The sequence below is a fragment of the Vidua chalybeata genome, chromosome 3, assembly GCF_026979565.1.
Source record: "Vidua chalybeata isolate OUT-0048 chromosome 3, bVidCha1 merged haplotype, whole genome shotgun sequence".
NCBI classification, from domain to species: domain Eukaryota; kingdom Metazoa; phylum Chordata; class Aves; order Passeriformes; family Viduidae; genus Vidua; species Vidua chalybeata.
In genome coordinates this window covers 26,060,898-26,165,802 of record NC_071532.1, presented here as the reverse complement: position 1 = coordinate 26,165,802, position 104,905 = coordinate 26,060,898, and the positions used below count along the sequence as shown (strand labels likewise).

General features: G+C 41.4%; 2 protein-coding genes across 4 annotated transcripts; one reads left to right on the top strand and one right to left on the bottom strand.

Moving 5' to 3' along the window:
• Positions 1-2,648: 2,648 nt before the first annotated feature.
• Positions 2,649-42,922, bottom strand: INTS7 (integrator complex subunit 7). 3 transcript variants are annotated; one of them, XR_008430033.1, is made up of 21 exons: positions 42,832-42,922; positions 42,550-42,679; positions 41,550-41,696; positions 38,876-39,013; positions 38,361-38,407; positions 37,664-37,863; positions 36,479-36,601; positions 33,793-33,910; positions 32,700-32,834; positions 32,010-32,107; positions 31,102-31,341; positions 30,308-30,445; positions 29,379-29,585; positions 25,724-25,918; positions 24,840-24,943; positions 24,387-24,455; positions 23,216-23,348; positions 21,920-22,018; positions 20,914-21,099; positions 19,328-20,027; positions 2,649-2,842 (listed from the first exon to the last, which is right to left on the bottom strand). XR_008430033.1 is itself a non-coding variant. In XM_053938600.1 (20 exons), the coding sequence occupies exons 1-20, from the start codon at positions 42,920-42,922 to the stop codon at positions 19,740-19,742; spliced, it is 2,886 nt and encodes a 961-aa protein (XP_053794575.1). In that variant the 3' UTR covers positions 17,896-19,739. The 3 variants fall into 3 exon arrangements, 1 of the variants encoding a protein (XP_053794575.1); XR_008430034.1 differs by lacking the exon at positions 2,649-2,842 and adding an exon at positions 13,690-13,881; XM_053938600.1 differs by lacking the exon at positions 2,649-2,842 and having other exon boundaries at positions 17,896-20,027.
• Positions 42,923-43,134: 212 nt separating this feature from the next.
• On the top strand, positions 43,135-64,566 carry DTL (denticleless E3 ubiquitin protein ligase homolog). The gene is made up of 15 exons (XM_053939639.1): positions 43,135-43,216; positions 43,376-43,501; positions 44,321-44,419; positions 44,752-44,813; positions 44,904-45,024; positions 45,492-45,557; positions 46,693-46,808; positions 47,480-47,553; positions 48,476-48,579; positions 49,500-49,604; positions 51,487-51,599; positions 55,040-55,129; positions 56,878-57,016; positions 60,805-61,676; positions 63,141-64,566. Exons 1-15 carry the CDS (start codon positions 43,171-43,173, stop codon positions 63,222-63,224), a joined length of 2,217 nt encoding a protein of 738 aa, XP_053795614.1. The 5' UTR covers positions 43,135-43,170; the 3' UTR covers positions 63,225-64,566.
• The last annotated feature ends 40,339 nt before the right edge of the window (positions 64,567-104,905 follow it).

Here is a 104,905-nt window from a genome sequence, read left to right as displayed (position 1 = left end):
AGCTTTCATTATATATAGTTTGGCTTTTTACTACTATAAATGCAAAAAAAAAGGGCAAAGTATTAATATAAGCAGCTCTCACTTTATGGTCTTTTTAATAATTTCTCTAAAGTTTGTGTTTTTTGACTGAATACCTCCCGTATACCTCCTCTTCCTAGCCTCAGAGAAATACTGACAGGGATGTCATTATTGATCATCATAAAAATACATTTTAATGTTTTTATTAACTGGTAGCTGCAGATATGAACAGTGGTAAAATTAGGTCATTAACCAATGTCAATGATTACTGGAGCAGATAAATAAATATTGGAGTTGTCTCCCACTTACCTTCATAAAAACCTACAGACCAAAAACACAGAAGAAGGTTGGGCTTATTCCTGCCAGTAAGAAGGGAACACATGTTAGAGGTGTGAATGTGACATAGAAATAAACAAACATCTGATATATTTGGCTGCTTTAACAAGTTATCCTGACGAGTACACAGGTTACTGCATAAGCTGGACCTGAACAGTGGATCTGGCTGCACAATTACAGTCAGGTGTCAGTCATAAACTCCTCAAAAGCCTTTTGAAGAAGGCAATGTTTCTCATGTCTGGGTGCACTTCCAGAAGTGATTAAACCACTGTCATTGTCATATCTGCCCTTCAGTGGCGCATCTTTGCATTCCAACTTGGCTGTAGCATTAGAGCTGCGAGGAGGAAATGGCAGCACAGTCATCCAAGCAGTCCGCAAGTCACAGCCATAACGGAATCCAGGCTTGGAGCTGCAAACGCCAGCTAGCTGAAGGATTGGTTTCTGGAGTTAGGAAACAGCAAGTTTTGGAATGCTTTTGAACCTCAGTCTAGGTCAAAGATTGGCAAATCAAAAGCTGCTCATTTGTCACGACCAGATTCAATCAGCTCTTCCTGCTTGCTTTCGATGCAGCAAACTGAAGCTGCAGATGCCATATGGTTGGAGAGAAAAAGGGTTAGGAGGATGCACTTGTGTGCTGATGACAGTAAAAACAAAATGGTCTTTTACAAATCATAATCTCTGTCATACAGATAGCAAGGACAAGAAAATAATTTTTCTGACGAAATTCTACAGAGCAGAAAACAACTACTGCTTCCAGCCTCTCAGGAAAAAACAACTGGCTACTTGGGGAATTATATAAAATTTTATTTAAAAAAAAAGAGCATGACAGAAAACATGGAAGAAGACTAAACTGCCATGAGGCACTACAGAGATGGGAATGTGCAGAGCACAGGCTGCTGGGATGCATAATATGAAATAGGGAATATACTCAGGGGAACATAAACACAGAAAGCATCTCAAGTGAATTAAGTAGTTAGCATTAGATTTGGAAAAGTCATAGTTTAAAGAAGCATCAAGAACCATGTTTCCTATAATCTGCAATAAAGAAAGGGGAAAAAAAGATAAACCCACACCAAAACACAAAAGGGAGGCAGTTTTAGGATCTGGAAAAAAAATTAAATAAAAATAAAGAAAATAAATAATAAAAATTAAAATAAAATAAACTCTGAGCTGCTTTGCAGTGTCAAATACCCCAGTGTGAAGGATTTTTGCATTACTGTCTTTGGAATGTTTAATATTTTCATTACAACAGTTAAACCTTCCAAAATAATCTGCAACAGTAGCTTCTACTGCAGACTCTGTAAGAAAGGCAAAATCACATCCATTCTCGAGGTAGATTCTTAAATTTAAAGGACAGTATCCGTTACTCCATCTCCACCAGCTGCACCTCAGGAGGAACCGTGCTTGTCAAAGTCCCTTGAACTTCAGTGGCAAGTTGACCCCATGTTCTTTCCTGTAGTCATCCAACAGCAGACATGCTTTTTAAAAGATCTATTTTCAGTAATCTTTCAGACACATGGGTTCCTTTTGAAGGCTTGCCTTCATTTATCACACACAAAACATAAAACCCAGGCCACTTGCCTTTTGTAATTTCTCTCCAGGAAGTAAATGCTATCAGCCTATTTAACCTTTTGGTCAAAGATGCTTTTGTTTGCACTTTAATTCTTTTAAGGACGCTTCAGGGTAACATGAAGCAGCAGTTAAAAAGGAAGTAAATTGTGGCATTGACTTTAACATTTGTCACATTCCTGAATTTATATAAAAAGACTTTAACTGAGCTGATGCTGAATCTCAGCCCCCTGGCAACTTTCTTTCCCTTCCTTGCACCTCCAGATCCCTTCACCAAGATGAGCCAGCTGCAGCCTTGCCAGTTCCCTTGGCTCTAGCATACAGAGTTGCCATTTTTAATAGTTTTCTCTAATATTTAAACCCTTGGATGAAAGGCTAAGTTTTTTCACGTTAAAAAAAAATTATAGGCCTCAGAGGAAACATCACAAGCATGACCAAAACTTTCAGGCGCGTGATAAATGCACACTTTTCTTCTCCCTTGTACTAGCTTCAGTTGACATCAGATCTTAGTGCTCACTGAACAAGACTGCAGGATGCCAAATTAATCTTGAGTTGTTTTAGGGCCATATTTTTATCACTAGTGTAAGACAGACTAAACAAAATGTATTTCTTCCTGAGTGAATAAAAAGTAGCATTGAAGTAGGAGCATTTGACCTGAAATGGGTTTTGGTTGTTGTTTGGCTGTTTGTTTTTTTAAACCAGGAATAATTAAGTATGATGCAAGTTGGATTGTTACATAGCTCTTTAAGTTAATATTTCATTCCAAAATTTTTGTAAGCCTAAATGAGACCAAGTAAACATTTTATAACCAGGCATTATTGCATTTGTAATTTTGCCCAAGGGAATTTTATACAGTTAGACGCAGACAGAAGAAGAAACCTGGCTCCAGTGAGGCAACTCCAGTGCAATGCTTGAAGTCCTGTCCAACATAAAGTAAAAAATAAAGTTTGACACACAGCTTCTGGGGTGTTCTCAGAGCAAACTAAGGCATAGCCAAGGAAGCCATGCAACATGGAAGACACAGCTACACAAAATCAGGATATAAAAATATCAGTGTACAAAAATACTGGAGAAGAGAGAAGACTGCTTAGGTTTAATGCTGGGGCTGGCTGTGGTCCCATCACTCCATCTACTAAGTCCTGCATCAAATTGGGTCTTTACATAGTGAGATTGTCAAGAACGTGCACTGCATCCTCCCTGCTCTGCATTTCAGATGGAGCTCATCTGGTGGATTGCTGCTGCTCAATTTAATTGGCCAGCCTATTTGGGCTTTCTTTATGGGTAGGTATTTTTGTCCCATTTAATACCTAATTTTTATTTATCATGTGCTTTCCAATTGTTTGCTGAGTCCAAGGCGGTGTCAAAATAGATTGACTGGGTACAGACACATAAAAAGTTCATAAACTTTTTCAGGTGGAGATTATGTTCTAATATTTAGAAGTACTCTGTTATTTAGGATTTGTCAAGGTTTGTTTTTAACTGTTTTTGGATGCATTTATTTTCTTTGTGGCACAAGAGCAGTGTGATAACCAGCATCCGTACTACTTCCACCACAAAGACTCTAAAGAGTATAAGCTACAGAGGGGGACAAAGCCATATGATGCTTCAGTGAAGGCTATCTTGATCTCCCAAAAGAATTTGGGTACATTAATATCTGAATGTACTTATTCTTCTACAGCAAAACAGGAGAAAATCAAGGAATTTTGGAGCTGGTTAAGAACAGTGCAGTCATCTTGTTCATGACCTTCACCTTTGTAAGACAGGCAAAACCCAGAATATATCCCATTTGAACAACTTTCCAGCTAGTCAAGAGTAGCAAAAGGTGAGACAGATGTAGCCATCACTCCCTTTCTTCTACCAGCTCTACGCAAATTTCATAATTTTCCACTTAGGCAGAGCTTGTTAACCTTCACACAATGCTACTCTTGGATTTTCCATTTCAATCTGTTTTACATAAGATGTACACATCATATTTATAATTTTTTTGGTTACTCTTGGTCCAGCATATGAAGAATATAAGGCCTCTTATTGCAGCTACATGTTCTGTAACTCATATGCAGACCTGGTAATGTTACTCAAGGTATTTCACAGTTGGCCAAATCTATATAATCTTTAAAACCAGAGAGGTTGTTCCTGCTATTACAATGCCTTTTAATACTGTAATAAAGTCTCCATACCAGCCCCTGTAATTGTGAGCTGAATAATTCAGGTGTTTTGAGGTGTCTGATTTCACATTAAAGCTAAACTGAAGACTTTGACAGAGGCCTCTTATTAAAGATGGGTAACAGATACAGCACAATGCAACCACTTCCATTTGCTGCTGTATGGAATGTGCTTCTGCCATACTCTGTGTGTCAGCCAATGGGCAGCTTACATAGAGCACAACAAAGCTGGGTCCTCATCTCAGTTCCATGGGTGTTTTCTTCACCCCATTGACACTACTGTCACCAAGGCAAGTTTGAGCTGAGGGTTTGCTTTTGATTTTTGTGGCATCTTGTTTTGTGTTGGTTTGTTGGCATTTTTGCAAGAGAGGAGCTCTAGAGTTACTCCAACTAATTAATCTTTAACCTCTTCGTTAGCTTGGTTATGAAATCTTTTATCCGTAACATTGATTTAATTCAATCCCTTCTACAGAATCTTATTACTTCAGGCAATGATAACATGCTGATTATATATAAGCTTGCACTTTGAAAGATTTTTTTGTAAGCCCATTAAGTTTGCATAAGGAAGCATGGCACAAACACAGAGATGAAGCCAACTCGTCTTTAGGCAGATGGGACTCAATATTTTCTAGTTATCACACTGTTTTGTGATTAGCCTTTTAAAAAATTACATATAGAGAAAAAACAGGAATTTGAAGGCCCTGAGTTAATATTCTTCTCCATCTGTATTGGCAAACTAAGCACTACACTGTATGGCCCTGGTCATAAAGTTCACATGTTGCATAAAGATCAGATGAAGCTCTTATTTTCATTCAAGTTCACTTCAAGTCAACATTTACCAGACTGACCTACTTGGGTTTTGGTAAACTCTTAACACCAAGTCAGTGTTTGTAGATCAAACCATAAATACAAGAGAACTAAATAAATACTTATCGCTGTTATTAAATGTGATTATCACACTTAAATCCCTAGTGAACAGCTTTACAAAAAAGTTATTCACACTACTTTATCCTTCTTATGTTTGTTGAATTCTATATCATTACAATCTAAAATTAATATTGATGTTTCAGGAAAGTGGTGACTTTTGAGTTGAAAAAGAAAATAAAGAGTCCAGGGTAACAACGACAGCTGCCACTGCCTCTGTGGGGGAATCTGTTTGTCCATGTGCTGAATTCCAGTGATTTCAAACAGCACTGGTCAAAGTGCAAAGATCCATCCTATTTGAGCTGACTGAAGACCTGGGGACAAACTAATCAGGTCTGATCCAAGGTCCACTGTGCATTTCCAGGAAGCAGGTATTGTAAAATAAATACTATCATTTAAATCTGATCAGGACAGAGATCTATTAAAAACCTCCTCATCTTCCCTCCCCCAGTTTAGCACAGCATGCAACCTCCTTGTCTTATGATGCCATATGCAGCTTTGCAACTGTTTTGCTGAGCTTCCTCAAGACTATGTTTAACTTGGTTACCCAAAGAAGGTCATGAACACATCCATGTTGCAAGCTGCTTATACAGTTTTTGCACAAGCTCAAGGAAATCCAAAAGGAGAAGTCATACCATAATTTGCATTCAAGCTACCCACATCCTCTGCAGCCTTGCTACCTGGCTGAAAACACGGTTGCTATCTCTCTGCTGAATGTAGAATACTGATGTCCACTGTTAACAGCAATTAATCATTTCTTTGGGAAAACTTCAGTTAAAGATACTTTTGGCACTAGTTAATGAGTAATCATTAATTAAGGGAGACAACACTATCAGTTAGCCATTAAAAGGTATCCTGTTTTGGGTTTTTTTTTTTTTCCTACAGGGAAAGATCATAGAATCACAGAATGGCTTTGATTGGAAGGGACCTTAAAGACCATTTAGTCCAGCCCCTCTGCTCTGTGCAGAGACACCTTCCACTAGACCACGTTGCTCAAAGCTCCATCCAACCTGGCCTTGAACACTTCCAGGGATGGGACACCCACAGCTTTTCTGGGCAACCTGTGCCAGTGCCTCGCCACCCTCACAGTAAAGAATTTCCTCCTAATATCTAATCTAAACCTACTTTCTTTTAGTTTGAATCCATTCCCTCTTGTCCTGTCACTACATGCCCTTGTATAAAGTCCCTCTCCATCTTTCTTGTAGGCTCTCTTCAGGCACTGCAAAGCCACAATTAGGTCTTAACTGAAGAGTTCTTTTTTTCCATAGATGCAGGAGGTTGAATTCCAGAAAATCCTTATACATCTTATCTGTAGTTTCATATTAAGTTTATCTTCCTAAGCCAGGCAGGCTTAGGGCAGGCCCAATGTGCTCAGAAGGAGAGGAAGGGAGGAGGTACCACGCCCTGTCCTCTGATTGGCACCAACAATAAAGCCCCATCCTGTCCTCCCTACAGCCAATCCAAACCACTTTATCCTGATTTATACCAGCCAACAGCACAGACTTAGGCAACAGTCATCAGTCAAAGAGGAGTTTTCATCTAGATTATAGTAATGCTGTTATGTATTTTTTACCACATCCAAGATCAGTTTCCTTAAGTCTGTGCCACAGCACTAACATGTTTGTAAGGGACAATTACTTCCTATTTTCATGCCACACAGTCAAGTGCTGCCCAAAAGCTCCATATGTTGGCATGTGCAGTAAGAGCTGGAAATTGTTCTTCCTGAAATACCACAATTGTTTATCATTAGTGCTATTGATGCATTTCAACATAATAAAATGTTGTAAAACCCATTACACCATTGTTAACTGTGGCTAAGAAAAGCAATCCTAATGGCATGGATGAATCCACAAGGGATTACATAGTTTGATTTGTTCAGCCTAAGTCTCATAACAAAAAGGCACAAAGAAACTAAAGTAAGGTTTCAAAATCATACAGTTTCCTAATGATAGAAATAACTGTAATACTATTTTTGTAATACTATGTATTTAGAAAAAAAATATTGAAGAAAGTAAAAGCATAACAGAAACTCCCTTTGTCAAACAGAAGTGATGCAAGTGGAAGATAAAAACTCTTTCAACCATCTGCTCAACTCTTATCCCTTTTTCTCCATATAAAAATATCAGTAGTCCCAGTTTCACTGAGCTCCTCTGGAGCCCTACACCCCCTTGTCGAGCCAATGTGGCCCAGGCTGAGGCTGATTGACCTACCAGTGTTTTGTGCCTTATCTCACACTCTCAAATGCAAGTTTCTCTAAGGTCCCAGCTGTCACCTCCCTGCTCTACAGCGCCAAGGTTTCCAATGGACGCTGGTGGCTCTGAGCAGGACACTCACCATGTTGTTCAGGTGAGGATGCATCCCCAGCTTTGGGGGTTGAAAAATAGTATTAAATGCAGTTGTGCAATTGATAAAGGAAGTCTCATTATTAGTAGAACTCAGATCTTTCCACTTGCTTGCACTTAAAATTGTCAAGACTGAGACATCAGTGGAGCCACTATAAGTTTTGGAAGGGGGGAGGAAGGAGAAGACGGAACAGGCTGATATGTTGAGGTTCTGAAAAATTATCAAACAAGATGTGCCTTGTGTTAATGCTGAATGATACATCACAGCAAATTCAGTATCATAGAACCATAGCTGCTTATCACACTCAGCTGTGAGAATGGCCTACTGAGTTAATTGAGGTCAAGAATTAATTGCATGTCTTTCAGATAACACTTCTAAATGGCAGCATCTGTCTAAAGAGAAGACATTCATTCAAATCTTTCAGGCCAAAAATTTACAGAGAAACAGAAAGTCCCAGTCAGAGCAAGAATGTGAAAAAGTAAGTAAAATGTTATCTTGTCATAAAATGTGTCTGGATTGGCAAACTGTAAGTATGGATCAAAGCAGTAATATGCTGGAGAAAGAGCTCAATACAGCATAGTGTACGCTTGAGTATTTAATCTGCTATTTAATGTTCTCTTCTCTGTACTTGTGTATTCCAAGGAATTTGCCTCCCAAACCCAGCCTTGCATCCTCTTTTCCACTGTTAATACTTAGTGATGACTGAGTTAGATTCTTACCAAGACAAAGCTACCAAAGATGAACAGAAAAATAAACAACAGTTGAAGAACAAATTATGTTGCATTTGTGACAGCTTGTTAGTAAGGGTTCTCAGGCTTCACTGGTGAAGAAACAGGATATACCACGGGGTGGTACTTGAATTCCAGACTATCTTGGTGCCTGAGATTACCAGCTGACAACCTAGCAGGGAGCAGCCCTGGCCAGGGCAATGTCTCAGACATCTCCATGAGTATCTACCATGCCCAGTGATAAGCTCTTTCTTTTCCTGAAGGCAGGGAGGAATGGAAGCAGAGGCTTGCCACCTTCTTGTTCCACACCAGCTATTGCTGTCTCAAGTTGGGGTGGAGGCCAGTAATTTGGACTGTGTAAATTATATTGCACATTCCACTCCCTACAACACACACTCTTATTGTGGTAACTTCTGTCTCCAAGTGGAGGTAATATAGGAGTTGTTACATTCCTTAAATATTGATCATCTCTCCCCTAATGATGTGGTACACATTAAAAAACAAACAACCAACGCCCCCAGCCAACCAACCCCAAATCTAAACCAACATCAGTTGTTAGATGAGTGCACAAAAACATTCCCTGGGCTCCCTCTCCTAGATGGCAGCAGCATCTAGGACTGCGAGCAAACATTAATTACACGTGTCCAAATCTACAGCAGAAAGGCTCACAGGTGAGCCTCACAGGTGAGGGATCTCTGCCATTCATTATGCTGCCAGACACCTTCACACTTGCTCCTGGCCACTAAGTTTTCCCTGTGAAAGGTGAGCAAGAAGGGAGCAGCTCTGACACGTGGTCAGGTAGAGGCTGCCACTGACTGTAAAGCAGCCAGGGTGATCTGCACTGTACACGTGCACAGCATTGCCCAGCTCATTCTGCTCCCCCTCCTCCCTGACAGAAACTCAAAACATCGCAACTTTTGGCAAAAGTAACTTCAGGGAGTTACAGAAAGAATCACTGGGTGCATTTGGAAGGACTGGGTGCAAGCACTGCTGTGCAGGATGACCTGTTAGAAGCTATGGATTATGTCTTGAGGTGATGGATGAAAAAGTGCAAGCTAGCAGCTGAGTGAAGACACAACTGAGTAGAATTCACTTGTGAATTTGCAGAATCAAGGCAATAGATTGCAGGGAAAAAAGTTGATCAAGCTTGCTCAAATTATACTGTGTAATACACTCTAAAGAAGCCTTAATCATTGCAGAAAGTCAGGAAGATTTGCAAATCACTGCTGTAACCAACACACCCAGGAGCAGTCATTCTTCACCAGGATTTGCCAGAGCCCTTAGAAAACACTACTTGACTTTGTGCTCAAAACAGAAAGATAAAAACATAGACTTGCAATTTTGTGTTGCAATGCTGCAGCTCAGACATCAGCAGCTGCCAAAACCCTACAGTCTCTGGTCACCATCTTTAAAAACAGATGAAAAATGAAATATCCTTACAAAATAAATGGATTAACATTATGTTCCAGTAGAAAAGCAATGAGTATCACAGAAAAACTCTCTGTACCCTTGTTCACAGAAGCTCTTCGCTCTGTGAGCTGTGTTGCTGAGATCCTACCCAGCCTGTAACAGCTGATTGAGTTCACATTGAATTTCAGCTGAACTGTTATAAAAATCCTGCAGGGTTTCCACAAAAGGTCATCACAATGCATGCAAATGCAGGATGAAAGGATATAAAAGAACATACAAGATAAACAATATGAATTCCTGATTAAAAATAGTTCAGCTGAACCTAGGTATTACATAAACACCAAAGATGACTTTTTATAATCTGATCATGCTAGTCAGTGACTTCACTATGCAGGGAAACATGAGCTGGAATACTCAGATTTTTCAGTGCATTCTACAGTTTCACATATAGAGCCATTTGCACGCATTCAGTTCCAGGCAAAGTCCACTGCTAAGTACATCTGTTTTCTGTACACAGAGCTCAACAGGGCTGCCTACATAAACACAAAAAAAAAAAAATTGAATTTTGAATCTATGATACAATGCATGTGAAATCTAGCTCTTGCTACCATCTGGATTAAAAAGAATGTTCATGGACAAGGTTCTCATTTTAGCAATTCAGAAGCATTAATTCTGTTACATTCGACCTAATCATCAAGAACATTTAAATTAGTCCTTCATCAGTAGAGTTTCATTACTTAACATGTGCTATTTGAGTGCATTGATTAAATGTACTGTTTGTATTTCCCCTTCCTCAAAACTCAAATATCTTGAGAACTTTTTCAGATTCTCTTTTAGAATTAAGTTTTAATCTTTGCTGTTACAGAAGTTTAAGTTTGTCCAGTTTCTTTTAACTTCCACCCTCCTTCAGAGTAACAATTGCTTACATATGCACAAATACTTCAAAGGCTTATATTCCTGAAGATGCAAAGTTTTCATGCATCTCCAAAATACTTTAGTAAGTGAAATGTCCATGCAACTGCAGCTCCTTCTACTCCTAGGTAGCCAAAATGATTAAAGAAACTAAATAAATAATTAATCACAATTAGCATTCTTTGTAATGACTGGATTCTTTTGCCATTACCTGGGTAACACAGATAAATATTTTACTGTATCAGGTTGTACGTCTTGCCAGACTTGTAATTGAAGTGGCCTGGAAGTTTAATATTTTAGAGAGGCACAAATGAGTCATGGTCTCAACTGCCTGTGCTGAGCATGAATTATGCACCTCATTTTAACAGCAGTCCAACACAGAACTATGGCAGAGATCCTGTGCCCTGTGTCAACCCTACTACAGCATTACAGGGATTTGTCCTACATTAAAGGAAACTTTTGTCTACATTCTGTTTAGAAATTCAAGTCTTGTGAATGGCTTGTGAATCCATGCAGACTGTTGAGTAATCACATCACTGGTGAACAAATTATATCTCAGGCAGCACAGCTGTAGATTGCTGCTCTCTTGCTGGACAAAGTGCTTTCCACCTCTGCCCTTCAGCTGTCAGCTTTTCATTATCAGCACCACAGCTGGAACTAAGAATGGGTACAAATGAAACACTGCTCCAACAGCTGAACTGTTGGGACTGAGCCAGGCTCCACAGCTTCTTTACAACTTACAGGTCAAAGTCTTCCTGAAGGAAAGATAAAGGACAACATGAGTTATGTTTTTATTCACGTGTGATCTTAGTACTTCCATACTCTAGTGTACTAAGTAAATAACGTTATTACTTGTAATCATTTCTGTGAGCACAAGAAGCATGCTGGGCTTTTTTATCTCTTCTAAAGGGCGGAGATGAGGAAATAAAACAGGTGATTAATTACAGTGATAAATTTTTAAATTGCTAATTTGCCATCAACTTTTGTCAACTGCAAGTCACACAAGTGCTGCCCAAGTCCCACCCACAGGATGGAGTGGCAGCCACTCGGCTTGTAAAACTACTGTTAAGTTCCTGTGTGATAATCCTTTACTCCTTGAATGGCAAAATGTCAGGCACAGTCCAGCAAGACTGGGCATTTGAAAGTCAAACCAAAACGAATTGAATTGCCTAACAATACTGTTGGAAGGGCAGATTTTTATATCTTTTTTCAGAAGGAGAGATTTTACTGAGCATTTGGCTCTTTTGAAAATTATTTTTTTTAAGCCACACTTCCTGGAGTCATATACTAAAAATAAAAATGAGGAATGAGAATAGGCTAAACATGATTTATGGCTATCATGATTGCAGAGAAGCAGCTGAAAGTAAAAGTTAAAGAGATTAAAAGTGGCATTTTTCAAATTTATTCAGATTGCACGGCAGAGTATTTGAGGTGGTCAATGCCAACTTCTCCCTGGGCTGCCTTGGAGCTGCTGGAAGTGGTCAAAGATTTAGAGCAGGAAGAGGATATCAAGCTCCCAGCAGTTTTTCATAGCAGAAATATTTTCATCTCTGCCAGGAGGAGATAAGTGGTCGCACACAAGTGAGAACTCACAAGTCAGAAAAACCACACCACAGGTAAATAGGGGCTGACTTGGCAGTGGCTGTCTGAAACCAGCACAGCCTGTAGGTGCTGTTATTAGCCATCACTGCAAGGGCAGTGCCCAGAGAGCACAAAGAGCAGCAGAAAGGCGCTGCTCAGGTGATCAGACAGGCATCACAGAGGGCTCTCCCATCTGTCTTCTCACAGCAAGAGCTCACTGTATTTGTACTACAGAGCAGGCTTCACTGAAAACAAATTTTAAGTTCCATATCCCTCTGGGTAAGCTGCTTTCTGGTGAGGTAGTGTTGACACATAAATATATTCAGTGAATCATCAACATTCCCATCTGCCATTTAGTACATTCACATCACTAAAGGGCAGACCTGAACATGAGTACCTGATCTTCAGCACTGATTTTTGTTGAAAAAAGGTTCAATTAAAAAAAAAATATTCATCTGCATGGCATTTAAAAATATTTTTTCTCAAAAGCATTAATTACCTTTTAAGTTCTTCACTGGTTTTGTTATCTTGCCAAATTGAACTACTGGAGGCATTGCAACACAGTTAAGAGTCATGGAGGTTGTGTCCTCCTTTTTCCTATACAAAAACAAATCCCTCCACAAAACAGAACAATATATTCTATCACCATAGTGAATTCCTAAAACTCTGAACAGCAAAACAAAGAATTAGGGGTTTGAGGGTTGTTTTTATTTTTGTTATGTGGTTTTGTTCTGAATAGGAAAACCAACACAACTGGGTGCTTTTTTAGGGTCAGGCTGAAATACCAGAATACAATTAAACATACAGCCTTCAAGCTGGTCTTCTGGTTTATCTTAATTGCCCCATTCTCCCCAAAATGAAAATCAGTGTATATTTTTGTTCTTAACCTAATTTACACACACTAACAGAAACACAAATCTCTCCAGTGGATCTATGATGCAGCTAGTACTACCCAGATGCAGTCAGGGTTAATACTCTCAGAAATTCCTACCCAACTCACAAAGACTTGGTCCACACTAAAACTTAAACCCTTACAACAAGGAGAACCAAGGAAATCTCCTGCATCTCTCTCACATGGCACAGACTGCTGTCAGGAAAACCTCTTCCTCGGCAAGGGTGAAAATGCACATCAATTCAATACAGGTGACAGAGATAAAGGAAATAAACTATTAGAGTTTGTACATTGGAGGGAGGATCAGCTCACTGCTTACATATATCAGATTCACTGATGAGTAGCAATAATTAGCCTAATTAATTACAACTGCTTTTGCTCCTCCCTTGTGGAATGAGGGAAAGACCTTCTGAAGAGGTCAGACATCTTTTGTCAATTATTACAACTCCTGAAATTTGCTCTGTGTCTGAAGTGGGTGACCAGCTCTGAGAGGTCTCCATCCACTTCACTCAACGATGTGGTTTGGACACTGTCATTTGCACCGACCAGTTTCTGCAAATACGTACCCATGAAACTAGTACCAGTGGATTTCAGGCTAAGTGATAAAAGCCTAGCTGTAGCTAGAATTTGTAAGTGTTCATGTAGGAATATCACTGGTATAATCTACAATCAGACCTCTGCAAACCTTGGGACTTTGAAACAAAGCGAGTCAGAAGCCGTCATCGCTCACTACTATGAGCTGCTGCCCACATGCACTGCTGGCAAATCAGGACATACTCAAGCATGCCTCACCTGCTGCAAAGCAGAGACTGACACACAGGCTTGGCCCCAGCCACTGCTCCAAAGGGCATTCCTTCCTTCCTGTCCTTGTCGCCTCACTCACTCGTGGGTGGTGACTCAGAGCTGCAGGCGGCCAGGGAACTCTGCAGTGCTCTCTGCCCTCTCCAGCTGCCCACGCAGAAAAGCCACAGTTCAGATGCACATGAACTCAGTTTCCTCCAGACTCCTGTTAAATACAGAAATACACTACAGGTGCACAGTCAGCCAGTCCAGCAGTTCACAATTCCAGGATACACCACATTCTTCCCCATCGCCTTTCTGGTACTGACTGCATTGACCAAGCCAGACAAGACAAAGCAGAATAAAAAACACTCAAGCCAACTGGAACTGTTTTAAGTGGATAAACTCATGATCTGATCCAAAGAACAAAGCTGGAGTCAGGAATAAGCACAAGACAGAGTCCCTTTCCAGCACTGCCACACACCTAGATGGTGTCAAGTGAAGCATGAAACTGTACCCTGAAGACTCACCCACCATGTTTGGCAGAGTCCATCCATCCATATCACACAGAGTTTATATTTATCCCAGTGTCTTGCAGCTCAACTACTACTCCTTGGGTTTTCTCCATAGTTAGCTGTGTGTTAAGCACGGACAGCTCTTCATTTCACATTAACTTCATTCCTAAATTTAGAGCTTCTGGGAAGCAAGGATGGACTCTATAAAATGGATTGCCAGCAAGCCACATACTTAAAATGCTGAGCAAAGTTATTTTAAATCAGCCAACCCACACAAGTCTCTTATTTTATCCCATCCTCCTTGGAGCTTTGTAGTCACCATTGATGCCCATTAAAAAAAACCTTCCAAACAATTGCTTTTAGTAATCAAAGTTTTAAAAGACTTCTGGAGAGCTCCACAATCATATCTGAGGGAATGTGAATATAAGACTACTTTATCTATAAGGAAAAAGTATGATTTTTAAGACTGTGAAGTGGTTATGGCCTAAGTTTTTTATCATCTATAAAATAAAACAGTTTCAGTATCTTCTTGACTGCTCTACTGGGTCACTGGTGAGCTCTGATAAAAAGAAAAATCAGCTTTTTACTACAGTTAGGTGTCCAGTAGACTAAAGTGTTTAAGGCACTGTTATAGGCTCTTTCTAACCTCAGAAAGACTTTTCTCTCAGAATTCACTGAATGCTGCCCTTACCTTATCTAAGATCCTTGGGTCAGGAGGCTGAGGCTAAATGCAAACTTCATTAACACACAACCAAGCTGTTCTTAATTTTGACAGCATCACTTGGAGGTATGCAAGCAAGAGATAAAGACCATATCTTAAAAGCAAATAAGAACACCAAAGAAATGCTTCCTATTTCTCAGCTAACAATCAGCAGAGTAGAGCAACTTTCTGAAGTGCAGACCTGGGATGACTGCTCACTGAAATGCAGCAATCTGGGACTTCAGTAGTGAGTTTGAGCAGCTGCTGTTTGGAAGAGAGATGTTCCTTGGAGTACAAACAACTCAGGAACTATCAAGGGTCACCAAGATAGATAGGCTCACACAAAACAGCACCTGGCTTAAAGATTCACAGGGGGAGAGGGTAACTGCAACACTGCATAACATGCCTTGTAAGAAAAGCATGCAACTCTCGGTTTTCCTTTGATTTCAAGAAGTGTTTTTTTTTTCTCAGTCACTCTCTCTGCTCTGGAGGTGAAAATGCCAAGGTTCTGGGTAAGTCTGCTTTTGCTTAGCATCTCGGGTTGTGTCCTTGGAGGCACCTATGTGTGGGAAGCAAGAGCAGCTCCCATAGTGCTGGACACAAAACTGCAGTCAAGCAGAGAGAACTACCAGTTCTTGGGCTTTACTCAACTCAGAAATGCTTTGAGAGCTGGCAGGGCTCCCAGGTTCCCCCCCTCTACCCTCTATTTTTACCCCCTGCCGACTTGGTTTGCACAGTGCAGACACCTGAGTACACCTGCACTGCCAAAAAAGGAACAGATTGTTCAGAGAAGATGCTGTTAGGAACTAAAAGGACATGTGTGTAAATATGCTGATCAAGGACACAGCAAGCACTTGAGGCAAACAGAAAGATGACAAACCAGAAAAGAAATGAAGCTCATCTGAAGGCAAGATGCCTCCATACTGTGTTGTATGAGATCTCACTTTCTCTATATGCATACACACACATACTGAATATCACTCAAAAGATATTTTAGGAATGCAAGAAAATTCCTTCAAATCCTATAAATTCTTTCAGTAGGTTGGTGGGGTTTTTAACTAAAGTTGTGGTATCACAAAATAATTCTTGTAAGTTTATGCATATGTTTAAAGAACCATTGAACTTGATTCTAGACATGTGCAATTCCCGTACAGTTTCAAAGGATTTAAGTTGAAATCTATCCTCTATCAAATACAAAAACTTCAGCTATATTAAGGCGTATCAGTCCTTGGGTAAAATGAGGGCATATCCAAGGAAACAAAAATAGGGAAGGAAGTCTAAGATTCCATGAATACCCACGATGAGTGCAACTTCAGGAATCACTTCTGAAATACACTTGAATGACCTTAGCAGGAGATGACACTCCAAATTCCAGGGGAAGGTAGAATCTGACAGCGGACATTCCTTCCCTGCCCTGCATTCAGTTCCACATTGCCTGGAGCAAGGGATCAGCCAGGAATCCAGAAATGACACTTTCTGGACACATGCCTCAGCACATGTTCACAGGAATGAGAGTGGCAACTACTTCCGAGAGTAACTGGCTACACCATCCGTGGAGAGGTCAGGTCAAATTATAGAGCCTAAGCAGCAAAATCTATTGTCTTAATGCTGCACTGCACATATTATCAGCACCTCCAGTCATCTTCATTCCATCATCTCCTCCTGCTCAGCCCAACAATTTATCCAAGCCAGATGAAGGCATATCTCAATGATTAGGAACAGCTCATGACGTAGCTGTCTGCATAAGCCCTTCTGTTGTTTGAATTCTTAGCAGCTGTCTCAGGACCAATGTCTAGCCACTGAATATTTTCTTTATTCTGCCAGTAAGTGAAACAGATCTGAATTGTCTTCCATTATCAGTGTGCAGCTATGCATAGTAGTCAAGTTACTGCTTTGTTTACTGAGAAACACTAAGGAGATTTAAGTTGGGTACATATCTAGAAGTGCCTTCCAAATTTTTTGTTGCACATCTTCAAGAACAGGCACCAGAGTCTGAATACAGGACTCAAACAAGAATAACCTCCCTGCTTCCACTAATAGTCAAGGATCACATTCACTGCTGATAGCTCCAACAGCAGCTTTCTGTATATTGCTGTAACTTTAACACTCTTCCTCACTTCTCTTTAGGTATTTTGAGACATTGTTTGCCTGTCGTTTCTGTTTGACAAGTATATTTCCCAGCATATTAGGAATAAAAAATACACCATGTTAGAAAACAAACAAAACACACACACAAAAAATAACCTCACTGCAAATCCAACAAAACATAAAACACTGTGCTTACATAAAAGGAGAATTTACTAATAAGTCCAGGGCCTTTCCTGATCAGCACACACTTATAACTAACCTGCAAATGAATCAGCATGATAAACTCTTCAGAGTTTAGAAATACAGGTATTTGTACAGCAAGCCACCTTCACAAGACAATTTCCAATAAAGTAGCAATTTCAATTTTCCTCCCCTGCAATTTCCCATACCTAACATCCAGATTCTCAGGCTTCAAGTATTACTTGCTTGGCTTTAAAACTGATACAAGTTCTTGGAGTTCTAGAGGCCTCTCAGATCAGGTGAGCAGATGTGTTTATAGAAGGAACACTTTTTTCAGCTGTAGTAGGGTTAATCTCAGCAGCCCACAGTCAGCTAAGCCTCAGGCCAGAGCAGGGCTTTCCCTGGATAAGGCTGGGGTTTGTTCCTACTAGGCTTCTCCTAAGTTTAGCTATGCACTCTGAACATCACATGACTTATGAGAAAAGTTTCTTCCCCAGTGTGGAAATATCTTGTAATTTCTGAGTTGTTTTGGAATGGTACCAAAGGTTTCCACCAAGATATTGGTCAATAAGAGCAAGAAACACACATTCATTATGCAGGATTAAAAAAAAAACAAACCAAAAAAAACCCCAAAAAAACAAAACAAAAAAAACCCCAAAAAAACAAAACAAAAAAAACCAAACCAAAACAAAACAAAACCCAAAAAAACCTCTTTGACCTCCAAGTCTCTTTTTTTTTACATTATCATACAGAGGTTTTTGTGGTAAAGACACTGATCTATGGCTTTAATGAAAAAACCCAACTGACCACAAAGAGTTCAGATCTTCAATCTGACAGAAAGCATGGACAACAGCAGGTCAATCAGCTCTTTCTGGACCATTTAACTAGCTGTAGCTACAGGTACATATATGCATGTGTGCACACACAGATGAATACATCACACACACACAACTATGGGCATGGAAACACAAAAGTGGGACAGAAACCACCACTTTCCTCAGTCAGCTTGAAAGGCAGTGGCATTTTGTGTCTCTTGCTCAAAAGGAAAATCATTCACAGAGGATGCTGCTCAACTTTTCACCAATTTTGTGTCTTCTGTTTCAACCTTGCATCCCAGTTATGATCTCTAGTTAGGTTTACAGCCTGACCAAGGTATGATATCTAGCATCATCACTTCCAGTTTGTTTGGTGGTTTTTTTTTTTTTTTAGATAGTCTCCAGTCAAGAGGAACTACTATGGGAAAACACAGCAAAAAATTCTTCATCCTCTATGCAAAAGAAGCCTCAGCTTACAGCAATTCATTATCGTATTCTCTGTATTTGACGCAAGCAAAATCTGTAAACTGAAGTCAGCTCTAGAATGAAATCAGATTGAAGAAATAACAGTATCATGGGAATTTGCTGAGAAAATAACAATAAAAATTTCTGCTCCAATGAGAGGGATTAACAAGCTGAAGTATGTAAGAAGTGCCATCATTCCTCTTCCTCACTCAAGTGGGTCCTGCTTTCCTACAGAGTGATAAGCAGAGACTATTTATGAAGACCAGGTTATGTCATCTACTGCCTGCAAGTTTGGATACAGTTCAGCCTTTTATATTACAAAGGAAGTGTGAAAATTATGTATGAAACAGTGCATTTCCAAAATTATTCTGGATCAATTTCTAGAATTGGCAAAATTCTATTTCAAGTTGTCCTGTAAAATTAACAATTAAGCTTAGCAAGTTGGTCAAAGAACACATAAGATTACAAAGTTTTGGTATAAAGGACTCCTTTTAAAAAACAAAGCTGTTAGCTTGCAAGCTGTTATTCATTTTAATTTCCCTCTTAAAAGAGCAAATAAAAAAACCCCAACAAAACAAATGTTTCAGAAATACACATCCATGAAAATTTAAAAACAACACGGTAATATCTTCCAGATCATCTGAGAGACAGTGATTATTGCCACCTGTAAAACTCTGCCTCTTGCAAGACTCCCCAGACAGCAACCCCTCAAGCAGTCTCCTCCCTCTGCAGTGACTGGGTATCACAAGTGAACTGCATTTTTTTTTCTTCCAGCTGCATGCATTAAGTAGTGCTGAAGAATTCTAGTAACATACATACACCAGCCAAATACCGGAACTTGCTACTAAGATGTCAGAAAAAGAATCTCTGGATATTCCTGCCAATTCCTTTACATTAAAAGATACATACCTGGTATTACACTCATTTCTGTATAACCAGCCAAAGTGAAGTGTTTCCCAATGTCCTGTAAGCCTGACATTGGAACCTGTGTGCTTCAGGAAACAACAGCATGGAAAGTACCAGTCAACAAGCTTAGTGTCCCCTGCTATTGTAGTTTGTGGAGCCTGCTGGAACAGGTTGGTAAACAGAAGTTAGAGATCAGGTAGAGGTTCTTATAGTAAGAGCACAACTCCAAACCTGAACAGCTGCCTCTGCTGTATCAAGTTCAAATGTACTCCAGATAATTTAAGAAGCAACAAACTGGCATTTGAGACTTTCCAGGAGAAGGTTGTAATAAAAAGTGTTAAAAAAAAAAAAAATTAAAAAGAAGTGTCCAAGAAAACCTGCAATACCAGTTGACCAGGAGAGTCCCTTGTGGCAATCAGAAGCGTGAGTACGCGCTTCTCTGCTGCTGCTGCTGAGATGGAGGCTGCCCCTGCTGCTGCTGGAGACGAACCTGCTGCGAGTATGGATCCTCAAGAGACTTCACAAAAATAGTTGTTTTAGGCCCAGTTTTCCAGACAATGCCATTTGAGTCTATCACAGAGGACTCCACGGTGATGTTGTGGGTGCCAAGGATCACAAAGTTTAGCAGGAACTGAGTGCTGAAGTAGTCATTGTGCGGTTCCACCCTCTGCTCCATTTCATTGGTCATGTTGTCAAGAGGAATCTGAGAACACAGATGGAAGGTTAAAACACCATTTTACATAAACCTGCCAAAAGTAGGTTTTCAGCTCTCCACTTGAAGGAGAGAGAAGAAAAAAGGAAAAATCTGTTCCCAATTCTCCTAAATCAATACATATGCATACTTGAGACAGCCTGACAAGCAAACAAGTCATCTTCCACCTGAGGTTCTACTTTTCCACAAAGTAATGCGAGTCAAACATCACACACAATGTTCTTTTACAAGCCATTGACTTTCTCCTATTCTCCCTCAAAAAACCTCAAACAACAAAACAAACAAAAACCTGACCCCAAAACGCACCAAAACAGGCCTTTCACTAAGTATCACATGTTAGCAGAACCTAAACCTCAGGCATGCAACCTTTGATAAAACTGTTGACTTAAGTTTAATATGTGTCTCCTCAGATGCTATTTGATTTCGACAGTTTGTCCTCACAATTTCCACAAACAAAATAAAAGAACCTTAAAATGACTATAAAAAATTCTGGGGACTATGTGGTAGAGAATTATCTACTCTCGGTTCAGTTTTTTTTTTTCCCCTGTGGAGTTTTATATGATATATAACTAGGCTGAGTTTTCCTCATCTCAGGCAGATTCCTAATGGCTTGTTCTGAACATCACAAAGCCTCTTTGTCTGGAAGAAGAGCTGTTACAAAAAGGTATTGACATCCTGCAGACTTAAAAATCCCAGATCCCCTCCACAAGTTATGCTTGACTCTGGCCAGTGCTTGAAATTCAACTGGCAGGAGTGAAAGGATTACAGAACCACCCTCATTCATCTCATCCTGGAAATTCTGCTACCCAGAAACAAAAGAACAGCAAAACACAGCAAAAAAAGCTTAAGACTCCTCCTGGCTCTATTCTATCCACACCTTATAGTCTTGTCCAGATTTGCTCTGCAGCACTGAAGAGACATTCAGACAGACAGACTGGATTTTACGGAAAAGGCCGGGTTTAGATCCGTGCTGAACCACTCCTTCCACCTTGAGGGCCAACTGCTGGTTGTTCTGTACAGCTATAGGCTCTGCTGGGTTCCTTGGAGAAGGGGATAGAGCAAGCTGGAACACAAGTAAACAGATCAAAATGTAATTATAAGCCGCCAGAAAAGCAAACAAAATTCAAGGATGAAACAGGACACCTTCTTATAGAAAAATTTCCAATGAGAGGCTTGGTAGGAAAATCAGCAAATGGAAACACAGACATTATCAGAGACTCATGACTATATTATTTAATAAACATCATCAGCAATACCAGATATTATCTTTGTATCAGTTTCATTTACTTCACTTCTTCAAAAGATGTGGAAAAAAAATCTTCCACAGAACAGCCACAGGTATATTAAGCTGAACAAAGAAGCAAAATGGAATAAGAATATTTAAAACTTAAGGCTTTCACTTTTCCCAGAGAAAAGGAGCACTTGAGTAAAACAAAAAAAAAAAACAAACCCATGATCTTAGTCATAGATAATCATTCTTAGTCAGTGAGCTGATCTATAGGACAATTTTTTTCTAAGATAGTGAATATTGCTTTTTAAAGGAAAAGGAAAAAAAAACCAAATACAAATCTATAAAAGCTGCCCTCCCAGGACTAGAATTATTTAGCTTTGCAGACTCAGAATCAATAAAAATTCCAGGTACATTTTACCTTTAAGGCTTTGCAAGCAAAGAACTGAATCCTACTTGCCTAAGTGACATTCTAGTGGCTCTGAACAACCACATATACATGCTATTCAAGTTACTCCTAACAGATCAACCCAAATGCTACTTGCAGTTGTGCGTCTTCACTAAAAATCCTTAAGCTCTGTGCCTTCAGTAGGGCTTTTCTCATGAAGTAAAGACTTTCTAAAGAAATTTGACGCCATCTTTGAGCAATACTTACCTTAATACTTGTAGACTGCAGCTTTTGGAAAAAGTACCTTTGAAATGAAAGGGGTACCTTCAACAAGGCAATGACAGCATTGCACAGACAAGCTGTATGCTGCAAGAAACAAGAGCCAAAACAATTGAGAAAAAATATCATTCGTGACACAGGAAAAAGACATGTACTTGAGGTACTGAAACAGCATGAATTTCCATTTTAAGTCAAAAAATATATTAATACAATCATAGAATTATAGCCACTAAGATTACAATGACTATATTCAGCCTCTCTGTTTATGTTCTGCCCTTTATTGAAGGAGGTATTCTGCTCTGGAAAAAAAACAAGGAGGTCAAGCAAAAGACAAACACAAATCTTTCCAGTCCTAGTGTTAAGAGTTGACAGAGCAGGATCTGTTTGAAACACTCCTACACACAAACTCTCAAAAAACAACTCACCTCCAAGCAAAAAGACTGGCACCTATCACAATTTAATGCAATAATTTTTAAGCCTCTCGTCTACTTTTTCTTTCCCTGCTGCACCATGCCTCTGGCTCAGATGAACACAAGCAGTGCCACTGGAGTCGCCAAGCTGCCTTGGTGTGCAGCCAGCCACAGCCGAGTTTACAGGGTTTACCTTTGCTGTGGTTTCCATTATTTACTCCTCTATTCTATTTGCAATTGATAAGGACTGTAGGATGTAAAACCAGGCAAATAGATGCCAACCATGACAAACCACCTTGTTCCCACTAAGAGGCACTTCAGTTTTAGGATGTTCATGAGCAGCAAGAGCCAAAGGCACCAGCCTTGTAAAGGAGAGCATTATCAGCTCCCTGTTTGCACCAGCACACTCCACACTGTGCTCCCTGATGCCCTGCACTGATAAGAGAAATGCTACACTCACAAAGCACAGTGTTCACCACCAGGGACCAAAGCTAGGCTGCTGCGGGGGAGCGGGAGAATTCTTACACAGCAAGAACATGAACAAGGACAACGTGCTCCAGTGTTTGCATGAGAGTGTGGTGAGGGCTCTGACAGAGACCTGACAGTACTTGTAGCTACCTTATCAGCATCTGCTGTGCTCTTAGGATGGGAATTTTAAGAAGATTATTTTTAAATAAACCAGTAAGGTTATAGATGTTTTAGCAAAATAGTTCTTGAAGTATTTTTAAACAAGTGTGTCTTTGTAGAGACCATTTGTGTCAGTAATGTTAATTAACTGAGAATGCTTCCCAGTTTCTTGCCAACCACAGATATATGAAGTTCTGGGGTTTTGGCCCCTTTCTCTACACAATATACATTTAAAACTGTTACTTGCCAAATAAGACACAGGAGCATACTTCCTGTTGAGGGATTCCACTTCCTCTAGTACATGATTAAATACAGACATCATTCTTCTTTCATATTCACTTTCAACATGAGCTGTTCCATTTGAGCTATATTCCTGGAAACTGAAAAAAAAAAAAATTCATTATGTCTAACTTACTTTCCTCATCATAACCTGGAAGGCACACTACCAAACAGATGTGACAAGACATTACAACGTGAAATCCATTAAGGAATGTCTTTCAAACTGTTTACTCTGTTATTTAATTTTTTTCCACTATAACACTTGCCCTTCACATTTAAATCTTTCTTAACTACCATTTATTCACCACTTCTTGTCCCCACCCTCTCAGCTGAAGCAGTGACAGGTCTAACAGACTCAGCATACTTACTTCCCCTGGCTTTTTTAACCCTGCAGTGTTTGTAACAGTCATGAAAATCTCACAACACAAAGCAAGAATGCCAGTCAGAATTATAACTTAATCTTGAAGTTTATAATCTCCTCCTTTGAATAGAATTCCATCTCATAGACACCCAGCTTCATACAAATTTGACTAATACACCTTCTAAGCAATGCTTAATTCATAATGAGTACTACAGTCACTTAAGATGTTCACTTTTATTAGCAGCTATAAAATCACTGAGAGATTTTATCCACAATATTTTCTATTTAATCTCAGCCTGGAGGTTTTAAACAGTGATTCAATTCATCAGTACACTTCAGTGCTGTTTTCTAGTGGATTTAAGTTCACTGTTAGGAAAAATAGCCAGAGGTGATGGCTTTACATTAAAAATTTGAACTAATTTAGTGCATGTATTTTCACCACTTTGAAGGAAACTAAGGTGCACTTACAGGTATGGGATCTAACACACAACACCACAAATTAAAATAAGTGGCTAAAGTAGAGATTAGAAGTTCAAGTCTATATTTAAGGTAACTCCAGTATAGTGCTCTCAAGAGCAAAATCAAAATGAAATGCAGAACCCAAAAGAGTCCCCAGTCTGCCAGGTACAGCACAGCAGCAACAGATCCTCAAGCCTGCTCAGAATATAATTAGAAATGTCTACTGAGAAACTTTCTGAACATTCCTTGAATTCCTAGGAAAGCTCCAAGGATTTATTAATAAGCAGAAGAGGAGTATGCAGTTAACTATCAAACCTACCTTGCAGATTCTGGATCCAAAATCAGAGCTTCTATTGCATGTGAAATCAACAGGCAGCTCTGCTGTTGTCTGATATTAATACTAAGGAGTTAAAAGACTTTCAAAGTTGACACCTAAAGGAAGGAATGCAGTGTATTTAGTGGAACTTTTCCTTGATTCTGTGAAGTAATCCTAGAGTCACTACTCATTTAGTGAACAGAGAGCAAGAACTGTGAAAATACCAAGTTATAAGCTGCTCCAATTTTTGTGTCATAACTTGTTTATCAAGTAATTCCAAACAATAATATGGCAATGTTTATTTTCAAATAGATTTTAAACAATTGGCAGCTAGTTTTTATGTTATTAACTTTCAAAATTACTTTGTGGCAGTCTTCAAAGAAAAGAGGATTCTTATGCTTCATGCTGTGCACATGAAAAGGAAAGTGGACAAACCCTAGGATTTTTAAAGGATACAGTTCTACATTCCTTAGAGTGGCTGAGTCTGCATCAAATGATGACTGATAGAGATCTCCATAGCGTGCAGCCAAGTTTCGGAATTCCTCCATTGAGTGTTTCATCTGCAGAGACAATGTTACTAGGCAAAAACACAAAGCAAAGCAAAACAAAACCCCACACATCCAGAAAAACACAACACTGTAATATACAACACTGAAGGAATAAGGTGGCACATTGGAGAAAAAGATTATAAAGTTCTTGCTTCTTCACTCAGATAATGATTACCAAAGTGACAGACGGTTATCCACGCATTAAACAGGTATATTTCCTGCACCAACAAAATCTCCTTGGGTTAAAAACAAAGCAAAAGGAAAAAACTCCATCAACAACCTCCTCCATCCCCTACTGGTAAAGCAAACTGCTCTGTCTTTCAATGACCACCCACTGGTTCCTTCTTGGAGACTACTTGGATTTAGAAGCAAACCTCCTTGGTGTTCCATATGGAGAGTTGGCAGTTGCCAACTCTCAGCAAAAGGAGTTACAGAATCATCCTCAGGTATATATGTTCTTCCTTAGTGTACTCAGAGTGTCTGAGGTGTTTCAAAGCAAGTTGTGAAAGGCCTTGCTGCAAGTTTGAGTGTACCAAGTGATTTGCTACATGCATATCTTTGGAAGCTGTGTGCATGACTGGAGGAGAAAGCACACGTGCACATTCAGCTTCAAAACACGGCCTGCTACAGGCAGGTGTTTTCAGAGCTACAGGTGAAAACCAAAGTTCACGATTCAAAAAAACCCACTTCACAACTACTTTTCATTTCTTTTGTCAAATATGTTTGCTGAGAAGCAAAATTCATAGGAGAGTCACAAACATAACAGCACAAGAGTGGAACAGGAGCACATGCCTGGTTGGAGATGCGGCCACACCTCTGGAGATCATTTCCCGATGTCATAGCAATTGTTGTGGCAATAGCTGGGGGTGGGCTTGTTTTTAGGCTGTTGCAGGTACAAATGAGTTGAGAAAAAGCTTGCAGAAGGTCAATCCTGAGTTTCACAAATCCACACTGAAAGCTCAGAGGATTAAGTGGTGTACTAGCAGCCTGAAACACAGTAATAGGAATGTTGGCAAACTAGGTCAAAAGCAAAAATGATAAAATTACACTGCAGTGTCACTGACCAGTCTCATCAGAAAACTGAACCCTCAAGTTCAATTCTAAAAGCTGCTTTTTTAAAACTACATTTAGCAGGTTTGCTCAATTTCAATCATACTAAATATAAATGACATAGAAGTTACATAATTACTAAGTCATATTCCAAGCATGTCACCATTGTAACTTATGTGACTTAAGCTGTTAAAATAATATTAGGGCACCTATTTCCTCTTTTTCCAAGGCTAAGCCATTAGGCTTCAAGTGACATTAGACCAGATAGTCTTTACCGTAAGAAAAACTACACTGAACTGGATGGCAAACAAGAAACACAAGGACTGAAAAAGTGATTCTCTGCATCAGCCCGAAGAGAAGGAATTGGCTCAAGTTACCCATGGCAAGAGGAAGGGGTGATGTTTTTTGGATCTTTGAAATGGATGGGAACATTATGAAGGCACTGAACCTTGCATCTGATGAAGGCAAGAGACACAGTCTAGTGGTAACTGAGAACAGTAAATAACGGAATTCCCTGAGGTTAGACAAGCTGCTACTGTTCAGAAAATACTGTTCTATGAAGCTTTGCTCCCTAAGAGCTTATCTGACTTTTAGAAGCATCTGTGACAGCTTAGGACACCCAGGAGGGGGTAAACTGCAGTACTCAAGGTTTGATACTAGTTAAGCCAAAAATCCACTACTTATTTTTCTTAAATTGTTGGATTTTGAGAAGAACAAGCCCTCTCCAAAAACAAAGCACTGCGACTTAGACACATGTCTATCTTCCCCAGTACTTCTTATTCCTTACCAGGTCATTTCTCAAAGCAAAAAGTTATAATCTATCCCAAACCTTACTAAGAACCATTTCTTTGCCAGCAGAAAACCAGCTAAACTGGTTTCTCACAAAGCATGACATCATCTGAGAACTGGCCCACTACTGACTAAAGTGAGGAAACAGCCCACTGCAACCAGTTTAAACTACTGAACTAGATTTCAACTGAAAAAATAAGACTATTTAATATTTAAACCATTAAGCCTCTCTTATCTATCACTTTGCTTTTCCTTCTCCAAGGGCACCAAAAAAAAAAAAAATCCCTTTTGAACTGGAATTGTTCAGTTTGTTTTGCAAGGATGGTTTCAGAAAAGCCTCAGTGGAAGAGGGCTACACTGCACTGTAATTGCTCTACAGAGACTACATGCTTTTAAAGAGTAAAGTACTCATATCAAAAAATCCAGACATTTTTACAGCACAAATTGGACTTGAATCTTGTAAAAAAAATACAAGCTTGTCTCATTAATACTGCAATTTACCTTATCTGCCATGGGCAGTAAGGGAGTTACAATTCTTTCTGAAAGTGACAGAAGTGTTTCTTTGGCTCAGCCGAGTTCTTCAAACACCACTTGCTCTCAACATATCTGGAATTGGTGCTACTAAACCAGATGCTTTGTTCAAGTTTCTATCTTCTTTAGATTACCAGCAGTGAAAAATAATCCCAATGCTTCCAATGAGACACAGGATCTGTGCTAGAAAGAGCAGGACCCATGCAAAACCTTTGCTAACTCTACAACCAAGCACACAGCAAGACAGATGGGGACTGTGGTCAGTATGCTCCCTAAGTCCCTGTTCTCCCACAGGGAGAACCTCTTATCCATAAAGCAGAGGGACTTCCTTCCCTCAAGTGTACTAACTCCAATGAAAGAACACTGCAGTACGAGACAGAGTTTTATGTTTATCAAGGAGGAATTGAGAAATTTTCTGACAAGGCGCTGTCTGAACATTTCACCAGTGCTAAACTGGGCTGGCTGAACATCTGCAAGAGATTTACTGACACTGTGTTTTCCAGCTACAAAGTGGAGCAGCTACACAAGACTCATCACATGCACCACTGGTCTGTGGTACCAGCAGTGCTGAACCATGCTCTGCACTGAAACAGCAGCAACAGGAAAGCTCAAGTCAGAGGAAAGACAGCAAAAGCCTTCAGCAGGAAGGCTGCTGCACGTCACATGCATTGTATGGCACTTTGTTCCCCTTGGAGAGGCTGAGTTCTACAGACAAGCAGTGAGTGAGTGGCTCCTTTTACAGCTGATACACTCAAGCACGGCTGGGAAATGAAATTGTCCAGAGTGATGCAACAAGTCAGAAACAACCAGCAGTAAAACCCAATTTCCTCCCCTCTAACCTACAAAACCTGTACTCACTCCTCTGGACCACAACCACCCATGAGGAGGGCACTGTGCCCAGAAAAGCACTATGTGCAACAGGAACTGAAGTCAGCAAAAGAGACGAAGAGAGGAATCCTTCAACAGAAAAACAGCCCCAAACTCCATGGAAGGGGTAATTGACAGTATGACCTATTTAAGCATGTTATTTTCCTGCCTGTATTAAATATTAACATCTAATTAGACGAGGTCCTCCTCTCAATGTCCTCTTGATGTTAGAGAAATCTTGAAGTGTTGAATTAAAAGCCTGATTCACTCAGCCAACAGTTAAAGACAAACACTTCAGGAATGATGGGTCTTTCAGAGGCCAATAGTAGAAAATTATGTCATTGCAGCTTATTCAGGGATGTTTTATTAAGAAATAGTAATATCTGAACTTTATTAAGCAGTAATGTCTGAATTGTCATAAATCCTAACTGTCCAGTAACTTAAACAACAAAGCAGCTTCACTGGAAAGGCATACAGAAACTGTATGTAAAGATTGCTTCATGGAAACTAAAACATGAAAGAAGGTATTGTGTGAAGCTGGATCATCTTTGCTTAAGATGCAACTTTACAGTAGGAACTGAAGGAACCTAATCATTAATGTTTTTGTTTACGTTCACAGACATCACACAGCTTCTTAGTACTTTAGAAGCAGAAAGTATTGGCATAAAAGCAGGTACCAGTTGGATTTATAAAACTGAATTGTCTTTCCTCTTCTTACTAGACTGCTTTTAGGATTCTGTGAGATCACATTGTCAAATAGAAGGCAACATGACATGAACTCAGCAGGAGGGAGGAAGACAATTGAATCCTTCTCTATATTTCAAGAAGACAGGAGCCAATTTAGGCCAATTCCCAGGCTTGACTGACTATTACAATAGCTTTTATTCACCCAAAGCAAGGAGTGGAAAACTAGAAGTATTAACTTTAATTAAACAAGATCTGTCACATTCCATATGATCTGATCAAGGCAGGAAATGAGGGGTGGAGGGAGAAGAAAAAGCAAAAAGAGAAATCTAGCTAATCACACTTTGCTGAGTTACAGGTTCTTTTCTCTCAAGATGCAGTGCGTTACAACTGAGATGCCTGCAGAGGAGAACCAGAATCTGGCAGATGCCAGAGATACCTAAGAACTTTTCAGAGAGTTACGAACAGAACCCAAAGAGCCATGCTGCAGCACTCAGGAACATCACCACTAGAGATGTGTGCTGACCGTCAGCGATGCGATTCCTTTGTGGTAGGACTTTAAGGCTTCGGCGACGCAGGAGAGCGCAGAGCTGTAGTTGTCCTCCTGCAGGCCTGTCAGGCACTGCTCTGCATGGGAGAACTCCTTCAGGCTGTTCAGCCAGAAGTAGAAGTGCTCTGAAGCCACTTGGGTCAGCAGGCTCTGGTACAGTTCTCTGGCCATGTCATGGTTGCCCTATAATGACAAGAATTTTTCTGAAAGGGGATGTGAAAGAAGGCTGGGGATTTCTATAAAACCTACACAAATAATAAAACAGGAACATCTCCAGAGCTATGCCCAGCTTAAAAATAGAAGTAGTGAAACCTTTTCCAATTATGTGATTGTGGCAATGCTAATAATAAATAAAAGCACAAGTGCTTACTTTATAGAAATACCAGCCTGTAAAAAAGTGTAATATTTATTTACACAACATAATTCAATAAGATGAGAAAAAAACCCAGAAATTTACCTCAGCATCTCATACTAGGGTTTCTGTGTAATTCTAACCCAACTGTGCATTTACTTAAGGGAAAAGGGGAACAGTATATTTTTCTTTCTTTCTTCACATTGAAGGAAAGAGAACCATACATCAAGATGACCTTCACATTCTGAAGAGCAGTCAGACAATACAGATTAGGTATGTGCTCAAGAAAGTGCCAGGACATCACTTACTTCCTTCTCAAATACTTCAGAAGGACAAGTGAAAAAACCATTTTGTTGGGATGAATGTCCCAAATGACATATATCTGAGCTTGCATTCCAGGGAATTACGAGGGAAAGTGATTTTTATTTTTTTCCCCAATTCACTTCTTTCTCCCAAGTCCTACAATTTTCCTTATTTCCTTATCCCATTCAAAGAAGTCCCTGGCATTCCTTCAAACACAGCAAACCATTTTTCTCCAAGTATTTTCACTTACCATCCTGGAAGCCTGCCTGGCTATCCTGTAGGCTGTCCATCCATTGGAGGCATTCTCAAGCTGCTGCTTGATAACAGTTTTGATTTCTGTGGACAAAGCTTTCTGACTGGAAACAAATATCACGGTGGCAAGAGAAACCTATTAGAGAGTACAGGAGTGAGAAAGAAAGTTATATTTCAGTAACTAAAGAAAAGAAGAAAAAAAAGTAATTTCTGTTTCATTTTGGGCTCAAAACTACAAAGAAGATTACATATATATATTTTAATTGCAAAACTTCTCAGTCATATATATTTTAAACAGTTACAGCAATCCAAGTATTTCTTGTAGATAAAGTAACTTTCATTTAAAGAATCTCAACTCTGCCTTTTAGCTGAAATATTTCAAATGCTCCAAGTAAATTAATAGAAAGCTTGTGATTTATTTTCTAAAATTCAAATTCTTTTCCAAGTAGATGCGATGAAAGCATTTATATCTCTTACAGTATATTAAGTCATTTGCCTCAGAGCACCCTATATAAATGGAGCTAGCTGCCAGCTGGCCTTTAAACACTATTTTTGAGATACCCCAATAATTTCAATAGCCAGGTTTGTCTAAGCAGTGCCATCTGCTGGAAAATCTAATGGAATACACTGCATACTACAGCTCCAAGGAGTCAGAAGTTAAAACAAAATTGAAAATAGTAGCTACAGACTGGCACATCAACCTGGATACATAACAAATGCCTTAGCTGCCTTTTAAAATACAATCCATACCCAATTGTTTATACACACTTTATCCATCAAGGGAGGTCTTACCAAGAGTTCCTGCTTTTTATCTGTAGCAGATTGTCCAATTAATTTATAGAGGTCCATTAGGTCTCCTAGCATCCCATCTGCCAAGACAGGCAGCTGCATGGCAATGGCTGCCAGGCAGTGGCACATGAGGATCCTGGCATTGTCCTGGGCACTGTGCAGCTGTGCCAGCAGGGATTCCACCACGGACTGGCTCAGGTGAGGGCGGCACTTCACCAGCTTCACCATGCAGGTCAGCGTGATCTGCAACTCACACAATCCACCACCACCATCAACACAATGTCCTCAAAACCAAAAATGCCAGGCACACTTACTTAGCTGCAAACAGGACTGCAGGAACACAGATTTGGTATTTTCAGAACTATGTACTCTACAAAAGATGAGATTTTTCCAAGAGCCCAAGTCTTTATCCCTGAGCTACCAGCACTAAAACACATCACAAATTCAAGAAACATTAATAGTCTCTCACACCACCAGCCTTAAGGTAAATAACTAGAAAAATTACTGATGGTTTCTGAAGTGGGAAAATAAGAATAATAATTTATAAAAACGTTGTGATAATGTACATTGCATCTCCATCTCCAAAAAGCAAGTTGTCTCCAAGACTCTATTTGTCCTCCAGGACACCTTCACCCAATGTTCACATTTTATTAGAGCTGTTCCTCTGAGAGGAATGCTCCCTGCCACCTGCAACAATCCTCTTACCCTAGAGCTGAGAGTAGTTGTACTATAGCTATGCTCAGTTTCTCTACTGCTCTGAACTCTTGATTATGGACAAACCAGAAAAATACTCTTTTCCCTCCAGTCTGTAATGCTTCCACCAGAAAGGATCTGGTGCGCACCAGCCTCTCTGTTATACAAGCTGTTATTATAACTTACAGCTGTGAAGGGGAAGACAACAGTAAAGTCACCTTTAAGGTTGCCTGAGCTCCTGGGCTGTCATCTTGACTACAGAGAACAAGAAGAGCTTCTAAGCCAAAAACTGCATCTTGCTCCAAGGGCAGAAGATCTATAAAAAGAAAAAGAGTTAGTTTGTTCTCTGTCCTATTCTCTGACCATAGCTGGTGTAATGTTGCAGTCATGACAATTAAGAATCTTCCCAACACTTCTGCTTTGCTTTACTTTGATGAGAAACACTTCTGCCATTCCACGTCTTGGGTAACTATTCGGCAGCCCCACTGACACTTGCAAAGCATGCATAAATCTTGGGACTAAGACTTCTAAATGCCCTGTTATTATTTTGCAACAGGCTCTGTGCAAAGGGCTTTCAAAGGTTGACCAACAGTTCACTAGTCTTACAGCAGAGGTAAAACATTTCTTCAAAACTAGTCTTACAGCAAAGGTAAAAAAAGCATTCATCTAGCACTAGTTCTATTGTGGGCAGTAATTTTCTCTAAATGAGACAAAGATGGAACCTTCCCAAACATTCATAAGACCATACAGAGTATTCCTTACTAGACTGCAGTCCCCATTCTCCCCAGTCAGCATGAGAGATCAAGACAGATTTACAGCCAGGTTCACAGACAGGACGAGCTAATCCATGTTAAGTGCATAAGCCTGACTGTAAACAGAGCCACTTCACTGCCCTTGCTTTCCCTTACCTTTTTCCTGGCAAGAGGCTGAGATATTGGTCAGAATTCTCACTCCATGAGCTGCAATGCCACGGTTATTATGGTAACAGCACTCCTGTGCTAGTTTTACCAAATCAAATGACCTTGCAGTTGTAGCTGCTGCTCCTAAATAAAAGTAAGGCAAATGGAACATAAAATTGCACAGTCTATAATACCATAGATCTTTAAGTACATTTCTGCAAAACCATTATATTGATTTAGGGTTTTTTCTTATGTTTCAACAATAGGATGAAAATATTTTTCTCTCTTTGGACAAACCCAGAGACTCTCTTATTCATGAACACTACACAAGTAAGACACATGAGAAAGAACATTTGGACCAAAAGGTTGATGTTTCAGGACTCAGAGAAATATTGCCTTTAAGAAATATTATGTCTGATTAAAAAAAGCTGGTGAGTCTATTAATTATTAAGCCATGCCAGAATGACTGAAGAGGATGTACTATTTTTCCATTTCTGCAGCCCATGTATTTGAGCTTATAACACTCATTTGGGCAGTCTGGCTTTCAAGAAGAAAAAAGAAAAGAGTGTGATCATAATCTTGAGAACAAGATACCTTGAATCACCTTTAAATGTCTACTCTTTTCCTACAATTTCTCCAGACTATTGTCACAAAGCAGAAAGGTGCATCTGGTACTGCTGTAGGTCAAAAGCCCACAACGGTGGCAGAGAAACATGCCAGTCCACTCTTACACCATGAAGCCTCCCTACTACTCAAAAATTATGCAAATCCATGGTTTCAAAGCACCTTAAGCAGAATGCAGGTCAGCTGTTTGAGAGGCAATATGCCCCATCACAAAATGAAGAAAACTTGAAGACCCAAAGGCAAAAACCCTTTTCAGATACCAAAGTACCCACAAAACAAAACCATCATTATTCATGACTATACAGTGTCCCATTTTACATTTTAAGTTTACATATGATGAACACAGTCTGACTCTCAGTGTTGTCAGGTTCAAAAACAGTTTTAGAAAATGCTACAAAGTGTTTAGATGAAACTCAGCAGCAGCAGAAAACCAAGCTCTTAAAATGCCAAAGATAACCATCTAATCCAGTTTTCTTACCTGGAGCACTGCTGAAGTACTGTTTAATGGCAATGGTGCCTGATAATGTGGAAAGAACAGATAACATGCCCATTTTCAAGCTGTCATATGGAGTGTTAAGAGCAGATTCACAGAGTGCCTAAAAATGAGTAGGAAAAAAATACAGAGGTAAGAAGTAGCATGACCTGTCTGTACGAAGAATTTAGTTGCACTTCTCTGAGAAGTTTTAAGAATCAATATTTTCCCACAGAAAATACTGTACTAAAATCAAAAGCCAAGTCCTCAAGCATCTCGTTTAAAGGACTGAAGATGTGGCTTGCAGAAGAGTGACAGTGGGTCCTATGTGCTAGGAAACATCAATTATAAGTCATTCATTAATTAAAAATCACTGGCAAAAATATTATCTGGTCTCATTGATCCAATAAGACAGTTTCAGGCATACTGATTATTTTGCATTGTAACAATCTGCAAGGTTCTATATGAACATATGTCTCTAAAAAGCAAGGTTTCAAGTGTCATTTCCTTTAGCAGCACTGGTGTCCAACAGGAGTTTAATGTTCCTGATAAATAAATTAAAGTTTATTTTATGTTTTAACTCATTTGTAGTAGAACTCATGTCTTACTTTTGTGCCTTTTGCCAGATCTTATCACAGGCCTTATCACATTTAGGTTTGAATAACTCTTAAAATGCACATTGTTCTCAATTCCTTATGCCAACATTACCCACAGTTTAGTCATTCACTGGTTTTGGATACCCTTTTAGTCAAGAGGAGGGATAGTAATATGCGACATAAATAGAAAATATAAGTATGTTCTGCTTTAGAGTGTGCCAAAACTGAATGACAAAGAGCCAGTAATGGAATAAAGAAAAACAACAGAATTAGTTCCACAGAACATAAAAAACGCCCACAGTGTTCTTATCAGGTATATGTATTGTGTAAGGGCTAAATTCTAAACATATCTGTGATTTGTACCAGTTAGTATTTTATATTAGTATCTAATCCACTGAATAGAATGGCATCAACAGACAGAGGAAGACCTAATGATTGGGGTAGAAAATGAGTCCCAGTGTCTCCCAAGACACTGATGCTTTACTCCAGTGCTGTCACATCAGCTCTCAGGGTGTATCTGAAACAGTAACTGCGAAGACTGCCAGGAGTAGAGAGGAATTAGCAGGATGGACTGCTCTAGGCAGCAACAGCTTCTGAAGCTGATGTCTACAAATCAGTAAAGCCTCCACAGTGCAAAAACCAAACTTCCCAACTGACCTACACAGGACAGACTTAAAATGCTTAAGTATTTTAATGCTTTTTGGTACAAAGGTACAAGAGGCAGGCCTTGCCAAGGGAAAAGGAGGGTTTGTTCCAGTCCTTGTTGTATAACATAGTATTTTGTTTATATTATCTCCCAAATGTTGGGAGAACAACTTCCCAACTCAAAATGTCTACTTGCTATTTCAGAGGTCAGAAAAACTCTAATTATTTCTGCATGCCATTCAGCAAGCAGCAGCAAGCTTCAGACAAGTAGTTTTGTTTTCACCTAGTCACTGGTTAAGTTCTGACATCAGTGGAACTTTTCTCTATGCATTTCAACCACCAGGACACCCACTTTACTTCAAAACACAACATGACAATGAAAGCCATGTTATCAATGTCTCACACTTGTACTGAGATAACTACTAATGAAATATGGGATAGAGTAGCATTTTCTTTGCAAAAATTCCATAAATCCATAATTCCTTGAAATTCCTAAAAGGAAATAAATTTATGGAGTTAACCCATTATGAAGAATAAAGCAATTCATTCAAGCAAAAAGCTCTGCACACTCCAAATCATCATCACCAAGAACTGGGGAAAAAAGCAGAACCTGCTTTATTTCTCACATGATTGTTAACAAAGACCTGCATAGTTTTTCCTCCCAGCTGCCTTATGCTCCAACAGGACAGAATCCAAGTAGCTTCCAAGAGTAACAAAAGCAAAGAAAAAATTACCAAGGAAAAAGCAGAGCTGTAACCCTCTGCCATTAAGTTCTTGAAATATTTACTTTCCCATTAATCTAAACTGAAGTTATTTTCTGTAGTCATTTCTACAAGAAAAAGGGGAAGGAGAAAAAATTCATATGCAGCTGTGATTGAAAGAAGGCAGCAGTAGCATCTATAATAGAACAAAAGTTTCCCCAAATAGCACAGGTGCACTATAAACACCTTCTCATTGATACAACAGGAGTCACAAGGCTACTATTGCAAAAATCTCATTAATTCTAAGAAATGAAAAGAAAATTCCATTTGTCTTTTCAAGTAACCCTTGCTGGATGACATGTTTTGACAAACCCTAAAAGCTGTTTTGCACCAGAGCATTGGTGTGTACTCACTGTGGTAAGATCAGTGTAAACATTCAGCTCTCATGTCTGTTTCCTGAAATGGGTTTGTCAGATGGAAAAGCTACTTCCTCACTGTACAAAAGCCTCCTACATGGCACATGCCTTCACTCAGTAACAACTTTAATCCTTGAGTGTCAACTTACCCAACTGAAGATTCTGTGAGCTGCTCATTAATGCTTGGCTAGTCAGCTGGCAGAGTAACATAACTTAAGGGTAGAGAGATGCATGTTATTCCTTTCTTTACCTCCCAAATTATTCCTCTGGAAAGAATTCTACAACTCCTTGGGAAGTTTCATAATAAACTTTAGCTTAAAAAAAACATATAGACCTGAATATTTTCTCTGCTCCATGTATGTGGTGTCTTGTTGGCCAACAACTTCAAATCCTGGATTGCAAGTCTCTTCACAGCCTTCCTGGGGTCATTTTTCAAGTACTGCAACAAAAGTTGAATCTGCAAGAAAATAAATTCATTGCTTAAGAGTGATGCTACTAGAAGGAAGTATTTTCAAAAGCACTCAGGAAGAAATGTTGGGCACACTGAGACAAAACTAACTTGAGAAAAGTATGAACATGCCAGCCATGGTTTTTAGTCTCCATCCCTACCCTGGTTACATCAGTTATATGCAGTAATGGCTGTTGTGCTGCAGAAATACAGCCTAAATCTCCATGTTTGCTGCAATTAAAAAAAATAAAAGCAGCACATTAAGTGTTCTAATGTTGTTTCAGTAGACTTAGGTTCAGTACCATCAGAAGTATCATCTGAAATAGAGAAATGATCCACAGCAGAGTTTCAGACAGATCAATGCCATTATCTAACAACCACAGACACCAGCCTTGCACAGCTGTACAGGGCTGAAAGAAAGCAAATAGATTTTCGTGACTCCTTTACAAAGATTAGCTGGATGAGTCTCAAGTGTCACTGTGTTCAGACCTGCTCTATAAATCACATCCACAAAGCTCATTATCAAAGCATAAAAAGCATTGTATTTTTCCATCACTGCTTTTCCATTACTTGGTTTATAGTCCTGAATTTAAGGAATTGATTGAAATTCCTCAAAATTCTCCAAGAAATACACTTTAAATTCATTAAATATTCATGTGCTTGCATGAAAGAAAGGCAAAAGGGACACCCACAACCCAAGACAATATACAGAAGTGCAAAGTAAAGCGTGGCTTCCACAGGCAAGTTGAAGTCTTTTCAGAAAAAGTCAGAGTGTTTATTTTCCTGCATGCTGATCTATCCATGTTGATTTGAATCCCTGATTTAGAAAAAGACCTTTTATGAACTGTAAAAAAGGTGTAGTGTGTTTCAAACAGTCACCTGAAAATGGAACCAGAAAAGGCAAAAAATATGAAAGCAGCAGCAGTTTTCAGGGTATTCTTCTTCGACAGCACACAGGAGCAACCAACCCAGCACAGCCATCACTGTGTATTTTGATCAGCAGGCAGAATCCGAGTGCTTTTAAAATGTACTTTGTACTTCAAGAGGAAGACATGCCTTAGGAAGAGTTACCTGCTTGGGAATGTCAACCAAAGAAGAAGCAGCAAGAAGAGTAAAGGTGTGCAGGGTGACAATGACCATCTTGGTGGAGGGGTAGGATGTCACCAGCTGCTGCAGCAGCTGCCGGGAGCTGGAGGCCAGGCTGGCATCATGGTGCATGTGCTGCAGAATAGGGATCAACTTCAGCTTCAAGTCCACAGGTGTGGCCAAACCTCAGTAAGGAAAGAAAGGCAGAGTTAGTCCTTGGGCTGGCTTTTTTTTGGCAGCTCTGAGGCACAGAGTACATCTGGCTTGCTACCACTGCTGAAAGGAGATTGTGCAAACACCTGCAGTGGCGTCAAATAACTCATGTTCTAGTAGGTGTGAAGTGACAGCACTGTCAAGCACTTTCATGGTTGTTTGAGAAAGCTGCTCCTTGCTTCACTGCAGGTAACACACAAATTAACTCATCTGAAGCAACCTATGAGAGTCTATGCAAATTTATCCAACACACTACAGATGGGCTTTTATTCTGTACTAAACAGGTGCTTTTAAAACTTAAATTTTAGGAGGATTTAAGATAACCAGACAGACTATTGGTCAGCTAATTTAAAAACTGGAATAATCTAAGGGCAACAGCATTCTGATATCTAATATGTAAATATGAATAATGAAGAACTTTCAGAGAAATTAATGTTTTTCCTTTTTATCATTCACAATACATATGTACCTTGAATCATCTCGCTGATTTTATTACATATTCCAACAGCAAAATCCCTGTGGAGAAAAGAAAGTACCAGGTGAAATGAAAAATAAAAAATTAAGTAATTAAAAACTGAAAAAAATTGACTGAACTACCAAACAGAATTAAAAGTTACAGAAAAGAGTGCCTGCCAAAACCTAAGTCTTCTCAGAAACCCTGCACACAGGCACGACCAAATGAGAAAATGAAGGCTTTCAAAAATTGACAACCAGCACTACATTTTGCTAATATAATTTCTGTAATATAATTCTGTGAGTTTGAGAACTGGAAGAGCAGCTTTAATCATGATTGAGCTTTCCATTTTAGAAAAAAAAAATCTGCTAAACTTGCATTCAGATTTCCTTACATCATTATTGCACATAATCATTTTGCTATAAAGGACAGCACAACAGAAAATAGTAAGGTTTGTGAATGCCAGTGTTAATGGAGTTTCCATTCTCTGTAATATGAAAAAGTGAAAAAAAAAACAAACCAGTTCTTACTTAGATTGTGCAGAAAAGTTGGCAGCAGCAAATATAGCAGCTTCAACTTCCACATTATCATGGGAATCCAAACTCTGGCGAATACTGTGATGTGCATTCTTCCTTTCTGGAATGATAGATGCCATGCTGCCCAACATCCTACAGAAATAAAGCACAGCAAAATCAGGAAGAACGGTGATCATGAAGAAATTATGAAACCAAATAAAAAATTAAAAAAGACTGGTTAAAAGGCTATGTTTATATAAATATGTGCTCTTTCATGACTATTACAGAAACAAGCAAATGCTAAAATTAAGCATCTAATTAAATGTAACAGATTTTGTTGTGTGGGTTGTGTCAGCGGTTTGATAAAATTTAACTACATTTTGATACCTTTTAGCATGAAATTGGCACAGTGAGAAACTTAACAAAAATTCTTTTAAAATTAAGAGTTCACTATGGCATGATTTATTTCCAACATCTTTCACTGATGTAAGATAAGGTTATTAGTGAAAAAAGTGCAACACTTTTTGTATAACTGCTAAAAAAAGCAGCAAATCAACCTATACTTTGCCAAAAATATTTCAAAGATAGCTTTCAGGCATATTTAGCATAATCCAATTAAAAGAAGAATAAATGTAGGGTTTATATTGAGGTAATTTTAGCTAGAGTTCTGTGCAAATATTTACACAGTTATCTAGCAATAGAATTCCACAAAGTTTTGTTTAAGCAGCTCTTTCTTTCAACATGTTCTTCCTTATTGATGCTATTCAAGGAGGACAAAAAAAAAAAATCAACAGAAGATTTCAAACTGAAACTGCTGAACCAACAGCTATTTTAACATTTGATGTATCCTGTGAATTCAGTAATTAAAATAGTTATGCAAACTGAGAGGATTCCTGGGACTTGTAGCAGCCTATGAAGATAACCCTCAATGCCAGTCAACAACTGCAATCTTCTATTAGAACACTGAACAGGAACTACAAAAAAACATGCAGACATATTGTATTTACAGATTTCTGAGACACCAGGGCGTGAAGGCATAACCTCAAATGAAATATCAAAAGACAAAAAAAATGGACATTTGACCTAATCAATCAAAGTCCTGTTAAATGCTTCCATCTCCCAGTTGTGAAATCAGTAACAGTTCCAGATGGAGGCACAAGAAAAATATAAAGAAGAAAGACAAGTGGTCTCTTCACGTTTGAATTCACCTGCACAGGGGCTGGAAGATGCAGTTAAGAGGATCATGTTGGATAGCATTAGAGACACAGACACCAAACCAGCCGGACAGTGACATGAAAGACAGATTATTTTTGTTTTCCCACTTGATTCCCAGAAGTTCAAAGCAATAAGTAATATAACAGCATTTCCTTAGAAGTTATTCATCAGAGATCAACTGGCAGTTCTAGCTAGGACAAGGCAGAATGAAAAAAAAGTATAGTGCAAGCATAATAAGGTTCATGTAAGTTTTGGTTGCAAGTTAACAAAAACTATTTTGACACAAAAGGAAGCACTTTCACTTGGTCTAAAAGTATCCTAGGCAAGATGTGATATATTGCATATAGCTGCTGTCTGGGTTATGCATACAACAGCTTCAGTTTTCTTCTCTGGCGTACACAAAATTTCAACACTGCAAATTCTGTTTTGCCTGGGACCATCCACAAAATTCTTACCATCATAAATGGTTAATAACCTTGTTCTTCTTATCCACAAAATTCTCACCATCACAAGTGGTTAATTACCTCGTTCTTACCAATCCTTATCATTCACACCTTTGAAAAACAGATGTCTCTGTTTTTAATTCTATGAGCAATTTATAAAAAGCCTCCTTTATTTCACTCACAAAATCACAGAACGGCCTGGGCTGGAAGGGACCTTAAAGATCATCCAGTTCCCAACCCCTTGCCATGGGCAGGGACATCTCCCAGTAGGCCAGGTTGCTCAAAGCCTCATCCAGCCTGGCCTTGGACACTTTCATGGATGAGGCATCCATAACTTCTCTGGGCAACCTGTTCCAGTGCCTCACTACACTCATAATAAAGAATTTTTTCCCAGTATCTTATCTAAACCTACTTTCTTCCAGTTTGAAGCCATTCCCCCTTGTCCTGTCACTACAGGCTCTCCATCGTTCTTGTAGGTTCCCTTCAGGTACTGGAAGGCCACAACTAGGTCACCCCATACCCTTCTCTTCTCCAGGCTGAGCAATCCCAATTCTCTCAGCATTTCCTCACAGGAGAGGTGCTCCATCCCTTTAACCATCTCGGTTGCCTCTTCTGGGCTCCCTCCAACAAGTCCATGTCCTTCCTCTGCTGGAGACCCCAGAGCTGGACACAGCACTGCAGGAGAGGTGTCAGCAGAGGAGTAGAGAGGCAGAATCCCCTTCCTTGGCCTGCTGCCCAGGCTCCTTTTGATGTAGCCCAAAACACGTTTGGCTTTCTGGGCTGCCAGTGAACATTGCTGGGTCATGTCCAGCTTTTCATCCACCAGCACCCCCAAGTCCTCAGCAGGGCTGCTCTTGGTATGTTCATCCCCAGCCTGGACTGATACCAGGGGTTGCCCTGGCTCAGATGCAGTGCCTTGCACTTGGTCTTGTTATTCCAGGCAGGCACATTGATAGTTACCTACAGGTTTGAAGTAAATCAGAATCCTTCCCCAGATTTGAAGTAAATCAGATCAGTCATGCCATACATACCGGAGTGTGATAGCCCGAGCCACTGGATCATTGCTATGGATTACTGAGAAAACTCTCTTGACAAATTCATCCACATTTAGGATCTTCTCTAAGTGCTTCTCACTCTGCTGAGTAACTTTCAGCACACACAGCCTCAGGAAGTTGTTCCTGTTAGAAAGCACACACGTTTCTTTGTCAGGCTATTTTGAAACAAAAATTCAAACACTTTAAATACTAAAATTATTTAACTACAACTTTTGGAGCAAATTAAAACAAGGAGTTAGCTATGCTTTAGAAACATTTGAGTAGACTGATAGAGTAAAATAGAGACTGTTAACATACTATTGCTTTATTTTCTAGTTCAGGTAGTGTCAAACTAAAGCCCAGTTCCAGGGAAATGAACCTGCTGACACCAATGAGGAGGGGTGTAAGGAAATGCCTGTTTTGTGCACACACAGGGATCCAAATCTGCTGGAAAAACACATTCAAGACTAAGACAGAGAAGTCTTAATCACCACTGTCAAGTGCTGAGCAAATTTATTTTCCTTCCTGAAGACAAGAGTGAAGATTCCACAGCATCAGCATACACCTTTGTAAGCTTTTAAGAAGGAGCTTTGATTCCATTATATACATCACTACGACAGCAGGCACTTGGAAAAGCTATACTTCGAGCTTTGTTAGAGATTAAATTTGCACATGTGAGCATCCATCCATTTATGAGTTATGATTTGAATGTGCTTATGGAGCAAAACTTACACCAGTGAACTTAAACCAGTCAGGGAGAGAATCCTCAAATCAGGACAGATGGAAAGGAACTGTGTCCTTATGACTCACAGCCACTTAAGCCCACTAAAGAAGTGGAAAACAAGTTCCAGTCAAGCACAACTACAACAGACTGGGTACCACAAAGGTGTTGGCAGGCAAGCACGACACGCCAGATTCCAACGCAGCGACACTCCAAGGCACAGTGCGTTCCCAGGGATCGGACTCGAACGGACAGGACCAGACCGGCAACACTCACCCCACTCTGAAAACATCGGCTAGCTTTAGGAACGCCGAGTTGATGAGAATGGGGAACGGGTATTTCTGGAACAGCCTCGGAAAACGAACGACGGCTTCACACTGCTCCCCGAGCTTGCCGGACCTGAGGCCTAAAGCAGACAGCAGGAATCACCGCAGGTACCTCCAGCCCCGGCTCCTTCCTCCGCTCTCCGCCCTGGATAAAGCGGTAGGTTCCAAGAGAACCCCCCACCCCAGCCCCGCTGCCCAGGGCGGCGACAACGCCGAGCCCGCGCGGGCCCACCTTTGTCCAGCTCCATGAGGGCGGAGTTGGCGTCCAGCTCCTGCTCGCCATAGCCCGCGTCGGCCAGGAAGGACTTGGCGCTGGCCGCCATTGCTGCCGCTCGCCGCCGGCCCCGCGCACGCGCAGCCCCGTGCCTGACCCCGCCCGCCCGGCGCGGCCGCGGGAACCGGCGGCGGGTGTGGCCTGGAGTCCCCGCCCATCCCCCCACGCCGCCCAATCAGAGGAGGCCGGCGCGGCGCGGCGCTCTCGCCGCTGGCCAATGAGGGCGCGCGGCGCGCTTGGCGGGCCGGTGGTTTGGCGGGAGCTGGCGCGGCGCGCGCCGGCCGTATCCCCGTGGCCATGCTGTGCCGCGCGCTGCTCCGCCGCGCCGCCGCCGCGCCCGCCCGTGAGTACCGCGCCTTCCCGCCGGCACCGCGCCTTCCCGCACGCCCTCCCTTCCCCAGCCACCCCCGGCCGCCCGCACAGCCGCGGCGGCCGCCTTGCGGCTCGTGACGCCCGAGCCTGTGGTGTCTGAGGCGCTTACGGTCCGTCTGTCCCATTGTAGGTCGGTCCTCAGCGCTTCCCCTGCAGCATCTCTTGGACAGCTACCAGTGCAGCCGAGAAGATGACCACCTGTCTTACGGGAGAACGGGAATGCCAGTCCCTCCTTTCGGCTGCACCTTTTCTACAGGTAAATTCACCTCGTGAAAGACCTTTTGTGGGGCCAGGGTATGGGCTCTGTTTTCACCAGTTTCTTGTTTTAAAGTGAGCTTGCTCCCACATGTGATAAACTTTGGCTCGTGGTGCACCTAGAAACTGATAGAAAGTATTCCCTCAAAGAAGCAACTGTAAAGCATTTATTTTAGTGTCTCTTTGTTTCATCTGTGTGTGTTTCAAGGTATGTCCTCTTGGTGACAGTGTGAGGCTACATAGGTGAAAAACTGGGCTTTGTTCAAAATATATAAAAGTTATAATAGGGTGGAGAACATTAGGTAGCAATCAGAGGTGATGGATGTCACCAGGCAGTTACACACAGCATTTCCCCATGATGGAGGAAAGGAGTAAGCAATGGAGCTCCTGGATCTTTAGGGCAAAACTTCTTCATTCGTTGTACTCTAGTTTTGGCATGAGATTTTACATTTCTCTAAGGTGGGTTTCTGCTTTTCCAAGTCAGATCATGGAAAATGCTGGAGGCTGTAGATGATAGGTACTCTAGATAGAGGAAACTGTAACTAGAAAACTGCTATAGCTGGTGAAAGAGGTATTGTCTCAAAAGTTGTTTCTGGAGCCATTTGATTGCCCATGTATAGTCATTCCAGAACGGAACATCTAGAAAAAATGCTTGCTAGTATTTCTGTATTTTAACAGTTAGGTTGCTATGTAAATGCTGTTTATTTCACAGCTTTATGTTTGCTGCATTCCCTATTTAAAGCAGTAGTGGCTTTCACAAAGAGCATGGGCAGGATTTTGTATTAGCTACATAATATAATACGTTTCAATTTCTTTTCAGCCCCAAATTTGGAGCACGTCCTGGCAGTTGCAAATGAAGAAGGGTTTGTTAGACTGTATGATACTGAAGCACAGACCACCAGCAAGCTCATCTTTAAAGGTAAATGCTGTAAAGAAGGTGATGTTCATTTGATGTGACAAGTGTGGGGTTTGCTGGAATCAAAGAGAGCTTTTTGCAAGTCCTTAAAACGTAAATTGTAGGCAGTACGTTATTATTCTTTCCACGTAGTTTGCTGAGTCTTCTTTACAAAGCAGCAACATGAATGTGCCCTTAAATCAGCAGTAGTAGATGAATTGTTCTGTATTGTCTTTCATGCCTAAGACAAACTGCTGACAAGATTTCTGATTTCAGCGACTGATGTCATTTAGTCTTCTGCAAATATACCATGCTGCAATGCACTGAACTAATCTTGGCTTTTGTTTTCTTGTTAGAATGGCAGGCTCACTCAAATGCTGTCTTTGACCTTGCCTGGGTGCCAGGGGAACACAGGATTGTAAGTAGTCTTTTGCCATCTTTTTTTTTTTTAATGCTTTGGCAACTGTGTACAGAAAATGACTTAAGCTTTTTATTTTTCCCTCTGAAGGTCACTGCTTCAGGAGATCAGACAGCCAAGGTGTGGGATGTGAGAGCTGGCGAGCTTCTTGGCATATGCAAAGGGCACCAGTGTAGCCTCAAGTCAGTTGCTTTTTCTAGATTTGAGAAAGGTAAATGTTGATATTCCCTGTTGTCTGTTTTTTCCTTCTTCTTTATCCCTGGCAAAGTATTTTAAGCTGAAAAAGGGCTTTGGAAACTGACAGGTACCAATAGCACAGGCCTGAGCAGTGACCCAGCCAGGAAAGCAAAACTGTCTAGTTGGAACTTGATGGTGTCCTAATGCTAAAATCTGTACATTTCTATCGTGGGCAGAGATAAGATAGGATATCTGCTTCCATACCCAAGTGTGTGAATATGCTTTCCATGAGCTGGTTTCTCTAGTGGGAGTAAGAAAAGGATAGTAAGAGAAAGGGAACAAGTCAAAAAGCATGGCAAAACAATGGTCTGAGTTTTATATTTCCAGGACTGCCATCACAAGTGTTGGGACAGAAGAGCCAGAGGTACATAGATGGCATTGTACTGCATTCAGTTAATTAAATTAATGCTTTTGGAAGCTAATAACACTTTTTTCTCTCAGCTGTTTTCTGTACTGGAGGGAGAGATGGAAACATCATGGTTTGGGATACCAGGTGCAACAAGAAAGGTAAATAAACTTTCAGATATGTATCAAAAAAGCTTGGTATCTCATGTAAAAGGACTGCTCAGATGGACTTGTTGGACTGATACTTTTGATTACAATGTAGGCAGCAGAGGATTCTCAGATAACTGTACTGCTTTAGGTGCTGTAAGAGGATGGAATAGGTATCTCTGCTATCTATGTATAATATATTTCTCCACTTTGCAGCAGTCCCAGATGTGCAGCATCAAACCACAGGCTGGTTTGATAATTTCCTGTGTGTAGGTAAAGAGATGAGGCTGTATAGAATACACCCCTGCTTGGGCAGTGCAAAAGCAGATGAGATAGGAGAGATTGCTTAGGTCAGAGCTATCCAGAGGAGTGAGGAAAAGCTGGAAAGGCTCCTGCCAGAGTAGGAAGGAAGGCAGAAAGTGTAGGAAAAAAGAGCTTGTGAGTGCTGGTAGCAACTGAATATATTGTGGGAACACCTACTATAAATATGTGAGTTCATTCTGCTCCTCTGTTTCCTGGAGCTTTTCCTGCTCCAGCCCCTTCCCCTTATGCCATTTCCCAGTTCCCTTCTCTGCCACAGCAGTTTCTTTGCCTGAACATATCTTGCTCTTCCATCTGTCCCAGGTCCCCTGGCTTTTCAAGCAGGCAAGCGAAGGAAAAATTTATTGACTCCACATGATTGAAGTGGAAGGTGTAGGAAAAAAAAAAAGTAGAAAAGTTGCCTTACTCTAGTAAGGCAGTACATTTCATAAGGTAATAGACAAAAGGCTGAACAGGAAATTACAAAATAGAGTAGAAAAGCACTGGAAATCTTCCAGTGAGCACAGTTCTGCTTGGGGTGAGGTGGGTTGAGCACTCAGACCAGGATGCATGTGAACAATAGACCAAGGGGTAATAATTTCCAAAGGCAGCCTGCCTAGATCAGTTTTAGTTTCATTGTCCATGCTACACTGACCTCTGCAGTTTTTTGCACTGTGTTCTTGTCACTGGTTTTGTATGTAAGTAATTTTTGTTTTCAGAATACATTAATGATTTCAAAGGTTAACCTGAGCTACCTTTTAGGTCTGATCCCAAGGTGATGCCTATTTTATTAAAGTGATAGCAAAATTGCATGTAAACTACTAATTGAGATGTCTTTGATTTCTTTCAGATGGCTTTTACAGGCAAGTAAATCAAATCAGTGGAGCACACAATGTGGCTGACAAGCAGACTCCTTCCAAACCAAAGAAGAAGAGGCAGAACTTAAGAGGACTTGCTCCTTTGGTGGTGGGTACCTGGACAACAAATAAAATGTCTCTTCTGGGGACAGTGTTATTCACAGAATTCTTCCTGAGTAAATATAGTGAGAAATATGTGGCATGTATGTGGTAAATGCTTCCATTTATCTTTGCGGAGATAGGGTTTTTTGTCATGGTCATTTGCAATGGCTAATTTTAGACATTATTTAGTTGCCTAACAGCCCACATGCCTAAAAGCCAACTTTGAGCAAATGTTATGTGAAAATACATGGGGGATTTTTTTCCCTCCCCAGGGAGGAAAGGAGTGGTCAGCATTCCCTTTTTGAGGAGAGAGATACGAAAAGTTGTAATTTTTTTTCTGTCTTTTTTTTACCCCCTTAATTTGACCAGACAAATTACTGCCTTACTGGAGTAAGACCTGATCATTTTTAATCTATTAAACTTTGGGATGAAGGCAGCTCTCTTATCTGTGAGCTGAAAGGTGTAATCTCAAACTGCTGCCCAAACACTTATCTCTCAGTGGCAATTTCTCTGGTGGGAGTGTTCAAAGCATTGTTGTGTCCTAAATGACATCTGCTATCTGTGTTCTGCTGCCTGGCTAGGAGGAGGTTTTCCCTGTGTTCACATGGCCTTGAACTAAGCAGCAAGATCTTGCTGACCTTAAAAGAAATTAAAGTTCTTTTTTCTTCTCTTTTTAAGGATTTCCAGCAGAGTGTAACTGTGGTGCTGCTTCAGGATGAGCATACTCTTATCTCTGCAGGAGCTGTTGATGGGTAAGGAGGGAGGATGCCTGCTTTCCTGTCTATTCTGTGTGCTCAGTGGCATAAAAAGATTGGCAGATTTTCTCACACAGTGGCCAAGAAGGCTAGAGCTACTGCTAGGTGGAATCAGTAGCTATGCTGCCAGCTTGTATTGGCTTTACTTCCTTACTGGAGATTGCACTACTGGACAAACTGTGATATGTGGTAAATGCTCATTTTAGTCTTAGCTGTGGGGCAGAATGAGCAATTCTTCCTTCTCTCTTTTCTCATGGACTTATGAGACCACACATAGACTATTGTTAGACAGCCTTTATGGATGTGAGTGGGTGGTCAGGGCCTGGACATGTGTAGGCGTGCTTGAGAAAATGTTGCTTTGAGTTACAAAAGATGCATTCTCTTAGGTGCCAGATCTCTTGGAGGGATCAAGCATCTTGGAGCTTGAGCAAACTGTCTTATTGATCAGCATGGAAATGATCCTCTTGGACTCGATTCTTTAGCAGGTTCCATGTGGTCAGAGCCTTTCTGAGGCAGATAAGATTGACTCTCCTGCCTATGGTTCATGACAGAGACTTGCTGCCAACGAGCAAGTAAAAAAATTGGAAGCCTTAATTTTTAAAACTACAAACTAAAACTACTAGTCAGAAGTATAAATGCATCCACATATTTCCTTTTACTAGTTGAAGGAAGTTGGCTTCTAGGCTCTTTTTCTGTCTTGTGTTAGTTACAGAAGGCAGTGCTGCCTCCTCACCCATGGCCAGCAGAGCGATTGTTTGGCTTTCAGCATGGCTCTGCTCTGCTCCTGCTCAGGTGTTGTCTCCTTAGCACTGGATACCCCTCAGTCATGAGCAACCTGGCTTCCTGTGCTCTTAAAAGGCTTTATCAGCATGGAAAGGGAAATTTGGAAGCTGAAGACACTTGTGCTTTTCTATTCCAGCGTGATCAAAGTGTGGGACTTGCGCAGGAACTACGCCGCTTTCCGTCAGGACCCGCTGCCCCTCAGGTCCTTCTGCTACCCTGGAACGAGCACTCGCAAGCTTGGTGAGCACAGGACATGGATTTGTGAGAGTGCAGAGTGAATTTAAGAAGTACTCTCAGTGACATTTTTCTTTATAGTAAATCGTTGACCAGACTGGCAAACTCTGCAGGGTATTTTGATTGCCAATACCAAATTTTCAAGTTGAAGAGTGAACATGCCTGACTTTTATATCACTGCAGCAATGATAAAAACTTGTAGAAGCTTCAGCAGTGTATTTTCATAAACAGAGCTGAGGAACAGTAGAGCTCTTGATGAGGAATTTAGCTAGTCATTTTGATAAATTCAGATTGAACTTCCTTTGCATTGTATCTTGCAAAGACAACAGACTGGACTGGGTTTTTATATTATCACCTCTTGAAACTGTTACCAAAAACGATAGCTCACTTGTTCATGTTTCTCTGTCTTTTTTGTACCTTTAATGCCTTACAATGCTCTGATGCAACACAATAATTCCTGATGATTTGTGTGATCAATGTGGTAATGGTCAGTGTCACTCCCAAGGAGATAGTTGGGAAATAATTTCCCTGCACGGGAAGATTTTTCTTGAATCTGAATCACTAGCAAATCAGAGAATGGCTTGTTCTACCAAAGCATGAGGGTTTCTCTTTATTTTTGGTCTCTGCTTCTACAATTGGTTGTTCCTGTTATCTGTTTGAAACTATCAAATAAATCGCTTGCCTGTTCTGAAGTTGCAATTCCTTTCTAAATCCTTTCCCTGAATCCTCAGGGAAATGTAGAAAATGTTGATGTTATTCTAGAAAAAATTCTTCTTCAGCAAGTGCTCTGTCAAACATAGAAACTTTACCATGACAATCTCAAACATGTTACAGATCCTTTCCAAATTTCCTTCTGTGGGCATTTCTTTGAGAATGTCTCTTTTCCAAATTTTTTTCTTCTGAAGAGCTTCTCTCTTTCTCTGTAGGATATTCTAGCCTGGTTTTGGATTCCACTGGTGCTAATCTGTTTGCTAACTGCACTGATGACAGTATCTACATGTTCAATATGACAAGTTTAAGGACCACTCCAGGTAAGCATGATATCTGTGGAAATAGCTGCAAAAAGCATAGATGATACAGAGCGTGGAAAGGCAAGTTTGTCCCTCTGACACAGAGAGACAGAGACCAGGTTCAACACTGGAAGGAAACCTATTCCATGCTCTTACTTCTAAAGCTATGCAGGGCAGATCCACATTTTGTGTTAAGCCATCCACATAAAATTAATAGCAGATAGAGGTTCACCCAGACAGACACTGATGGTAGTTTGCATGTTAGCTCTAGTTACCCAGTGAGGAATGGCTTCTATCCAGCCTGAAGCAAGTTTGAACCCTCTGCTTACTGGCAGTCACTGATTTATCAGACTTTTAGATATGAATCCACTGAAAGTGATCACCTGATAACTTCAGATATTTTAAGGTCTTTTCAGTTTAACTTATACCACAGTTTCTGGAAGAAAGGATCCACAGCATATTGAGGTGCTTCATCCTTTCAGACTCCTTCAGCACTGAATCTGTGACCTTTACGTGCACAAGATGGCCCTGAGCCTTTGGTGCACGAAGCTGCTTTGCCATAGGCTGGTGGCAAAACTTGTTAGATGCATTCCAGCCAGACACGTAATTTATTTTCCATTGCCTTTTCTCAGTCTCTCAGTTAACTGAAATGAAATGAACAATGTGTCCTTCTGTCTGCTCTTTAGGAAGGCAGTCTGGTGGGTGGGAATGCTTCCAGAGCAGGGAAGTGCTGCGAGTAGTAAATGTTAATAGCTTGCTTGTTGAGATTAACCCCGGGTGCTGCCACCGGCCGCTCTGTGGGGATGGGCTGCCTGGCCTGTCCCTCAAGGAGCAGGCTCTGGCCAGCACAGCCCTCGGCCTCCTCACGGAGCTCTTGCCTTGTGTGTGCAGCCGAGGCGAGCAGCCCCGTGCTCCAGCTGGACGGAGCTGCTGTGCCGCGGCTCCCGCAGAGGGCAGCGCCTGCCCGCCCTTGTGCCGCCTCAGCGCGGCTGCAGCTGCTCCTATCCAGCACTGGGGCGGCTCTAGTTCGTCAGGAAATCCTCCTGCAGCAGCACTTGCCGCCTGGTTTAGGGGGGGATTCGCTGTCTGATGGCCAGTGCACTGCGAGAGCTGTGGGCAAAAAACAAAGGGGTCTTGCAACTCTTCACAGGGCACCGAAGGCGGCCACGTGTCCTCTTGGTCTGTGGGTTGTTTCCTCTGCAAGAGCCTCTACTAAAATAGGCCTGGAGGAGAGGGAGCCAGCCCAGCCTGGGGCTGTCCTGGGAAACTTGTGCTTTGTGCCCCGTGAGAGGACAGAACATGGTGCAGCCAAGCACTCCAGATTGCACTCGGCTCTCGTGCCGGCGGAAGGCCGTGTCGTAGGGGAATGTCCGCCATTTGGGGTGATGCTTTCGAGGCTTTAGCAAGCACTGCTAAGGTTTTAAATACAGGAGAGCGTGACTGGCAAAATACAAGTTTTATTGACGAAATAAAGCTGCTGGCAGTGGGAGGAAGGAGCAGCCAGTGCCTTTGTTGCCACCTGTGTGGAAGAAGGCTTCTGCTGCAGGGCTTGTTGATGGAGCAGGACTGGTGATGGCGGCTGAGGGAGGAGGAGACAGGGAACCTGAACCAGAGGAGTGGGGCAGCCCAGGTGAGGGCTGAGTCTGCTTGTGATACGGGTCACGGCAGAGCTTTAATGAAACTGCCATTGGTTTGTTTGGGAAGCCTGAAGGGCTCCAGTTGAATAATAAAAACTTCCTGCTGCTAGAGCCCCAGAGCAAGGGAGCAGTGCAACCACTTTCTCCAAAGGATATGTGGCTAGGCAAGAAAAGCCTGTAAGATCAGCCCTCCTTGCACAACTGACTCCAGGGCTATGCATTGAGTGGGCTTTTACTTATTTTATTTTTTTATTTTCTCTTCACAGTGGCAGTTTTCAGTGGACACCAGAATTCAACCTTTTACATCAAATCCAGCACCAGCCCAGATGACCAGTTCCTGGTCAGTGGCTCGAGTGACTGCAACGCATACATCTGGAAGGTGAAGCAATGGGGGCAGCTGCTTTTGCTTTTCATGTTCACACAGAACACTCCTTGCTTCCCAAACCTACCCAAAGCAGCATGGGGTTAGCTCCTGGCATGTTGTGCCTGGAGTGTGTATGTTGCTGTCAAGGCTTCATGTAATTGTTTAATGTAAAACAGAGCTAACCTCCTGCCATCAGTACATCTCTCATCACTGCTGCTTATTGCAAATTGCTGCTCTTAATCTGGTTTTAATGGACATTAAAATCCTCTTTCAGTCCTGTTGATTCAGGCAGCTATGACAAGTAGACAGACAGTTCTTGGTTCATAGTTAGCAATGGAGCACATTAGCAGAAACCTAAAAGTTTAATTGTTTTAAAGGGTACTCTTTCCCTCCACCTCTCCCTTTTCCATCTTCTGCTTCAGACACAGCTTTTTATCATGCTTAATTTATAGTAGTTAAAGCCTTTGTATTACAGCAAGGGCTCAGCCAGAGCCTTCAACAAAATTCCAAAGCACTGTCTGACAGCTGAGGGGTTTCATTGCTTAACATCTTTGCAGTGACGTGTAGGAAATGCAAATGTCACCAAGATAGCAGTAGGCACCTCAGAGTAAGGCATGCTTCAAGTTCTGTTCTTCATGTTCCTCATATGGAACAGAGTGGACTTACTGCAGTAGAATAGACAGAAACCACAGGTGACTGCCTATTTCAGGTTTGGGATAATTTTTATGGAATGTTGACTTGTGCATCCATTTCACAATGAGTTTGAAAGTAAAATACAAACCTCTCAGAGGAGAGGGTTAGCCTGCTGAGGTTGTGAATGTATCCTCTTTATTTTGGAGAACACTTGGAAGCAGCTGGGTTACTTACTCAGTGGCAGGAGTGTGGCGGCAGGATTACTGTGCCAAGTGGTGCAATTTTAACCTTCCTCGTGTTCTGTGCAAATTCAGCAAAAATGCCTGTGTGAACTTGAGTTGCACATTCTGCATTCATGTGTTTTGATACTTTCTTGGAACACAGGCTGGGACTCAGTTGAGAGTATTCAAGGATGTCAATTTATCTCAAAATTTAAGCATTTGAGCACACCTAAAATGAATTCATGTACAGAAGGCTTCTTTTGCTATCACATAGGAGTGACAAATCGTATTGCATATTTATAAAATAATCATCAGATGATTGTTTTTTTTATTTTAATACCACAGTCATATTAGAAAGTGGGACTTCCAGTGCATTTGTCTCTTTCAAGATCTGTTGTATTCAGAGGCTTCTTAATTTAAATGTTGACAGATTTGACTCTGAAACATATGTATCTTTTCATGGCGTGAGGACTTACCATGCTGTGAAGAAAACCATGGTTAGATGATGCATGAGTAGTTAACAGGTAATGTTGTAAGGATCTTAATGAAGAGCTCTTTCTGTATCTAGAGAGGAATATAATGCAGAGGAAGACCTTTTCCACTTAGATGATTTCTTTGAGAAACTTTTGCAGCAGTGCTAAATTTGTGTTGGGGTGAGAAACACCGTGGATAGAAGTTATTGCTGACAAGGATGCTGTTTCAGTCTGTTTTCATATATAAGTCACTTCCAGGCCATGAACACTTCCTTTATTGTGTTGAGTTTGTTGTTTTTTAAATTAGAAGTTCATCAATTAATGAACTCTCACTCTTGAACAACCATAAGATTATACAAGCTGAAGAACAGAGAGGTTTTTCTCCACAAAGATGGTACCTATCTGAGGTACCTTCTTGGTAATAAAAAAATAACATTTGTAGATTTTTACTTTCATTGTTCTTCCAATCCTTTGATGTGGATCACTCCCAGGAAACCGTATCAAGTTACACTTTGGTGTGTCCCAGCCCTGGAATGGAGGTGCTTCTCTATCATATGGTGCACAAAGCCATAGACACCATTTTATGCTGCATCTTGAAAATGGATGTAACAGCTGTTTCCAGTGAGGAGAGTAACTAAAAAAGGTCTCATTTCCTAGGTTTCTCTTTTTAACCTTTCCACAATAGGCCTCACTTCCCCAACAATATCCTGTCAATTCAGGCACAAAAAGCAGCCTGTGCTGTGGCTAATCCTGACTTAACATGCAGACAGCCTGAGAGTCTTCTGCCAAACACAGTGGACACAGCCATAACTGCACTCTTCTTGATTTCACAGTAATATAAATTGGGTATAGGTCTTTTAATTTACACTGCTATAGTGTAAAACCACTGGTTCCTGGAAAGAGTAATTCCCTTCCTCTGCTTTCCTTCCAGCAATCAGTGGTTACTGAACCGCTGTTTTGGCTGCTATGAATGTATAATAGCAAGACTGCTATTAACTGTAAGTGAAGGTGTTCTTTTCACAAAGATCTCCTGTTTATTCTCTAAATAGGGATTTAATTTCCATTGCATGTTTTGGCAATGAAGGGAATGCTCTGACCAAGGCATTTAGTGGATATTTAGTCAAGTGATTGCCTCTATGATGCCAGGGGGAAATACAGGTCCTGTTAAGATGAACCTGTTTGTATCAAAACAACTTAATTTCTGAAGCTGCAGTTTTGCAGGCTGTGGTAGATGATCTACAAGAGAAAAATGTTTGTAAATCAGAAGCCTTCCCCAAAGTCTTGAATCTTCCTTTGAAACCTATATTTAATGTCTACTCCTTTTCCCAGACAATAAAGGATGGTGACTCACAGCTCCAGAAAGGATTGCCTGCTGAAAGCAAGCAAAACTTGGATAGAATCTGTGTGTGTGTGTGTGTGTGTGTTTTCTCCTTTGGGCTACTTAATGCTGGTTTCAGCTCTGTCTGTCACTTACAGGAGCTGGAGTCAAAGATAAGTAGCAAAACTGTAGAACAGGGGAAAGATTTTTGTGAAGAGTGTGAGAGAAATGGAGAATGTTGAATGAATGAATGACAGTTGAATGAATGTGAGTGATTGAGAGAGTTTTCCTATGAACTCTTAAGAGGGTCTTTGGTCCAGCTGATTGGTTGGAGGAGGAACAGGCACTTGGCAGTTGCACAGATGCCAGTTCTGAAGCCAGTGGAGGTTCATCTATGGGATTTTGTTGGCAGTGGTTTCATTTTTTTAATAAACCATTGACCTGTGACTGGGACATTGGTAAAGTAGCAGCAGAATATATTTGCCTAACCTGATTCAAAATATGAGCCTCCCAACATCCTGCCTGCACCAGGTAGAGGTACTTAAAATGCTTGTGTCATGTTTTGGGCTGTCAACTCTGGAGGCAGAATTCCTGTGTGTAGCAGGATTTGAACAAGTTTTCATGAGCTTAGGACTTCCTCAGTTGTTGCCGCATGATGACAGGCTGAGTGCATTTGGTTTATGCATTTCATACAGGGAAGGTGGAAAGTATCCACATATTTCACAGGTGGGATATGGGTTTTTTCTTGGAGATGTGTATTAGGTTGTGTGCCTTCTGACTGTTTGCTTGTTTTTCTGTGGAATGTTTAAGGTTTCTGAGCCCAGCCTTCCTCCACGGATACTCCTCGGTCACTGTCAGGAAGTTACCTCCATTGCTTGGTGTCCTTCAGACTTCACTAAGGTTTGTCTTCTGCAAAATGGTTTTTACTGTGAAACAATAGATCTGATATGATAACATCTGCTTTTAAAATGGCAGCAGTATTTGTTGTTTTGGGAGGAAATTTTTAGTCAATCAGTTCTAAAATGTTCATTTAGGAGACACTAATCCAACCTTGTCATATTAGCACAATGTATCAGAACCTTTTTATTCCTTTCAGGTAATTTAGGCTAATTGAGAAATCAAGAAATTGCAAATCAGTAAAGACCTCTCCTGATCAGAGCTTGATACTACCTGTGAGACAAAACAATGAAATAATCTAATCAGGGCTTTCTTAAGCCAAAGGCTTGTTTTGTTGTTCCATATTCACATCTTCCTTTTCCTCTGACCTCTGCTAGTCTTGTACAGAGTGGCAAGAAGTTTTGATTGCCCTTTAAAAACATATGGACTCTTTTCATTATGACCTCTTTTCAAAATCTGAGCTGCTTTTATGACAAAAAGAGCCTCCAGTGAAATTGGGTCGGTAGTTATGCACCAGGTGTCACTGAAAGGAAAACAACTGAAGTAGGAAGTTGGTTCAAAAGTCTGGCTTAGCTCAAAACTAGAAATAACCCTGTAAAATCCTGAGCAGTGTCCTAATGATAGCCAGAGTTTCTTCCAACCCACAATGTTAAAGAAGTCAGCTTCTTTCTCTAGCTTCCATTGCAGCACCAGGGCTTCACAAAAGCATTACAGCGTAGGAGGGTGGGAGTCTTGCAGGGAAACATCAGGAATTGTTCTTGTTGTGTAAGATGCACAATACAAGAACTGGCATTTGAGATGAAATCTGTGATCTAGAGGTAGCCCAGCATCCTGATCAGGATGTGTTGGAAATGCAGACCAATCCAGCCTTTCAAATTGTTACTGGCAAATTATTACTGAAGAAATAGTCAGCCATTGTTCAGATGCCAAAGCACGAGGAAAAGTGGAAAATATGGAGCTAAGACAGGTCAGGAAGCTGCTTCCTGGTGTGATTTGAGGAGCAAGGTTGCTTTTGGTAGGGACAACATTGGTGTGACAAAAGTCAGAGTAGAGACACTTTCCCCCTTCTGATTGCTACAAACTTTCACCACAGCATTTCCTTTTTCTTTCTACTGATTGATTCCCTGCTGAGTCACCAGCTAATCTGTCATAAAATGTGGGTTAGATGGGTGCTGCTCCTTTGCTCAGGATTCCAGAGATCTTGTTGGAGCACGTGATGCTGCAGCAGGGCTCTAGAGCTGGGTTCTCTGCCAGATACTGCTGACATCTGACTCTGAAGAGATACCACGGCTCATGCAGTAGCCATCCAATGTCACCTTCTCGGTGTGCTGCAAATGTTTGTCCCCAAGCAGAAGATGTCCTCAGCAAAAGAGGCAGATTAAGATTCAGGTGCACAAAGGAGAGTGGTTGGTTTTGTCTACTGAGGGTTTGAAATCCCAAAATGCGCCGTGCCTTCAGCAGAGCAGTGTCTCTCACGTAGCCATATGAAGCAAATGGTTGGTGGTGACTGAGATTTCTAGAGCAGAAAGACATGGATGCAGCAGCCTTGCCTGCTTTAAAACAAATACTGCTGCAGTAATGAAACAGAGTTGGGGTATTTTCATTGTATAATGGTCTATCTTGTACCCCTTCAGCCAAGCTTCACCATCATTCATACTGGTGTGGTGTGTTGGATGAAGCTGTTCCAGTTCACTCAGCCAGTGATCCATAGGATGTGCCCTGGTTACTCTAACACACAAATTTATACTTAGATTGCCACATGCTCTGATGACAACACTGTGAGGATTTGGCGTTTACATCGTTGTCCTGAGGAAGAGAAATCAGTATCCAGAAAAGCCAACTTGGTAGGCTGGGTCACTCAGAAGAAACCAGAAGAACAACATGGAGCAGGTAAGGCCCCTGAGCTGAGATGTCTTGGTCTGCAACACACTACTGAATTTTGTCTGTTCTCTGTACCAATAAAAGCCTTTGGCTTGTCTTATTAGCCTTCTGAGGTTTTTCTCATATTAGACAATTATTCATAATAGCCAGACAAGCACTTCTACTTGTAAATACTTCTGCCATCAACAGGACAAGCTGGCTGAAGTAGCTTACAAGGATGGCAAAGTCTGTATGGCCAGACTGCAAAGCAAATACTCATTGACACAGCTTGTTGGGCAGCCAGATCTTCAGTGGGTTTCAGCAGAGTTCAGTAATTGTATAGCCAAAGGAGATGTCGCTGTAGCAACAACTCACTTTTTTTTTTTTTCCTTATCAAATACTAACTGAGAGCAGTAAGATCATATGCTTTTTTCACTTTGGTAGTTTACCCAGCAAAGGGCTGGCAGCACATATAAAATCTTGGAACTCTGACCTGTTTGCTTCTGCCCATAGTTGAACTGTGCACAGAGTAATTTCTCAGGTGCAGTTATCAGTATTGTCTCTCTCTCTTAAGCTTCAGTCAGTGGTACTGACCATATACAGCCAAATGAAATGCTGTGTTGTGAAAGCACTTAAAAAAAAAACATTCAGACAATTGTGATGATTGTAATGTCCCAGAATTGATCATCTATTCATGTGTAAAGTCTAGTGAACAAATGCAGTACCTTTCTACAAAGCCTGGGCACTCAGACAAGTTGTGCAGCATGCTCTAAGCTAGCAAGCAGATGTGGGCTCTGTAGAGAAGGGAGTCACTAAGCAGGTAGTACCCTAGAGCAGAGGAAAGGAACCCTGATCATAGTATTAACTTTGATTTGTCTATAACCTGCGTTTTGTTGCAGTAGAGTAGGTAAAAGGAGGAGAAGTGCCCTCCCCCCAAAGTGAAGTAAGATGAGCTTCTCTGTAGAGTAGCTCTGAAACTAAGAATACAATAGCTTCCCAGCAGCTGCTGCTGTGACTTCCTGCATTCCACCTATCTTTTCAAGCCACCCTCCAAATGAATTTCATCTTGGCTAGCACAAATAAAGGCTGAAGGTCTCCGAATCCCACTAATGAGATAACATTACCTCTAACCTTTTGCCAGTGAGTAACAAGTCTAGCAGGAAGTTTGCAGGACAATGGGAGGGAGAGTGCCAGGACCACTACATAGCTGGTAATTGTTTCGTGTGTGCAAAATCGTTTTGTGTGTGCAAATTGTTTTGGTTTTTGAGTCTCCTCGGAGAGGGCTCAAAAATACCTTCGTATCTTAGTGCCAGGAAAAGAGAAGTAAGCATAGGTTTAGACCACAAACATGAGATCTAAAGTATCTTACACACGAAAATGTTACAAGTCAGGTTTGGCAATAATACTAGAAAAAATTACTTATTTCTCCTTGCTCTTGCTGCATTAAAGTAACATAGGAGGGAAGAGGAAGTACACAGACACTGCAAATACAAGAGCAGGCTTCCTGCTGACCTTGGCTCTTGAACACAGTACGTGTGCTGTTAGAATATAGGAGTTATCTGCGGAGACTAATTCAGAGCTGGCAAGCAGAGGACTATTTCAGACCTGCTGGGATGAGTCTAGGTAGTTCCCCACCCATTTCTGATGAACAAATTATGACATTGAGGTTGTGTATTGATTGTTGACCTATATCATCAAGTGTAGCAACCAGTTTCCTATTTGGCAATTACTTCTGTGGTTTCTTTACTTTTGTGGTACTACTTTCTCTGTGGTTTTGTGTAACCAAATTTCTGGAGCAGGCCTGTGCATGGACAATTTGTGATTCTTAAATCTGGAGATTGATAATACCAGTCTAGAAGACTTGTGATAGAGAAGGTAGGAAATATCCAAAGTAACCTGCTTTGGTGTGATGCAGGTTGACTGCAGGTATTTGCAGTATTGTACCATGTGCAGTGGCAGCATAAATGGAAACAGCTTGAAACTGGCTTGGTAGAAACTTGAATAATGCATGCAATCTTAGGAAAAAAAAGCCTGATCTTCATATTCTTTATTTCAAATTTTTGTTTGCTTCTTGCCATGACACTCATCCTACTCCCAGGATAACTCTTTTTCCATTATCTGGTGAGTCCACAGCATAACTTTCAGACTGGTTTGGGATTCAGAGTGCTCATACCCAACTAGTCATGCAATATTTCTGCTGAATGAATTTGTAATAGTCATTATGGATCAAGAGTTGCTGAGGTTGCTATTTCTTCCCCTCTAGGAGCATAGATTTTTGAGTGCAACTAATTTCCCAGATGAATTATTATTGTCTTGTAAGTGCTCATTAAACCAAAGATTAGGAGAAGAAATCTTGGCAGTTATATTTGCATAGCCCAGATTGAAGCAAGTTGTTATGAAGTAGCATATTTTATCAGGAAAGGAGTTTTTAACTCTGGTTTTTGTGTTGAAGTTATTTGTATGGGATCCTATTCAATTTTGTTCTCATGCAACAGTATTTTGGATACTAGTTAGATAGCACAGTAAAAAGATCAGAAGAGACTTAGTATGGTATATAACCAGGCCTGTCGGTGCTCACTCAACATGTTGTTTGTGAGACAGCCCAGCATTGTAAAGAAACTGGCAGGTTGTTCACACTGGACTTCTCATTGTTCTAATGAAACTTTATAGTGCAGTGCTAGTGCTCAGAGTGGGGAGTTTGGATTAAACCCCTGGTATACACAATTTTAGTGCTCTTGTGCCCAGCAGTGGAAGAGCACAGAGTAACTTAAGGCATAACCCCATTTAATTGCATCACCACGAGTTAGATGAATGAGAAAGCAGGCATCTTACAAACCTACTAATGTGTCACTGTGGGAGGGGGCTGGAGATAAAAACATTTGAAGAAGTTAAAATAACACTCTCTGATATTGCTGCAGACTGAGATCTTTGCTATGTATGATTCCCTCTGTTGTTAGTGAAGTCCTTATGTCCCTACCTATGACTGGTGTTTTCTGAGTGTTCAAAATTTCTCTTTTACAAGCAGGGGCATTTACATGTTGGCTAGTGAGCTCAGAAGCCACTATGAAATACCTGTTCAGGAATCATTTGTTGAGAGATTTTATTTCCTTTGGCATTAAGTCCTTGTTCAGTAGGTGAAGAATTTCTCAAGCTTCCCTGGGTGTGGTAAAAAAACTACTGTCTGTATTTTAATACAACATTGCAGAAAGTCCTCCAGCAAAAAAGACAAGAAAATGAAAGTATGTTCTTCACTAAGAAAAAAATCTTTAAAATCTGCAGCCAGTAATACTTGACTAGGAGCTTTATTCACATGCTAGGGCATCACAGTGTAAAGCTTCCTTGGTACTGAAATTAGCTGTGGGACCTGCTTGCAGTACCTTTGTCCATCAGCTCAGTTATGGAGCTGTTAAATATGCAGGACAGGTAGGGACCAGCCTTTTTGCCAGGCAGTTGTCTGGAAAAGCAAAATCCAAAGCTGCAGCAAGGCTAGATACACTTGGAAGATTCAAGATTTGTTTTGTGTGTTCATTGTGGCTGTAGCTCATATAAGAGCACTCACTGCTGAAGGGATAGATGTCAGACATTACACAAATGTACTGCATCATGCTTTATCAGTGTGATACAGGATTTTATAACAGACTTGTACCAGTTTAACCAAAACCAGAGGGATTTATACAGCATCTTAGTTCAAAAGGGTATATCTGGCACACAGAGTCAGCACTGATTCATCTCCTGGTTAGAAGAGGTGTTTTTAAAAAGACTGTCCTTAACTTGTTGTTCTGTGTTCCTCATCAGACTACTTATTTCTCCCCTCTCAGGGCCACCAGCCAGCCCACAAAGCACTCCTGCCAAGGCTCTGACAGCAGGCAGCACGTGCATTTCCTCACCACGGCCTGCTGCCTGTGCTCCCACTCACTCCGGAGACCTTCCGCTGCCCACCAACACTCCCACCGTCGCTCTCAAAACACCGACCGCCACAGCCTCCACCCCGGCCAAGCCGCCTGCAGCCAGCCCTTGTGCATCCCCCAAACTGATCCCTTCCTCCAAAATGTCCATCAAACACTGGGTTACAAGGACTCCGTGCTCTTCTCCTCCAGAAGTGGAGAAAAAGGCTCCTTCTCCTAGAAAAGCCCTGGCAGAAGTCACCCAAGTCACCCAGGGTCTCCTGGAAGCTGCTTGCCCTCCTCAAGTCCCACACTCACAGTTAGAAAAGCGTGCCAAGAGAAGGCTTGACTGCAGCAAGGAGGCTGATGCAGGGAAGAAGTGTCTGCAGGGCTGTAGTTGTGTGACTGAGCTGGACCACGCAGCGAAGAAATCCAAGCTGAATTTATGTCACTTGGTTCCAGACCAAAAAGCTTCTGATGAAGACTCTCTCAGCCTGGCTGACTTGTGTAACGACCATGAAGGCTCCAGCCACAGCCCAAAAGAGCCTTCCCTTTCTGGAAGCCATATTAATTCATCAGGCATTCAAACTTCCCCCCATCATTTCAGATCTCCACGTGGGAAAGACAGTGAGGTAGTAGATAAAGAGAACAGTTCTCCTGAAAGAAAAAATTGGTTGTCTGCTCTGGGAGAGAAGCTACGGACTGGCAGACCTGGCAACCAGAGCACGTCACACAGCCCTCCGTCATCCTGCAGTCCTGGTGCCAAAAGACAAGAGTCTGTGGCAGTGGCCACTTCGCCAAAAACTGTAAGTAGGGCAGCCAACAACATCCTCATGAAATAAGTTATCCCTAGCTGCCACTCTCCCTTTGTTTGTTCCCTCCTGCTCAGACACAAAGAATTATCTGATCCCTTTGACTATGGACAAAAGGGATGATTTCTGGCCTAATAAGCTGGATACATTAATGCTGTTATCTGCTAATCCTCTCCATGCAGGAACAGAATTTTTATGATGTGTCCTTCATTTTCAAGGGACTTAAGGCACACAGGAGCTCAGAGATCCTTGCAGCTCCCAGCTGGATGTTTGAAGGATGTAGCTGTCTTCTTAAATACAGCTCTACTCTGAGAGGCACAATAATGCCAACAGCTTTCCTGGCAGATCTCCTGCTTATATGTTCACCATCACATCTGCCTGTTTATGTTACTGGAAAACCACTTAAACACTGGAAGAAAGAGCTAAATTCTCTTCCAGCTCAGGTAGCAAAAGAATTTGTTACCCATGTTAAAACTGTGGGGCATCAAATAAATGCCTTCAGTTCCTTCAATGAAAAGAAAACAAGAAGTGTGCAAGACTGAGAGGGCAGGATTTGACCTACACCATCTTATTTTTGGTGTACAGGAAGCCTAGAGCTCAACCTCGGATCTGAAATTCAAGTTAAGTTTTTAAAGCAGCTAAAAGCATTCGCATGAGGGCTTAACTAGGAAATTACAATTACATTTTTTAAAACAAACCAAACTTGACTTGTCCCTGAAACTCGTCTCCCAAGTTACCCAGTATCTTTGACTGAGTCTCATTTCAGTAAATGTTAGGTAAATTTTCAATCCTCAAATTTTAGTTGTACTCTTAAATATCTGGTGCTAAAAGTTGTTGCCATCATTGAGACTTATCTCATTTCTTACCTGATTTCATCCCTTCCAACACTTCCATCAGATACGACCTGGGCAAACCACCAGTCCTGAAGTTATTCATAGTAGCTGGACTCTTCATGTTGTGGCTGTACCAAGAAATCTTGGTTATAGGAAACCTACAACTACTTGTGACCACTTGTGCTTTATGCTATACGTGTTTAGACACAAGACAGAGATTTGCCCTGGAGAGAGATTACTATAGAACAATTACCTTTCCTGTCCAGTATGCTCTGGTTCAGATTTTGGGATGCTCCTGTGTTGTTCTCATAGCCTGAGGAGATGCCAGGAATAACCCAACAGCATTCATTGTATTTGCTGTGTCTTGGAAATCTACAGCTCTCTTACCTGCTTTAGGGAAGCTGAAACTGCAGCTGGAGTGCATTTCTCATGGCAGTGGGACAACCCTAGGATTTAGACACTGCTACCTTTGAGACAGATTGTAGTAAAGAACCTTTCATTTACTCTCTTAGTTGGGAAGCTGAGCAAACTGGAGCAATGATGGAGGGGAGACTTTTGAGATTCCTGCAGCATATGAGCTGTTCACCCAGTGTTTCATGCTAGTTTTGGTTTTATTTCTTGCTAGGTTGCAGCCACTTCAGTGTCCATGAGGAAGATCTGCACATACTTCCACAGAATGACTGAAACAGCGTGTGGCGCTTGCACCTGAGGGATGTTGACACCAAGACCAGACTTACCAATGCCAGCAATGATGCACCAGGATTACAGTTTGTTGTCAGACTTTCATAGACTTGAGGTTTTAGTCTTCCCATTTTTAAAGCTGTTATCAGTTGAAGAGAGCTGAGTGTGTAAATTCTATACCATACTCACTCATGGTCTCTTTCTGACTTAGGGTATGTATTTTTTTATAAACAAAATATTTTTCACGTGGCACCTGTTCTAGCCCAAAGACAGACACAGCTCTGCTGTATATTGTTGACAGGCACATATAGCTTGTCAGTTTCTGTTACTAATCTGCTGTTCAAACTGCTACTGCTTAAGAATACTGTGCAATCATTACAGTCTCCTGAAAAGTAAGTGTTGAAATGTGTGTAGAGAAATTTACTGGAGGAACATTTGAGCCTCTTCATGTTGAATGGCATTTCTACAATTATTCCTCTAGTACTGCAATGACTGTCTTCTTCCAGCAGGGAAGTTAGAAATGTGTTAATTAAATCTAAAAACCTTCCAAATAGCCTACATCCATCTGATGGTGACTATGGTGTAAGAAGAGACAAAGTTTTAATCAGGTACATAATGCCTGTACTCCCCTTGCTATCCCCTTTCTTCTCCCACCCTGTAAACTGCTGTATTTACCTACTTAGCTGCCTCTTGAACCATCAGCACTACAGCTCTTAAGACCAAAAGTTTACCACTTTACTGAAATAAAATACTGGCAAAGTGGGTTCAAATAATTTGTTTGATCTGTCCTAAATAGACATCCTGTAACAGCCCATTGTCACTCAGCTCTTACAGGTTCAGCCTGTAGCAAAGGCATTAGTAACTGCTTATAACATACCTTCATAACAGTTTTATAATACAGTATTACAAAATAATACCTTGTAAATTGTGGGAGAGGCAACTGACATTTTAGAAAGCACTTGAGATCGTTTACATATTAATATTAAAGGCTTTGCCATTGCAAGTTGTCCCCAGTGCTGATAGAACAAGATCAATGAAATGAGATCACTGTCCTGCTGGCTAATGACACTAATTCCTCAGCCCTGCTTTCCCCAGGATCTTCTAGTAGAAGACCCCTATCTTATGTTGTAGCATTCACTCTGTTTTCTGGTGTTATCATTCCCATGAACTTCAAAATCAGTCAAACCCTTTGAGTCCCTATTATGTTTTTCCACTGCAGAAGAATTGAGGTATGTGAAGGGGATATGATCCCACTAACTTATGTTTTCTTAAATTTTAACCTCTACTTTACAGTAACATTGGAAAGTATGGTAGCTGAAAGGGATTAGAAGGAACAAGCTGGTTTGTATTTTGCAAGGAAATAAATTACTTGAGAGAAAATGGCTTTTGTAAAAGGTCTGTTACAGCTACAAAGCAAAAGGAAGTGTGTAATGTGCTTTTTTTAAAAAAAGAAAAGTAGTTACTATCATGTTGCATCTTTTAGCAGAAGCTTTTGGGTACAAATAGGGTCCAGGACAGCTTTCTCTTGTTTGCTGAATTACAGGCCATCATCCTATGAGTGCTTCAGGCATTTTTTAATAGTTCTTAAAAAAAATGGATTTTTAAGAAGTGACTACCTGGATAGATCTAGTATCTTAGGCAAAACAGGAATATAAAAAAATCTGCTAGTATAATTTTAAACTACTTCTGGATATTGAAGTAGATAGAAGTAGTAGAAATAACCTAAAATTAAGTAGGTTTGGGATTTAATTGTCTTAATTTTAATTATTATAGCAACCTTGTTGGGTACAACCTGTCTTGCTTCAGCCAGATTTTCATGCAGGATTCCTCCATGCAGTTTGTAAAAACATTGCAGAGTAAAGAGATATGAACCCTATTGTAATACATGAGAGCTGTCAGACACTTCAACAATAGGATTTAGTGTTTCTCCACTCTTCCATAGTATTTTCCTCCTCCAGAAATGTTCTGCAGCCAAACCACTATGTCCTGTATCTTGTAAATGTCTACCTAGAGAGGATATACACTAATGGCTTACCATTTGGATGAATAATAGTCCATGGGCACGTGAGATTTTCTTCTTTCAGAAGATATGTGTTTAGTGGAACGACTTGTTTGGTGGACCACCAGGCATTTGTTTCTTCATCTGAAGGTGGTGTCAACCTGGTTCAGAGTTTAGGAGAATGAACTGATATGTCCAACTGCCTTGACCGTATTGTGATAAAATACAAATTTCAAAAGCACTGAAAAATTGCTGATACAAATTATCAGTAAGCTATGCCTCTGAATTTTCTTTCCTTCTAGAGGATTTACAGAAACTCTGACCTCCATGTTTTATAATCAAATTAAGCCTTTTAAAGTATTATTCCCAAACCCTATATATGTATGTAAATCCCACCTTATGTATCCTAGAGGTTTTTCCAGGCAGATGATAGTGATTCCTGATGTCTTGTCTCTGTCCTCAGTGTTTACCCTCTGACTGCCAAGTGGGATCTGGGACGAGCACAGCAGTTTCTGATATATCCAACAGTTGTTGCTGCTGCTCTGTTGGAAGTTGTGCCTCTCCTGCTCAGCTCTGAGCAGCCAACCAGTTTGGATTTAGGGCAACTTGACAGCGACTGGGGCTAACCAACACTGCTGGGCAAAACTGAGCAGGCACTCCCAGGATCTGTACAGATGCATGGTCAGCAAGCCTGGGCAAGCATTTCTGCTGGGAACAGCACTCACTTAATAGTCCCTTGGGGAAGCTAACTGCCAAGAACACCTAAAATTGAATTGCCTCAGTTCCCTGCCTCAGCAGATGGTTATAGACCAAAATCATGGAGGGGACAGATGTGAGCATGAGGGGACAACATTGCCACCAAGGGGACTGTGCTGTCAAGCTACCTCTTGATGTGTAGAGTTGGCTTCTAGTAGAGTTCTTGTTGCTCAGGAAGTGTTTGAGTCCTTCTCTGGCACGGTTGTTTCTGCAGCCACTGAACGTGGCTGAAATCTCCAGTATGGTCTAACTTAACCTTTGAGTGTCCACTTTGTAAACTGAATACTGAGGTGATAGAAAAATGCCATCATGGCATTGAAAAATGTTGTAGTTGCTCTCTGCATGTGGTATATCATTTCTTAAGAAGTTTTTTTTAGAAATAGATGCTTTTCAGCCAAGGATTTGCCAAAAGCATTTGGTAGCTGGGTATTCTAGGGTTTACGTGTAACTCTTCTGAAGAGGCTTCTCAAGGTCAAATATTAAACATTTTTCATCACCAATACTTATTTGCCAGTAAATGGGAAATGGTGTTCATCTTCAGGTCCACTCCAATCAAATTCCATTCTTTCCATCCTGAAACTGACCTAAACAGTTTTCCATGTGGAAATTATCACTGTTTCTCTTCACAGAACTCAGAATCCATTGGTTCACATTTTTCCCTCTCTGATTTATGTGTGGCCCAGACTACAATAAATAAAATACATTGTGCTACTATACAGCATCCATGTGTTGTCCCTCAAAGAGCAGCTTTACCCATAATGAACTGCTCTTCATCTGAACTCCACAAAATGCCAAATACAATGCAAAGCATGTGTGAGGGGAAAGCAAACATGAAAGAGTCTGTATGTAATTTCTTTTAAAATAACTCAAACATTTCATGTCAATTGTTTTATAGAATAGTGCACTGTTGATATGAGGACAGCATGAACCCAGAAGGGAAAAAGCAAAATTGCAATCAAAGATAACCTTTAAATTTTAAGCATCAGCCTGAATTATGTATTTTTCTAATCAGAATAACTAACTTTCCATCTTAATTGGTGCATTCTGGAAGAATTCCAGGGACTAAAAGTGCAGCAGGAAGACACATTACACCAGTCTTGTGCAGCTAGACAAAGACTCAAAGATCAGAAAGCATTATATAATGCTTTTATATAATGAAGTCTGAATACCCCATCTTAATTTTTCAATATAATATTTTTAACTCTGCTGAATCTACAACAGTTTTTATTTTTGAAGTTGTTCAGTCTTGATTCAAATGCTTTTCATGATTACAGGTCCATTACAGTTGTACATAAATTGTTCTAGAGTTTTAAGATACTGTGAAAAGACTGACTTACTGAATTTGTTTAGCTTTGTCTTTTGCCTGTTAGCTCAGACTACTCACTTTTTAGTTGGGTTACAGATATTTGTACTACATTAGATCTTCTATCCAATTTGTAGAAAGCCCAAACATGAGACAACCACCTCTGGTCCTCTTCTTTCAGGAGCTAAGGAGATTCTACATACAAAACCCAAAACAGCCAAGGAAGTGCTTCAATCCTTCACATGGAAGAGCCACAGTAGTAGCTCCACTTATATTAACACCAAAGCCACTCTCTGTCATTACTTCTCTCTGATTTATAGTTTACTTTTCTTGTCTGAAGAATGACTGAATCTTTGGCAAAGCATCTTCAACCACCCACTTCTGTGCCATCCCTGGATTTTTTTGTTTGGGTCATAAATTATGTAACTCCCTGGTTACCTCATAAGTGTGCTCTCACGTTGTATTGTGAGTGTGGCAGAGGAGGAGATGGGCACAAACCCAAGCAGCAAAGACAAGGCTGACCTAGGAGAGCTGATCATTCTTACATCCATGTGCCTATAACTGTGACAAACCTGTTTTGGTTGGGGTTTTATCCCTCTAGTTGTAACATCATTATGATAAAAATACCAGTTTATTCTCCTATTCCTGTTCTTGCAAAAGGTGTTAAGTATCCAAAAACCAGACTACTGATAGTCCCTGTGACTGTAAAGCCAGCAACAGCAAGGCAGGCTGTGTTGACAGGAGTTTAGCAGATATTGTCAGAGTGTATTACTGAATTATTCAGTGTCACCATTATTTTTGTTCTGCTGATTTTCATGGATTCACTGACAGAGGAAGTGACAGTTTCTACACTGACATCAAGAGATCCCTTGGATTCTTGAAAACAACCTGTGACTGACATAACTGCAATGAGTTCTTGTTTGCTTGAATGGACTGACTTGCTGCAGGTGGCTGACAGCAAGGCAATTATGTGAAAATTGGGAGTGTTACATCATAAGGAATTGGCTGTTTGTACACATCCAGTTGTTTGAAGAAGCAAGACTGGAAGATTGATAAAGAGAAAGCTGATGTTTGCACAAGTTAGTAGGGGGAAAACAATCACCAGAAGTGTGAAAGAACAAAGTTAATTGCATAAGACAGGCAAGCGACTGGAGAAACTAATACTCATCCAGTTGTTACATGCTTAGAAGAAAGAGTAGGGCTTGGGAGGCCCATGCTGCACCTTTGTAACAGACTCACATCTATATACTCCTATTTTTTTCTAATGGGACAGTTGTCCATGCTTGCCAGTTCATGCTGATTAAGAGAGGGTGTGAATTTGCAGGCTGTTCCTGATCCTTCTCTTTGTGGACATTCTTCTTCCACCTGTTCTGATTTAACCCAATCAACTCCTGAAACAAAGTCAGCTTTGAGATTACACAGTATTGAGATTAATCAGAATAAAGTTTTCTTCTTTCAGAATAAGCCAGGGTTTATTGCACTGGGTTTTTTGCACTGGGTTGTTCAGAAACAGCCATTCTGAAAAAACAGCTATTCAAACAGCCCTACAGTAACTCCACTACGTAGGTGAATCTTCAGGAAAGTCATGCGAGACTGCTGGTGGAGCAGTATAACATAAAAGCAAGGATTTTCTCAAGCATGAAGGCAGCAGGAAAAAAATTCTCCATGAAAATTAATTTCTTAACTTCCTTATCTCAGCACCCCCAGCCATACCAGTTAGAAAGCATGACACAGTGAAGGACTCTGGTTTCGAGTCACACAGTCTATGGTTTGGCTGTCGATGTGCTTCTCCCCATCCAGGGCTGAAGGGACCCCTGCTGCTGCTCCTGCTTCCAGGTGGCAGAGCCCTTCTCACCCCTCTGCTGAGTGAGAAAGAATTCCACTCGCTCATGGATTTGTACAAAGCCGTGCTGCTCTGTTGTCCTGCCACATGCAGCCCCATGGAATCAGGGATATTCCTGTAGTGGCCACACTCCTGGCCTCAGAGGGTCTCTGAGGCTGTGCCTGCATCCCTGCACCTCCACCACTGCGAGCACAGCCCTGCATCGCAGCCTCCACCAGCTTCTGTCTCCACTGCTGCCCCAGAGGGCCCGTACTGGGTCCCCTACTGTGCTCACACAGCTGAAGTGCTCCAAAAAGCATGTTCTGGCCGTGCTTTTATGGGCTTGCTGTGCACCCAGCAGGGACACCACCTTGGGCCACCCTTACCACAGGGCATGCGTGCAGCCTTCCTTTTCATTTTCTCCCTGGGAGGCGGAGAAGAGTGAGTTTTAAATACAATGCTGCGAGTTCAATGCTGCTAAGCAGAGCCTGTCTGATTGCAGATGCAGCTGGAGCTCCTGGCTTAGTCCTGGCACAAGCAAGTTAAGGACAAAAGGTCTTCACTCCTCTTATGCAAAGAGACAATTTCTGTCGCAGCTGAGGGCAGCATTAGTATTCATGCCTTGGCTGGTCTGGCAGCAAGGCAGCTAACTTGATATTAACTGTGGCACAATGACTGGAGTTTATGGGCTGTTTCTTAATACATATCACAGGTAGCCAGCCAAATGTTTCTTTATCCTATTTTCCTTGGGGTACCTGCTCTCCTACCTGCTCCAACGACAGCCTTGGGTTTTTCTTGCAATGGTGGTGGCTTTTTAAGAGCCACAGGCAGGTTCCCTACTTGGCTCATTTATTGCCGTGTTGTAATTTTGTGTTGGTTTATTTTCCAGATGACCAAAGTTCCTCTTAAACTCAAGTCATCTGTGTTTACAAATATTTTATTGTGTAATATACTAAAGCCTTTTCCCAGCATTTGAACTGGACCATAGATTTGCTGCTGAGACATTTCCACATTGTATGCATTAGAAACGTGTTACCCTGAATGACTAATGGAAATTATTTCTGCTCCAAGAAGCAAAATGATGCTGAGTGAAAGAGAGAAGAGGGTTTATATGGAAATAAGAGTATATTCCCCTTTGCTCAGGCCTGCTGAAATGCTCTCTCCCCTGCCCCCTCATCGTGTATCTCACCACAGCACAAGGGTGTGCCAGAACATGTTCCCACAACCTTTCAACCCATTCAGCACAGCCTGCAACTTTCCTGGCTATTTTTGTGTACTCCACTCAGTGATTAAGTGCCCAGGACTGTGATAATACATCCTTTCAGCACTGGCAACCAACAAAATGCAGTCTCAGCTGCTCACAAACAGCTTTTCCAGTTCTTCTTCCTTAAAAAAATGGATTTCTGATAGATTATCCTTCTGAACGTGAGGGTGTAAACTTGGAGACTTGTTCTTCCTGGCAAGGACTTCAGCTCTTAGTAATCAAGGATTATTCTTGTTGACAATAGGGGTTCTGCATCTAACTGAAGCCCCTTGCAGGCTGCCTTTGCCTGCTATAAACAAAGTGTCTCATCTGCAGCTGAAGATTAACCACATCTGGGTTGAAACAGGGCAGCTATTCAATTTCACAAAGCTGTAGCACACAGTGGTTTCCTGAACACCTCTGGTGGTACAGTGGTATTTTAGCTTTGCTTCAATTTCTCAGCCTATTTACCAAACAGGCTGTAACCCTGTTGATGATTTATCCTCAGTAGGAAAACCCCTTCTCTCTGACATCTGAGTTTTTCCATTGCTCAGCCATGCTCGGGTGCTGCGAGCCCCCACTCCCACAGCAAGATTAATTCAATCTCATATTGACCAGGTGAAAGGGTTACCATCAATTCACTGTGGTTCATCATTCTTGTCAACACCAGAACAGAGTCTTGTGGTCTGGGTCGGGGTGCAGTGATACCACCTCAATAAAGTATTTCAATTGCTCCTTCAGGATCAGCTGACAGAGACCAGGCACAGCACATCCATTGCAGCTGACTGACAGCTTGCTGGCAGCTCACAACCCAAATCACGCCTGCTTCACATTATACCCTGGTGAACTAATAAAAATAAAACAACAAAATGGGAGCTCTACCATTGAGCAAAGCAGGGGAGCATCAGCCACTGCAATGTGGGCAGGATGTGACAAAATCAGAAATCGGAGCTTTTGGTTCCCACCTTCCCACTCACTTTCAGGAGTGCCTGAATCCTTGAGGAGCCTTCATTGCCTGAGCTTCCAGGCAGGCTTTGCAGCAATGTTTGAAAGCGGGAGCTTGTCTTCCAAGGACCTTTGGCACAGTGAACATTTCAACATTAAAGCTTGACTCACTAAGCAGAGCAGGGGTTAAATGTAGGAAACCACACTGAGGCTCTGGCCCTGCACATACCTGCTGAGACAGGTGATTTTTCATGCCAAGGTCACCTGCTAGGATCAGGGTCAGGCAGAAGAAGAAAGCGTTCCCCTGATTGCCTATCTCTGATTCTACAAGACATATCCTCTGAGTCCCACATGGCAGCCAGAGGGAAGTCTCCATCCAGAAGCAGAAAAGGAAGCTGTTTTGGGACCTGCCAGCCACAGCCAATAGGAGTTGTGCAGGCAAAGGGCCAGAGTCCCACAGATATAAATCAGTCAGGCTCCACTGACATCACAGTTCTGCTCATCCACACTAAGGGAAGGTGTTGCTCTCTGCATTTCACATGTTAGATTCTAATTTATACTCACTCTCTATCCCACTACGAGGTAAATCACATTCATTGGCAGGCTCTTGGCTGAAGAGGGTGCTGCATTATACCTCTGGTTTCATTCTAAAAAGTAAAAGCAAAACCTTATCTTAGCCCTTCCAAACTATGGTATGAAAATGAATGCCAAAACTGTGCTGTAAAAATTTTTGGAAAGTTAAAAATAGATTGGCATTTGAATAGCTGTTGAAAGGGGAAGCAGTCCCAACTCAACCTGGCATGACCAAAGCTGTTTATTTTCCCTACACTTACTTCCAAGCAGGTTCCAGCACACAGGGAGATCATTTCCTCACAGGGTCTTTGTATCCCAGGTACCACTGGTGGCAGCTCCCAGTGTAACCGTAGCTGGTTTCCCACTGCTGTCACCTGCCTTCCTGGCCTGGCATCCAGTCTGGGCATTGTCATCATCAAACTGGAAACTTTTTCTCCACAGGAAACTATGAAGCTTGAGTTAATGAGAAGAAAAATCTCACTTAGGGAAAGACTTCTTCAAACTTTAGCCTCTGAAACTCTTCTATGCTATTTTAAAGGCAGAACCTACCGATTTACCAAATCATCAGACAGATGCAAACATTGTCTGCTTTCTTGGTACCCTGTGCTGATGTGCTTGCACATTGCTCATTTTCCACACTGAAGTCATGCTGTGCTAAATCAAACATTTGTATGTAAGTCTCTGCAGCATCCTATTAATGGCAAAATAATGATGCCTTAGAAGCATATTTTCCCAGCTCAACTCTTAAGTACCAATGTATTTTTATACAATCAATATTAATCTTTAACTAGAAGAGACCTGTAGAACTTCTTATGAATCTTTTGAAGAGCCAGGGCATGGGGCAAGTGGAAGTGCCACACTATGGAGAGGGGAATTGATATCAACAAGAGTGATGAAGTCAATGTTTTATGAAGCCATTGGATAGACAGAAAAGCAGTAGATAAATAATCACACATTAGTCTTGTTCAATTTAAGCTTCAAACCATCATTAGCAAGAAAGTGCTGCCAGTAGAATTATGAATGTCTTCTGTGATATTTTACATGACCATATTTGTGTGTTTCTAAACAAAATCTCCTCTGCAGCAGACTGCAACGGTCAGCTTCACACTTTTACAGGGCAAAAAGCTTCACCTTTGTTCTTTCTTGCCAGTATGCCTCACTTAAATTGTGCCTGGGTTTTTGATGACTGCCTGAGGTGATTTCTCTGTGTGCTAGAAGAATAATTTCAAAAGGCTTATTTGTTCTGAAATGCACCAGAGGAATGTGGGGAAGTGCACTGGCAAGGGAAAAGATAAACTGAGCAAACAAAAAGAGCAGTTTAATCTTGCTCAGCTGTATCTCAGCTGCAATTTTACTTTCTCTGGGCAGCTTTGACACAATCACGATGCAAGCAGATGGCAAGGAAGTGAAATTTGCAGTAGTACCCAGCCCCACCTTGAAACAAGACAGAAACACCCACAGAAAAGGAAAGCCTCGCTCACCAAGCCATAACACACAAGAAAAATTTGCTCTACCACGGCTGCAATTTGTAGGTAGTCTCTTATATTTCTGTATCTATAGTGTATAGCAGGAAGCTATCAACTGCATTATCACAGATAATGGGTTTTGCTTAGCAAGGCTGCAGATGAGTCATTAAATCCACCAGCACAAGTTCTGTGTGCTACTTCATGCCAGGCACACCCCGATGAGCCAGGGCAGCAGGGTGGCTGTACCCCTGGGGATGAACCACAGGACAAGAGGCTGGAGCTGAATCCAGTTCTTGCCAGCAGCAAGTTCTCTGCAGGTTGTTTGACATTTTTCTTTTGTTTCTCCTCTTTTGTAAAGCCATTTTTCTCTATTTCATCTGATGCTGTTGGCATCTCCCACTGCAAAGCACTTTAAAATCATTGCATGGAAGGACATCTATGGAGATGCACTTTACAGCTCCAGGGTAACTGCTGGAATGAGGAGAAAGCACATTGCCCCCCCAAATCCAGAGAGCTAATGTAATTACAGGCTTTCTGGCTCACAGCTGGGGAAGCAAAAAACAAAAAGACTTCATGGTGAACACTCCTTCTTTCTGGCATCTCAATGTGGATGAGGGTGGGGAAACGCAGGAAAGGATCACTACAGCAGGGCTGTGAGATAATATTTAAATCAACATCCTAAAGCAATAAAAAGGGGTTTGCTTCACAGGATGATTTCTTTATGGTGGACATTTTATTATACTGGTTCATGTTTGCTGAAGCCTCCAGAAAATGTCATAGGTTCCAAATGAATAAGTACTTAATCAGTAAAAAACCCTCCTCACTCTTTGCATGTTGTTGCAGTGCTGCCACAAGCCACCCAAAAAAGCAGGCTTTTTTGGAAATCCCTCTCCCCAGCCCTTGTCCACAGCAAGTCCTGATCTGGTGTTCCCAGGAGGCTGCCTGTCTCCAGCAATGTCCCTGGGGCTGCACTGCTGTGCCTGCACCTTGGGCTTGGCTTTTAGTCTCACTGTTATTTACCAGAACCTACCCTTGGAGCAAAGCAGGTTTCCCTCCTCCATTGGGACGACTTGGAAAAACACAGACTTATTTCAATAAAGCCCCAAGAGGTGAATGGTTTGAGGTGTGTCACAGCTGATTAACAAAAATCCTCAGTAAGGATAAGCCTCCCCTTTGAGCTACTTTCAAATAACCTTTAGCACAAATGTCTCTCCAGGCTCAGGACAGCTGAATGCAAAGCAGACAGGTCCCAAGAGCTCAGTTCTCCCCTGCACTTTTACACTTCCTCTCTGTCTTTTTGCCATGATGGATTTGCATTTAGAAGTAACAAACGGGCAAAAATTACACCTTGTGGGAAGTTTATCTCTGTTCACATGATCTGCTTTCTTTTTTTAGCAGGATGATTCCTGTATGCTCAGGGAGGTCAGTCACTGTTGCTGGTAAACTACATTCCCAGAAGAGAAGGGAGCGCAGGATGGGCAGGTTCTGTATAAGTACCTAAGTAGCCCCTGACAGCACAGGGGATTCAAAGGGAAGAATGTTTTTTTCGTGCAGGAATCCCCCTCCCTTCAGGCCTCCTGAGACGCTGGGAGGGTGAGCACAGCATCTCTTGTTGCAAGCCTGTGCCTCAGAGACGCAGGTGCTGAGTTCAAGTGTGAGGGTGAAAGGAAGGTCGCAACCACCGTGCAGTGCCGCCTTCAACTGCAGAGAGAGGCCCTGGGGCCAGCTCTCCTCCCCCCTTTCTGGAGGCAAAGCTCGGGGCACTGCCCTCCAGCCCCCAGAGACACCCAGGAGAGGGGAGAGAAACCCTGGGGAGCAGCAATGCCCAAGGTCCTGCACAGCCCCTGTGCAATTTGGGTTCAGCATCCCCAGATTCAGGTGGGAGAGCAGAGGACATCCCTCCTTCCTCCATCCCCCAGCACCACCGTGGGTCATTTGGCTCCTCGGTGTCCAGGACCTGGCTGGAGACCTCCTGTCCATGATGCTGGCAGAGGCTCTGGTCATTCTTTCCATGTGATAAATATGGTAACAGAGTTTGCACAAGGTCAGAGCCGGGAATAAATTCCATTGCTCAAATAGGAGAGAGCTAAGTTTCATTCACTTGCCCCTGTTCCAGCTCTGTGTCAACGCTGTTTGCTAAGGGTGACCTATTACAGGTCACCTACAGGCTGGCCTGGAAACCAAATTCACTCTTTATCTCTCCTCCAAGCTGGCAAAAGCCCCTTGGTAGAGGCAGTGACTGAGCACACTGGGCATGTTTGCTCCCAGCCGGGCTGGGGGTGCTGCACAGGCACCACACAGCACAGGGCCAGGCACAGCACGCTTGGGAGCTACAGGATCTCTGCCTGTGACTCTGCCATGGACCCAAATGAGGTGGCAGAGTGTTGTCTTGGCTGCCTTTACTGCATCCAGAGGTCACCTGCTTGCTGCTGGCACTGCCCTCCCAGGCCACGCCAAGCTGCCAGCCTGGCATATCCACACGGCCATTGGGCAGCCCCGGAGGCACATGCCCTGCTCCCAAAAGGCTCATCTTGGCTCAAGTGGGAAAATCCCCTTCGTGCAGCTGGATGTTGAAAATATGCCCAATCACATGCCAAAAACTAGCAGTTGGAGGCTGTGCCAATAGATGCACAAAGAGACAGAATTATGCATTATAGACAGTTATAAATAAATAAATAAACAAATAAATAAACATCTGACACTTCAACAGCCCCTGAGCACTCGTCCTTGCAACTTACAAGAGGGAGTTTGTAAGTTAAATGATAACTTAATAACAAGAGTTAAATATTCCATGTGTGGTACATATTACATATGGCAATTGTATATTGAAGACCATCAATCTCTGCTACCTGTTTTTCCCAGATCACCGAGAAAAGACTTATTTTGGAATACCTGAAATATGTGAGTGTTGTCCAGGTTAATAAATTATGGGCAAATCAACTGTCCATATGCATACAACTGTTTGGTGAATATGAGAGAGGAAAAAATTCTCATCTGACTGCAGCTGATGGCTTTTACAAGGTCCTGAGTAGGAGGTTACCTAAAAAATACACATTTTATTTGAATGATGGATCTGCCTCTGTGCACCAGTATTTGAGATCTGCTCAGATTCACCCTGCAGTTGAGGCTAAATTAGTATTGATATACATTTATCACTGGTTGAACAGCCAAGAGTGTAATTTCAGGTAAAGATGTTTGCAATAGGGGGAAAGAATAATAAAACACTGTGGAATAATAAAACAGCATTCTGAGCAATCAGACAATAGATCATGTTGGATGGTGTGAATTCAAAATATTAAAACTGCACCAAGTGAAGGTGCTTCATCCTCATGCTGGTTTGGACACTCAAGAAAACTATTCTCTGTTTTTGCTATCAAGAAACTGGACTAAGTGAAACTTAGGTCACTCCTTCCTAAACTATTCCTGTTCATTAATTCAATTTTGAGAATTTAGAGGGAAATGTCTTTTTTACACTTTGATATAAGGATGGAGAGGGAAAATGTGTTTTTAGGATGGCAGGTGATGTAATTTACATGAGGAACCTCTAACACTAAAAATTGATCTCTCAAATCCAATAGCTCCCCACTGTACAAACGTAGAGTTTCTGTAGTCTCAATTTGCAGAAGTTTTAAGACTTCAGAAAAACAAAGCAAGTTACAGTCATTTCCAGATCTCCTACCATACATTACTAAATTTTAAATTGTCATCCATATGTGTACCACAACCAAAGACAATTCCTGCCCTAAGGAATTATCAAATCTAGTTGACTGATGAAAGTATAATCTATTACATGTAAGCCACTTCCATACTTTAGAAGTATCTAATTAGACTTGAAAACATGCCTGCAGAATCCAATGGTACCTTGTATTTATACAAATACAACTTCTCTAACTGATTTAGGAGAGAATATGTATGCCCAGTACACATCAGCAGTGCTTGCTGATAGGTTTGCACTGTGCTCCTCCAATCCTTCTCTAGGGGCCCTTGGGCCAATCTGAAATCTGTATGCTGTTTATTTTCATTTTAGGCTTCCTCAGTGACCACATCACTTGTTCACTGATAGCACACTTGAGAGCCTCTGTCGCTGGAGTTGTTTCTACTTAGAGGCTATTTGAGATCCTTTGGGTGCCAAGGTGATAAGCATCACACAGGTCTGTAAAGCAGGCTAGCAGGGCTCACATCTGATGAAGGTGCTATGAGGGGAGAGGCTAAGGCTATCTTGGGAGAGCATAAACAAAGTTATTTCCACAAGGAGTAAACAGATCCATCTCTTGGCAGGGAAGAAGGGTGGGAATTACGTCTGAATTAACTCTCTCTGCTTGCATTGCAAAAGATTTAATGTGTTAGCTGAATGAATTTAAAGAGACATCCGGATGTTTACAAAGACCTCCCTTCTGTTTTCTACTCTAAATACATTCTCCTTTGAAATACTGAGCCTTAAGCCAAATGCATAAGTCTTTAATAAGAATTTTGACTAAGTAATAAAATTAATAATGACTTCAGGTTTTGGCCACGGGTAAAAACAAATCTTCTTCCTGTGATAGAGAAGAATAATCCATTGATATGAAGTATCTAAATGGTCATTGGCACAATAAATAATTTCATAAATCCCTGGCCACTAATCTTTCAAATGCTTTGTAGTTTGAAACAGATACACTGCATGATTTAGAAAGTCCTGAATTATGCACTTTTTCCAACCCAAGTATGCAAACCTCTCATGTGATTAATACTTGTTTTTAAGACAAAGCCTTGAGAGAGAGTGAGATTAGCTGGCCTATAGTGTGATGGTTTTTTCCTGGGCAGATGTGCTGGGAAAGCAAAGGGCACTTCCGACACATCTGTCCAGAGGCAGCAGCAGTCTCGCTCTCCTCTCTGGTTGGTGGCACCAAAATATTCCTGTTGCATCACTGCCATCAATAAATCATCCTCTCCCTCATGACATATTAGGTGATATAATTGTGTTTACATAAAGCATAATCAATGCTGCTGACTCAAACAATTCCCATTTTGGTGTAGCAGAGGATGCCCCTACAGTCACCAGGGCCTGGCCCACACACATTACAGGAAGTTAAATACCAGTAAAACAGAATACTGCATTGTAACTTGTGTCCACGACTGCTCTCAGTGAATTATCTTCTCTGAGATATTCTTATATTCTTATTCTTCTTATATTCCAGAGATCTCTTCAGTGGAGAGTTTTTTCTTCTCCTGGATACTGTACAGCATCCAAGTGACAAGCAGAGGAGATTTCAGCAGAAAAAAAATAAATCCCAGGTAATCTGCTGAATTTGATAACTTTACTGAAGGTGATATTCCTTTCCCAAGTTGCTTTAGCATCTCTGAACTGTGCCAAAATTGCTTCTCCTGGGTGGCTGAGGTAGAACACTATTTCCTAAAGGACATGGAGTGAAATACACCCTCTAGATGCACAGGAAGAGATGAGTCCATGAATCTTCTGGATAGCTTTGTGTTTGTCACCCCAATGCTGCATCACCTGGCCAGGAGTGTGTGTGCTCTTTTAGGAGCATCTATGAACTGATGGGAGATACAAACAGAACAACAAACTGGGATTGGCCAAGTCAAGCAATATACTTCCTTCACCCAGATACTTGGACAGGTGTTATCAAGGAAAGCAATAGAATATTTCAAGTCTAAAATCTAGTAATTTTTCCACAGTATTGAAATAAAGTCAGATTAGAGCATATTTCCTTAAACTAGGTTTGGATGAGTAAACCAGATATATTCTGAAGGATGAATTTTTAAAGATCAGCACCTCCCATCTGTAAATTAGTCCACTATCTCAATACAAGATATCTGTATCTAGCAAGTGATAGAATTCTAGTAACAAGACATTTTTCTGAGCAGCACAGACAACCTGATTTTTAAACAAAACTAAAATATTCTTTTTCAAATGCACTGGAGGAAAAAAAAAAAAAAGTGGATAGCTGTATTTGTGTAAAATCCTGCTTCCCTTCCCTGTGTTTTGTGGAGGAACAAAGCTCTTATCTTGGATGTTTAAATTCCACAAACCCAACAACAATGGAGTGCTCATCCCTGTGACGTCTGAATTTCCTGTGTGGCTCAAACCCCTCCAAAGTGAGATATCCTTTATCACAGACCAGCCACTTTTGAAGTAGCAAGAAATCCCTGTAAGATGGTGGGACAGTTTTTCACATCACTGCTGAAATCTATTCTAGCCTCCATCCCAAGGCAAGCTGGGAGAGGTACATGTGGGCTGGCTACACCTCTCCTTGTGAGGTGCAGCACTTTGCACAATCTTCTGCAACCGTGAGGGTCCCTGCAGAACTGAAGCCTAATTCTGTTGCATCAGGCAAAAAGCCTCATAAAGAGCCTTTAAAAAGAAGGACCAAAAAAAGGTGTGCATTATTTTTATTCCTGTGCTGGTGACCACATCTTTACGCAAGAAAGGAAGGAAGGAAGTGAAGAAAGTGGGTTGTTGTGCTGTCTCACTCACATCAACAACTTTCTGGAGCTCCTCAAGCTGGTGAGAAGGGCATCTCAAATGTGCTATGAGAGGTAAACAAAGCTCTGGGTGTATCAAGGATATTGAGGGCACTATTAATCTCAGGCTACGTCTTTGTCTTTCCAGTTCAGACCCTATATGCAAACATCAGACTAATCAACAAACAAAATATGTTATGTATCAGTGCCATGACTGTGCTTCCAAAGGGGATGAAGCAGGACAGGACTTTGCCAAGTAGCTGCCCAGAATTATGTTTGTTTTATGAGCCAGCTTTAGCTGCACACAACTTCCACTGGTGTAAGACCTACCTACTGCACACCTCAGCTAAATTAATTGCTTGTCCTTATCAGCTACATAGTTTGCAGTTCTGCTTCTCCTGACCTGAGACACATTTATTGTCAGAGGGGAGTTGATGCACAAATGGCATGTTTTTCAACAGTGTGTCTGTTCCTTGAAAGGAAGGTAGTTTGTTGATTTTTCTACAAAAAAAAGCTAATGATACCTGTTTTTTTTCACAGTAAGAGAATATCTCTCTTTACAGCCTTTACACACACTCTTATGGCCCTGAAATAGGTGCCCCTTCAACAGACCCTGCACAGCTGGACCCCAGTTGTGGGCAAGTGCCTCCCTTTCCACAGAAAGATTTAATTTCATCCTAAAACTAATTAGGCACATCCAAGCCTCTATCTTTGAAAGCTTTCACCTTGTGCTGCAATCCCCACTCTTCCTCACTGCCAACAGGGCTAGTCCCAGGATGTTGCCTGCCATCTTCCTGGTGGTCCCAAAGAGGAAGAAAGAAATGGAACAAGGACTATAAGGGTCCACCCTTACAGCTCTGGGTGCATTTTGTCTGTTTTCATTTTAAGTTCAAAGCCTTCTACATGGCAGCTGATTGGGAGACTTTCCAAAATCTACAGGAGGCTGGGAAGGAATCCAGCATCACAAAGTATCCTGACAGAAACAGAAGAACTGGCAAATAAGCATATGTGAAATGTGCCCCTATTTGTCACAACCAGAGGCACTGTTTTCCCAACAAACACCCTATCCATCTGGTAAAGAACAGCCACTACCTGTCTCTGTGGATATGACCCTTGCTGCCCAGACAAAGGGAGATTTAAGCAAGCAATCCCTCTACCCTATACATTGCCCTCTTCTAACCCCATTACCTTTCCAGTGCTGCTACCCTTTTGTAACAGATATTTTTCTGACATCCTAGACCTACAAAATGATAGCAGAGTCATGCAAATGGGTTCATTTGCAGAGATAAGAAATAATCACGAGCCCTGTTTTACAGGACTGGGTCTTACATTTTTCCTTCAACTCTTTGCAACAATTTCTCTCCTGCCAAATCCCTTTCTGTCTAGATCCTGCTCTTACATTCAGACTCCATTTCCTGTGGCTTTGGTTTGGCTGGAGTTTATACTCTCTTTTTCTTCTTAATCCCTCAACTTTCTTTTGCTGTATTTTATTTTTGCTTCTCAAGCTCCTAATAGTGTTTCTCTAATCAGATTTCTTCTGCACAGATTCTGAAAAGGCAACACTGCAGGTCTGTCTCAGAGCATTAGTTTGCAAGCATTAGAAGAGGCAGAGAAAAACCCTCTGTGTCTAAATCCTGCCATTTAAACTACTATAATGGACGATGTTCACAGAAAGTCCTTTACATTTTTTTAAGGGTATCTCAAGTGTCATACACGCTGCAGGCACAGACTTCTTAAGTCAAGGATTTACACTGACATCGGCGTCTCCTCAATTTTCTTCATAAAGCAGTGCACCCAGCTCTTTCCTGCGATGTCCTTGCCTCTCTCCAGCGGCTGCAATAACACCAGAAGTAATTCAGAGGAGCGAGTGAGAGGCTCCTGCTTTGTGTACACCAGTGAAAAGCCCAAGGACAGAGCAAGCCAGTGCTTCTGGCAGTGCAGGACAGGATAATTAGAATTAGACAGCCCTGGTTACACATCCGTTGGTGCAGGAATGGCATAGTTTCCTGGTGAGTTGGCAGGTAATAAAGCTTGCATGCTTACACGTCCATTATGAACAGGCTTATTAAGAGCCTCTCCTCCCACAGGAATGCTGCAGTATACATGGAAATAAGTCTGTGGTCACCCAGCACTTCGCAGGTATCCAGCTGCGCACTCAGCACACACGGAGAACGCAAAGCTGTGCCAGCCTCCCAGGCAGAATCCAAATATTCCTGCTTAGAGAAGCAAGATCCTTTTAGCTGGAGCAAAGACAAGGCCCATTTGCTTTTAGCACTTTTTGAACCACAGAAAAAAAAGCCATTTCTCATTCTCTTCAAAGAAAGATGGTTGCACATATTTCTCCAGGCCCCCAAGGAATATCTAAAATCCTCCAGATTACTTTACAAGTTTCTTAGCCAGTATCTCATTGATTACTGTTGCTATAACTCCTCCTAAACAGATAAAATATTTCAACTGCTTCAGAGAAATGTGCCCTCTGTGCACTGATGTGTGTAGAAATGCCTCTCGTAACTTCTGAATGTGGCTTATCATTCCCAAGGGCTGAGGCATGACAATCCTTTGCTATTCCTCTCCCTGGTGTTTAGAATCGTGCTTCTGCCTTTGGCAAAGGATGAGGGAGGTCAGAGTCTTCCCCCGTACATTTTGTTGAAGCTACAGCATTTGAGACAGGTTATTACTGTTAATGTTATTAATTATTTGAGAACATATTTTTTAATGCCTTATAATATTTATGGACTTTATTGTGAATGCTACTACTCGCTTCTAGCTACTCACTATTCCCTTCAGGCATATTTCCTTTGAAGCAGCAGGTACAGGGTAAATGCTTCAAAAGTGAGGAGCTGCTAGGGTTTAGAATGCTTATGATGATGATTAGTATTTCCTTCAGGAACTTCATGTTTCTGAGATATTCTTAACATTGGACTCTTGCATCTGTCAGACATTCAAAACTCCCATGGGATCTAGGGAAGTTGCAGTCCAGCCAAGTCCACTTATTCCCACAGTTCACTTTCCACACCTCATTAAAAAGTGATTCAGCATTTCTCTTCAAAGCTTCAGCAGCCCTGCTCATTAAAAAAGAAACCCTTCAGAAACAAACCCACATATGCTGTTAAGCACATACAGCACTCTCAGTAGAATTATACGGCAATAAGGAAATATTTTTGGGTAAAACACCAAAACAGAAAAACATTTTTAAAAAACAATGCAATACAAATGAGGCCAGCAGCTCCACATGACTCCAAACAACATTCCAAGGTCTTCAAGGACTCATCTATGCTTACCAGTTCTGCTACTTTTATTATGCTAACACAGAGCAGCATAATGCCTTTCTGGCACAGTAGCAAATATACTGGTACAGTTTAGTCCAGTTACACACATTGAGAGTGCATACTTATCTACACCTTCGTATGCAGAGCGCAGATTCTACTGGCTATATGTATATCTAGCTAGCTAGCTAGCTAGCTAGCTAGCTATCAATCATCCATCTATCTCAAAAGAAAAATCATAAAACCTCTGGGTCAATTAGGTATAAGTCCCAACTAAATTCACCTTTACTTGAACTTGCTTATTTCTCTGGGGTTCTCCTGGGGTTTTCGTTGGAGATCTCTTTATCATGAGCCCCCTTTGCCTTCCCTGCTGCAATTTTCTGTGCACTGCTGCAGCTGCCAAACCTCTTCCCAGGTTTGATTCCAGGCTTGACTCCTCCCAGTCCTCTTACAACGTTTTCAGATCAAACCTATGTGTATGGTCATCTAAATTCCATTTTTCCTGACAACATTCACTTCTTCTTCTTTCCTGTAAGCTGGGTTAAAAAACCAGCTGGAGCAGAAGGCCAACATGAGCCCAGTTATTCCAGCAGGACAGGTGGATGTTAAGCAATACTGTTACCTGCTTATTCCTGCATTTTCATATAGAAAGGTAGGGAACGAATACAATTTGAGAGAGGTAGTTTTCTTCTTACCATGAGACTGCCTCACCAGCCTATTTTCCATTGCAAAGAGGTTCCCCTAAGTGCAGATCTTGTTTTTCCCCACGTAGGCTCTCTCTGAGGCTCTTGCACACTCAGATTTATCAGACATTTGAATCTGAAATTTACAGCCACCCCACAAATCTTGGTAAGGTACCTACATGTGTACATCTATCTTCCCCACTTCTCTGATAACAGTGACATAATTGCTCCTGACAACAAGAGATCACTACTGGAGTAACTCCTCCATGCCTCCTGAACGGAGTCAGCATCCTCTCAAGCCCCTGTGCACACATCAACCTGTCCTTCTCTGAGGCAGTCACAAGCTGGAGGCAAAAAGGGAGAGAATCTTCCATCTGAAGCAAAGACAGTCACCACCTCTGAACACGTCTTCATGCCACAGATGGCACTGGCCATTTGATGAGAAGTCAGGCTCATCTATTACAAATGAGTATGGAGAACTGTCTGTTTATGTTAACCACAGCCTGGCTGTCCAGGGAGAAGTCCTGCAACTCTTTGGACTTGCAAACTTGCAGATGGTGTCTCTGCTGGATGTGTCAGCTGCAGAAACAGTTGTATTTTCAAAAGCGAAGTGTGAGAAGGACATTGGAGAGCTGCCTACATTTCACTGATGTCCTTCTTGCATATGAGGTAGGTACTAGGCTGCTGTAAAACATCACTCAGGGAACTAATCTGCAACCTCAGACAGGAAAACTCACTTTTGCCTGAAACACTTTTAAGCTTTTATCTCTGAGAGCTGGGGAAGCAAGTATGGTGAGTGCTTGATCCCTGATTACTTCATGTCAGTCATTTAAACAACCTAGGGAAAAAACAAGGCAAGGACCTAACTGATGTGACTATTAAAGAAAAAAAAAAAAAAGCCAAGGTTCAAAACCTGATTTCTTTCATATTTCTCCAGTTGAGTGAGAACAGACACACTGCAAAGCACAGTGTCAGGAGCAGGAAACTGAAGCCCCGTATTGACTCAAAGATCAGCCTGAATCCTGCGATGACCCAGATCACAAAGATTAAAAGCAACACAATCCCTGGACTAATGAAGTGGGTAAGTGGATAGGACTTAATGACAGTGTGATACTTGGGTTATGGTTTGTGTGCAGTAAAGAGGAACTCTTTGGATAACTGATGAATTTATTTGTTCCCCTTTTTCTCAGCCTCTCCAGAACCAGCACTCACACGCTTAGAGAGTCTTGATCCTGCCAACAATTCTGAGAGGGACGCTAAATGTCAGAAATGCAGTACTGAAATGGCTTAACTTTGTCAAGTCAGTAGCTATCTTTTTTTTTTAATTTATTTACACTGTAAGTTGTTTAATCAGGGCAGGGACAACTTATTTTTATGGATTTGCATACAGGATTCAAAGCACAACTCTTATATTTCAATGGAGCACTCTTAGATACTTCCATAAAAGAAGTAAAGTGAAAAATCCTACAGGCATGTGCAGTGAGAAAGTCTAATGATTACTGAGAAGAGCAGTAATCCAAAGATAAGTAACATCTAGTACAGCTCTGTGGCAGTGACAGAGACAGCAAATAAGGTACTAACAGCACTTGTTAGCAAAGGAGCAATTACAGCACCAGCAGCTGTGGCTGAATGTGAAATCTCTGTAGAAAGACCTGTGCCTCTACCACACAGCTTTGATAGCAAAAGCCAACGAGACACTGAGCTCCCCAACTGCTGCACAAAGAAGGAAGATGACACAAGCAAGTCAGACATTGTTGTGGGTCACTTCACACTGCAGACAGCCCCAAAATACACCACACTTCTTAAACCAATGTCTAGGCAAGCAGCAGCAGTTGGAGCTCATGGCAATGGTGTTTGAGGTATTCAGACACCACAACAGTGCCACGGGTGTACTGAGGCATAGAAAGTGTTTCATAGAGAGCTGCCACTGCAAAACTCTTGCTCCATTTTCATGTGAGTGGGACTAGACTAGAAAAGTGGAATTTTTTTTTTCCACTTTTGTTTAGGAAGAGACAAATCACAGAAAACAAGGTATCACAGCAGGGCCATCTAACCCTTGGGAGACAGGATGGCAGCTTTGGAGCACTTTTGTGGACAAGTTCTGGCACCTCTGAGCCCCATGAGCATAGCAGGTGGCAGCGCCCGACGTCCTCCCAGGCACAGGGGCACTGGAAGGCCTTGGGCTTTGTAGTTGGAGATCCCTGTATTACTGTCTGCATCTCTTCTAAATCTCCTTACAGACTAATTACTTGTGAGAGCCCTATAAACACTGCAGGGACATTAATGCCTCATCCTAGGCATTAATATGGCTGCCAGCCCTGTACATGCTGCTGTTTTGTAACCAAAGGAGTGAAGACTGCAATTAGTTGCTCATCTTTCAAGCCTTTATTTTGAAGAAGGTTACACTCCCAGTTACAACCAAAATGATTAAGACACCAGAAACTGCAGAGCTGATGAGTAAATAATAACCATATGACTCATTTCCTAACTCAGAGATGCCTGGAAACTGAAATTAGCAAGTCACAGAGCAAAAGGTTTCATCTCTGAGGGGATTCATCTTGTCTTTTTATTGTACACAAAAAATGAAAAGTCTGCAGTGCCTGGGCCTTGTGACAATGTCTTGCCAAGACAGTTTATGGAGGAAGCTGCACTTTGTTACATGAAAGGCTGTGCCTTACAGTGCTTAAAATCACACCTTAGAGCACAGTGGATGGCCAGGGGTCTGCAATGCACCATCCTGAGCTGTTGGCACCATGGGGCTCTGTTCCTGGGCTCTTCTTACTTTCCCAGCTGCAGGTCACCAGTGGTTTGGGCTGTAATTTATGGAAAAAGTCAGATGCATCAGGATGGACCTTAAACCCAAATTTTCTTGCTGCAAGAAAGTTGAGCTTTAAAGGGTAATTAGAATCTGAAACCACCAAGTCAGAGAGCCCTGTTTATGTTCATGAGTGAAGGTAGTTGGTCTCTACCAGCTGCTGACACCAGCCTGCTTTTCTTTGCAAATATGTCAGTTCACAAATGGGCCTTGAGGATTTAGGAACTAAATCCAACACACTTTGCAAATCTTGTGTATCCCTTAAGATGCAAAAAAAAACCCTAATTTTGAGGGTGAGTATTACGTAAGTGCTATATACAGTTCATGTTCATCTCTGAGCAGGAAAAATGTATTAGAATATTTAACCTAATCTGGCATTCTAGAGGGAAGCCTTACCTTGGTCGTACCTATAGAAATTTGTTACAAGAGTAAATACATGGTACAGAAATTATTCATCTCACCTTGAAAACTTGAAGTCTGGATTTGGGAGGTTAAGAGATAAAATGTTGAAGCAGGTAAGAAAACTACTTGATCTGAATGTAATTTGAATGTCCAACAGAATGTCATTGTAGTCCCAAATCACCCAAATAAATGACTGCTCAGAAATGAGACTCAGAGAACATTATTCAGAGTTTCAAATTAAGGAATATAAAAAATTGAGAGAGCCTACATTATTCATAAAGGCTGACCCAGTGAAAGACCCAAAGAACCTGAGCTTTGAGAAACTTCAGCCAGTGATGATCCTCTGTGCAAAGCCATTGGATCCCATAAATCACTCAGCTGCAGTGGACTTCAGCAGAGAAGCTGAAGCTCAGATAACACACAGCAGAGAAGCTCAGATAAAAAGAGTAAATATTTAAGAATACAAAAAAATCAATAACAGACTTGAGCAGCAGAAGATTACTTCCAAATCTATGAATCAGCTCCTTCATTCTTATGTTCACATAGTGCTCACTTGTTCTCAAGAGCTTTTGAAAAATAACATCCTTTCAAATTTGAGAAGAACAAACTGTACCAGAACCATAACCAAAACATATGGTTTACCTACAATTTCAGCAATTATCAAGTGTGTTATTTTTGAGTTAATACAATTATTTAACAAGGGCTTTGCAAACATTTTAGATACTCTGGCAATTCAGAACAGGCACAATATGTACTTGTCTGTATTTGCAGGAGAAACAAAGGCATGTCAGGGTCCTGTTGGCCTCTCTGATTGTGCTCTGGAGCTGGTCACCTGCCCCTCCAGCCTCACAAATGGGCTGAGGTTGCCCCAGGAGTCCCAGCACAAGCAGAAATGGGAGGCCTCCCATCTTCATGACCTCACCCCAGCTTCTGAATTGAGACCTGCTTTGTATCTTTAAACATTTTCCCAAACTGGCTATCCCCCATTGATCCTTCCACAGCCTGTATTCCTAATCCATTACTTAGCTGCCCTTCAACCATGTTCCAGTTATCACCTCTCAAATCTAGGAAGGAGGTTAGCAGCAAGAAAACCACAATTTTTATCTCAAACATGACATTGGCCAAACAACCCAGACCACATCTCTCCCTGACATATTGTCTTTTTCTTTGCTTTCATCTGACCATGACTCTAGCAGGCCTGTCATACAGTTGTGTGTCCATTTGTCCTACCTGTGTTGCTTCTTTCCTAGATTTCTGGTGAAATTCCTGGTTTGCACTAGCATGACTGTGCATACAAAGCCTGCACAATGCTAGCAAATGAGCCTTTCATCCAAGGTGACACAGTTACCCTCCTCCCTCTCTTTTTACTGCACCTTTCAGAGGTGGAAACTTTAGTTTCACTCCAAAAGTTAGTTGAGCGTCTTAAACATCAATGCCTCATCATCCCCATACTGAGAGTCTGCAAGAATGCAACTGCAGCACATCTGTCAACTGCATCTCCACTGACTGTAGAGGGAGCATAGATCCCTAATTCAGGCACCTTTTGTGCCCAAGATCAGTTTATATTAATCTGTCTGAAATATGTTAGTTATTTAATACTTATTGTATTTCTGTGGGCTTATCCAGCTACCCAGGAGAATGGGTCTGCAGCTCTTTAGGAATACAGATAAAAATAAGCCTCAAGCCCTTGTAGGAAAACTACCCTAGTAGGAAAACTGAGCAAGGAGTTCTTGGCAGGCTCAGGTGGGGTCTGCATCTCAGAGCCCCATCATCATATGCAGGCTTCATGGAAAAAAAATAAACCAGGTCTTTAAAGGGGTGGCTTTGGATGCTAAATTTTCCTACCTGTGCAAACAAGTAAGCACTTGGTAAGAGCACTTGTTCTCTACACCCCATTACCAATAGTGAGAGGATGTCAGTATTTAACATGATGGAGTCTTTTCACCACTACGGATAGGAGCACTACCTTTGTCTATATTTCTGGGCCTTGGAGTCACATCTGCTTTTTTTTTTTCTGAACAGTTATTGTATAGTAAGACAGCCAGCACAGCCCAAGGATTTTGTTTGTTTAAAACCTGCTTGCAGCCATGAAGTGTTGAAATTCACACTTCTTTTCAGCTGCTGAAGCAACACTCTCGGATGACATATCACAAAAGTAAGGCCAGCCCATTATCAGAGAGAGATATATCATAAAAATAAATGACATAGAAAAATGGGCACTGTAAGTGCAAATAAAAACAGTGCAAGGCAGTAGCACAAGCAAATAAAAAACAATTTTAAAAAGTACAAGAGCTCACACCACTCTTTCAAGCCACAAAAATACTCAAATAAGTGCAGCACTATTCAGTGGAAACTACACAACAGCACTATAGTCCAGCTGCTTTATTCTTCTCTTATAAAAATGGATCTAATATGAATCATTGCAGCTCCTTATTAGAACATGAGGAACTAATGCTGGCTGCACACCATGAATCACAGTGAGTATCTATCTGCATTTAAATTTACTGGACTTTGAACAAACTGACCTAATAGCTAAAAATACAGTCTAGTTCCTATTTCTAAAATCCCATTTCTGCTCATCCTAACAGTTCACAGCCAGTGATGGTTTGCTGAGAAGGTACCAGTCCCTTCTCTTTCCAAAAGAGATGTGATGCAAGCTCTGACTCATTGGCGTGGACAGATACTCAAGCAGACAGCTCTCTGAGCTATCAGTTCTTAACTTCTGCATTGCCTGGACATGATGACAGGAATCTAGAAGTTAATTACCTTGCAATTTTCCTTCCTTAAAATGATTTTGTAAGACTGGCTTCTGTCTCCTGTTGTAAGACTGTGGGAACACTACCACCGCCTGTGTTTGGTCCTGAAGGGCAGTGGCAGTAGCAAGCACTGAAAGATGTTATCTTCTTGCTGCCCACAGAGATAAAGCAAGAGAAAATAAAAAAGGGTGGATTTTAACATCAGAATTACCACACAGATCATGGCTTCTCTAAAAGGCACAAAGGTTCCCACACTGGAAGTCTGATTTAACAGAAATATCATGCAAAGATAAACTGTTAAGTGGCTGTATCTAGTTTTGCATAGGCAGCTGTGTAATACCATGCAGCCAAAGCTTATTAGATTGGAGGATTTCCTACAGCACATGTAGATGAACCCCTTACAATATGAAATTGAGGGTTTTGTCATGCATAAAACCAAATTCAAGCATCAATGTCCACAAGTCAAGCGTGGAAAATTATAATGATTCTCACATAGTCATGTCACTTCATCATTTAGAAGTTTCACCAAATACTGCTGATCTTTCAACACATATAGCAATTCAGATAGTGGAAATAAAGCAACTCCATAAAGTAGGGATATCCCCAGCATCCAGCATATGTATCTTCCTAAATCAGTTGTATTTGTTTAAAATAACCAGCAGGTCTGACTTAAGAAAGTGAAACAAGTTTTCTCAGAGGAGTGTTGCCTCATAACTTGTGTAAAAGCTATAATTCCATTTACCTGGGAACTTCATCTTGACAAGAAATAAGTACAATTATATTTTCAAAATTTTTTGTCTATGAAAACAAAACATCCCTATGAGCTTGTTAAAAACAAATCATGCTAGACAAGACTTCTGCAAAACTCATGGTGGTGGTAGAATTATGTTCATTATAGGTTGAACACTTTACCTGATAAAGTGTCATAGGAATTTGTAACAAGGGAAAGAGCTATAAAGGCAAATTTGAAAAATCAATTTGTTCACTGATAGACTAAATTAACTATGTAAACAGAGAAGCAAGTTTTGTAAGCTTATTTTCCAAACAATACTACTTTTTTTTTTCCTACATGATGCATTATTTTTGTCTCATTTTCTCTGTTCTCAGACCAGGAGCAGCACTATAGCAAAACAGCTAAATTGTGACCACCATTGGTAAAGCCCTTTCATTTTGAAAATCATGTCCCTATCCTGTCTTAGAGTAGGGGGTCATTGTGCTCCACAGAGGTGGTGTCCAAAATCCTGTGGTCATTGTGCTCCACAGAGGGGGTGAGCCAATCTGGAACAAATCTGAGAGTCAGGATTACTGGTACTGAAAGTCATTATCTCTTGGGAACACAGTGAGGATTAACCACAGACATTAGTCTGTGACCATTCCCAGCCCCCATGGAGGAGTTTGGAGAGTAGACAAGAAGGTTTGCAGAAGCAGCAGAGCTGGATCTGCCTCGTATGTCCCCCTGGAGCTGCCAGGGACCCATGGGGACAGCCCCTGTGCAAGCTGAGGGACAGCCCCAGTGGCGCTCCCTGGCACGAGGACAGCCACGGTGGCCGGGGTGGCCAGGGCTGGGGCACAGCTGCTGCCAGGGGCTGAATGGGGCAGTGGTGCCCAGCTGTGCCCCAGCATGGCACTGCCCAAGGCCTCCCTGGCTGCCACCGCCAGTCCCACCTGGACTGATGTGCTAGTGTGCAAAGTGCAGGTCATGCTATTGCTCACACCAAAACCTGCTGGCAGCTCCATCTTTTCCTGCTTTCTCAAGGAAGTGGGAATTACACAGTCACACACACTGTTGTCCTGCGCGTTAGATGGACCCCCATGACAAATCCTGAGTCTGTTGGCCAAGTTTAACCACACAAGGGCAGGATTTTATCTTTCAGGGGTCTGAAAGATAAAATCAACTTCTGGATGTCACACAAATCTGCATGTGGGCTATGGTGGGGACACCACAGCAGTTGCCCCAGCATGAAAGGATCTCTGTGAGACCTCTCCAGCCCTGGGGTTTGTGTCTGGTCAATGTGCAGCAGACCCCAGAGCCAGCCCTGGCACTGCCTGTGTCCTGCCCTCAGGAGCACTGGGGCACCAGGGAGGTCATAGGGAGTCACCTCGCTCCCCACAATAATTTGTGGTTACTGAGGTGCTGCATGTCTTCGTTTGAAAAGACAGGAGTCTGTGAAGGAAGGCAAGGGCCTCCTGTGAAATGGAAAAAGTAAACCCCCTCCCTCCAAATTACCACAATTTCAAAATAAAAAGGCTCTCAGGCAAAGAGATGGGAATGGGAATAACAGTTCTTTACTAGGAAAAAAAACTAAATTAAAGAAAAAAAAAAAACGTAATTAGTACAAACAAAACAACTGATAGAGTCAGAAACCTGACACCCTGAGGAGTCAGGGTGTTGGTGATAGTCCAGTTAAATGGTGGCTGCTCCTCCTGCTCCTGGAGTGGCAGATGAAATGCTGTTGAAGCGATGATCCAGTAGGAGGGTGTAGTTTTTTCTGAAGGTCTGGTGATAGAGTAGATGGGCCTGGTCTTCCTCTGGGAATCCAGTGAAGAGGCTGAGTTGCTGTCTCAAGAAATGCTGATTTTATGCAGGTAGGGATGCTTGGCTCCTCCCTCTGGGTGGAGCATCTTACAATGGGATGATGTAACTTTCTCAGTCATGCAGTGAGCCATTCAATGGCCCATTAACAGAAGATATCTCCCCAGAGGGAGACATTGTTCTTGGAAAAGATAAGAAAACTGCCCAACAGAAGATACCTGTCCCACCTCTGACAGATGGCAAATAGAATATATGCTTATCCTACAAGGGCACTGCAGGACCTCGGGCACCTACCACAGGAAATCAGCCCCCTTTAGTTCTGCTGCACCGCTTGTTGGTCCCTTCTTCGTATTAATCTGCTGAAGAAAAATCTCAGTTAAAGATCACAGCAACACCGATAAGTTTGCAAAAAAGGGTTGTCAAGAAGCCAATATTTTAATGTCTGATAGCTCCAAGTGCATCACACTGACATAGCATGGAAACGTGACACTATTCTAATATAATTTCTGATGCTCACATAATCTGGATATTCCCATTCAGAGACACATTTAAAAAAAATAATTCCACTGCCTTATTATTATTATTTGGAATTTTACATTGAACTAGACCTTTAGGCCTGTAACTCACATGAAGCAATGGTGAAAACTAAAGAACTTAAACAGTTTTCCAGTGTTTTGTGGAGATGAACATGCATCTTTGGAAACCATTAATCCCTAACACTGAAGGGAAGGCAGTAGGGAAATCTGATAAGCACACTAGCACCAGTTTGCAGTCAGTAGACAACAACATTTTCTAACTTTGAAAGCATTATAAAAATGTGCATTTCCTTGCCTTCTCTATGCCCGCCAGTATTTTCTGGAGAGAGCTACCCTAATCTCCTGGAAAGCATCACACCTCATGGTACCAACCACAGCAGAATATGGTCTGTGCCCTTGGGAAAGCCCAGGATCACCAACTGGACTGGCTGAGGAGGAAGGGAAACAGAAAACTTCTGATTTTGGACAGCAACCATGAGAATAGCATGCTGCTTCTTTTAACCATTTCCTAACTAGAATTCGTAATGTACCATTTACTTTCAGTAGAAGAAATTGGAACCAGTATTACTTTGTTCAGTTGTGATTATTTATAAGAGAGGAAAAACATCCTGTGTCCTTGAAAGGAAAAGGAATCAAGCAGCAGAAGAGGCAGGGTTTGCTTACAAATCAAATCCCCTTTTTGGTTAGCAATTTGGCCAAAGGTTCTCTTTTAAAATTATTTTTAACACTACCAGACTAGTGGTGCTTCTGGAGCTGCAGTGATCCCTCTCGTACTGTTCTGTCTCAGATTCTGGTTTTTTTGCCCCTCCTCACAGAACAATAAGCATTTACCAAATTGAACTCAGTGAAACCTCTTTACCTGCATATGCTTGCACGTTGGAAAGTAGCACCTACTGTTTTGGATAGTTGGCCCATAAAAGATCCCTTTTCTTACCACTTTATTAACATTTACCTAAATATATTAAAACTATTTACTCCTCAAAATGCCTACGTAATGTTCAGATCTAGCCAAATGATAGCAGCATGCAATCTTGATGAAAGACACCCAGCATGACATGGCCTATGAAAGTATTACACAGAATTTCAACTCTGGTGTGCAGAGCTAAAAGCAACAGTAAATCACACAGTTCCTACAGCACCACAGTTCCTACAGCAACAGGGTGTTTGCAGTTAAAAGAGTTCAGTTGTCAGTGAATGCAGCAAATGTAAAAAACTAAATATAGCTTGGGGACAGAAAAAAGATAAACTTCTTAAGAAAAGACTGAAGAAATTGCCAGATCAGAATCTGAAGTCAATCAGTATATCTTTGGTGAAGGTGATGAACTGCCTTAATGTAATAGAGCTAAAAAAGCTGCCCAAAGCAAGTACTAGAAATTAGGATGGTCACAAAAGTACCAGGCAGGGGGGAAAACATCAATTAATGAAAACTATTTTCACTTTGCATTATCTAACAAAAGAAAATATACTTAAAATAATGTGCTTATTATTAATCAGATGAACAGAATATTCTAATCTTCTACTTATAAAGGAAATAATCCCACTGTACTGCTGACAGTCTCTTCTTGTGATCTGGGCAGACTTCCAAGTTTCTTCAGACCTGTAATAATAATCCTGAAAAGCCTAAAGTGGCCAGGCTGTGGCAACCACTTCTAAAGTGTGAGAAACAAAGAGGCAAGCATCCCTTCCCAAAGGGAGAGCAGCTGGGCAAAGAGAAGAAAAGCACATACAGGTTTTGTGGTGGGATAAGGATTTTTTTATTAATCCTTTGGTATAGCTCCAGCTTTGTAGGTGTTTTTTCCACAGTATTGTTTAGCAATAGGTCAGACATCCTGTAGGGTATCCACAAGCTTTCTGCATCTCACCTTGTCTCCTCAAAATCAGCGTGCCTTCCTTTGTCATTGTAGTGCCTCATGGTTAAATGTCCTCTTCTCCTACTTCAAAAATTTGTCCTTCTTTCCAATTCAAAACCTTTGAAGGACTCGTAAGTCTTCCCCTATTTTCCCCTTTGTGAGACTCTCTGGATTGGTATTCTTTTAATTCCTGTTCCTTCTTCCTATTTAAGGACTTTCCACTTTATCTAGTGCACCCGTTGAAGTTCATGGATCTCCATCACTCTGACAAATATGTTGTACAGCCCCAGCAGCAAAGAGCCTGTTCCACATTAAAAACACCACACTTATAATAACATTGTCCAAAATTCATCACATGTGTAGAACATGCAGGCCACCCCATATGTCTGGGATCAAATAGAGGTTAAATGTCATTTAAAAGAGATATTTTATGGTTTTTCTTCTAAGACAGGGAGTAGCACTGAGCCTACTTTCACCTCACAAGCAGCAGCTGACCAGCAAAGAAAATTAACACAGATATTTCAGTAAGACTTGGGTAACAATGATTTTGATTTTTTCCTTTTTTCCACCCTAAAAAAACAAACAAACAAACAAAAAAAAAAAACCTGCAGAAACAAAAGCTTTTGAAATCACCACTGCCCGGCTGGACAGGGAAAACAAATACTAAAGACATTTCAGTCACAATAGTTTTGTAGTGTTTAGTAATTATGTGTGTAGACAGCAATACATTCAACACTGGACTACAAGAAAGACATTTATATCTCAAATAAGCCAAGAACTCATATATACTCCGAAATCTCTGTGGTAAAAATTGTGGAAGACAGAAAATAATTTTTTATCTAGGACATATATTCAGAGATATGAACCACAGAAATCAAATATATATGGTTAGTGTACCAAATTGTCTGCATTACTTTGGATATGTGGTGAATATTAATAAAAGTTATCAAGAAGAGATCCCATCTTCTATCCATTAGAGTGATGGAGAAAAAAGATAGTTGACTGTGCCTGAACTGAATAAAACTGGAAGGCCTTTTTAACGATAGAAACTATAGAAATCAGTTTAGAACTGATCCTCTTATAATAGCATTGAGCTTTACTTACACATCAGCTCATACCCTACCATGGCTTTAATTCCCAGAAACCCATTTCAATATAAATTTTTAAGGAAAACTTAATATTAAAAAAAAAAAATTCAGAAAATGAAAACTTAAGTTTTTAGTTATAATATCTGATCTTTGGGCTCATTTGAAGAGTTTTTCCTTAATGAACCAGCACATTTTATGTCAATGTAAAATTGATGACTTTGGTAATTCTGTGGTCTCCAAAAACTAGAGTAGAAAATAGTCAGGCCACCAGTTTTTACAGGAAAGGAAAAATGTAAGGGGAATCTGAGATACCCCTGTAGGAGAACATACATATAATTTAATAATGTAGAAAGGAACTAGCAGGTGCTCAGTTATACTGTAATTATTCTGCTTCACCACAGAGAGTTCTGAGGTCTATTAAGAGAGAAAATAGTTTGAATTTTTTCTTTTCTTTTAAGTTGTCAACTTTTAAACACGGAGGCACATTGAGTAGCATATGTGGTCATTGTGATCTGTTCTGACCAGTGCTGGCTAATTAAGCTTGTAGCTAATTTATTTTTAAAAGATGGCTTGAGTTATAATCTGAAAACTCTTGTTAGGTAATACAATACAAAGAAGACATGTTACAACTGAGAAGGAAAGAGCACTTGTACCTCTCATCTTAGTGGAGGCTGTAGGTGTCACTGACTGCAGTCCATTATCACAGTAACAATTTTTACTCAAGGAAGACAACATCTATTTAAAGTGTGAAATAATCTGCTGGTAAACTCCAATGACTGAAAAGGGCCGCTAAGATTTAGAAGGCTGAAGTAATAGGTGGGGAGCTCAATAGTGGAAAACCTTAAAGAAAGGCTTTTTTGTTGGTAAATAATATTTTTGTCTTCGTTTGAAAAGACAGGAGTCTGTGAAGGAAGGCAAGGGCCTCCCGTGAAATGGAAAAGGTAAACCCCCTCCCTCCAAATTACCACAATTTCAAAATAAAAAGGCTCTCAAGCAAAGAGATGGGAATGGGAATAACAGTTCTTTACTAGGAAAAAAAAAACTAAATTAAAGAAAAAAAAAGTAATTAGTACGAACAAAACTACTGATAGAGTCAGAAACCTGACACCCTGAGGAGTCAGGGTGTTAGTGACAGTCCAGTTAAATGGTGGCTGCTCCTCCTGGAGTGACAGATGAAATGCTGCTGAAGCGATGATCCAGTAGGAGGGTGTAGTTTTTTCTGAAGGTCTGGTGATAGAGTAGATGGGCCTGGTCTTCCTCTGGGAATCCAGTGAAGAGGCTGAGTTGCTGTCTCAAGAAATGCTGATTTTATGCAGGTAGGGATGCTTGGCTCCTCCCTCTGGGTGGAGCATCTTACAGTGGGATGATGTAACTTTCTCAGTCATGCAGTGAGCCATTCAATGGCCCATTAACAGAAGATATCTCCCCAGAGGGAGACATTGTTCTTGGAAAAGATAAGAAAACTGCCCAACAGAAGATACCTGTCCCACCTCTGACAGATGGCAAATAGAATATATGCTTATCTTACAAGCCAGGACAATTTTCCAATAAATCAGTTTTGTTTCATTTGAAAAAATATCAAATAGCTAAGTGGAATATTTTCCCCAGCACCTTGAACTAAATGTCTCTTCTAAGACAACAACAGGGCAAGAAGATTTGCCATTCCTTCTTTGCATTTTCCCAAAGGATTAGGCAGGACTGGTAGAACTCGTATATGTAAATGTATATATAAATATACAAATGTGTGCATATATATGGGGCAGCTCATGCAGCATGGCTCCTCCCTGGTGTGGTGTGGTTCAAGCCAGAATAATATTGAAGATGTGCGCATCATTTATGCCATCAGAGCACTGAATTATGTGTTGTCCTGTATGCTCCTTCCCCAGGAAAGGTGAACTTTCGAAGAAATGCAATCAGGTGTGATGGTAGTAAGACCAGCCTGAAAGAATCCCATCCCTGTCCACCTGCTCCACCTCTGCAGGGGAAAAGTGGGTTGTGACTTCTGAAGCCAGCTTTGCACTGAAGCCAGGGTGCCTTTTAATGACATGGTAAACACCACAGACTTCAGAACATATATTAAATGGCATTCAGTACAAAAATTCTATCTTTTCATACTTTTACACGACTGGGTAAAGATAAGTATGTCTACAGCAAAATTTCAAGTAGAATTCCATTATACTACAGTGATCAACACATTGTATATTGTTAAGAAAACTTATATATTAAAAAATATATGGTTGGCTCAACTTCTAAGAATACGCAAATCTATTAAATATTCCAGATATTTGGCAACCTGTTTGCATTCACAAAGCTCTTTCTTGAAAGTGAAAACATAGCACTATTTCCCCTGCAATGTTCAACTTTCTTAAATGGCAAAGGGATACTACTATTTCGGTTGCAGGAACAGCAAGAAGAACATTTGCCTGTTTAAATCTTCCCTTTCTGAAAACATGGCTTGTTTATTTATTTACTTAACATTTGTGAAAACACACTTGAAAATTGGTTTTGTAAAAACAACAATAAAAGAAACAAACCAGAGTTATAAACTCAAATTACTACAACAGTACAAAAAGAGGTTATATTCAGAGGTTTAAAACATGCTATGTTGTCAACTGGTAAATCAGGATGGAATTCAGCTCTTCCAGAAATGGCAAGGCCACATACTGTCTGATCACATTCATACTACATGCAGTTTTATTTCACTCAAAATCTTTGTCTTTTTAGTTGGTGTTGATCTAAAATGTTAGAAATGATTGCAGTCTACAGAAACAAGGAGGGGTAAAATCAGTTGTTAAGCATGTCTGACTCTTGGAGATAATTCAAATGGAAAAAAATCCAGGTCATTGGCCTTTTTAAATAGACCCCCGGCAATATTTACTCCTCCATAAATAGCACAGTCACATGAAATAAAACTGTGTTCAGTAAAGCCTGCAAAACAAAAGAACAATTTACAGACTGAAAGGCAAACTGTGGCTCATGTGTTCGCTGGGGAGGATTAAGTGAGCTTGCTGCACGGTCTGTGCTTAGTGATTGCGGTGTCAGTTCCGCTGCAGGGAGAGCAAGTCAGGTCACCGAAGGTGCTCCATCCTTCAGCAGAAGCCGGGAAAAGCCGGGATCCTGCTCCACACGGTGACTTGTGAGGGAAAGCTTCTGCTGTAATGTCACGTTTCACTGGGATAGAAAGGAGCTCCACTGCCTTTATCCTCGTGACTCAGAGCACATCTGCATAAGGAAAGATCACGGGCTTTACTGCGCTGCTTTAACTCAACCACCGCGGCTCTGGTGCTGTAGGAAGGGCAGCACATTTCCCTGAGGTAGACAAGTCCTAACATGGAGGCACAGCCTTCTGAAATACCAGTAAGACCATTTAGTGCATCTGCTAGCAAAAATTGATATTTTTGGATGTTGCAGACAAAAGGACAAATGAGTAAATCACTAGAAACATTATTTACATTTCTCTAAAGCTCATGTCAATCTCTTCTGTGTGCTTACTCACACTTATGACTCTATTTCAAGTCTTACTTTTAAATTTTTTTTTCCCAAAGATCCAGCTCTGGAAATAATGTTATTACATAAAAGCCACAGCTGTCTCTTTTAAGTCTCTTGCAGCTCTGAAAATACTTGAAAACTGAAACAACTGCACACAAAAACTTTGTAACCCATACAACAAATCAGTAGTATCCACAAGGGCATGTGACTTCATTTCATTCATTAACCAGGGAGTGGAAGGATTGATTTTAATTAAATCAATATTTAGGACTCTTCCTGACTAGTATCACTCATTCTGGTTTTGCAAAATGAGGTTAAACAATGCTGCTGAAAAGGTATTTTTGGGACCTGAGCCTGGTTCGAGGGCAGATTTGCAGGCGATGGGTGCCAGCCCAGTCACCGTGGGCCGTGGAGAGCTGGCTGCTCGGTGGACTTGGCTCTGTTTCCAGTTGCTGAATTGCAGCAGAGACACACGAAAATATTAAAATACTTCTCTGCTATTATTCTCCTCAGAGAATAGAACTACAAGGGAATAGAATTGCAATTCTAGATAAAGACACAATACTTCACAGAAATTCTTTTACACCCTCAAAGTCCTTGGAAATCCTGGTAAAGCAAAGCCTTTCCACCTTGGATTTAGGGAGAGATTTTCCCCATCCTCTTCATTTCTCTGCACAACAGCCTATATATATCTGGTTTGCAACTCTTGGTCATGTTTTGTACTTTACTGGCTGCCACATTCATTAAGTTTCCAAGCAGCTGATTCTTAGCATGCAGTAATTCTTGTTAGCCTGCTAAGAAGCTGACAGAATAAACCTTGCTGTTTGTTTAATTCCCTTCACTGAGCATTAGGAATTACTTCTGAAAGAACTCGGGCTTCCAGGTGTTCTTTTTTACATGCAAGTATTTCATACCAGAAGTAGTTCTCTCTTTCCTAAAGGCTGTGTTGAACAATCTTTAAAGCTGAAAATAGTGTTCATGGGCATTTATGAGAGTCTGATTTGCCACAGACAAAAAAGGGTATGATTTGCCACAGACAAAAACATGTAGGAAGCGATAGTGGAAAGGCTACAGTGCTTTTTGTTGCTGGAAGTGGCAGCTGGTTGGTGGGGCTTGGTGTCATTTTTATATTTCAGTGAATACAGGTACCATTTGCTATTTTTAAAAATACTATGAATCCACTCCCCTTGCTGAAGATGTTTACCCATTTTCTATATAAAAAATGCAAATAAATCTTCAGCACAGAGAACAGATTAATTAAAACACATATGCTCACGTTCTGTAGATTCTTGCAAAGGAAATATCATTATGGCAAAGATGCTAACAGACTTTGAAAGCTTAGTTGTAAACCTATGTCTCTAAGGGATGCTTTGCATCTTACTGAGCCAGAAAGATTGCAGTTGAATTCTCAGACAGCACTGTTTACACCCGAAATGACAGTTCAAGACACAGGCAGAATTAAGGAGTTAAATTGGGATGCATTTTCATTGGACTATCAATTACAATAAGCAGTGTATTTTTGCTTGTGCATACAAAATTTTTAAAATACATTTTTTATTTGCAACACGATCACACTGGATGGTCTGACAGAAGACTCAATTCAAAGGTTTTTAAATCACAACAAGAATCAGAGCTAGTTTTAACTATGCATTGCCTGCGTATACCAATACACACAGTTTTGCCTGGAAAGACTGTGTTACAAGATGTAGCTGGGGGTGTGTATTCTATTGCCATGTGTTTGAGGTGTGGCAGTTATCTTCTGTTAATTGGACAGTTTTCTTTATCTCTTCCACAACCAGTCCTCCCTCTGGGAGATATCTTCTGTTAACGGGCCATTGAGTCTCACTGATAAATTACATCATCCCATTGTGAGAAGCTCCGCCCAGAGGGAACAGCCAAGCATTCTCACCAGGATATAATCTGAGCTTTGGAACACAACAGTCAGCCTTTTTCCACAGGATTCCCACCACTGGACCTTCAGAGGAAACCTACACCCTTCTACAGGATCACTGCTTCAACAGAACCACATCTGTCACTGCAGGAAGACTGCAGCCACCATTTAATAGGACTGCTACCAACATCCTGACCAACAGAGTGTCTGGTTGGATTCTGACACTAGAAGGAATTGAGGATGGAGACTAGGGAGGACAAATACCCGTGTCAGAACCTCGTGGAAGAGGCCACTTTGAGAGGCTCCACAGCACAAGAATCTAACAGAGAGGAAATGCCTCAGAGATCCCACATAAGGAATGGCTGCACATCATGGGGATCTGAGGAGGAACAGCCCATTTCGGGCTGGGGAGGTGGCTGGAGATGTGGCCAGAGCTCGGAGCTGGGGGTCCATGAGCAGATTCACAAGGAGAAGTCCCACAGCTGCTCAAAATGTGGGAAGAGTTTCAGCAAGAGATCCTCCCTGATACGCCACTGGAGAATCCACACTGGGGAATGGCCCTACATGTGTGAGGAGTGTGGGAAGAGTTTCAGCCAGAGGTCCCACCTAATTGTCCACCTGAGGAGCCACACCGGGGAACGGCCCTACGAATGTGAGGAGTGTTAGAAGAGCTTCAAGAGGCTCTCCCACCTGGTTGTCCACATGAGGAGCCATACTGGGGAGAAGCCCTACGAGTGTGACGAATGCAGGAAGAGGTTTCAGAGCAGGGCCAATCTCTTCCTGCACCAGCGGATTCACACAGAGGAGAGGCCTTTCTGCTGCCCTGACTGCGGGAAGAGCTTTAAGCACAACTTCCACCTCATCACCCACTGGCGCATCCACACTGGGGAGAGACCCTATGAGTGTCTCAAGTGTGGGAAGAGATTCAGGCACATCTCAGCCTTGACCAGACACCAACGGAGGCAGCACTGAGGGAAGCCCTGTGAGTGCCCTGAGTGCAGGAAGATCTTCATGCGCTGCTCCAGTGTGCTGGCTTTGCATTGGAGCCATTCACAGAAGTGACTTTCTAAGAGAAGCTGCTACTAGTTTCCTCCATCTGACAAAAAAACTTATCAGTAATTAGCCTTGAGAACTGACAATCTGTTAAACCACTGAGAAAGCTGGACACGTCTCTATGAATAGCTGCTACGGGGCTGTCCTGGCACCACAGGGGACTCTGGGCCCCTTGAGATTGTAACACAGCCCCCAGCGTGGCCTCAAATCCATCATCGCAACTGCATTGCTGCCTGGCAGGGATCATGTCACCATCTGCAGGCCCTGGGTGAGATACTGACTCTTTCAGTGTACAGATGAGACCCACAGACATCAATCCTCTCTCGAGTGAGAGAAAAGGACAGAGTGAGGACATGTAGAGGAACAACATGAATACACCAAGGTCAGTGAAGAAAGAGTCAAGTCCCGGATGAGAGGGATGAGGAGATGCCTTGACCTTGGGGCTGAAATCCTCTTCCAAAGCTACGGAGAAGAATATTAGACTCTTTTTTCCCTGTAACCCATTGAAAAGAATGGGGTATGAAGGGTTCAAATTGTAGATTTGAAGTCTACAAGTGAGCAAAGGCATTTATGCTAAAGGAAGCAGATGCTGAAGAAGCTGTGATTGCATGATGAGTTTGAACAGAGAGAGAAGAGTGATGAAGACACTTTGCCCCCAGAAAAAGAAGAATACATCTGTTCCCAGAGATGAAGATGATCTCAGAGATAGATAAGGAGAATCTTTGCTCTTAAACAGCTCATCCTTAAAATAGTACCCCATAAGTTGACATAGCCCATAAACATGGCTGTGGGAAAAACTGTGAAAAAGGGGAGAGACTTCATGATTGCAGATTTCAGGGCAACTGCTGTTCGTGGAAATTAAAAACCACGAGAGAACTGTTTTATTGTGGAGAAATCTCGATAAATTGACAAGAGGGACTCCTCTCCCTAAGTGAACCAAAGAAAGACTGTTCTAGAAGTGATAAACTGACTGAATTGTTTCTGTGCTTTGTTATTGGGAAAGAAAAGGTTGTAGGGGAAGGAGAAATGTTCTAAAGGTTTTATTCTGATTATTATAATTCTTTCTTTTAATTACTGTTAATAACATTTTCTTTATACCCTTTTGAAGTTTTGATCCTGCTTTACCTTCCTCCTAAACCTATCTCACAGCAGGAAAGGAGTAAATCTAGGGGGGTACATGGGCATTTGACCAACAGTAAACCCACCACAGACTGCAATGATGTATTCATAGGTATACTGAAGGAAGTCAAACTCATGACCCTTACAAAGAAGATCTTGCCAACTAACCTCTGAATTCCAATCCCTGAATCTCAAATTCTGCCCTGGGAGGAAGGTGACAAATGGCCCTGAGATAACTAATGCTGTATTATTCAAGGATTTATCAAGCAGAAGACTTGGGAACACTTTTGCTAGACATGTACTACACAACATAGACTACAGAACATGTAAACATACAGTTTATCTTGAACTAGGTGAATATCTCACTTGGTTTTACTGGGACATTAGTCCAGGAAGTATTTTAACCTAGGACTAAGCCCCTCACATTTGCAGACAGGCTGAGTGAGTTGGAGTTTTTCAGCCTGGAAAAGAGAAGATTCCAGAGAGACATTAGAGCACTTCCTATATCTAAAGGGGGTCTAAAAGAGAGCTGGAGAGGGACTTACCAGAAATGCATGCAGTGACAGGACAAGGGACAATGGCTTTAAATTGAAAAAGGGTAGATTTAGATCACATATTGGGAAGAAGTTCATCACTGTGAAGGTGGTGAGACACTGGAACAGGTTACCCAGAGAAACTGTGGATGCCTCATCCCTGGAAGAGCTCAAGGCCAGGTTGGATGGGGCTTTGGGCAACCTGGTCTAGTGGAAGGTGTCCTTGGCCATGGCAAGAGGTTTGGAACAGGATGATCTTTAAAGTCCCTTCTAACCTAGGACATTCTATGATTCTATGAAATACCCTGAAAAACTGCTGGGGTTGTGCAGTAGTAAACATAAGCACAGTTGCAGTCAACAGGGCTTTTCATTTTGAGAGAGAAATAAAATTTTCTCCACAAACTTTCTTGGCTGAGAGTTCACCCACTTAGGGCATCCTCTTTACTAAAATATTCTTCCCCCTGTCTCTGAGAAGAGTTAGATTTCTGGCAGCTTGGCCTCCAAGCATCCGTATGGATGAATGGGAAAGCAGAGCTGTAGTTAACTCCTCATCTGCTGGCAGCCAGGCAACTCCCTACAGCAAAAATCTGGTAGCAACGTGGTACTTGAAGCACCAGGTTTGCAAAACAGCTTGGCCAGGATTCTGCAAGTTAATGATGTGTCATGTTCTTGTTCACCTTTCCAAAGGTTTCTCTTCTGGGTAAAAAGATGGTAAGAAAGTGCAGGAAATAATAATCTGTGGCTAAATTAAAAGAACTGTAAATGTGACTTTCAGTAAAATCTGCTCCAGAATGTTGCTCCTCCATTCTGAATAATGATCATGAATGATAATGAGCCTTCTTCAAAGCTAGAGATATGCGAGAGGTTTTGCAGAATCAATGCCTCAGTGCATACTGAGGAGCCTGATTTAGGAGTGGGAATAACTTGGCATAAAGTTACTATTCACAACATTCTCTGTGGACACCATGGACTTTGATGAATTGAATGTGGAGCCAGCAGCTTGTAACCTGGCATCGTCCCTGTGAGCCTTTAAATACACTCTGAAAACCAGGGGCTTCAGAAGCTGACTCAGAGCAGCTCCAACAGCTGTGTAGGAAGCAGAAAGCAGGGAAGGGCAATCTCCAGC

What these genes read in the sequence shown, in the direction of transcription:
- INTS7 (XM_053938600.1), bottom strand. Translation starts at nt 42,922, where the DNA reads ATGGCGGCCAGCGCCAAGTCCTTCCTGGCCGACGCGGGCTATGGCGAG. An exon ending in GAGCTCAGGCAACCTTAAAG is followed by an intron (nt 31,342 to 32,009) that starts GTGACTTTACTG and finishes TGTGAGTTGCAG; the next exon opens with ATCACGCTGACCTGCATGGT. An exon ending in CCAGGCAGGCTTCCAGGATG is followed by an intron (nt 29,586 to 30,307) that starts GTAAGTGAAAAT and finishes TTGTCATTATAG; the next exon opens with GGCAACCATGACATGGCCAG.
- DTL (XM_053939639.1), top strand. Translation starts at nt 43,171, where the DNA reads ATGCTGTGCCGCGCGCTGCTCCGCCGCGCCGCCGCCGCGCCCGCCC. An exon ending in CGCCGCCGCCGCGCCCGCCC is followed by an intron (nt 43,217 to 43,375) that starts GTGAGTACCGCG and finishes GTCCCATTGTAG; the next exon opens with GTCGGTCCTCAGCGCTTCCC. An exon ending in AGAAGAACAACATGGAGCAG is followed by an intron (nt 57,017 to 60,804) that starts GTAAGGCCCCTG and finishes CTCCCCTCTCAG; the next exon opens with GGCCACCAGCCAGCCCACAA.